This window comes from Centropristis striata, chromosome 7 (genome assembly GCF_030273125.1).
Source record: "Centropristis striata isolate RG_2023a ecotype Rhode Island chromosome 7, C.striata_1.0, whole genome shotgun sequence".
NCBI classification, from domain to species: domain Eukaryota; kingdom Metazoa; phylum Chordata; class Actinopteri; order Perciformes; family Serranidae; genus Centropristis; species Centropristis striata.
The window spans coordinates 39,121,550-39,253,895 of record NC_081523.1 but is presented as its reverse complement, the minus strand read 5'-3'; the positions used below and the strand labels follow the sequence as shown (position 1 = coordinate 39,253,895).

At 38.3% G+C, this 132,346-nt stretch overlaps 1 protein-coding gene across 1 annotated transcript; it reads left to right on the top strand.

Moving 5' to 3' along the window:
• Window positions 1–30,134: 30,134 nt before the first annotated feature.
• Window positions 30,135–92,564, top strand: nsmfb (NMDA receptor synaptonuclear signaling and neuronal migration factor b). The gene is made up of 16 exons (XM_059338176.1): window positions 30,135–30,448; window positions 49,762–49,823; window positions 51,365–52,129; window positions 53,439–53,511; window positions 57,597–57,602; window positions 61,752–61,820; window positions 69,412–69,464; window positions 71,472–71,561; window positions 73,063–73,190; window positions 74,080–74,163; window positions 77,286–77,319; window positions 77,598–77,668; window positions 80,904–80,983; window positions 82,249–82,351; window positions 87,895–87,970; window positions 91,302–92,564. The coding sequence occupies exons 1-16, from the start codon at window positions 30,378–30,380 to the stop codon at window positions 91,397–91,399; spliced, it is 1,863 nt and encodes a 620-aa protein (XP_059194159.1). The 5' UTR covers window positions 30,135–30,377; the 3' UTR covers window positions 91,400–92,564.
• Window positions 92,565–132,346: the final 39,782 nt, after the last annotated feature.

Genomic DNA, 132,346 nt, shown 5'->3' with positions numbered 1-132,346 from the left:
AGATAAAATAATAAAAAGCACAAGTCAAACATTGCGTAGTTAAAAAGTAAGGGCAGTAGAGTAGAGCAGATAAGTGTTAAAGTTAACACTGGTCATCTAAAGCAGAAGGCAGAGTGGACTTTTACTTATTGAAATACCTTCTGAGGGCAGCATTGCTTGCCATTGGTTCTCTCGGCCGCCCAATCAGAGACAGCAGGAGGCGGGACTTGGATTAATTCAAATTTTTAGTAGGCGGGACTTGGATTACTTGAATCAGTTCCCAGGAGATTGTTGCAGTCAAGGTAATGGCATGTTTTATGTTAAATTATATTATAAAATATCAAGATATTAGTGTGTTTGTATTAAAGTAAGGCTTGTTATTTACCAGTAGCTATCTAGACTAACTAATGTGAGTAAGCTAACTTGCAATGCTAGCTAGCTAGCTCATGGCAATGACTCTTTCTAAACATTAGGAGATTGGTGCAGATGTTTTTTAAAGTTGTTTGGTTGACATACACCAGGGGTCAGCAACCTTTACTATCAAAAGAGCCATTGTGGGCCAAAATAAATAGAGACGCAAACCTTATTTTGAGCCTTAGAATGATGATAAAACAGCCTACTAACAAACAAACAAATTAGCCTACCAACATTAATAATATAGGTCATAATGAGCAATTATTAACATGATTTTGTTAGAATGCAGCAAGGACCCATGTGCAAATCAGAGGCTGGAAACCAAGTAAATATCTCCGCAGATTTGGAATCAAAAGCTAGTCTAACAAGGGAAATTCAAAACTAGACTTGAAGTTGGTGAAATTTAGAGGTAACAGGTCCCACCTGTAGACTTTTATAATATATTATATATATATATAATATATATTTATGGAGCACATTTTAGTTGACTAAAATGTTTTAAAAACATTTTTACTCCCATATATATCAGCTAAACATTTTTACAATTGAAGAATACAAATTGCTTTGGGCCTTCACCAATGATAAATTACATTTAAAATGTAAAGAAATAAACATTTTGTATATTTTTTTGTCACAACCACAGGGAGCCTCTGCAGATGACCTGAAGAGCCACATGTGGCTCTGGAGCCGCAGGTTGCCTACCTCTGACATATACTGATTGCATTGCATTGTTCACTGATTGATAGCTCCTTTCTATGAGCAGTACAAGAAAGAGAGCAGAGGGATGAGAAGAAGCATAGCCAGGTAAGAGGGGAAGAAGAGGAGAGAGGAGAAGGAGCCCTTACCACACAATAGAAGCAGAAGCTGAACCAGGGCTAGCATGGAGCTAACGCTAACTACCCTCCCTGAAGAAATATTGTCCAATGTTTGAAAAAAGCAATTTCAGGGAAAGAAGACAGAAAGGTCTAATATGTGTTTGAAAGATATATCCAGAATGTCAAACTGACTCAGCAGGGGAAACAGGTAAAAAAAGAATTTAGAGACTCTGGAGGTGACGTTTGGTTTTCACCGTCGCTAACTGTGCACAACGTCAGCAGCTGAAAGCAGCATGGCTAATTATGCACAGAGTCTCTGCTGATCATAAACATAGTGATGGTGAATTAACGGCATCACTAACTGTGCACAGAGTGTCTGGTGCTTGTTGTAAACAAACAGAGATCGCTAAGTGAACACCTCCTGCAGCAGCAGCACATACACACTGTACTGCTACAGAGCTAACTGTTAGCCTGTTAGCACATACACACTGTACTGCTACAGAGCTAACTGTAGCTAACGGCGGCTCTTAGAAGGAGTCGATGGATTTGTCTCCAGTCGCTTTCTCCAAAAATAAGTCTCTAAGGGGGTCTGAAAAGTCGCTAAATTTAGCAACAAAGTCACTAAGTTGGGAACACTGCTTCGCCAGCTTTTACAAAATGGACAAATGGACTGTGTTGTTGTTGTGTAGAGTACTACATCACATCCTGCTTAGCGATCTATCCAATCAGTAACCAGGCTGTTTTCAGGGGAGAAAGACGACCCTGCTCTTCTACAGGGACGAAAAAAGTCCTGACAAAAGCCAGCTGCTCGTATTCAAATTAGGGGCGTTTCGGCCTCATTCCGGGTATTGCCCGGTAGAGGAAACAGCCCTATACCATATAGGATATAACAAAAATATACTGTAATATATATACAAGCCATCACTGTAATTTTTGCATTTATTTTTTGTAAAAATACTTTTTCTCACTGTTAAATGTACTAAACACCATATCTCTAACAAAAATATACTGTAATATTTAATGGTAAAATCTTTAATTTATGCAGCATTTTCTTGTCAATTATATGGCAGAACAGCATTTCTTTTGATGGAAAAACGTTTTTTTTTTTACGGTACAATATGGAATAAAATGGAAACCTTAGACAGGAAATCATCAGTGTTAATATAATTTTACCGGGCTAAAATCAGGCTGTTTGGAGGCAGAAGTAGCAGGTTAACTAGTACAAGACTTTTTATGTGCCATCAGTCATTCACCTTCCATAAAAAGTTTACCTGAATAGGTGCTAAATAGCAGGTTTATTCCAACAGTCTTCATCTGGTGAGTCTACTAAGGACAACCAATTTTGAGGTTCTATAGGTGCCACAAACATACATAGCATATTGTGCCATTTTGTGCAGCCACTACAGAATCCTGTGATTCATTCACATATCAATGAGTCCTTCACCACTTCCTCTGACCCAGTTTTTTTTTTTTTTTTTGCAAGTCAAGTGATAAGATCTAATCCTGAGCATTAAATTCAAGTATAAAACTCATCTCATCTGTCTTGATATAACCCAGACAGGACACACATCAGCTGTATTGCCTCGGTTTGCTGGCAGCTAGTAAGCAGTTTGCTGGGATTTTTAGGTCAAGATGATCTAGTGTGTGCCTCTTGAGACAAGCAGGAGGAGACTCAACACTCAGTACTGGGAGGCCTGCCTAACTCTGTTGGCAAACATCAGTCAGAAGGAGATTGATGGAGACTGCAGGGGTACTGCAGGGAAAAGCAATACAAAGTTGGAAAGTTCACTGTATAATAATTACAGTAAAATCACACTAAAACAAGAGAAAGATACCATCACAGTGGCAAATGGACTGCACTTGTATTGTGCTTTACAACACAAGCTAGCATTCACATGCTGGAAGAGGTTGCCATGAGGAGCCAAATACATTTACATGCACACTCAGCAATTTGGATCTTGCTCAAGGACACTTGGACATGTAGACTGCAGGGAAAAGGGATCAAAACCTCAATGTTTTGATCCGTGGGTGACAGGTCTACCTTCTGAGCCACAGCTGCCTCAGGTGATCTTATTACTAGATAGTTTAACCCATTTGGGCCTAAAACGCCTGGAAAGAAATACCTGTAAAACCTATGGGCGATTTTGAAAGTACCCCCTAAAACCTGAAGTTTTTCTGGAAATTCAACAGAAGATTTTTCAGCCTCTGTAGCAGATAGAAATGAAATTCAAAAAGTATTTGAAAGCTTATACCCGTGGCTTTCATGAAAAGTTCAGTTTATTTGTCCAAACCAATAATATATAAATAAAATAATAAAATATCCAATAAAGTTTTTAAAAAATTCAACAAACTCAGCAAATGTTACATTTGACTGAATAAAAAAACCTATGCATAATACTAATACATGCCCATTAGCAAGATGCAAACATGATATGACCATTGGAAAAAATAGACATAGTTCTCATTAGCCTACTGTAATAAAAAAAAATAATTATCATAATAATAATAATAATACATTTTATGTATTGCACTTTTCAGGGTACTCAATGACGCATAAAGTAATATAAGACATAAACAGTCATGATTTCTTATATCATCATCACAATCAATTATTATTATTATTATTATTATTAATAATAATAATAATATTATTGTTATTATCTCCAGATGGCCACAAATCTGTCTGTTCTTCGGTGAAAATATGTCGTCTAAAAACATATTCCTCATCCATAAATCCCGGTCGATTGGTTCCGAGGGTTCAAAGTCCGGATCAGCAATAAAATGATCGGCGCTGTTTTCATCAGATCTCTTCCGTCACTTACTGCTGAGCTCCTCCGCTGTAGTCGTCTTCCTCCATGATTTATAAGTTCTGGAAAAGTCCCATGTTGCATTGCGACACGCCCACATGTATTCTGATCATGATTCTGATGCATTTCATTGGCCAAGAGACCGAAAATAGGTGGAAAAAAATACAAATACTACAAAATGACATCCGCTGTCCCAGCCTTAATGGTAGAGTGACGCAACAGCGCTCCCGGTTTCAATGGTAGAAATGCGATAATGCTTTCCCGGCGTAAATGGGTTAATGGCTGATGCCAGTGGGAGTATTTAAGTTTACGGCACATTTTGATTACTTCCCAGTATATGAGTACCTGCCAGGATTGTTGCTTGTAAATTTTGTTCAATTTCACTACTGAACCTCTCACTATGGCATTTAGGAATGATGAGAGAACTGGGGGCATTACAAGGGTAGAGACAATTGCACAAGGTTTTGTGATATGTTGATGACCTGCCCCTGTATGTGCCTGTTCTGGACTTCTTCTAAAATCCACTAAAACCCTCTTTGCCACACCGCGGTCACTTGCCCTTCCCCGTGTGTCATTTGTCTGATTGTCTCCCCTAATTACTGATTGTGTTCACCTGGTGCTCCCTTTCCTCCATGTGTTCAATAGTCTGTGTTTCCTTGTCTTGGTCCAGTGTTTGACCCCGTCACCATACCAGACACTCACAAGAATGTTTTTTCTTTGTAATTTTTTGTGTAGCCCAGTTCTTAGTTTCATAGCTGTCCGAGTCAGCCATTTTGTTTTTCCTCCCTCTGAAGAGATTTTGTGTTCTTTATTATTTCTCCCCCTTTAGTCTTTATCCAGTTTTTCATAGTGTTATTGTAGAATCTTTTATTTTTCCTATCAGGTTTTGTTCCTCCCTTTTGGAGCGCTTTTTGTTTGTAGGAAATTTTATTTTATTGTTTTCCCCTTGACAGTTTCCCCCTTATCTTAGACTAGGATTATATATTTAATTATTCAGTGTAGATAGCTTTCAGTGTTTTACTCCTTTGGAGCAACTTTTCTTTGTTAGATTTCTACTCTTTCCTTTCTGCATTTTTGAATAAAGAGACTTTTATTTCACCTGTTCTGCATCTGAGTCCTGACTTGAGCCCGGTCTGACACTCTTGTTCCTGGAAACAACATTACTAAAATATGACCACTTTCTCCTGAACATCAGCCCTTTGAATAATTATGCATACAAATAGTTCCTTTAAAACACTCAAAATGGCAAAATTCAATACAAAATTAAAACATACTAAGGCAGATTCAGAGCAGTGGTCATGCCCCTATCAACTTGGAAAGACCCGAAGAAGGGCAGCAAATATCTCCAAACTGACTTATTGGCTGATGGAATTTTATGATCCGTCTGCAAAATGATGGAACTTACTTGACAGACATTGAGGATGAGAGGAGTGAGAGGGTGAATTGGTGAGAGGGGTATGAGTTCTCTACTTACTCCTCCTGGATGAAAACTGGGACAGGAGTCTTTCTATTCCTCTTATAGTCCACCACCAGCTCTTTGGTCTGGCTGACTAATTTCAGGTGATTGTTGTTACACAGAGCAATGTGACAAATCTTTCTTGAGGTATGCCACTGTTGCAACTCTCCTCAGACAGCCATCTACTCTGACGAACTGAGGCAGGACAGTGAGGTAGTCCATGATCCTGTAGTGTCAGGGTGCCGCTATAAACTATATCGACAGGAGGTATTTGGGGCAGCTGTGGCTCAGTTGGTAGATCGTTCGCCCAGTGATCGGAGGGTTGGTGGTTTGATCCCCGACCATTGTGGTCTACATGTCGAAGTATCCTTGAGCAAGATACTGAACCCCAAATTGCTCCCGATGCTGTGTTCATCGGTGTTTGAATGAATTCCCAATGGTGGCAGGTGGCACCAGTGTGCCCTGGTAGCCTCTTCCACCAGCATGAATTTGTGTGAATGGGTGAATGACCGTAGTGTGTCATGTAAAGCGCTTTGGATAAAAACGCTATATAAGTACACTCCTTTTACCATTTACTCCATTTATTTCTTATCTCAGACATAAAATAAGTAATCACATGAATGATCTGTGTTAAATAGTCAATTGAAACAATGCTTTATAACATAAATAAACAGACTTAAAGGGTTTATATGTTCTTTTCCTCCATCCATCCATCCATCCATTCTCGTCCACTTATCCAGGGCCGGGTCGCGGGGGCAGTAGGCTAAGCAGGGCATTCCAGATGTCCCTGTCTCCAGCCACAACGTCCAGCTCCTCCTGGGGGACCCCGAGGCGTTCCCAGGCCAGGAGAGAGATATAATCCCTCCACCGTGTTCTGGGTCTTCCCCGGGGCCTCCTACCAGTTGGACGTGCCCTGAACTCCTCTAACGGGAGGCGCCCGGGAGGATCCTTACCAGATGCCCAAACCACCTCAGCTGGCTCCTTTCGACGCAAAGGAGCAGCCACTACCCAAAGCTCATGACCATAGGTGTGTTCTCTTCCTGGCTCTGCATTTAGTTCTGGCACAAAGTCCCCCTCCTCATCTGTCTCAGTCCTCTACTTTTGGGCTTTGCTCCTGGTAGGCGGGTCATTCTGGAGAGCATGATCATCTGGTCCCAGGAGTAAATTCATTTAAGCCTGGAGATAGAGAGTGACAAGCTGTGGAAGTCACAAAATCTTTGTGTGTGTGTGTGTGTGTTCGTGTGTGTGTGTGTGTGTGTGTTTGCAGGCATGAAAGACAGTGTAAAAAAGGGGAGGCAGAACTGTGTACATGACAGGGAGATAAAGAAAGGAAGAAGGGGAGTAAAAAATAATGGATAAGAGAGAACAGGGGGTTTGATTGGCGCATTGACGGCTCGGTGACTTCCAGGCCTGCCAGAAGGTTTACCCAATCACCCAGACTGCACTAAACATAATCAGCACCCAGTGGAAGAGGAGAATCCTGCATCACATGCTGTTCTTCACCATCCCCCAGTCCTCCTCCTCATCCCCCTCCCCATCTTGCGATGTCGCCCTCCAATCCCATCGCTAGCTGTGACCATTAAATGGTAACAAACTAGGAGTGTTGGGAAGTCAATGGGGCCCAATTCATCAGCAGGAGTGTTGGCTCGACAGGGAGAAGGAGAAAGGGCTTGACAAGGAAGGGGATGGGGGTAGTTGTATTTAAACGGCTACTCATAATGTACACCAGCAGCTGACTTATGGAGATTGGATTGGATTGTCCTTGAGCAAGGTTAGGATGATAATGAGGCTGAATATTACAGTACCCTTAATGTACAGATGAAACGACTGCAGGCAGTGGTGACATCAGGCGGGAACCATTCTTATTTTTCTCAAGATACAAATGGTGTGGTGTGGAAAAATGTAGAATAAGGTACTTCAAATACCAGAGTATGGAAGTAAATCTGTGTCATCCGAGTTTGAAATAAAAAAAGACGTTGAATTTCTAGCACTGAAATTATGTATCTGAATGGCTGAATTTTTTGAGGTTTAATTTTTTGCGGTTAAATTTTTTGCGTTTGAACTTTTTGAGGTTGAATTTGTTTAGGTTGAATTTTTTTTTTAGGTTTAATTTTTTGTGGTTTAATTTTTTGTGGTTGAATTTTTTTGAGGTTGATTTTTTTGTGGTTGAATTTTTTGAGGTTGAATTTTTTGCAGTTGAACTTTTTGCGGTTGAATTTTTTGAGGTTGAATTTTTAACGTTGAAAAACATTCAGATACATAATTTCAATGCATAAATATTCAGTGCTAGAAATTCAGCGTCTTTTTTTTTTCAAACTGCGATGACACAGATTTACTTCCATACCAGAATTTCTTCAATGATTATAAGCCATATTTAACATTGATATTGATATTTGAAAAGCGAAATTATAGTACACATAGTACAACTAATCCCATCTTTCAGGACACACCTGCACCTGGTCACCAGCCAATCACAGGGCTGACGCATAGAAACAGACCATTTACTCCTATGGGCAATTAGGAGTCAACATTAACCTGACACATATGGAGTGAGATAGCTGTCATAAAGATGTGTGCATGATTCCAACCATTCATATTCGTAATGTTAAACATTTGTATGTCAATAAAATAGTTGTACACAAATTTCTGCTTTCACATACGTGAGTCTGAGAAATAGTTGGGGTTAGGATTGTTTTTATGTGAGTATGAATCTAAAAGCTGTGAGTGTAAAGTCTTATGAATACAACTCTAATTTCTACGACTACGAAGTCTTCACTGTGAACACTGTCTGACTGTCAGTCATCTTTGGCTTTGGCGCATGCACGTTTGGAGAAATCATGGTTTGATTTTTTCCCCTGTGACCTGCCTTTGACCTATGTGGTGTCATTTTACAAATTTTCTACTCTTGCCCACAAAGTTGAATTTGTGTTCATAGCGTAATGCATAGTGCATTATTATGTATTTTTAAATTTATTTTATAATTTCCTCTTATGTGTTTATCTTCATTCATTTATTTGTTTTTGTTTTTTTTATTTGTTTTGTTTTTGTATTTTTTGACTATAACTTCGGTGTTTTCATTTATTTTTTTACTTGCCTAATCTATGGATGTATTGGATAAACTGATGTGTGCTCTGACAGCTGATATAATTCTGCATCCAAGGAAAATCCAATAAAAATAATTTTGAAAGAAAAGAATTTTGAAAGAAAGAATTCGTGTTCATAGTGAAGACTTCGTAGTTGTAGAAATTAGAGTTGTGTTCACAAGACATTGCACTCACAGCTTTTAGATTCATACTTGCATAAAAACAATCCTAACCCAAACTATTTCTCAGACTCACTTATGTGAAAGCAGAATTTTGTGTACAACTATTTTATTGACCTACAAATGTTTAACATTACAAATATGAATGGTTGCAATCATGCACACATCGTTATGATAGCTATCTTACTCCATAGACACACCTGTCTTTAGACTGCATGAGTCAGCTAGAGAACACATGGAGAACATGTAAACTCTACACAGAAGAGCCCAAGATGGCCAGTGGGTTTCATCCTGGAACCATCTTGCTGTAAAAAAATTGTATTCACTACTGGAACAAATTTCTCATCATACTCAATGTTTGCATTATCATATTATTTGCACTGAGAGTTCATTTGAAGTGTATTGAACTGAACTTAAATGGGATTGTGCAAATTATGGAAATGTGGGTATTGATAAATTAAGATGATTGATTGAGAGTAATTTCATTATATGAACAGATATAGTGAATTTTGGGTGCTTTACTGTTTTAAAGTCAACCACTAAGAGAATTGGTGAGAACTGCTAGTAGTTGAATTTAATAAACTGAAGCTTGTAATGTCACAGTCACAATACACAGTTATTGTGATTTTTTAACCAATTTTTTGTTTGTTATAAAAAAGTCCCTATTCTTTACTATATATTATTAATAGTCATTAATTCTACAAATACCTTATTTTGCTTTTTAAATCTGAATCATTGTGGATCTGTGCACATCTGCATCTGCATCTGCAATCATTTCTAAAAGAAGAGTCTCATTTCCACTCCACTATTCTTTTAGAAGTACTCTGTGTTTGGGGAGACCCAGTTAAAATGTATGAATAAATGTATACATAAATAAGTAATAAATAATGGATGATTAATGTATGATTAACTAAATGAAAGTTGATAGAGCTGATACATATAATTATTCAATTAAACACACTATAATTAAATAGGACATAAATGTATGTCATGAATTCATTTCTAAATGTCCCTTTCCTTTATTCTTCCTTATATCTATTTTTACTGTAAAATTGTCAATTTTTCATGTCAGAAAAACAGAAACCACTGCACACACTAGAGCAGCTAGAGCCAAAAGCTGCTTCTCCTCCATTTCTAAGTTTTTACTGAGAGCATGATGGGAAAAAAATGCTAAAAGAATCTAGTTGTAGTCTTGTAGTTTTCTGATGTATAGGTAGATACAATAGTCATCTAATATTCAGAAAGTTCCTGGTTTGAGAGCCTGTTCCTTATGTGTATTGTAGTGTAAAGTTTATATTTAACTTTCAGAGAAGCTGGTGTGGTTTACAGTTGTATATGGGAGCCATTAAATGTAAAATAACAGCATGGAACCAAATGTCAAACAGCAATACACTGACAATCAGCAAGTGTACTAATCTATACAGATTATGGTAACCTTTGAAAAGTCAATGTTGTTACAATTCAGTTCAGTTCAGTTTGTGTTAATCATTTTAACAAACTAATCGAGGTCACTCCACGAATACTTTGTGTTGCATTTTAATCTAGTTGATTTACTGTACATCAAAAACAGGTGAATTTATTTTAAATATGACCCCGATCACTGACTACATGATGGATTTCTGCAGAATGGAACGCTTCCCCAATCTTGCAGCAGTATGTTCTGGTCTGATTTCCCATGTACACAGCCTATACATTCACAGCTCTTTTCATTACTGTCCTGTCCCCCATGAGCACTGGATTTTACAGCCCTATATACCTTCCACAGCATCATGGTATATCACATGCTATAAACTTGTTTTATCATGGGAGAGTTGTTCATAGCCAAAGAGCATAAGCATGACATTGCTTATTCCCCTGAGCCACACACACCCATTTCCATGTATATTATTATTTTGTGGGGTGCTGATGTTGTAATATTCCCACATAATGTGGGCAGAATAGAAAGAACAGGAAACCCTGATATTTTAAACGAGGTGGCACAGGGGTGACCAGAACCAATCAGGGGCCTCACAGTGAATCAGAAAATTATATTGATTTAAATGTCACAATTTAATTACATTTTCAATTAAAACTTTTTTTTTTCAGCACTGAGAGTTATGTTATTTTTATGGAGTCTTGATTCATAAAGATCAACAGATTGCTTTTATGCCCAGACATCTGTCCTTTAGATTTTTCAAATTCAACATTTAAAATGTGGCAACATGGTAACACTACAGGCATTCAGTGCAATTCAATTCAATTCAGTTCAGTCAATTAATTTCTATATAGCCCAGCATCAGAACTCACAGATTTGCCTCAAAGGGCTTTACAGTCTGTACAGGAACGACATCATCTGTCCTTAGACCCTCACAGCAGACGAGGAAAAACTCTTTTTATGGAACACAAGAAGAAGAGATTGGTAAAGTGCATAACATTTAGGCCACGTTCAGACTGCCAGCCAAAATCCGATTTTTAGCCCATCCAGATTGGAACTGGATGGCTCTTTTGAAGTCTGAACAGTCACAAATCACATGAAATCCGATTTTTGCGAACCGGATCGAAACCACCTTCGGGAGGTAGTTTCAGATCGCATTTGGACAGATGCGTCTCAGTCTGAACCTCCAAACACTCAGATTGGTTTTGACTGTCCGTGACGTCACTCTACGCGTAGCACCGGCAGCGCGGAGATGAGGTGTCCACCGGCAGCCGCGCCCGACTCATACGGCCCGACGGGGGCGTCCATCCGCCCGGTTTCTCCCCTGGTGCGTCTGAGATGTTCTGCTCCTCTACTGGACAGTGATAAGGCCAATATACTGAGGAGACCTGCCTCCATCATGTTTCTTGTTGTTGTTCTTGTCGCTGTCGCAATTATATGACGTCAGACGCTCTGACGCCGTTACTATGGCAACCTGTCAGATCAGTCAATAATGTGGCCCAGTCTGAACAGAGCCATATCCGATTTGGACACTTGCTGAAAACAGTGTGGACAGTCAGCCCTAAAAATCAAATTTGAGTAGGAATCTGATTTGAATCAGATTCGCCTGCAGTCTGAACGCAGCCCTTGTCACAGTGAATCCGGGTTTGAATCCAGCCCGAGCTGCCACAGTTTCAGCTCTGTCTCCCAGTAATTTTCCACTGAGCCTGCCTCCTCCTCCTCCCTCCTCATCAGCCAGACTCTCTTAACCTGTCCACCCAGCTGCCTCTGATCACTAATCAAGCCACTATAAAGACTCCTGCCTCACACAAACACACTCACTGTCAGATTGTTTTAAGCTCTTCAATGACAGACTTTCCAGCGATTTTCCCCGGACTGATTTCCTGTTGCCGACCCTGCCTGCCTCTGATCTACCCGTCTTGCCTGATCCCCAATAAACTCACCAGCCTTCTGTCCCTGACCTGGAGTTTCCCTGCCAGTCGAACCAGCTTCGCTGCCAGAGACTTTAAGAGACTTTATTGTGACATTCAAGCTGTTCAAAGTGCATATTGCTTGCATTGGTCTGTACCTGCCAAGGTTGACATTAAAAGCAATAACCAAGTGTTACTGTGTGTGTATCCTGTGTGCTGCAACTGGGTCCATACACAACCCGTTACACGAGCTCCCTTTGCTGCAAGTCTTCCCATCTGTCTCCCCCTTCCACAATCAAATAATGCAAGAAAATGCCCCAAAACAATTGATTGATTGTCTTTATTTCGAACATGCAAGCAATAAAAAAACAAGTTTAAATATGAATAGATGAATAAATAAAAAACAAAACAAAAAAGCAAAAAAAAAAAAAACAGACACTTTCTACATGCTCGAAGGGGGGTAGGTAAAAAAACGTATCTAGTCCTACCCCTTAACAGATCAATTTGACTTGGATAGTTAGTATGTTAACATGTCAGTATGGTAAAAAGCTATATCAATGCATATATATATGAAATAATGAACAATTGTGTGTATATAGATATATATATCTATAAATATATATATATGAATAATCAATATAGTCACACACAGATATTATAAACAATTATATATATATTTATATATATATACTATGAACAATTTATATTACATTATAAACAGTATGACTATGAATGATGAGATGGTAGTAGTGGGTGTCTAACAGGCGCAGTAACAGTCCAGATCCGTAAATGGTAAATGGACCTGCACTTATATAGCGCTTTTTCTCGTCAATTTGCAATCACTCAAAACGATTTACACTACAGACTGCACTCATTCACCCTTTCACACACACATTCATACTGGTGGCAGAGGCTGCCCTAAACGGTGCCACCTGCCACCATTGGGAATTCATTCACACACCAATAAACGCAGCATCAGGAGCAATTTGGGGTTCAGTATCTTGCTCAAGGATACTTCAACATGTAGGCTGCCATGGTCGGGGATCGAACCACCAACCCTCCGTCCAGTGGATGACCGATCTACCAACTGAGCCACATGTTGATGATAGTCGGAGTAGTGATAAAATAGGTGCACAGGTGCGGTCACACTCTGGGCCCAAACTATGATCTATGGTGATGGTGGCGTATATATTTTTGTATATGTGTATGTATGTATGTATATATATATATATATATACAAACCATAAAGTAGAATTTAAAAAAAAATATATTTTTTACCTCTTTCCACAAAATGATTCAATGTGATTTATTTTTGACAGTTGTATATCTTTTCAAAATGTCATTAATCAATCTCTTCCAAACATCACAATGAAAATCAAAGCACAATTAACAGAGGATTGTGTCTAAAAAACCAAATTATTCCAACTTTATTGGCATACATGTTTAAATATAGAGAGTTTAATTACAATGACCCCTTAGAATGTATATCATTCTACTTTTATTTTGGGTGGCTTATTTGAAAAAGGGAATAAGAGATTGCCTGATTTGCACAATTGTACTGTAGATTAACAAATTCAATGCAGAGTAAACAAAGAGAGGATCGTTTGAATTTAATTTCCAATCCCATCAAGGTGTCTATTGACCTGAGAATCGTGAGGAATATCTCTTACTCTCTGGGGAAGACAAAATCAATTTTATGTCAATATTCAATCTAAGGGAAAAGGGAACAAGGACCTTTTACCTTCAATTTAATCAAACCTCATTGTGGTTATGATGGAGTGTGTAACATGCATATTACTGGTTCCATCTTATATACAATACTAATCACATTTCAGATTGCAAAACAGAATTTCTCACTGCTGTAACAGGCAGACAGACACACACACTGACACACTGTGCAGTTCCAGTCTGATATAATCAGTTCCACTTTAAGACTGTAAATCCCTAATTTTAATATGAAGAATCCCTCCAGAAGGTCACTGCTAATCAGCTGTATGGGCACAGCAGACTTGGACTCAATGTCAAAATTCCCTCTGTGGTGAGCTTTTCCTGCTGGGACATATACCCAAACAGCATTTACAGTTTTTTTTTCAGTCGCTAACAAGCATTTTTCCAACCAGTTGTCACATTTTTCAAAACTCTAAACACAATTAGCAGCAATCGGTATTTTGTTGCCATTCCATTCACACATTTCATGTCGTTTCCACACAATATGCAGTCAAACACATTTCCTTAACAGACAAACTATACCTCGCATCAGAATTAAGGATTGTTTTTGTATTATTTACGAGTGTTAACACACAACATCCCACAATAGCGAAAACAATATTCCAAACCTTGCATACTGTATAAAAACCTCTGCTTCTGCAGTGATATCAGTTCAAAAACAATATATCTCAACTGATAATAAACAAACAATTGAATAATTGACACACAGCTGATTAATGTGTTGGGTAAATTGGGCCAACCACAGCTGATTCCAGTCTGGCTTAGACTCAGTGGCAGGGGTTATTTTTTTTTTACAACCGCTATGACCCGTTTATCAGAACCTTAAAAAAAAATTCAAAACTGTTAACGCACATCACACCTGAAACACACAATTCCCCAAAAAGTTAATTTCATGCTCAAAATCATGCAGTGTAACTAAACACAGACACACACTTCCAAAATACAATAATACACTAAAACAGTTCACCAAATCTACCAACACACTGACACACGTTGTCTTCCAACAGAAACATTTAGTCAGTCAAAAAACACTGACAACTGATGAATAACACAATCACTTTGCATGTGTCAAATCTACTTTTTTTCCCCTTTTTCTTTTACAAGCAACAGAATATTGTATTGATCATACATGTAAATTAATGTTTGTGATGATGTTCTTCATTTTTCATTTGTTGGCCATGAATTTTGAACACTCGTGAACGAGCCATATCAGAGCGGCTTTGCAGAATGTTTATGAAAGAAGAAGACAGTAAATGACAGGATTTGCAGTAAACACTTTACTGTATTGCAAATGAAAATGACTTACAGTAAAGAGGGAAAAAAAAATCATCATTTAGCTGTCATTCATTACTGTATTGTCAAATACACACACAAAAAAAGGAGCAGAAGAAATCACTGTAAAAGAGGACAGAAAAAAAGCTAATCTGCTCGGCCGTCAGCATTGGGCCACATATTTTCATTGACATCACACTTATTGTCTTCTCTGGCCAGGCGTCTTGGGAAGTATCTTTTTGCATGCCTTATCCAGCCCTGGCAGTTGTCAGCTGTGATGTCCTGGCATGCAGCAGTCATTGCATCCAGGAGGGACATTTGGTCATGTGGATGGTGATCGAATACTTTCGACCTCCAGGCTGAAAAAAACTCCTCTATTGGGTTGAGGAAAGGGGAGTAAGGGTCAAGGAAAAGGGACATCCTCCTGGGATGGGCATCAAACCAAGCTGTGACTGCATGTGCATGCACTGCAAAAAAAGAAAAGTTGGGTGAACTCAAAATTTCAACGCAACAAACTTCGATAAAATTTTAAGTTGGACAATTAAACTAAAGGTTTTAAGTTTTGTTTTTGAGTTTGCTCAACTCTGAATTTCTCTGGCACGATTGTAATGCCGCTATGAAATGTCAGCTAATGTTGCGACCACAATTTCGAGTTAGCATTGATAGGCTAATGGCTACTCTTGTAGCTGTAACACGAAGCACCGCTAGCATCAGTTAGCCGCTAGCATCGGTTAGCCGCTAGCATCAGTTAGCCACTAGCATCAGTTAGCCACTAGCATCAGTTAGCCGCTAGCATCGGTTAGCCGCTAGCTTTCGCTAATGAACAAATTTCACCGCGTTTCACAACAAAGAAATAAGAGTTATCAGAACTATTGTCCCTTGTTGTGAACCCCAACTTAAAGATATAAGTAACAACAACTCACCAACTTGTTTTTGAGCAGACAACTGGCTTCCTTTGTTGTGCTAACTTACATTATTGCCCTAAATGTCAGTAATTTATATTTCCAAGTTTTACCAACTTTCATCACTGTTTTAGGCCAAAAAATACAAGTTGGCTTTTTTGCAGTGTGGTGGAATGCCACATTGTCGCAGGTGATCACATGTTAGCAAGTTCCAACTCACCCTGTCCCCTTTCCCCCTCAGGTACCAGTCTACCATACAGCTCTTCTAAAAACTGGAGAAGGCGTTCAGTGTTGCAGGGGCCAGTTTGATCTTTATGCAGGCCTCTCTATGTGACAACCCATGGTTGATGACATGGTCAATGATGGTAGCTCGTATTTCATCTGTCACCCTATCTCTGGCCCTTCTTTGAGCCCTCGACCTCGAGGCATTTTTCTCACTTGTTTTTTGCAAGTCCTCCACCTTGTCCCTTGTACAGGTGATGTGATTGGTGATGTGATTGAAAAAAGCCCAGCACCTGAGCTGGGTGAAACGGGATTCAGCGGTGATCAATGTAATCTTCAATCCATTAGTTTTGAACATGAGGTTTTCTGTTGTGACAAACTGTGTGAAAGCATTTTGAAAATTCACCAGTTAACATCTACTGTTTTGGTCTTGATTGAGCTTGTGTGTAAAAGGAGTTTAAACTAATTTTAAACGAGTAAAATGTGTGTATTTTGTGTCAAAAGAAGAATAATTGTGTTAATTGTATCGCCCGCACAGGCTGATGTTGTGGTAACTGTGTGAAGAGTTTCGAAAAAGCATTAAAAGAACGGGTCATACCGGTTGTAAAAAACTGTAAAAGGAGGACTTTGAGGAGTGATGTTTTTGGAAACAGAAACAGAAAAAGACAAACACTGTAATGTCTGGACGAGGAAGAGTAAGAGCAAGGAGAGGAGCATTATACACATCTTTCAACAAACCAACAGGTGAGTATTGCATTTTACATGGATTGTTTCTATTCTCCCTTGATATGTCAATAAGGCCATACAGTAATGCATATGTTGATTTTTTTTGTCCCTCCAAAGAATGCAGCGTCTTCCTCCCTCTGGGGGAAGAGGAAAGCTCCTCAATAATCATCAGGAGCTTGCCATTGTAGAAATGATTGTTGCAAATAATACAATAAAACTGCATGAAATTCAAACTAGCGGTTTTATCACAAGATCGCAGAGATTAGATACAGTCATTTTGTGCTTTTTTTATCCCTTTATCTGGGCTTTTTGCTGTTGTTGATGTGTTCTATTTTGAAATGAAGATTTTGAAGTATATATTTAACAAAATATGCTTTTGAGAAGAAATTATCCATTTGGTCAATTGTGTTGTGTAGGTGTGAGTCTGTGTTAAGAGTTTCGAAAAAGTATCTGAAGCATGAGCACTTGTTAGCAATTGAAAAAAACTGAAATGATCAAGAGCTTGCCATTGTAGAAATGGTTGTTGCAAATAATGCAATAAAACTGCATGAAATCCAAACTAGAATTGTGGAGGACCATGAGATATTTGACAATATCGATAGCATCAGCCTCACAACCATTACGCGGACATTGTCCAAGCACAGAGTGCAGATGAAGCAGCTCTACACACTTCCCTTTGAGAGGAACAGTTCAATTTAATGTCCAGTTCTATAAGATTTACACTTTGCAAGTAGGTAACCTACACAGTAATAGGTTACAGTACACACTGCAAAAAAAGAAAAGTTGGGTGAACTCAAAATTTCAAGGCAACAAACTTCCATAAAATTTTAAGTTGGACAATTAAACTAAATATTTTAAGTTTGGTTTTTGAGTTTGCTCAACTCTGAATTGAGATTTTTGTCAACTCAACTGTAAATTGTACTAACTTATAATTTTACATTGTAATAACTTTTAATCCTTACTTCTGCTAACTTCTGCAATGTGCTGAATTGGCACGATTGTAACGCCGCTATGAAATGTCAGCTAATGTTGCGACCACAATTTAGAGTTAGCATTGATACGCTAATGTTGCTCTTGTAGCTGTAACAAGCAGCGCCGCTAGCATCAGTTAGCCGCTAGCATCAGTTAGCCGCTAGCTTTCGCCAATGACCGAATTTCAGCGCTTTCCCACAGTTCACAATAAAGAAATAAGTTATCAGAACTATTGACCCTTGTTGTGAACCCCAACTTAAAGATATAAGTAACAACAACTCACCAACTTGTTTTTGAGCAGACAACTGGCTTCCTTTGTTGTGCTAACTTACATTATTGCCCTAAATGTCAATAATTTATATTTCCAAGTTTTACCAAATTAAATCACTGTTTTAGGCCAAAAAATACAAGTTGGCTTTTTTGCAGTGCAGTATGGTATACAGTAATGAGATTTACATAAACTTTGTTAAGAGTTATTGAATTGGAGGTTAACCAGGCCCCTCATGAATCCATATACATAGATGAGGCAGGATTCAATCTGGCCAATGTTATTGGAAAAAGGGCCACTGTTGATGTGACAGAGAGGGGCAAACATTACCATGTGTGCAGCAATTGCAAATGCAGGATTAGTCCTTTTTTTCCAGAAATGTTTCTGTACCCTTCCCCCCTGCCTCGAGACAATCCTGTCTCGGAGGTCTACAGACAATTCTTTCGACTTCATGCTTGTTTTGTGGTCTGACATGCACTGTTAACTGTGTGACCTTATATAGACAGGTGTGTGCCTTTCCAAATTATGTCCAATCAACTGAATTTACCACAGGTGGACTCCAGTTAAGCTGTAGAAACATCTCAAGGATGATCAGTGGAAACAGAAAGCACCTGAGCTCAATTTTGAGCTTGATCGCAAAGGCTGTGAATACTTATGTACAAGTGATTTCTTCGTTTTTTATTTTTAGTAAATTTGCAAAAATCTCAAACAAACTTTTTTGAAGTTGTCATTATGGGGTATTTTGTGTAGAATTTTTAGGGAAAAAAATAATTGAATCCATTTTGGAATAAGGCTGTAACATAAAGAAATGTGGAAAAAGTGAAGCGCTGTGAATACTTTCCGTATGCACTGTATATTCCATATTTTGATGATGGTGTAAATTCCTTGGTGTTGACTCACCTGTTAATCTTCAAATATTTCCATAAAATCTGTTTTGGCATATCCAGATTGTATCCAGATTCTTTTTTTTAGAAAAACTGAACAGCAAAAAAACACATGAAATGCAATTTTTGCAAATTCGATTCAAACTGCATTTTGAGGTGGCTTTAAGTGTGACTCCGATCGGATATCTCTCCGGGCTGAGACACATCTGCAGCTCTGGCTGCTCAAATCACATTGGATTATGGCCACAGAGCTTGTCAAATCCATCAGTGTTTCCACCAGTCAGTGTGCAGATATCACCACACCTCTCGCTGCACAGTGAAGCTCGCCATGACTGCGGTGCGGCAGGACCTGAGGACCTCCATCACTGACACTAGACCAAGCAACAGTCAGGATGCTGAATTTATTGAACCGCAAAAGAGACAAAAATAAGCTTTCGTGCTACAGGGGTATCAGAAAATGAGCAGAACGAAGATTTCACTGATCAGGTGATAGCAGTGTGCTCTCACATGCTGGGACAACAGTGTCTGGATGAAGCATTAAGTCGTTACATTTTTTTTAATTAGCAGCCTATCTGTTAGCTAGCATGCTTCTGCAACAAAAAGCCCTATCATCAGCGTAGCTACATAGTTTCTCACAGCTACTTTGTTACGATGGCAACCCAGATAGGTTGTTGATACCCGGACACACAAATTTGTTATCACTTACAAATGACAGTGTGGACTGTCAGTCTTAAAGATCTGATTTGAGAAACAAATACGTTTCCCTGCAATCTGATAATATATTCTGTCAGTAGATAACTGTTGCAATGTGAGCTTTTTCAGATCTGATCAGGTTTTATTAGATTTAGGCACAAAATATATGCAGTTCAAGTAAGGAAAAAAGTATGGCCTGAGTTAAAAAGGCTACTTGGTTCAAATTAGTGAACCTTAAAGTCATGGTTTCATGGCATCTGTTTTGACCATGCACCAAGTTAGCTATACCTCTTTTACCAATGCTGCCTTACCTTTTCTTTGTTGGTTAAGATAAACTCCCAAATAAGTGATACTGGGACAAGAGGTTCTTGTCAATATAATGATAAATTGTAAAACAGCGGTTGTTTTACTCATGAAAAATGACGTACCATCAAGTAAATCATTTAAGGCTATGCTCATATGCTGCAAACATTTTTATTTTATTAGTGTCCAGGGTTTGGATCACCTTCACAGCCTCCTGCAGACACATTTAACTGCCATTTTTTATTGAGTAATAAATCCTTAAAGTGTCAGTCTCTGCTGAAGACAGACAGCAGGCATATCTTATTCACTAATGCTGCTGACGGAAAGAAAGCAAGATATCTAAAGCCAATATGTCACATGGGTAGAGAGGATCTGCACCACTATGTGAATGTAGCGTTATGAGCACACAATGTAAGCAGATATTAGTGGCTGGCTTGGTGAGAAGCTATGACTAAAACATCATTTCATCCCAATGACCCTACAGAGAGCAGCCCAGGAGGAGGCCTCAACTCCTCACAGCATGGATGTGTGCATGGTTATGGCTGAGACCACAACCCCCAGTTCCCTATCCATCCATCCATCCATCCATCCATCCATCCATCCATCATCTATCCATTCATCCATCCATCCAACCATCCATCCATCATCCATCATCCATCCATCATGTATCATCCGTCCGTCCGTCCATCCATCCATCCATCCAACCATCTAACATCCATCCATCCATCCATCCATCCATCCATCCATCCAACCATCTAACATCCGTCCGTCCGTCCGTCCGTCCATCCATCCATCCATCCATCCATCCGTCTGTCCATCCATCCATCCAACCATCGAACATCCGTCCGTCCGTCCATTCATTCATCCATCCATCCATTCATCCATCATCTATCCATCCATCCATCCATCCATCATCTATCCATCCATCCATCCATCCATCAATCCATCCATCCATCCATCATCTATCATCCATCCGTCCGTCCGTCCGTCCATCCATCCATCCATCCATCCGTTTGTCCATCCATCCATCCAACCATCGAACATCCGTCCATCCATCCACCCAATCATCTAACATCCATCCATCCGTCCGTCCATCCATCCATCCATCCATCCATCTATCCATCCATCCATCCATCCATCCATCCATCCATCCAACCATCTAACACCCATCCATCCATCCATCCATCCGTCCGTCCATCCATCCATCCATCCATCCATCCATCCATCCAACCATCTAACATCCATCCATCCGTCCATCCATCCATCCATCCCACGCTCTGCCTTTCCCCCTCCTCCTCCTCCTCCTCATGCTCCACCTTTTCTCTTCCTCCTCACACATGTCTGGTCAGTACATGAGGCTGGTTGAACAACGGTGAGCAGAGCACGTTTACAAAAGGGCTGTATGAATATTTAAGCAGCCATCTGTTTTTGCTGCTAGTATGGGTCTCCCACACCCATCCACAGTGGCATTTCTTCACTACCCAGGCACACAATCACACATAAACACATAGGCTTTAACATGCATGCTTCCACTCACTTCCACTGCGACCACACAACACTTCATGTAGTCTTAATTGACAAGGAAACTGTGATCCTTGAAAATCTGTAATTAAAGTGAGATGCTATTTTTGTCTGTGATGATGCTAATCAGTGCCAATCATGATTCAGTTGTGGAGAGCACTTTCTAAAGGCTGATAAGTGGTAGTATAATACTGCTGATCAGCTGTTACTGAAGGAGTTTGTACCACCTATGTGCAGGTAGAGTAATGAGGAGAGGGAATGGAAGCAGACAGGCTGGCACAGGAGACCACTCCTATATTGCAATACAGGTATCCAGAGATGGAGAGGAGAGAAAACAGCATTGCCTTTAGTGAAGTTCCCAATATTTGCCTGTATAAGTGCTGACTAGATGGATTGCGTTCTCCCTTGTCAGTTTATTAGAACACATACTTCCATATGCTTATGCATCGCTGCCAGGTGTGGAAAACGGCAGTGCAGTCAGGTTGGTTATATAGGTTTATAGAGGAGAATGGTGCAGGGGCTAAGTCTTACATTTGGCTAATGGACCATAATACACTATGGAAGGCAAAGCACAATTTAAATACAATTTAGTAGCAATATATATGTCTTTATTGGGTTGTCAAGACATAATACATATTCAATCGGTAAGGGTACAATTCACCCATTTTCCCTGTTTTAGTAGCCAAATAAACAATAACCAAATATAAATAAATAAATAAAAAAAGGGACATTTAGAGGAGGATTCAAGAATGCTTGGAAAAAATAAGCAAAAATTAGCTATAACAATTTGTATATATTGTGCCTAGAGTTCGACCACAAAATCAACAAACCAAAAACAATTACTGGCCATATAAAAGTTATATATTAATTTATCTTAATATCTTAAAATCTAAATCATCTAAGGATGGAATGGACTAAATAAGGGAAAGAATTGGATTCAAAGTTTCATAAAAGTTGTCGGAGCACTGCCTTATACTGTACTTGATTTGTAGTGTAAGTGTAGAAATGACATTAGATCCTTTAGCCAAGTTTAACCGAGTTGTTTTTCCTGTTGGTGTGAATTTTTTAGGCTCACCAAAGATGGAGGTTAAAGGGCTCAAAGGCACCGGTTTGTTTAAACCTCTGAAGTCCAGGAGATTTTGGTTCAAATTTGTCAACTTCCTATGCATTAATTTCTGTCTCTGTTCAGCATCTTTCAGTCTGTCCTTACATCACATGCATGGCTCCTTCTTATTGACACTAACTTGGCTATCAGTCAGATTTTTCATTTTATTTAAATTAACAAAGTTTAAAGCTGCCAGGAACCCAAAATACAAACAAAAGACACAGGTGTATATGGAAATGTACCGTTTTTTTTAATTTTTTTTTTTTACCATTTATACACACAAAAACAGCAGAAAAAAATAATAAAACTACAAAACAGTCTATTTGCATGTAAATTAAAACTAGTAATAGTTTTCAATGTAGAAAGAAAATTCACATTTTAATAATGGTCTAGAAACATAAATGGCACACTGTGAAAGCTCCTATGATTGAACTTTCAACTGGCTTTCTCAGCTTGTCTACATATCATATATAAATAAAGTTATTACTGTAAATAAAACGTGTATTTTCAATAAATAGATTGACTCCGGAGGGTTAAAAGTTTTGAAAAAGTATTGTAGAAATAGGACCAGAATGAGCTTAGTCTCAGACAGGAAAAAAAACATCTGTATGTTTGACTGGTGACAAGTTTAGTACCAATATAATCAGAATATAAATGCATGGTAACAAAGCTTATGAACAGGCTTCTTTTAATCTCTAGCATTGCTAGCAACAGGAGGCTGCAGCAAACGTTCTGCTAAATAGCCTACACAGAACTTACAAACAGATAATAGTATAATACTGTGAACAAACTGGTCATTTACACACACACAGGCACTTTGTTTGGACTAGAATGAACAAACAAGAGTATATTGGCTTAATGCTACTGAACAAGTTATACAAGTGCTGACAGCCTCTGGCTAGCCCATGCTCCACCACTCTGTTCATGGCAGGTAAAGTCAAGAAGAAAGAGAAGCGATGCTCACTTCACACTGAGGCTGAACCTCCCAGAAAGGATCTAGCTCTCAACCAACCAGACCTGAGCCACTCTGTAACCTGGAGGATCTGATTGGGAGACGTTGCTGTGGGCAGTCAACAGTGCAGAGAAAGTCCTGGGAGGCTGCAGTGTAGCCTGGAGCCTAGCCTCTCCTCCTCCTGTTTACAATTTCTCCCACTACAATAAATTCATGCCTGCCAGTGAAATCAGTTGGATCCTGCAGATCAGGGGCTCCCAAAGTGTGGTGCATGGACCCCCAGGGGTGCACGGGCTGCTGCTAGGGGGTGCACGAGAGGAAAAATGTAATGGCGGTCTGATAATTACACAAATACATTTTTTCCCCCTACACCAGTGATCATCAAGTGGCGGCCCGTGGGCCGAATCCGGCCCGCCAAACTGTCCAATCCGGCCCGTGACTGGATTCCAAAATTGTAAATCAAGGAGAAAAAATCATGTGGTCCGCACTATTAAAGCAACTGAAAACAGCAACGACAACTGAGACTCTTAACTATCAGTAATCACCACCATATATGACTCCATTTACTGAGGACAAACTCGCTGCACTGTTTAAATTAACACTTATTGTTTCACACAGTACTTATTTTTGTTTGGGTTTTTTTAACGTAACTTTTCCTCATGCCATTACGTAACATGGTTGGTTTTTATTTCAAAGTCTCAACAATAAGCTTCAGACTAGACTTCTCAGTACAGAAAAAAAAGGAAAACCAACTGGCATAACTTAAAATAGCATGGTATCAGAACAGAACAGGTCACAAATAATGATTGCACATCAAATAAAACGTGACTCAGTTTTTTAATGACATCAATAATAAATAAACATTAAAATACTGTTATGCCAAAATTAGTTTTTTTATTTAATTTTATTTGAGGGTCCGGCCCCCAAGGTGACTGTCCAGTAAAATTCTGGCCCTCCGACAAATGTAGTTGGTGACACCTGCCCCTTCACAATAAAGACATAAACATTTCCTTTGTAAAATGTAAAATCAAAAACTGTAATATTAATTAATTAATGAATCCAGGCTATTTAAAATGCACTTCATCTTAAAATGAAGTGTATAAGAAGTTCTCTTCTTCCATTTTTCCAGCCTGTGTTATGATGACAGGGTTTTGTTTTTAAACTTGCTGCAATTTTTGTTCAACGCGGCTCAAAATATTATAACATTTTCCAACTTATGTGCTTTTTGCCTCTGATCCTGAGCCTGTCATCATCCTCTTTGCTCTTAAAAGTGGAAGTTTGCGCGAAACTTTGTTGCATTATATTGAAAGATTAGATTAATCAGATTAATTAAAATGCGAGAGCTCATTGTTGTGATCGTGATTATTTTATTATATGTGTGTTCTGGTCATTTGAGCATGATTAAACATGCCGCCTTTAACCCTCCGGAGTCAATCTATTTATTGAAAATACACTTTTTATTTACAGTAATAACTTTATTTATATATGATATGTAGACAAGCTGAGAAAGCCAGTTGAAAGAGCAATCATAGGAGTGCCAGTGTGCCATTTATGTTTCTAGACCATTTTTAAAATGTGAACTTTCTTTCTACAATGAAAACTATTACTATTTTTAATTAACATGCAAGTAGACTGTTGTGTAGTTTTATTATTTATTATTATTTCTGCTGTTTTTGTGTGTATAAATAGTAAAAAAAAAAAAAAAGGTACATTTCCATAGACACCTGTGTCTTTTGTTTCTATTTTGGGTTCCTGGCAGCTATTTACTTTATGAATTAATATAAAATGAAAAATGAGACTGATAGCCAAGTTTGTGTGGAGAAAAAGGAGCCATGCATGTGATGTAAGGACAGACTGAAAGATGATAAACAGAGACAGAAATTAATGCAGAGGAAGTTGACAAATCTGAACCAAAATCTCCTGGACTTCAGAGGGTTAATATGGCTATAAAAAAGCTTATTGCATTTTTTTTTTTTTTAAGGTGTGGGGGATTGGGGGGTGCATCAACCCGGTTGGGACATAGAAGAGGGTGCACAGCTAAAAAAGTTTGGGAATATTCATTGTCTGTGACCTGGTTTACTCCTGCTGCTTCATTTGGAGTTATTAGTCTGATTGTTCCGAAATAGAATTTTGCATAGCAATTAATTTACAAATTAATCATTTTATACACAGCTTGAATGCATTTCAGTTTGGTCCTAGTTAAAGATGAACTCTATTTTACAAAGCAGGCTGAAACTAATAATTGTGAAACATTCAGTTTTAATTATTATGTATACATGAATAATGTAATTCATTCATATATACAAAAGGTTAAAGCCAATCCATACATGCACTGGATCGTATGGTTTGAAAATCAATCAGTGGGCCATACACTAAATCAAATCAAACTTTATTTATAAAGCACTTTTCATACAATAAATGCAACACAAAGTGCTGTAGAGCAGCTGTTCTCAACCTTGGGGTCGGGACCCCAATTGGGGTCGCGAGATGATTTCTGGGGGTCGCCAAATCATTTTGGAAGTCAGCTCTGTCTCCACTGTGTTAAAGTGTTCATATGTTAATGTGTTTTAGTCTTTTTGGTCATTTTATGGGGGGGGGGTTTGGTCATTTTGTGTCTTTTTAGGTCATTTTGTGTCTTTTTGGGGTAATTTTGTGTCTTTTTTGGTCATTATGTGTCTTTTTTTAGTCATTTTGTGTCTTTTTTTGGTCATTTTGTTTCTTTTTTGGGTCATTTTGTGTCTTTTCTGGTCATTTTGTGTCTTTTTTTGGTCATTTTGATTCATTTTTTGGGTCATTTTGTGTCTTTTTTAGTAATTTTGTGTCTTTTTTTGGTAATTTTGTTTCTTTTTTGTGTCTTTTTTGATCATTTTGTGGTCAATTTGTGTATTTTTTGGTAATTTTGTTTCTTTTTTGGGTGATCTGAACTGTGTGTGTGAGATTGTGTTCAGTGAGCGGGGGTCGCGGACAACATGCATGTTAAATTGGGGGTCGCGACTCAAAAAGGTTGAGAACTACTGGTGTAGAGAATATAAAAACAGAGATGCAACACTTAACCCCCCCCCCCCCCCCCCCCCCACAAAGACACATACACACACACACACACACACACAAAACCCACGCATCCACCACCCACACTGACTCACACGCACACACATACGCACATGCACGCGCACACACACACACACACACACACACACTACACAAACTATCACTGAATTAACATGGCAGGGCACCCAGCAGGAGAAAAACACACCATAATATCATGTATAAAATCATTCTCATCACTGAAAAAAAATAGAAGTTTGGAATATCCTGCAATTTGCATGCTGGGAGGAAGCTGAAATGTACACAGTAATGTCAACAGCAGCACAGCGTGAAAGAGCAGCTCATGTTCCATTCATGGGATTATGTTGTATCTGTTGGGCATCGTAAGATATGCAATATTTCATCCATTAGCCGATTAGTCCCAGATTGATCCTGCAGATTTTATCATATAATTGGTAAGACATAGCATCAAGCTACTCTACTAAAGGCCCTCTGCTCATATCCCTCCACTGGCTCACATTTAAAACTCTGGCTTACAAAACAGCCACTAGAACAGCTCCCACCTACCTGAACTCCTTCATTCAGGTCCACACACCCGCCCACTCACTAGGCTCTGGGGTCTGACTCCTCCGCAACCACAGGTGTCAAGGCTTTTATTATTTCATCAGTATTTGTAGCTCTGAATACATTATTTAACCCTTTGATAACCTGGGTATACCCAGACTGCCTTGCACGCTTGATTTAATTTCGAACCTGCATGCAGTCTGGCAACTATGGCCGTTTCTTAGCCCTGTTTTAAGGATCCAATCACAGAACGGGGAGGGACGGCAAGACGATGACGCGTACTACTCGACAGATGGAAGCTTGTAGTTTTGTAGTTTTCTTACAGATCCAACATGGCTGCAGCAGACGCGAAACTCTCTTTAGCTGTAGACGGCGTTTTAAATAGTTTAGAGCGAAAGTTGATTTTAAAAGAAGAACAACGTTTGACTTTACACTCCTGTTTCACCACCAAAAAGGATGTTTTAGCCTTGCTTCCGACAGGATTTGGTCAAAGCCTGATCTACCAACTAGCCCCGCTACCGCTCGCTGCTGGTGATCTGGCTACGAGCCGGGGGACAGCGGAGCCCCCAGAGACCCCCAGCAGCTCGTCTATTGACCATAAAATCAGTGGATGTGTGGCTGAATGACATGAGGGGGAATAAGGCGTAAAAATGAATAATCTTGCAGAAGCAAAGCAGCAAGCAACACTCTCTCACAGACACACACACACACACACACACACACACACCAACACTGCCGGTAGACTGTGAGCAGCCAGAGTCAGAACATGCTGCAGAAAAATGTTGCAGAAGCAGAATTGAGCATTTTAGTCCCAAAGTAGAGATGGGCTAGTCTGGCTATGTAAACATCAATTTCTGTCGCTCTACATACGTCATCTGGTATAACTGATACGATTGGCTCAGAGCTACCTATAGACGCTTATGATAGACATTCGTAGCGTCCAATAAACGGCTCTGGAGGATCGTAAACGACACCTCCTCTACGGAGAAATAAACGGCTGGTTCCCAGACTAATCTCATTTGTTCTTAGTCTGGCGTTAGCCAGGTTAGCTACTGCAGATAATTTTGTCAAATTGTAAGGTATATTAAATTTGTGAGTATATTAAAATGTGCTTTCTCAACTTCTAACATTTTGATTTAAGGGGGCTCGGCCCCCTCTAGAGCCGGCCTCGGTCTGTTTAATCTTCTCCCCTCTGGACAGTGGTTCAGAGCCAAAACATCACGCCACCTCCACAGTTTTTTCCCTCAAGCATTAGCCCTCCTAAATAACTCTTAAAATTGGACTCCATTGCACTTTAATTTTATTTAACACTGCACTATCTCCATTCCTATTAATTTATTGCTCATAATGGTACTGTTTGTCCTTGTATTCTGTTTTTGTCTTTGTTTTTTGTCTTTCTGTTTTACTGTGTGTTGCCTGCATGGAGAAGAGTATGGAAGTAAATCTGTGTCATCGGAGTTTGAAAAATAAAGGACGTTGAATTTCTAGCACTGAATATTTATGCATTGAAATTATGTATCTGAATATTCTGAAATTCAACCTCAAAAAATTCAACCACAAAAAAATGAAACCTCAAAAAATGAAACCGCAAAAAATTAAACCTCAAAAAATGAAACCGCAAAAAATTCAACCGCAAAAAATTCAACTGCAAAAAATTCAACCGCAAAAAATTCAACCACAAAAAATTCATCCGCAAAAAATTCAACTGCAAAAAATTCAACCTAAAAAAAATTCAACCACAAAAAATTAAACTGCAAAAAATTAAACCGCAAAAAATGAAACCTCAAAAAATTCAACCGCAAAAATTTCAACCTCAAAAAATTCAACTGCAAAAAATTAAACCACAACTAAATTCAACCTAAAAAAATTCAACCTCAAAAAATCCAACCTCAAAAAAATTCAACCTCAAAAAATTCAACTGCAAAAAATTCAACCACAAAATATTCAACCTCAAAAAATTCAACATAAAAATTCTACCTCAAAAAATTAAACCGCAAAAAATTAGACCTCAAAAAATTCAACATCAAAAATTAAACCGCAAAAAATTAAACCGCAAAAAAATTCAACTGCAACAAAAATCAAACTAAAAAAAATCCAACCTCAAAAAAATCCAACCTCAAAAAAATTCAACCGCAAAAAATTCAACCGCAAAAAAATCAATCTAAAATAATTGAACCTAAAAAAATTAAACCGCAATGAATTAAACCGCAATGAATTAAACCGCAATGAATTAAACCGCAATGAATTAAACGGCAATAAATTAAACGGCAATAAATTAAACGGCAATAAATTAAACGGCAATAAATTAAACCACAAAAAAATAAATTAAAAAAAAATTAAACCTAAAAAAATTAAACGGCAATGAATTAAACGGCAATGAATTAAACGGCAATAAATTAAACCGCAAAAAAATAAACCGCAAAAAAATAAATCTAAAAAAATTAAACCTAAAAAAATTAAACCGAAAAAAATTAAACCGCAATGAATTAAACCTCAAAAAATTAAACCGCAAAAAATTTAACCTCAAAAAATTCAACTGCAACAGTTGAATTTTTTTAACTGCGGTTTAATTTTTTGAGGTTGAATTTTTAACATTGAAAAACATTCAGATACATAAAATTCAGTGCTAGAAATTCAACATATTTTTTATTTCAAACTCCGATGACACAGATTTACTTCCATAGAAGACCAATTCAAATAAAGTTGAATTGAATTGAAAAGTGATGATAAGCTGTAAGCCCACTCTACCTCCAATGTCCACACATTTATACAGTCTATGGTCCACACACTGCCTTATAATGAGCCTGCGTGGTGTGACAGAGGGAGGCAGGCGGGCCGTCCTTCCTTTTATGGTCTCAGGTTCCTTCCTGGAGCTTCAGAGAGCTGAGAGCAAACACAGCACACACACACACACACACACTCTCCTCCTGCCTCTCCAGCAGCGCTGCTGCGCTTTACGCTCAGCCGCATCCAGCCTGGAACATTCCACATTTTTTTTATTTTTGATTCCGATAAGACATTATTATGAACATATGAAGTGATCATTGTGGGACACGGATGATTTTTGTTTCGCCGCGTGCTCTTTTTCTCTCTGTTAGTTTCTGCCGCCGATCACTCAGTGGAATGATCTGCCTTTTCTCTCCTGGGTCGTTTCCACTTCAGCATGGGAACTGCGGTGTCCAGAAGGAAGAGTCTGAGGAGTGATGCCATATCATCCGTGGCCGCAAAAGTTAGGTGAGTGCGTCTCAGAAAGTCTACCAAAGTCCATTCTCATCCTCAGTGGACACTGCAAATTATTTACCAAGATAAAAGAACTTAGATTTGGAAGTTTTAGATCATTTGTCTTGTTTTTTCTTCAGTTTTTAGACAGTAAATCGAGAAAAGGTTGCCAGATTTTTAAAAAGATATCCTCTTTAGCAGATATGATGTACCTGATTTTCGCCAATGTAGGAGTTGATTTCTTATTTTAAGCGTTCAACATGCTTATTTCTAGATTTAACAATCTTAATTCAAGGAATCTGGTCAAGGTAAATTATCTGTCCATGCAGCAAGATCATTTCCCTCAGATTTACTGTTTTTATCTTGTTTTTAGACACAGCTTTTTTGCAGTGTACCAGAGAAGATTCCAGTAAAATACTACAGAGTGATATTCTTCCCACATGTGTAAAAACACTTTTTACACTGCAAAAAAGGTCTAAGGACTATATAAAATGTATAAAAATATCAATGAGTGTTTCCCAAACCACAAGATGACGTCCTCAAATCTCTTGTTTTGTCCACAAACCAAAAAGATATTCAGTTTATTGTCATAAAGGAACAAAGAAACCAGAAATATTCACATTTAAGAAGCTGAAATCAGAGAATTTGGACTTACTGTCTTTTAAAAAAACTGTTCTAATTTAATAATCGATTATTGTTCGATTAACCGAATAATTGTTGCAGCTCTACTTAAATCGGTTTTATATGGGTTAATAAACTCAACAAATCCTTTCGAGTATGCTTCAAATAACACAGATTCTTCCATACAATTGCATGAATTTAGTTTATATATTGTTCTCCATAAGGACTATATGTTTGAAATGTTCCACAGGAATTATCAAGTGTATTCGTGCAGCCAGCTTTAGTGACAGGCCGTCTACAAACTTCCATGTGGACTCACTGGACTTTGACTAATTCTAACGACATTTGGCTTTGAATATATGAGTCATGCCATCAAAGGTCTTTGTGTCACAGGCATCAGATCAATGTGTTCTCGGTCTGGAGGCTGCAGGATGACTAATGTGTGGTTGGAGAAGCCGTCTGTGTCTCCCGGTGGCTGACCTCAGGAGATACACTCAGACTAGTGAAGCAGCGCTGCTCTCATGTCATGTGTGCATAAGTTTTAGGTCATTTTTCTTGTTTTAGGAGTTAATTTCTTATTTTAAGTGTTCAACATGCCTTTTTCTAGTAATCTTAATAATCTTAATTTAAGAAATCTTGTAAAGGTATGATCTGTCCATGCAGCAAGATCATTTCCCTCAGATTTACTGTTTTTATCTTGTTTTTAGACTAAACACCTTTTTTTTGCAGTGTGTGCTTCCAGTTTGTGCCTGACAATGACATAATCTCAGATAATTTGAAACAATTGTGTTAGACACAGTGTTCACCAAAAGTGTAAATATTTTGCTCTTCACAAATATTTAAAATGTAATGCTTTGTAGCATTTGCAACCATGCCTTTAGACAACCTGGTCTCACAGGAATCCGTGGAATAGTCACGGAATCACTCAAATTTCCGTGAAACTGACACGGATTTCGCTACAATGCAAGTTAATGACAGTCATATCCCGTGGCTATTCCAACATACAAAGTGATTATGTACATTCACTGAGTGAATATGTAGAAAATAAAACATATATTTCTCGCTAGAAATGTGATCAAAATCCATTTTTATGCAGAAACTGACCAAAAAATGACTGAAAAAACACTAAAATACTTTAAAAAGACACGAAATGGCCAAAAATTACACAAAATTACAAAAAAAGACACAAAATTACAAAAAAAGACTGAAAAACACTAAATTACTTTAAAAAAGACACAAAATGACAAAAAAGACACAAAATGACTGAAAAAACACTAAATTACTTTTAAAAAAGACACAAAATTACTAATAAAAAGACAGAAAAATGACTGAAAAAACACTAAATTACTTTAAAAAAACAAACACAAAATGACCAAAAAAAGACACAAAATTAAAAAAATTTGCAGAAACTATGTCAAAATTTTTTTTCACTAAAAATGAGAGAACTGTCCGCCATGTTTTTTGTTCTGACCGGGACCTTGAAAGTCACGTGACTTGGAACAAACCAATAGGAACAAATATCCATGGAATAGCCACGGGATATGACTGTCATTAACTTGCATGCACTCCGTGGCTATTCCACAGATTTTGAGTTAAGCGAATCCGTGGCTATTTCACGGATTCCTGTGAGACCAGGTTCAAATATTTTGCTCTTTACGAATATTTAAAATGTAATGCTGTGTAGCATTTGCACCCATGCCTTTAGATCATAGAGACCTCGGGGTTTAGAACCAAGTTAAGTCTCACGTCCCCATAGTTCTCTACCAGCCTGCACCACATGACCTTCCCATCTACTGACACAGCACCCGACTCTATTTACCTCTGTCTTCCTTCTGCTGTTTGTCTCTTCAGCACCTCCCTCTCTGCCTCCTTCGCTTTTCTTCACGCCTCACGTTTAGCTCTCCATAAATCACAGCAGGCGCAGCACCCAGACACATGCAGGCTGCTGCCAGGACCGCTGTGCTCGCACGTATTTTCAGTCGTGATTGCGAGCCACACTCCAGCCGACAGGGAGTTTATTGGCTCTCAGCGAACATTAACCCATAAGAACCTATGGTGACATGGGTGTAACAAACACTTTAGTGACTTCTCCTAAATGTGGCTGTGACTGGAAACAGAAATCTAAAAAAAAGTAGCTAATTTCAAAAAGCTTATTTTTTGTTACGAGGCTAAATTTGAACCCATTTAACAATTCTTTTGTTATTAAACTTTTTATTTGAAGAAAAAGAAAACAGCGCATACATGTTGCTCTACATCTTGTAAACATGTCAAGTCTTTTCATCAAAACATAAAAAGAAAGAAATGGTTTTAAAAATAATAATAATAATAATATAAATAAAATCAAAATCACATCCTTGCAAAAGCATTTAAACTCTATCACAATACTCTTACAAAGACATACTTATACCTAAATTGATAGGCAACTTGAAAATCAGAAAAAAATAAAATAAAGATAATGATGATCCATTTAACAATTCTAATCTGTAAATAGGGTGTCCTTTATTGCATTTAACCCTATTAGGGTTTGTTATTTATTTTTATGATTGATTTATTATTATTTTGTTACTTAAAAACAAATCTGAAAAATAATTTTTTGTTAAACAGCACTATTAATGTCACAATTTTAATATATGTTGTGGAGATCCAAAGAAAAAGGCAAATTTATTTATATTTAAATAAGAAATATCATAAAAATAAATACCATAAACACCCAATGTGACATATGTGTCACATCACAGATCTTTGACATTTAGGGGTAGGATTGGGGAAAAAACATCATAAATGTGCTCTATGTGGTCCACTTGGTCTGTGGTATATCCCCCATAATCTTTTTAAAAAAAAAAGGATACTCTGGGTTCTTATGGGTTAACACTTCCCCTGAATGAATCCAGGGGCCGATGAGCAGAATCACCAATCTGAATTAGTGAATCCAATCTCACGTCTTTTTATGAAAAAGTGTTGCCTAAAAACAAGATAAAAACAGTAAATCTGAGGGAAATGATCTTGCTGCATGGACAGATAATTTACCTTGACAAGATTTCTTAAATTAAGATGATTAAATCTAGAAATAAGCATGTTGAACGCTTAAAATAAGAAATGAACTCTTAAAACAAGATAAATGGTGGTCAGTGGTCAGGCAGGCCTGACGCTCAGACTAGTGCTGAGGTTCAAGAATACTGATGTCTTCAAAACAAATTATAGCTTCATCTAAAGAGAAGTGTAAGTGTTAAGGAAAATTATTTAGAAACTGTTATCTTTATTCTCAGACTTTTAATATATATTCTCAAGTTTCAATATATACTCTCACATTTTTATATTTTTTTTAATCATTTTTATATTCTCAGGTTTTTATATATATATTATCAGATTTTTAATATATATTTCTCAGGTTTCTATATGTATATCCTCAGATTTTTTATATATTTTCTCAGATTTTTAATATATATTCTCAGGTTTCTATATATATTTTCTCAGGTTTCAAGATATATTTTCAAGTTTCAATGTATATATATATATATTCTCAGGTTTTGAATCCATATATATATATATATATAATTTCCTGAACGGCATGCCATAATATGTGTGTGTGTGTGTGTGTGTGTGTGTGTGTGTTCACACTCTGTCCTCTTATCTGCTCTCTGTGTTGGAGGTCAACACACACAGTTGAAAGGTAATATTGGGCTGTAAAAATTAAATTGTCTTGACATTGCGGTGTTTCTCAGTGTTGCAGAAGGTTCCACGTATTAGGTAACACTTCCAACAGAAACTAGTGAAAGCATCAGCTTTCTGGGTCAGTCATGTGTCACATTGAACCAGAACCAGCACCACATTATGTTCCTGGTGTTCTACTGCAGGGAGAATGGTAGAAAGACAGGGAGAGAATACAAAATACAAACTAAACCTTGCAAATATAGACGAACTGCAGGACAACTGCCCAGACTGGCTTTCAGCACTCCTCCTGTGATGTCGTCAAAAGAAAAACAAGAAGCTTTTTTTCCTGCTGTTGCTTTAACCCTCTGGAGTCACCGATCACGCCAACATTATCAAATCATATGACTTATTCATGATGTCATGGTGTAAAAACGAAGCAGTTTGTTTCCCTGCCATCAACTTCCCTCTAAAATACTGGCTTAAAACTCCAGGCCAGTTTTTGTTTGATGATGATAGGACGAGTAAAACTGGAGATATGGTCGAATATATATAGAATAAAAATATAGAACTAGATGTTCTCCTTATTTTACCTCTTATATGCAACTTGTGTCCACATTTGCAACATTTTGTTGTGTTTCTTTGGGTTCTAAATGTTGATCCAGTAAGTCAAAGTGTAAAAATAATGATCAGGTCATAAAGGTGAGGGTGTGCAGATAAAAAAAGATACCAACATGACGTGGTAAACATTGTTTTATGTGTTATATACAGGCAGAATGAAAAGGATTCAAAAACGGACAAAATAGCTCCAGACTCCAGAGGGTTAAATGTGTACTTCTCCATTAAATTTGGGTTTTTAAATCACATGAAATCATTTACTTTTCAAATTATTTTTTCTTCAAATATGAACTTAGATCCTAATAGCTGCTATTTGTTCTTGTTTGTCCAGAAGAAAACTTGGTGTAAGTGTGGTTGAACCTGGTCTTAACTCAAAATCCGTGGAATAGCCACGGAATCACTCAAATTTCCATGAAACTGACACGGATTTCGCTACAATGCAAGTTAATGACAGTCATATCTCGTGGCTATTCCATGGATATTTGTTCCTATTGGTTTGTTCCAAGTCACGTGACTTTCAAGAACAAAAAACATGGCGGACAGTTCTCTCATTTTTAGTGAAAAAAAATCATTATTTTGACTTAGTTTCTGCATAAAAATGGATTTTGATCACATTTCTAGTGAGAAATATATGTTTTATTTTCTAAATCTTCACTCAGTGAATGTACATAATCACTTTGTATGTTGGAATAGCCACGGGATATGACTGTCATTAACTTGCATTGTAGCGAAATCCGTGTCAGTTTCACGGAAATTTGAGTGATTCCGTGGCTATTCCACGGATTCCTGTGAGACCAGATTGTTGTGGTTACTGGTAGAAAATGATCTCTGCATATAAAGTGATACGTGCAGTTCCCAGTGTCTCCTGAACAGCAGGAGGAAAGCTGTGTAAGCCTTGCTCCATTGTTTCTCTCAGCCTCTTTCTTTTCTTCGGTACACTGAATCACACAGCCGCCAGGCTGGCAAACACGACTGTGCTGTGCAGAGTTTACTGACAACACATTGCAGGATTTCAGGGTATTCATTGAGATATTCAGACTCAGAACTTTGAAATAAATGTGCGTCAGACTGATCAACGTGATGCTGTGTTCGCATTTGGAAACCGGTCAGGAATCAGGCCAACCTTGTTGTTTTGTGTCCTGTGTTCTATATTTCTGCTCTCTTGCTTAATATTAACCTGAAATACAACATGGAACTCATTACTTTCAGTACAGCCAGTTCAACCAGGTTATTTCTGTTATTTATTAGCTGACAGAGTTGGTTCAGGAGAATAAAAAGAAGCGTCATAGTTAATAGAAACGGGATGTGAAGAAGGAAGATGCCAGAATAGATCTGCATTTCAAACGGAGATTGTGTCTCATTAATTTTGCTTCATTGTAATGCTGCTTTATGAGCAGTCTGGACTCTGGTTGTGTGCTAATACACCGGGAGGATTGATTAAAGGTTAAAAAGGTTGATTAAGGCACATTTTTTTTATTTAATGTCTCCGTTTTTTAAGGAACATTGGAGAAAATGAGTTGTCTTTATGTGTGGCTGAAGCACTTAGTGAGGGTCCAGACTGCGTCCCTGTCCGTTTATGACAAATCTTTATAGAACAGCACCAAAACCATCCGATAGGAGAGCTTACGAGCACTTTAGAACTACCATTGGCTTTAATATTTCAGCAATGTTTGAGTCACTTTTGAAAGGAAGTGCACAGCATAACAGTTTTCAGGCATTAATAGATTCCACTTCAGTGAAAATGTGATTTCATGGCCTCTTTCCCACAAGAGTGTGTCCTCATCACTGCAAAGATTAGCTCCAGCCACGGTCCAGTGTTGCTATTAGCTATAAAACATCTGGGACCCCTCTTAAAAAAACTAAACCTCTCAATCACTGAAGGCACCACTGAGGCTCTGAAGACCAAATATGACACCATTTTTAAAAACACAGTACCGATAGATGATATAAAGTATCCTGAATTATGTGATGGCATGTTGGCTTTATTACAAGGAAGGAGAAACCTAAAAGAAGGAGAAACCTAAAAAATGGGTAGAGGGTTGCCTAAGGTCTATTGAACCTATGAGGTGGCCTCATCAGCCCAGTTTGCCCAAGTCACCATACACTTGAAAGGGACACGGTTAAATTAAATGGACTTTATTTTTTATTTTATTTTACCTTTATTTAACCAGGAAATATCCCATTGAGATTAAGAACCTCTTGTTCAAGGGAGCCCTGGCCAAGAGGCAGCAAACACAAAATACAGTTACATATTTACAGAAGACACAGACCTTAAACGCGTCATGAGAAACAAGTGCATATTGTGGAATTGGCCTCAATAACTCTCAGTTTGGATTTAAAAGTGCTCAAATATAATTCACAATGGTGAGTGGACATCTTACAGTTAGTAATGAAGCTCAAAGAAGCTGATAAACAGTATCAATCATTCTAAGACATTGAGCAGCAGCATTCATGTACAAAAGATCTACGTAAACCAACACAGATAAAAATGTTGCAGTGACAAAACGATTTTTTACATTAAAAGAAAAACACAACTTATTTCAAAAATAAAAACCCAATTTTAGCCTCAGCTTCTTCACAAGATTTTCTATATGTGGCTTGAAGAGGAGTGAGTCATCAGTTAAGACTCCTCAGTATTTATACATATGAACCACCTCTATTTTGCTGCCCTCAAGAGTGGACACTGGGGGAACCATTTGAGGCAATTTTTTACTGTTAGAAAACAACATAAGTTTGTTTTATCAGCATTGAGAACCAGTTTCAAATGAATTAATGAGTGTTGCACAGCTACAAAAGCATTCTGCAAAGATTCAACAGCCTGAACAAGAGTTTATCCACAGCAGTAAATAACTGTGTCGTCAGCATAGAAATGCACATTTGCATCGGACACATTTAGACCCAAGTCATTGATATAACTGATAGATAAGAGGGCACTTTAGGGACTTTGGAAAGACTATTCCAAATGCTTAAATTGAGCTTGATTTAGCTATCTTTACATCACTTTTAATGTGTGTTTTGGGTCATCGTCTGCTATGTGCGCACAAATGTGTCCAATCTTTAACTGTCCAGCTGTCGTATTATCTTCAAAGAGTTCTGAGGTTACTTTGCTTCTCCATTATTTAATTCTAGATATTCTTTAAATTCCTTATGAATATATTGTTTAGACAAAGGGTTATTTAATGAGCTAGTGTTAAGGCTCCATGTCGTGTTTTTTATTTCAGTATGGGAAGTGATTTCTAAAAGCTACAGAGAGATTTGTTATGACCATCAACTGCTTAAAGGCAATAAAGCTTTTACTTTAATAAAAGCTAATTTCAGTCCCTGCCCTGTGTGAACCAGAGGCTGCTCCTCCATCAGTGACGCTCCTGCTTTGTGTTTCTTAGATGAGATACTTTACATATGTTTTTTCCTTCCAGCGCGTATTGATGAAGCCACTTACAGCCTCTTGGGAGATATGGGTAATTGCCTGACTCATGGCCTTTGTTGTCAGTGGAGTGTAGCGGAGCAAGTGTCTCTTAATGAAGTCATCAGCCTCCGACCAGCCAACCCTTCCAGTGTGTGTTGTGAAGGGGAGAGGCAGTGATGGGGTGAATAGTTGGGTCAATTAACTAGTATCACGATTTTTTAATGCCTGAATTGATATAGTTCAAATTTACTTGCTTTATTTCAGTCAATGCGGCCCGATAGGAAAGTTGTGGTGGTCTATGAGTCACATGGCTTTATATCTTTTTAAAGCAACACAAAGCCAAAGTGAGAGAGTGGAGAGTGGTGAACAGTCCAGGGACACAGATCTGAAGCCGCCCACTGTCTGGGCTGGTGGCCATTCGGTTGTACATTTTATATCCCAGTTTTTCTATGCAGTATATGTATGATGCTGCTGAAATAAGTCATAAAGACTGACTGATGAAACTGAAAAACGCAGTCTAGTAGTGTATGATACAACTTGTTCTCATGGTCTAGGGTTGAAAAAGTACACAAAAAAAGAATAAATCCTGATATGAACTGGCAATATTTAAAACCAGATATTGGATCGTCAGGATAAACATCACTATAAAGTATGTTTTATGGTAATCTATTTATAAAAGCAAGAAGCATCTGTGTGTGTGTGTGTGTGTCTAGGGCATATCTCACTGACCTCAGATTTCGTATGTGGCTTGTGCATGGCACGAAGGTGTGCGTCCTCGATTTTGAAGATTTTTGAATTAATTTTTCAAAATATCATCTATATTTACTTAGGACGTGTTTGTCATTGCACTGTTTCCGATCAGACGCCTTTTAGGGGAGCTCCGCCCCTTTAAGTGGAGCTCCGCCCCCTTTAGAGGAGCTCCGCCCCATTGTGTGATAGGCCTACACCTGGTCAGTAACACAATTCACTCTGGATTTCCACCCTGACTCATCTGATCTGTAAGTCTATTTAGCCTACCTATCTTTAGGAGTTTTAAAGTGCGCTACAAGGTTCGATTTTCCAATAATATTCAAATAGTTTCCAGCGAATATCAATGTTCAATGTGTATGTGCTGGATGGTGTGGTGCTTTATGAAAAGTAAGTGTTTTATGGAGTTGCAGACGTTGTAGTGGTCTGCATGTAATGTACGAATACATGCTTCCTACGGGCACTGCACTAGTCCAACAAATATAAAGTCTATATGAAATAGCCATATGGTAAAACATATGTTTGTATACTTCATGCTCCAGCTTTGCTCCCACCTGCAAGAATCATAATGTAAAGTGCCATTTAAATGACCCAAACATCACCATAATGCCATTCCGGATGCTGGTTTTTGTGATATATGAAGAATATTGAAAAATATATACAATAGACGTTTTTTATATAATGTATATTGCTCAACCCCATGCTTGCTATTAGACAATGTAATTGCATATTCTCAATGGATGATTTTATCACAATCTGATTCCTTTGAATGGTGATTAATAATCCTATTCCTGGTATCTTACACAAAGCAGCACTCATTGCTAGTTTCAGAAGGATAGAGTTACCATTTTCATGCCCAGCGCCCTGCTGTGTAACTATTAAATGTACTTGCACCCATCAAAGTGCCCATGGCCGTGTTGGTCTAAAGCTAAAGTCAATTTCCTCCTATTGATGTGCTCCGCAGCTTCATTCGGTCAGGAAGGCGACCCCATTGAGACGGATGCAGTGCATGTTTACGCACAAGGAACACCAATTTCATTGATTATTTCAGGAGATTAAAGTTTAGTTCTGTTTCCTTTTCTTAATTTTGCTGCTTAAACTTCCCATCGTTTCCACTGCAGTCACATTACGGCGCGCATGGGAACATTTACAAATCACTGGCAGCAGTCTCTGTAATAATAAAACCACTCATACATCAAACAATGCATAATTTAAAAAGCAACACAGCCTACACAGATTCATTACGGGGGAGTGGAATGTTCACGTGGGTGTGTTTCTCTAAATTAGAGAAAGCATTTTATTTGCATGGCTGGCAAGTGGATGAATTAAAAGTGTGTGTGGATTCAGATTAGTCAGAGCTGATCTGCACATCACACACAGGAACTTGGTTTAATTCATGTTATGCCCAAAACACACTTGTGAATAATTAAGAGACTAAAGCCTGATTTCCACCGGGCGCGTTACAGCCGCCGTTGCAAATCGCTGCCACTCTAATCAATGAGAGCATTTCCACCGGGCGCGCTGCGGAACGTTACAGCAGCGTCTCTCCGTGAGCATTAGGGAGGACTTCTATTTCTCCGCGAGCTGCTGCCAAACCGCGTAAATCTAAACAGAGCAGATCGCACCAGACAGGAAGTCCAAGTCAGAATCAACGTAATACACTGCCGCCCCCTTTCAAAATAAAACACAATACGCAGTTCATGCAGCCTACAACTACTTCACATCAACATTACGTTATGACCGGGGCACCAGATCAGCAATCAATCAATCAATCAATCAATCAAAGGGTCTCAGAGGGTTGGAGACAAAATGTTCAAATAAACTGTCATTAAGTGAAAATACAGTGAAAGGGTCAAAGTTATGAGACCAAATCATACGATTCTTTATCTTCTATTTTCGAATGACTATAGAAATTCATTTTAATGAACTTCAACACTTGTGTTAATAAATATTAACCCAACGCATGCACCAATTCGCAATACAAACTAGTTTCACAGATTTGTCTTTCCCTCTTTACATTTACTTTTTGTAAAGTCCAGAGAGTCATTTTTCTTTAATCACAGATAACTGTGTTGCATTTAGTGATTGCCTGTTAATGGTAGAAGCAGGTAGGTGAGCAGTAAGACGGTCCACATTTGATGTGACTAATGATGGTCTGAATCACTGATCACCTCCCAGTGAGCGGATGGAAGCTGGAGGGCACAGCGGGGTCGAAACAAACCTCCTCCATCAGCTGGAGCTGGTTCAGCCTGTCGCAGTGAAACATACAGCCACAGACTATATGATGATATATTGATACATTTAGGAGGATTTTATCAGCCTAGCAGTGACATTGACCTATGGGAAAATTGATGTTTCTGCCTGTGGCTGCAAAAAACAGTCCAAAAAACATAGTATTGGTTTTGTTTTCACAGTTTGGTAATGTATTCACTGCAGACTGTTTTGTGCCTTCCTTGGGCATTTTTGTACATTTTTCTCTTCTTCTTTTTTTCATTTGTTAATCATTTTGGCTGTGTTACAGCTTTGGCATGCATTTTTGCAGGAACTTTTCTATTTAGTGAAATTTTTGAAATCCATTGTCATTAACCCTTACATGTCTTTTATACTCCATTGGTGCATTTACTACCCTCGTGGTCAAAAACGTCCACGCACACAACAACTGCTATAAAATCACCATACATCAATATTTTTTTCTGATTTTTTTTCATAAATCTCTTAAACAACTTCAGACTTGTTCAAAACTACCAAACATTAAAACATTTTCAGAATTTTAACCCTTTATATGCCAGTTTATATATTAGAATTTTTCGAAAATGTCACAAAAGATGAATTTTTTTCCATAAAATAAATAGTAGGGAGCTGGGGTTTTGGTGGTGATTAGAGTCTTAGATATGTCAAAGATTAGCAACAAAATTGATTTGATTGCATTAGTATTTTTTATGTAGTGCCAAATACTCCCTCTGGTGACCCTCGTGGCCAAAAAAGGCCAGGCACACTATTGTGCTATTAAATCACCGTACATCAATTTTTTAAAATGTTTTTTTTTCATAAATCTCTTAATACAAATATAGTTTGAAGCCTTAGAGATAGGCTGAGGAGCTCAGACATCTGGAGGGAGCTCGGAGTAGAAGAGCCGCTGCTCCTTCACGTTGAAAGGAGCCAGTTGAGGTGGTTTGGGTCACTTTGTCCCCCGGATCAAATCCACTAATTGCAGCGCACTGCAAAAACCAACTGACAAAAAATAAGAAATAAATAACTAGAATTACGCAAATACATGCTTGAAACAAGTAAAAGTATCTGCCAGTGCAATAAGTAAAGTTTTCTGTGTAAGAATTATTTAAATAAGTAAAAATATCTAAGCTGAAAAAACCAAAGATGTCTTGAAATAAATAAAAATATACTTATTTTGAGCAATTCTGGCTTGAATAGCCCAACTGTAGTAAGATTAAAATGAGCCAGCATGCTTGAAACGAACATGTTTTGATGGTTTCAAAAGCTTTTGAAATAACATTAAAACTACATGCAACTAAAACTCTCAATTCGAACCAATATTTTAGGTAAAAACTCACCATATTCAACAGTTGAATAGCTTAAAAAGCATGAAAAAGCTCACAATGTCAATCATAAAAACAAGTCTTTAAACAATAACATAATTAAATAAGAACGTAATAATACTAATAATTACTTAAGCACATAAAGCTATGGTCAGTAGGTAAATTATACTCAAAACAATATAATTAAGATACTACACTGCAAAAAGCCAACTTGTATTTTTTGGCCTAAACTAAAAAAAAAAACTAAAAAAAGAAATATAAATTATTGACATTTAGGGCAATAATGTAAGTTAGCACAACAAAGGAAGCCAGTTGTCTGCTCAAAAACAAGTTGGTGAGTTGTTGTTACTTATATCTTTAAGTTGGGGTTCACAACAAGGGACAATAGTTCTGATAACTCTTATTTCTTTGTTGGGAAATGCGGGAAATCTGTGAAATTCGGTCATTAGCGAAAGCTAGCGGCTAACTGATGTTAGCGGCTAACTGATGCTAGCGGCTAACTGATGCTAGCAGCGCTGCTTGTTACAGCTACAAGAGTAGCTATGAGCGTATCAATGCTAATTCAACATTGTGGTCGCAACATTAGCTGACATTTCATAGCAGCGTTACAATCGTGCCAATTCAGCACATTGCAGAAGTTAGCAGAAGTAAGGATTAAAAGTTATTACAATGTAAAAATATAAGTTAGTTGACAAAAATCTGAATTCAGAGTTGAGCAAACTCAAAAACAAAACTTCAAATATTTAGTTTAATTGTCCAACTTAAAATTTTATCGAAGTTTGTTGCCTTGAAATTTTGAGTTCACCCAACTTTTCTTTTTTTGCAGTGTATTGCTAGATATAAGAATAAAATACTTGGTAAGCTTCATGTTTTTGCATTGGAACGAACTAAGTTTGAACTGAATGCTTGAACCAGGCCTTAACGTTAAACAAGTCACAGGAGTAGGACTTTAAATATAAAAAGCCTTGCAGCCACTTATGTACTCATGTTGCAATTAGCTACCAATGTACAAAGGAACACACAGACTTGATGCAGAGTACTCGACATGTATTGTACGGATGAACGCCGAGACAAAGAGAACAGTGGACACATGGGCAAAAGCAGAAGCACTTTATCAAAGCAGCAGAGGACGCTTTTATTCTTTATTCCGTCCTCGTGAGGCTCTTGTGTTTGTGCAATTAGAGCCGATGTGTCCCCCGGCGTCTATACCCTGCTCCATCCCTGTGTGCCATCCTACTCCTTCACACAGCAAAGATGGAAGGAGGAGCAGCCTGACACATGACGAGCATTATGCCATCTAGTTTCTGGATCATATGTCTAAACTCCTTATTTAAACCTCGTTCCTTACTTATTATGCCTCTCTTGTTCACCCCTTTTCACACTCCCTCCTTATATTCTATTTCGGTCTTATAAACACATCTCCCTCATGTCACCGTGCTCCTTCTCCTCCCCCCTCCTCCTCCTCATGTCACATGGCTGAAAACATGCAGTAGTAGAAAACTCAGCTGTGCCGGGGCACATGATGAGTATGAGGCACAGTTGGACGGAGCTCAGCAGAATCCAACTGTCATGTATAATTCATGTGTTAAAACCTTTCTATGTTTTGTGTCTTCTAAATAATTGGCTTAAATACTGAGGCAACGGCCACGATAAAGCTTATCAGATGGCCCAGGGAGCATGTGGAGCCTTCGTTGTGTCTGTGGAGAGCCGGAGGGAGAGGCCCCGTTTACACGGGTAAAAAACACAAAATATTTTATGGGCATTGCCTTTCGTTTAGACCAGCTGTTATCAACCTTGGGGTCCCGACCCCAATTGGGGTCGCAATTGGGATGATTTCTGGGGGTCTCCAAATCATTTTGGAAGTCAGCTCTGTCTCCATTGTGTTAAAGTGTTCGTGTGTTAATGTCTTTTAGTCTTTTTGGTCATTTTGTGTCTCTTTTTGATAATTTTGTGTCTTTTTTGATAATTTTGTGTCTTTTTTGGTCATTTTGTTTCCTTTTTTGGTAATTTTGTGTATTTTTTTGGTAATTTTGTGTATTTTTTGGTCAATTTGTGGGTTTTTTGGGTAATTTTGTGTCTTTCTTTGGTCATTTTGTTTCTTTTTTGGTCAAGTTGTGTCTTTTTTTGGTCATTTTGTTATGTTTTTGGTAATTTTGTGTCTTTTTTGCTTATTTTGTGTCTTTTTTTTGATCATTTTGTTTCTTTTTTGGGTCATTTTGTGTATTTTTTTGGTAATTTTGTGTATTTTTTGGTCAATTTGTGGGGGGGTTTGGTAATTTTGTGTCTTTTTTTGGTTATTTTGTTTCTTTTTTTGGTCATTTTGTATTTTTTTTGGTCATTTTGTGTCTTTTTTGGTAATTTTGTGTCTTTTTTTGATCATTCTGTGGCCAATTTGTGTCTTTTTTGGTCATTTTGTTTCTTTTTTGGGTGATCTGAACTGTGCGCGTGAGATTCTGTTCAGTGAGCGGGGGTCGCGGACAACATGCATGTTAAATTGGGGGTCGCGTTTCAATAAGGTTGAGAACTACTGGTTTAGACGGTGACAGCGTTTTTGGGGCTTAAAAACGCAAAAATCTGAAACCACCCTCCAGAGTGGAATTCTTGAATCCGCTCCGCCGTAGCTTGTCCGTCTACTAGGGTTGTCACGATACTAAAATTTTCAAGTCGATACCGATACCACAAGGATAAAAACAAAGACCCCAAAAGAAAACTGCTTCATATTTTCGTTGTTGTTCAAACACAGACGGTAGAAAATTTCTGAGGTAATAAATCAAGTGAGAAGTTTTTTCTCCACACTGTAAACCCAACTTGTTGTTTAAACTTAAATATTTAAGTGTCAAGGCAACAAAGACAATGGAGTTTACTCAAATGAATCTCACTATTTGACTCAATATTTTAGGTTAAAATGACTTTTTGCACGAATCTTTGTTGTATTGAAAAGGAAAAATTAGTTATATTAACAAACAAGCAACATTGGGTTTTACAGTGCACACAAGTTAGGTTGAAATTAAGCTTTAGTATAATTTAATGGTAAAGTTTAGATTAAAAAGTGAATATCAACATTCAAACCAACATCTAACAACCTTCAACAGTGTGAACATGAAGAGTAACTTGAGGTGCAGCTCAGCACTGTGTCCAGGATGTTCTAGTCATAAATCTGTAATAAAAATGTGTTTATTTATCAATTAATCAAGTATTTCATATTGTAAAAGTGTATAAGGGATAACAACATTGTGACTTAAATATATATAGAGTCCCGTCTCATGCTCTGTTATGTCATAAATTGTATGTTTCACACATTTGGTGCTAAATGTTGAAGAGCAGCTGAAGAGGATTAACAGAAGTGTTTACACTGTACACTTTATGAGGATGAGTTGAACTATGTCACCAAATATTTAGCAAAGACACAGACCTACTTACAGATAATTACCACTGAACACACAAGGTTGTTTGTTTTGTTTTGTATGAATGGGAAGAACAAATAGTGACAACACCTGACACATTACATGCCTTCACTTAAGTTATTATTTTCAATTTAAACCATTTACAAAATGTTTAACTTCAACTTCATACTTTTACAAAATGAATGACTGAGCAGGCTGCTAATAACCCCATAAAATTAATAAAAATTAAGTTTTTCAGTAACACTTTAGATTAGGGAACACATTCAACATTAATTAGTTGCTTATTCGCATGCAAATTAGTTACATATTGGCTGTTAATTAGTCATTATTAAGTAGTTATTAATGCCTTATTCTGCATGGCCTTATTATACAACCAGTAAGACATTAACTAAGAGTTTTCCCTCAATAACCTCAGAATTATTGCTGATTAATAGTAAGGAAGGAATGTCTTACTGGTTGTATAATAAGGCCATGCAGAATAAGGCATTAATAACTACTGAATAATGACTCATTAAGAGCCAATATGTTATTTATTTGAATGCTAATAAGCAACTAATTAACGTTGAATATGTGTTCCCTAATCTAAAGTGTTACCAGTTTTCCTTATGTCTCACGTAGAGTTTAGTCAAGTGTTAAGCACAGTTTCAGATTGCAAACTCAATGACCCTTTTTCCAGGAGCTCCTATATGTTCAGAGTGTGTTTGGGATTCTGCTTTGCTTTGTCCTCTGATGTGTCTGCCATGTTGTTCCTCTCAGCATATGGAATATGTATTGAAAGTCAACCAAAGAGATCAGAGATGAAAATTGCATTTTCTCGTGCCCTCCTCCTCCTCCTCCTCCTCCTCCTCCTCCTCCTCCTCCTCCTCCTCCTGCTCCACTCCCATCATCCAGGCAGGGCGGGGTGTTTTCACAGGGAGCGCCGCCACTGCACGTGCAGCCTAATATTTAATTACCTGGAGTGTCGTAGCAGGCGAGCACATAGGCAACAGCAACAACACAGCAATTCCATTTCACCACAGTCCCTTGAGATTGAGCCCGGTGTGCATGTAAAACAAGTATGTGTGTGTGTGTGTGTGTGTGTGTGTGTGTTTTCTGCATACTGCTCTACATGCACTCCGTGTGGGAGTCTGTCTGTGTGTCTGAGTACGTACAGATGGCAGGAAGGCCAGGTCGAAGTGAGTAGGAGGAGAGTGATTATAGGCTTTACTCTTTTGCTGTATAAGTGTGTGTGTGTGTGTGTGTGTGTGTGTGTGTGTGGCCTATATTTTTCATGACATGTGTATCATAATTATGTGGGTGTTTCAGCTGAAGAAATCTGAAATCTGCATCTAACTATAACACAAGATACACACTAGTTCAACAGCTGATTTGACTCGTCTTGTGCCAGTGATACTGAACAATCAAGAGTCTGGATGTTATTAATGACAGAGAGATTGAACTGAAATTTGACAAAAAATAACGTTTTGGAGCCTTTATACCAAGATTTTCTGTAATAACAATAGACAATTGTATAGCCAACTATTGTTAATCGCGCATCAACCACAGACTGGTCTCCTCTCAAAAACGTTAACATAACATAACATAACATAACATGCTCCGCCACCATCTTACGGACGTAGTAATGATCAACGTATGGTGGATGTCATACTCGGGACTCTTGTCCTGTGTGAAAACAAAAGAAAAATATTTGGAGATCTTGTTGGTTAACAGCAAGGCAGGCATCCTGGAGAGTTCAAGGTCAGATATATGTTCCAGTGGGGCTGCACGATTATGGCCAAAATGATAATCACAATTATTTTGATCAATATTGTAATCATGATTATTCATCATGTTAGAGAAAACATCTGTTTTTTTATTGCACTACTTTTAAACAAACAATAGGAACAGTTTTTAGTGTCCGGTGCTTATTGTAAACAAACAGACATTGCTGAGTGAACACCTCCTGCAGCAGCAGCAGCACATACACACTGTACTGCTACAGAGCTAACTGTTAGCCTGTTAACACATACACACTGTACTGCTACAGAGCTAACTGTTAGCCTGTTAGCAATTTGCAGACTGGACGCTAAGGGGTTAACATCCCCTCCGGCTCTGCAGCTGGGAGAGACTGCTGCAGGAGGACTGAGCTGCTTCGACTCGTTCTTACTGGGGATTTCTACCGACCGCGGAATGGCCGTGTGTTCTCGGCTGGCTCGCTACGCTGCCGTTAAGCGCCTGGTGGGAATTGACGCCGGGCAGAGGACGGAGCAAAACCACGACGCAGCCATTCCCTGCCCGGTGGAAATCCCCAGTTCTTAACGAGCCACCAGCCCCCGACGAGTAGATTAAGAAAGAGTCTCCAATAACACCAGAAAAAGTGAAAAAGAAAAAGATCTGTCGCCAGCCGCATTTTTGAAAAATAGTCACTAAGGGGGTCTGAAAAGTTGCTGAATATAGCAACAAAGTTGCTAAGTTAGCAACACTGCTTCACCAGCTTTTACAAATGGCGTGTGTTGTTGACGTGTACTGAGTGAGTACTACGTCACATCCTGCTTAGCGTTCTATCCAATCAGCAACCAGGATTTATTCAGGGGAGAAAAAACGGCCCCGCCCCCTGGTGGTTGGTGGACTACTGGTGTAGAAAGTGTTGATTAGATAGATAGATAGATAGATAGATAGATAGATGGATAGATAGATAGATAGATAGAGAAACGCATTTTAAAATGGAAATATCGCCAACGATCAGGTTAATTTAATCGTGTCGGCCAAAATCGTGATCACGATTAAAATTCGATTAATTGTGCAGCCCAGGTTCCATTACTGGTAACAGCTGTGGACTTTTACCAGTCATGCAGCCATGATGTTGCATGTATTGTTTTGAACACATGCAGCCTTGTCCCCAAGTCTCACAGTAGCAGTACTGGGGAGCGTTAGAGTCCTCTCAATATGTTTTACTGGAGACCGTCTGCCGCATAGATGCTCTGCACAGCATGTCAGACCGTCACTCATCCCTCCAGTATGTGTGCTCTGATGAAATGTTTACATGGCTGCATACATTTCATGGTTTTATGGACGGAACATGCAGTGCCTCAGTCCCCCATGGGGCCTATCAGCTGTGTAGGGGAGGCGAGCTGTAGCGTTTCAAGCTGTTGCCCTGTGCTCCAGTCACTATATAACATGCTGTTACACAGAATGGATCGAGGACACTCTTACAGACGACTGTGGTGATGTAAACCACTTGACTGGTAGCATGTAATGACCGTCAGCCATGAAGAGGCTGGGACAGACTGTTTATGTGGAGTGTGAAGAGTCGGCTCAGGGTTAACTGCTGCTCTTGTTCTGTCTCTACAGAGCAGCCAGAGCGTTCGGAGAATACCTGTCCAATACCAACCCAGAGAACCGCAACGGAGCAGGTGGGTGAAACATTAAAGTTGTTTTCTAGTACCCAACAGCAACACACACACACACACACTGAGGCAAGTCCCAGTGAAAGCCATAATGTTACAGCTGTCAGTGTCCTGTAAAATCCGCCTCAGAACCAGCAGAAATCATTTTTTTAAACTGCAAAATTCACAGTGAAATCTGTTGATTTCAGATTTTTGATTAGGTCATCAGCTCATTCTCTTGCTGAGGTGAAGGATATTTGTGCAAATCAAAGTTGAACTTTAGTAAATGTGAATTTGAGCAATTATCACTGAAACATATGCACTGTGGAGAAAGTGCCTGATAATTAGCCTTGTTTTGTGAAATAAAGCTGCTTATAGTCTGCTGTTCTGCACTGGAAAAAAAAGGAAATCAAAGTAAGTGGTTATTTTTTATTTGCTTCAAACCTTTTGTATTCCTATTTATACTGTTAAAGATGCATTTGGGCATGAAATATGTTAAGTTACTGCACTGTAAACAAATAGTCACAAAATAAACAAATGGACACAAAATTACCAAAAAAGACACAAAATGAACAAAAAAATGACACAAAATGAACAATAAAAGACACAAAAAGACAAAAACACGCCAAAAAAACCCCCAATGTGACCCTATGGAGAGGCTAGAGTGATAACACCATCAAAAAAAGACACAAACTGAACATAAAAAGATACAAAATGACCAAAAACATGAAATCTTAAAAGTGCAGTGTAAAAATGCACAAGATTACTTGCAATTAATGTTGGTCTGCTGTTGTTGCACTGAAAAAAAAAAGAAATCACAATAAGTGGTTATTTTTTATTTGCTTCAACCCTTTTGTATTCCTATTTATACTGTTATACATGCATTTGAGCCATAATGTCTCAGCTGTCAGTGTCCTGTAAAATCCGCCTCAGAACCAGCAGATATCAGTTTTTTAAACTGCAAAATTCACAGTGAAATTTGTTAATTTCAGATTTTTGATTAGGTAATCAGCTCATTCTCTTGCTGAGGTGAAGGATATTTGTATATAAATATATAACTTTGATATAAATCAAAGTTTAACTTTAGTTAACGTGAATTTGAGCAATTATCACTGAAACATATGCATTGTGGAGAAAGTGCCTGATAATTAGCTTTGCTTTGTAAAATAAAGCTTTCAGCTGTGGAACAAACAGGTCCCATACTTGTTTGTCCGCATGGAGCACGATAAAAACACTTCTGACAAGCCTGCAGCATTCCAGCTGCTTACTTTGTGAAAAGGAGCATCTCTCCTCCATGACCCTGCAGGACAAAGCCCCTCATGTACTGTAGCAGCTCATCCATTTCCAAATCTTTCATCATTCCTCTCACACAGCCTCCTCTCTGCTCTCCCTTCTCATCCTCCCAAAAGCTTTGCTGGCTCACAAATGTTTACCACTCTGCTGCCAAATCTACGAATCCCAAAGCGCAACAAACAGTCTGTTCATTTACATCAGGTACTTATCTGTATAAATTACAGACAACATGATTTATCTGCCACTTTGTGTGCTTTTCTGTCACATCTCCTCAGATCATCTATTATCTGACACCTTCCCCAGTCAGGACTGTGACTCCCCAGACGTCAGCCGCCTGCACAATAACAATCTGACACCACAGAGCCACTGCTCACCCATAGCTAAGCCCACCCAGCCCAGCCAATCCAACCCCAGTGCTTATCCACAGTCTCAGGCTCTCCAGACTCAAGCACCTTCGGGCCCCTCCAAACGCCGACTCTCCGCGGAGCGCAGCCTCTCCACAGAGGACCCGCCCGGCGCCAGGGGGCCAGAGGGGGGCGTGGTGGCGAAGCCGGCCAGGGTGTACACCATCACCAGGCAGGGAGGGATGACCCTGGGGGGGCGTGGCAGCGAGGAGAGCCTGGAGCTGGAGGTGCTGAAGGGCTCCAGGGAGCAGCCTCTGTCCCAGGCCCCGCCCTCTGCTAGCCATCACCCGTCCTGCACCAGCCAGCCGTCCGGCACGGCCGCTTGTGGTAGCCATCACCGTAGTAGTAGTAGCCATCACCGCAGCAGCAACCCAAACGGCCACCAACATCACGGGGGCCCGTCGGCGTCATCGCAGCCGCTGCAGAGCTCGGGCAGCGCTAGCAACATCCGGGACTGGGGGGTGAGGAGAGGGGGGTCGCGGGACGACTACACCCCAGACTGCGTGACCTGCATCCGGGCTCCGTGTCAGAGCCAGCGCTCCCTGGACCTGGAGACTTCACCGCAGGATGGAGGGAAGCCCCGCAAGAAGCTGGATCGGATGTACAGCGAGGAGCGAGCGCCGACCGATGACAGAGGTAAAGACTGCTGTGGGCTAAACGGGCTTAACCTTAAAAGGTTGAGAACTACTGCTCTAGCATATCGTATAGAGCAGTAGTTCTCAACCTTTTTGAGTCAGGACCCCCAATTTAACATGCATGTTGTCCGCGACCCCCGCTCACTGAACACAATCTCACACACACAGTTCAGATCATACAAACTCAGTTGATACAACGACCCAAAAAAGACACAAATTGACTACAAAATGACAAAAAAAGACATAAAAGGGTCAAAAAAAGACACAAAATGACCAAAAAAGACACAAAATGACCAAAAAAGACACAAATTGACTACAAAATGATCTAAAAAAGATACAAAATAACCAAAAAAGACACAAAATGACAAAAAAGGCACAAAATCACAGAAAAAGATACAAAATGACACAGTGGAGACAGAACTGACTTCATGATTTGGCGACCCCCAGAAATCATCTCACGATGGGCAACTGGAGGCCCAGGGGCCGTATACGGCCCATTCCCTCACTTGAGGTGGCCCTCAGTAGAACTCCAAATCTTAAAAGTGCAGTGTAAAAATGCACAAAATTACTTCTTGCAATGAATGTTGGTCTGCTGTTCTTGCACTGAAAAAAAAAAGAAATCACAGTAAGTGATTATTTTTTATTTGCTTCAAACCTTTTTGTATTCCTATTTATACTGTTAAACATGCATTTGAGCATGAAATATGTTACGTTACTGCACTGTAAACAAATAGTCACAAAATTAACAAATAGACACAAAATTAACAAAAAAGACACAAAATTAAAAAAAAAATGACACAAAAAGACGCCAAAAAATCCCCCCAATGTGACCCTATGGTGAGGCTAGAGTGATGACACCATCAAAAAAAGACACAAAATGAACATAAAAAGATTCTTTCTTTTCTTGTTCTTGCACTGAAAAAAAAAAGAAATCACAGTAAGTGCTTATTTTTTATTTGCTTCTAACCTTTTGTATTCCTATTTATACTGTTATACATGCATTTGAGCATGAAATATGTTAAGTTACTGCCCTGTAAACATATTTAAAATTAAACATATTTAAAATTACAGTTTCATCATATCTGGTTAAGTGCACGCTCCTATATGTGGCCCTGTGGTAGTGAACATGAAAAATTGTGGCCCCCTGCAGCATTTAAGTTGCCCATCGCTGTGCTAGAGGGAAAGGAAATGTTTACTTTTAAAAATGCTATATTTGAAGTAACAATAATGATGTAATACTTCACACTCTCCTGTCATCATGCATTCACTAGCTCCTTCTGCTCTTCTTGCTTTTGTTTGTGTGCTTGCAGAGGACAATCCTAATAGCTGGTTCCCCAAAGAGAATATGTTCAGCTTTCAGACAGCCACCACCACCATGCAGGCGTGAGTATGGCATGGAAATCCGCCTTCACTCCCACTCGGAGCATCACAGCATCGTACTGCACCTCCACCGCCGTGTTGGCAGGATGTGCCTCAGCCTTTTCCTTCCAACACTTACAGCTCAAATGTAGTGTTCTACTACAAAATCCTATTGAGCATTCACACATTTCTCACTTGTTGGTTTCACCAATATATGAAGGCAGTACTTGTTTTTTGTCCACTCCTGATTCACCTTTATGTTTGTCTCTGAGCTGTGGAAATCATTGGCTGCTGATAAAGAAAACACTATTTTAACCAAACTAACACTTCTATTTCATAAAGTATGTTGTAGCCTAATTTAATTCAAAATTTCAAACTAAACTTTTGCATTTGAATTTGAATAATGTGTAGCCGACACATCAGCCGACACTGTAGGAATCCAAAAACAAAAGTTTTTATAAAAATGGTATTTTTAATTGAAATAAGTTAGTTAATTGAACATTTTCTTTTTCTGTGTGTACCTTTCAGGAAATCCTTGTTATTATTGACACTGGTGGCTATAACATGAACTGCTTTACAATAAACTTTACAATAACCAACTAAGTAATGTTTATAGATGGTTTATAAACCAGTTATTAACCATTTACAAATTGCTATTCAAATTTAATATTTTAATGTTTTCAACCAATTTCTTAAAGGTATATGAATCATTTCAAAATCATTAACATACTTAATATGGTGTTAAAATGTTATGAGTTCAAATAAAACTATTGATAAACTATTAATTATAATTTATTGGTTTGTTAATGGTAAAGTAAACTTACATTAATAAACCATCTATTTGCCATTTATAAATGATTTAGTTAGTTAAACATTAATAAAATATGTATTTACCATTCTAAATGGCCTATATACAGTTTATAAATGATGATTAAACATTAATAAACTATCTGTTTACCATTTATAAATGATGGTTATTGTAAAGTTTTACTGCATCCTGATAGTTGCACACATGCTACACTGCAAAAAAAGAAAAGTTGGGTGAACTCAAAATTTCAAGGCAACAACTGGCACGATTGTAACGCTGCTATGAAATGTCAGCTAATGTTGTGACCACAATTTTGAGTTAGCATTGATACGCTAATGGCTACTCTTGTAGCTGTAACAAGCAGCGCCGCTAGCATCAGTTAGCCGCTAGCATCAGTTAGCCGCTAGCATCAGTTAGCCGCTAGCATCAGTTAGCCGTTAGCATCAGTTAGCCGCTAGCATCAGTTAGCCGCTAGCTTTCGCTAATGACCAAATTTCCCAACAAAGAAATAAGAGTTATCAGAACTATTGTCCCTTGTTGTGAACCCCAACTTAAAGATATAAGTAACAACAACTCACCAACTTGTTTTTGAGCAGACAACTGGCTTCCTTTGTTGTGCTAACTTACATTATTGCCCTAAATGTCAATAATTTATATTTCCAAGTTTTACCCACTTAAATCACTGTTTTAGGCCAAAAAATACAAGTTGGCTTTTTTGCAGTGTAGCGCTCTGGAGAGCATCCTGGGTTGTCAGCCCAAACATGACATACATGAGACTGAATATGGATTTATTTTAATCCACGACTGGTAATTTCTTTGCTATTAAATTATTATTCCAAAAAATGATCCCCTGTCAAATGCTGGTGTGACCAGGGTATTACTTTTGACATTAAGATGGGCCCATTTAAAGATCAGAACAAAACTTTTCAACTTCCATCAAGAATCTTCGAATTGAATTGACCATATTTAGAAAGAACATGTGTTCAGGACACACACACACACACACACACACACACCCTCCACTCTTGGTGACGAGTTAATTATCACCTATCACCCAGATCTAATAATTATGACCCTCAAAGAGACAAAGCTCACCCACCATGCTCCCTCTTCTCTCTCTCCATATGTCAGCGTGTCTCCTCTTCTTCTCCATCTGTTTCCATCTGCTCAAATCCCTATTAGGGTCAGACTGATATATGGACCTGACACTGGCCTTTGATTAAAATGACAGGCCAATCAGTGTCTGTCACCTCTAATGTGAGGGGTTTGTTGCAGTTTGCCATTTTAATCAAAGTGATCAAACTATTTGTCCATATGCAGTCCATAACCCTCTGAAAGCCATTTATCATGGAAATAATCTGTGAAAACAGACATTATAGTTAGAGTTTGAACTTCTGATGGTCCTTGAACAGATCATAGGTTATGAACTGTAACCAAAAACAAAGGTTGAAATTGTGATATTTCTGTCAAAATCAGTTTATTCTACACTACTCATTTAAAATGCTGCAAAAAAATGAACTGCTTGGAATAACTATCCTGTTAAAAACAATACTCCATTTCATTCCAATTTTTAAAACATTATTTAAAATAATTATTATTACTTATTTTATGATGTATGCAGGCGGCAACCTCTGGGTCTGAGCAGGGAGGCAAACCAGGAAGTGCCTTAAGCTGCATTCTACCGAAAATTCCAAAAGGGGGCGCTGACGGCGGCTGCAGAAGCATTTGAGTCCATTAATTTCAATACAAAATGAGAAAACTTCTCACTTGATTTATGACCTCAGAAAATGTTTTTAGGACAACACTATGGTCTCATTTGGCAGTAAAACATCTTCTTCAAGACAATTTGATGTTAGTTGTGTAGATAATGGCGCCATTTAGAAGAAAATAGAAGATAAAGAATCATATGATTTGGGGCGTGGCTACCTTTGATTGACAGCTGGCTAACAGGGCGTGATCAGAAGAGAAGAAAAGCTATGCGTATCCATGGCAACGTGCCGAAGTCAATGCTCCAAACGGGCAGTCCACAAACCAACAGGTGGACGTCACGGTCACTATGTCCACTATTAATATACAGTCTATACTGCCCTACAAAGTCTAACTGCAGTAACTACACAAAAGGTAAAACTGAGAAAAAACTGCTTTAAAGTTTTTTAACGTATTTTAACTGGCCAGCCAAATGTGTTATAGGTAGATAAGTGATATGACACTTATTTCTACATGTATTGATGATGTAATTTTTATGCTAAAAAATCATGATGATTTATTTGACCTTTGACCCCAAATACGTAGTTACTGCATTGCTGTAAAATGTTCTAATAGTAATGCAGAAACAGAGTGCAGTAACTATAATGTTGTTGTCTTCTTTCAGCTTTTATATTTAGTTTTCAGTGAATAAACATTTACAGATTTATTTTTTTATAAATTCTATTCAAAGATTTGTGTATTTTAGACTTAATATTATAAAGGAATGTTGTATTTTAGTCTTAATATAATTTTATCTCACTTTTTTACTTCATCAGTGTCTAGATAATAATTTCCCTTTCAAATAAACTTATAATTTATATTATTTTTATGTTTAAATTAGTATATATATCCAAAGCAGACTGTGGTAAGTGCAATTACTGCTTGATTTTGAGTTGGATTTTGTGGTTTTTATGTCATTATTTCTCTGAAATAAAGCAAAATTGAAATCTAAAACTTTGTCACAAGATAAAACAGACATCAAGGAGTTCATTTTTAGTTATAACTCAATTTTGACCAAAAATGTAGTTACTGCAGTTAGACTTTGTAGGGCAGTATGGATGTATGTCATCCAACCTGTAGCCATGACTGTGCAGGAACTATATATTGCAGTGAAAAACAAGGCCACAGTGAGTAAAATGTAAAAAAGAAACAGCCTGAAGCAGTTAATCTGATTTATTCTAATAAGACATTTTGGTCAGATTCAGTAGGTATGTAGGCATTCAGTAGGTATGTGCATCATTATTATCACCATCATCATCATCACCATCAATATCTCAACACTGTTTCTCACTTCTTTTCACCATTGACATCTTCAGTGTTTGTCCTGATAAACTGACATGATTCTGTCCTTGCTGGCTGGTATTTCGACTTCAACGTCTGGGCTTTTCCACTTGTGTTGAGTTGTTCTTGCTTGTGTGAGAAATTCAACATTAAGTAGTCTCTAATTTATGTGTGAGTGGGATATTTGACTGGCCCTGTTGCTAACATGTCTTTTACTTTGTTCTCTTTTCTTCCTCTCCTCTCTATGTGGCGGCTTTCCAAACCACGACTGTAGAATATCGTGAGTAACTCTTTCAACTGCCCCCACTGTTCTCTCTCGCTGCTCTTCCTTTTTCTCACTGTCAGTTAGGTAACATGTCTTGAACCCTTCTCCCATGTGGCTTGTGCTATTCAGTCTGCTGTGTCCTTCCCCGTGTCCACCTCAGTATCAGCTGGACTTGGTGTTTGAAGTCATAGATTGTATCAGACTATAGGAATGAAATGACAATACCAAATTCTCTGATTGCACAGTCATGTTCTCCATTCATGGGTTACACAAATACGTGACCAAGTGAAGGTATTTAAGTGTTGGTGCACTTCCTCTAAAAATCATCTCTACACTAACACAGTGATGAGTTGTTCCAGACTTAATGTGGCATGTGTCTGTACACCATGTTACTGTGGCACGGCGTGTGGGTTTTGTTTCTATGACAACGATATCTTGAAAACATAACAAGATTCTAAGCACTCTTTGAATGATGGACGAGCATCGCTCCTTTGCTTTTTATTATTGGTCTTCTATGCATTTGTTGGTCTAAAAACGCTCCGTGGTCAGTCAGTCAACCTGAAGCTGGAAGCTAATGCAACCATGATAAAAAGCAAAGCATTGCTTCCTGCAAAGCCATTGCATTGTGGTTAAGTCTAAAGATAGACACAGGCTGAGCTGTAACAATATGTATTTATATATCTGACATTAGTGTTGCATTTAGAGAGAGTTTATTAAAACAGACACACAGAATCAGATTAGCAGTGAAAAGGTGCAAAAGTGCAACTTTCAAATGGTAAACTGATGTAACGTAACTGTATCCTAAATCGGACACCGTTTGGCGAAGATTCTATCAAAATTGCACAATTACTACTAAATAAATGATCATGTTATGCTTCCAATTAATTAAATGGTGTGAAACTAAAGTCTAACTTCTTATCTTTTTCGAACCGTATATTGCTTGAACCGTGTATGTTAGCCTTGGGTTTACCAGAGTCGGCAAAATAATAATAATAATAATAATAATAATACATTTTATTTGTAAAGCACTTTTCATAAGGAAATCTCAAAGTGCTACAGAAACCAGAAACAAAATAGACAAAAGACTAAAAGAAAACTCAGACACATTAAAATCAGCAGTAGATAAAAAAGACACAGTACATTATTAAGAGATTAAGGTGCAGAGACAATAATAAAAACATCTAGGGACAACCTAAAAATGCCTCCCTGAACGAAAAAGTTTTAAGCCCTTTTTTAAAGGTGTCCACAGACTGGGGTTGACGTAGATGTTCAGGGAGGGAGTTCCAGGACGCTAACGCTAGTGAATTAGCCGTGAGCTAACTGTATCCCAAATCGGACACTTGGATCTCCTGGAGTTTTTTCGGAGGAAATTGGATGTTTCTCGGTAAGCCAAATAAATATCACCGTTATCAACCGTCATTATCAACACACTGGACCGTACTTCTGTCCTTCACAATAAAATACAGTACAGAAAAAATACAGATGTGCTTTTAAGATCGTTGCCTGAGTGTCGCCCAAGCGTTCTTACTGCTTTCTGTCATCAGATTGACTTTCGTATTTAGATATGTAAATCTCCATGTACATAAATGAAATTTCACATGTAGATTGTTAAATATGTAAATCAATTATACCTACACTAGTGGTGGTGATCTTACTCAAAATGAGCGTGAAAACATCAGAAAGTGCGGCATTGCAGATGTGTCCGATTGGGGATACAGTCTCTATATTATTGTCCATGACAAGCTGTTTAGGTGATAGTTTTAGCTGGTCAATGTGTTAGCGTTAGCTAGCTGATATAATAACTGTCATCCTGTTTACACTTGGTTAGAATAAGTCTTGGGCTATCGGATCACAAGTGGTCGACACTAAATACAAGTGTAAACAGGGTCCAAGACGCATTGTGATTGGATCACTCAGACCGCATGCTGAGGTGGTCTAGAACACATTTGACCACATATATTTTGTAGTGTCAACTTGCAGTTGTGATTGATTTTGGGGAATTACGTGATTTAATTTAAAAGTTATTGTGATACTCTGTATATCCATCCACCCATTCTCGTCCGCTTATCTGGGGCCGGGTCGCGGGGGCAGTGGGACAAGCCATGTTGTGGCTCTCCCCAGCTACAACATCCAGCTCCTTCTGGGGGACCCCGAGGCGTTCCCAGGCCAGGAGAGATATAATCCCTCCACCGTGTTCTGGGTCTTCCCCGGGGCCTCCTACCAGTTGGACGTGCCCAGAACACCTTTAACCCATTGAGGCCTGAAACGCCTGTAAAGCTCTGGGCGATTTTAAAATCAGCCCCTAAAACCTGAAGTTTTTCTGGAAATTCAACAAAAGTGTCAACGCTTCTACTAAATAATAGATTTTTCAGAAAGTATTTGAAAAAAGTATTTGAGAGCTTATACAAATACTACAAAACGACATATCCGCTTTCCAGGCTTCAATGGGCGAATGGGAGGCGCAATACTTTACTCTGTATAGAAAAATGGAAGTAGTTCGAAACCCAATGAACGTATTGCAGGTTAATAAAATCATTCCAATATGAAATCTGGAAATCTAATCATCATAATCAGATGGCGTTTTTGCTGAAAAGTTTACTAGTTGTGAACTTAGTTGAATTTGGCGGGAAATGTTTTGGATGGCTTTATGGTACAAAAGAGGAAAAGGCCTGTCAGCTTTCAGAGTTACTGCTGACAGCAGATGGTGCAGGAAGTGACAGGCTGGAGGAAGAGTGACTTCCAACAGTTTTTTCAGGGAGAGGGAACAGAAAGTGATGGAGCACATAAGGGAAAAATAATGTAAATCTACTAGCAGTGCAGAGACTTTTGGGTAATAAGCCCTGCACAGATCCAGTGAGTCCAGCCCTGTTTGTTGTCCTGCAGCTCATCAGCTGTCTGTCTGCCTGTCAGTCAGTCAGAACCAGACGGCAGGACACGACTTCATTCCTGACATACGTTGTCACACATGATTCTCATTATGTCTGACATCCTGTCAGAGCCATTACTGTCCCCTCTGGGAGGCTCACCCACGCTGACCAACACACACACAGGCATGATGTAATGGACACACACACACACACACTGCAAAAAAGGTGTGTCTAAAAACAAGATAAAAACAGTAAATCTCAGGGAAATTATCTTGCTGCATGGGCAAATAAGTTCACTTGACAAGATTTCTTAAATTAAGATTGTTAATTCTAGAAATAATCATGTTGTACGCTTAAAATAAGAAATTAACTCTTAATTTTATTTTTAACTTTAGATTTAGAAGTGTTAGATAATTTATCTTGTTTTAAGAGTTAGTTTCTTATTTTATACGTTCAACATGCTTATTTCTAGATTTAACAATCTTAATTTCACTTAATTTTCACAAAATTTTCTTAAATTAAGTGAAATTAAATTAATTTTTCACTTTTCAAGGTAAATTATCTGTCCATGCAGCAAGATCATTTCCCTCAGATTTACTGTTTTATCTTGTTTTAGACAAACCTTTTTTGCAGTGCACACACACACACACACACACACACACACACACACACAATGTCTTTAAAATCTCTTATAATGAAATTGTATGAAAGACTCACAGATGACAGTCAGTATTGCTGTGTTGGCAATACTGGTGACTTAATATTATAATTCAGTTATGTTAAAATGCAGGATGGGTTTCCTGGTCAGTGTCTCTTCTTGTAGATCCCTATCTTGCATTGTGGTCCTAGTCGGTGTGTGTGTGTGTGTGTGTGTGTGTGTGTGTGTGTGTGTACTACTTGAGAAAACCCTCGTCTCCTGCTACTGGTGGATATAGCGTCCCTGTGCTGTTATCTCTAACCACCCAGCAGAGCTAACCAACCCCCTCACTAACCCCTGTGGCCTTAAACCTCCTCACTTCCCTCTGTTTTATCCCAGTAAGTATCCCAGTTTCAATGCCCGAACCCAACTAAACCCAAAGGGCCTAAATCTGATCACAACTTTGTGGCATTTCAGTCATTCATTTCAGACTACAGGAGAAGAATTTGTGGGCTCGGCCAGACAAGTTGTGTAAAGGTTATTTACCCTTTGGGTCAGTTTGGGTTCAGACAAAAGTTATTTTGGTGTTAGGTCAGGCGCAGCTAAAGCATAACGTTTTATTTCCCCACCGATCCACTTAACGCTTTGACGTCCTGGCAGGGCTTTCCGAGGCATTGCTGAGAGAAAGAGGCGGAAAAGAGAGCAGGAGGCAGCCACCGTGATGGAGAGGTACCGTGTCCCGGCTGTCCTGTCCTGTCCTGTGTGGTGCTGACCCGTCCCTCTTACACGTCCCCATGATAAAGAAAATAATACCCGTCCTGACAAGTGTCATATCAGATCTTTAGATCTCAGATGTGTTACCTCATGTCTGTATATACGTCTGCAGAAACTGACAGAACAAAGGTTTCACCATAACCCTCTGGAGTCCACGAAAGCGCCGGAGCACGACTTCTTCATGACATCAGAAAAGACACAAAAACGACTAGAAAAAAAGACACACAATGACCATTAAAGACACAGAAGACTCAAAATGACAAAAAAGGAGACAAAATGACCAAAAAAGACACAACAGACACAAAAAGACACAACAGACACAAAAAGACACAACAGACACAAAATGACCAAAAAAGATACAAAATGAAAAAAAAGACACAACAGACAAATAATGACCAAAAAAGACACAACAACAGACACATAATGACCAAAAAAGATACAAAAATTACCAAAAAAGATATAAAATGACCAAAAAAAGACACAACAACAGACACAAAAAGACACAACAGACACCAAATGACAAAAAAAGACACAAAATAACCAATAAAAGACACAACAACAGACACAAAATGTCCAAAAACGACAAAAAAGACACAAAAAAGACACAAAAAAGACACGAAAAGACATGAAAAGACATGAAAAGACATGAAAAGGATTCAAAAATGGACAAAAAAGTCCAAGACTCAATAGCGTTAAAAGCATCCAAGGGGCTCAAAATTCCAATAATGCTGCTGATCGGCTTTCAATTTGAACCATCTGCAGCAAATACTAAGTTTTATTTAACAGCTCAACATGACGCTGCTGTTGGACTGACAGAATGAGCGCTGTAGAAGTTGACCCTGTTTGCTGAAGTACAGGACATTCCTCTCTTTCCTTGAACTAAATAAGCAACCAGCCATCATCTTTTGGGCTCACTTGGCCTTTACTTAGATAGAATCTTCTTGAGACTTCATGTGGCCTGTACTGTACATACAGCATTGAACTGTAAAGCATATTAATGTATCCACCTGTGACTGGTGAACAGTAGAAGGAGATAAGGTGTGAATGTTGCTGAATACAAGTGAAACATGTTCCAGGCAGTTTTATAAAGTTCTGAATTATCTGACTTAACACTGCTCCCAATAATAATCCTCATTATAGTTACAATCATCATAATAAAGCTGCTATTAATGTATCTGCTTTATTCATATCTTAAAATATTCATCATGGCAATCTGAAGGTTCTCGGTTCGATCCCTCATCAATATTTGGCAATAGAGATCACATCCACAAGCCTGCACTGAAAAAAGAACCAACTTAATTGAATTGTTTCATTTGGTAACATCTAAATGAATTAAGTTCTTTCAAATTAATTTAATAAGTTAGATTTACACAATTGATTTTAAATTAATTTGAAAGAACTTAATTCATTTAGGTGTTACCAAATGAAACAATTCAATTAAGTTGGTTCAACTATTTTCTTTTTTCAGTGTGTGTAGGCGTGTGTGTGTGTGTGTGTGGGTGTGTACTTGTACTCCAATCATCGTGAGGGCCAGAATAAGTTCCTAACTAACTGAGTGAGGACATTTTTGTGAAGTGAGGACATTTCAGGTGGACCTCACGTCTTCAAAGGCCCTAAAAATGTTTCAGGTTTAGGGTCAGGGGCTACAAATTCATTACAAGGTAGAAGTACAAGGACGTGTGTTGGTGTCTTCTCGTACTTCCTACATAGTGAGGACCATGGCTTTAACCAGCAAACTGAGGACATTTTTTCTTTAAAGGCCTGTTTGAGGGTTAAGACTTGATTTTAAGGTTATAATCAGGTTTAGGTTAGGTGGTTAGGGTTGGGGTTAGGCATTCAGTTGTGATGGTTAAGGTTAGGGGTCCTCACAAAGATAGAAGGACAAGGGTTTGTGTGTGTGTTCTTGTACTTCCTACATAGTGAGGACCAGACCAACAGAGTGAGGACATTTTTGCAAAGTGAGGACATTTCGGCCGGTCCTCACTTCTTTTTTTGAGATTTCAGACTTTGTTTTAAGTGTAAAAGGTTGCATTATAATGATAACTACCTGAAACTGTATTGTGTGGTTACAAAACTAACTAAAATTATAGTGAAAATGTCCTTCATATCTGTCTTTGTCAACTTTTTTCATGCATAATGAAGATGGATCAGACAAAGGAAATAAAGGCAAAATTTACTGTGACCTCTTTTAATCTCCCACCCAACAAATACCCCATTACAAAAAAAATAAAACTAACACTTAAACTAATTAAAACTAGCAAACTCACTCTAAAAATTTGAAAAACAAAAATTCACAATGAAATTAAAACTAAAAGTAAAGAAAAACTCACTGTTCCAATGAGGGCCCTCACAAAGATAGAAGTACAAGAATGTGTGTGTGTGTGTGTGTGTGTGTGTGCATGTGAGTATATATACAGGCTGTGACACATACGTCTTTTAATAGAAAGGTACATCTCAGTTAGTTTCACAAATCGAATTATTCATGTTTGAATAAGCAAAAAAAACGTCTTCTTTTTTTTTGCGAAGCCTTTGAAAAGGTCACAGGTGACTGAGAGGGTTGGGTGAGAAAGTGGCAGACACACACGCAGACTTTAATCTGGTTGTGTAGTGTTGATGCGCGGGTGTTAGTGATTTTAAAAGCTGTTATCACTCAGGATGGAAATACATGGCTGGCTGACTGATAGATCCCCCTCTCCTCTGAGTCAGACTTCTATTTTAGGCTCTGCCTTCACCACTCCTGCAATCATCACTGACATGTCAACTGACATGCCTCCAAACTGCACTCTGGATAAAAAAAACCCTTGAGATTTAAAAAAAAAAATGCATGTGTGAGGGTGTATGCTTTGCATTTTATTGTGACACTGATTGCGACTTTGCTGCTGTTTGGTAAGTAACACAAATCTATCCGGTATCTATCTTTTTACTGATGAAACTTAGACATTTAGTTTGACTTTAGTCGTGTTGTTGGGTGTTATGAAGTGGCACCAGCAGCAGAGACTGTATGTGAAAACCTAGCAGGAACTCATTCAAAATAATGAGCTGTGGGAATGTGAACTGGCCATATGAATCATCCCAAACCTCATTACAGTTTCACACATATCACCTCAGAGCTCCATTATCCTGTTAACTCAGCAGCTTGTGTTTAATTGGGTCCAGTATCATCATCATATCAAAGGAAATGTCTTAAAAAAAACATCAGAGCAGCTTCTCAGATATTTTTAGGTTATTGTATTTTGTATTTTGACTTGATGAATTCAAGGGTTTGTTCATTAACTACAGGTAATCCGTTGAAAGTAGAGCTAGGTGATAGTGGTCGACCGATACGGGTTTTTTAATACCGATACCGATTATTTTGACATCAGTCTTAACCGATCCCTGATATGTGCTGCTGATTTTTTTGGGACCAATTCTTGAAGCCGATATTGCCTTTTCTCCCTCCATTTACATGATTAAAATGACACAATGATAACAAATGTTACACAAGTCTGAATTTAAACAAAAAAAGAAACATTTATGAACAAAACAAACAAAACATATTAACAGTTGGATATCAAACAATGTGTATGTTGTTTAGGCCCTGAGGTGGTGATTGATTGGCAAACGCACGCATGTATCGGCCGATGCCGATACATGTAAAAAACGCAAATATCGGTCTACCACTCCTAGGTGACATGGCCTGTTCACCTTGTTTTTCTCCAAAGTGCAGAAAGTCTCAATCACATTTAGGGCCGGGACTCAATCTAATTAATTAGAGGCTTTGTAATTAATTAATCGAAATTAATCGCATTTTAATCGCATATAAATATTTGACCTGAGAACAGTGAGAAGTAATTTTTTTCACATGGATTTTTAGTATACCATTGAATAATGACTGAATACATAATTTGGTTCAAGTCCAACAGACCAGTGCAATTTTTGCTATTAAGTGTATCAATAGCATATTTATAAATATAGTACATTTCATAAATCCAGGTAGCCTATAGGTAGGTAGACCTTCTGTAAACTAGAATACTTTGGTTTTTGAAGTAAAACACAATCCACGCTAGCTAGCACACTAGCCGCTAGCTGCTATATGTTTAGCATTGAGGTGCTACTTGAGGCTGGATGTGCTGCTATGGTGATATGTGAATTCCTTGTTGCATAGCAACACAACCATGCTCTTATGGACGCTTCCATCCGTTGGTTTTTAGTAACTAAATGTCCCATCATCCACGGGGCCAACCAAAGGTCTCATCAGCTTCTTCCTTCATGTTCACTGTGGTTTGTTGTTGTCTCAACTCATCAACGCTAGTTGGTGCTCCAGTATAATCGGTCCTCCTGAAACTCATCCAGCGAGAAACGTTCCGCGGTGCAAAAATAAGTGCGATTAAAATGCATCAATTTAAAAAAAAAAGTTAAAGTCCCGGCCCTAATCACATTTTAAATGTCATACTTTTTGGTCTTCATGTGCAAAATAATACAAATTCTGCATCACTTTCAAGGCTGTCATCATTTTTTGTACATTTAAAAAAAACCCAGGTAATCCCACACAGCTGTGTGCTGTCAGTACCAGATGTGTAAACATTCAGTTTAAAGTTTAACTGTTGAGTTTTTGACTTCCACCTGACTACATGGCAGGGACACGCTGAATAAAGAGTGTTCAGTCGACTCCCACAGCTTCAGCTCTCAGCATCAGAGTGATGCTAACACAAACACACTGTTTGTTCAGTCTGTTCCTCTTGTTGATGTGACTGTTACAGTCTCTGTGAGATTGAGCCACTGGTTGGCATACAGTATGTAGTGTAACTATTCATGTCCCCACACTGCAAAAAAAAAGAAAAGTTGGGTGAACTGAAAATTTCAAGGCAACAAACTTCAATAAAATTTTAAGTTGGACAATTAAACTAAATATTTTAAGTTTTGTTTTTGAGTTTGCTCAACTCTGAATTCAGATTTTTGTCAACTCAACTGTGAGTTGTACTAATATTATAATTTTACATTATAAGTTATAATAACTTTTAATCCTTACTTCTGCTAACTTCTGCAATGTGCTGAATTGGCACGATTGTAACGCTGCTATGAAATGTCAGCTAATGTTGTGACCACAATTTTGAGTTAGCATTGATACGCTAATGGCTACTCTTGTAGCTGTAACAAGCAGCGCCTCTAGCATCAGTTAGCCGCTAGCATTAGTTAGCTGCTAGCATCAGTTAGCCGCTAGCTTTCGCTAATATATTTCACCGCTTTCCCGCATGTCACAACAAAGAAATAAGAGTTATCAGAACTATTGTCCCTTGTTGTGAACCCCAACTTAAAGATATAAGTAACAACAACTCACCAACTTGTTTTTGAGCAGACAACTGGCTTCCTTTGTTGTGCTAACTTACATTATTGCCCTAAATGTCAATAATTTATATTTCCAAGTTTTACCAACTTAAATCTTTGTTTTAGGCCAAAAAATACAAGTTGGCTGTTTTGCAGTGCAGCTACTTTCAAGAGATACTCTGTGTGCATATTGTAAGAACTCCCTTCTTAGGAAGCAGACAAAAAAAAAAATCATGAGTTTGATGTATAGTCCAGCTCTTATTCAAGGTGGACTTCAGTTAGACCTGCTGCAGCTGTGGCTTAGGAGGTGGTGTGTGTGTGTGTGTGTGTGTGCTGGCTTGTATTATAAATCTAAGAAAAGAAAAGTGATAAAAATGAAAGTTGGGGGAGAAACAAGAGACAAAAATGTTGAATCCTAAATCCAGCATAATGCAACTCAACAGTGTCTCTTTATCTGGTAAACTCTATCCTCCAGGTTTGTTACAGACTTATAGTTGAGCTGAGAAAAACCTTTTCTGTGACTTTAGAAGCTCCTTCCATCACACAGCCGGAGCTGAGGCTGCCAGAAGCTCTTGGTTTTATATTGCAGCTTCACTTTGAGAGTGACAAAGTAAGACAAGATAATATAAGATAGTAATGTTTAGTTGTTGTGCAGTACTTTCAGTATAATGCAAGTGTGAGTGCAGTAAGATTTCATAAAGGTGCAAGCATAAAATATCAATTTTACGCAGATATACTGCATTATAGTGTCAAAAAGCTATTCAGGGATAAGTGACAAAAATGCAAGTGAGCGTGAGTGAGTCAGACAAGCTTTGATTAATTATAAAGAGCTTCATTTTAGACCACACACTGTTCCACTGAGGGCTGTTTCTCTATTCAGCTTCCCTTACCTCTCCCACACTTTTCTCCAAGGTACCAATTAATCATACAATAACTTTGATTGAAAAACAAACAAACAATAAATCTTATTGATTGTAATCTGTGTGAAAGTAGCCAGGGAGGCAGGGAGACAACGACAAGATGAAGAAGGAAAACATGTTAATACTGATGGTGGAATCTGCAGTAGATGTCTTCAAACTTCAAACACCCATAATGTAATGGAGGATATATGTTATTTCAGCGACCATGGTTTGCGCTAGGAAATAGAGTTGCAACTTGGGAAAAGGTCATGCAGCCAGATGATTGGGTTATTGCAGAATAATAATTTTTCAGAAGAGTGGATGCTTTATATTCCATGAGGGGTCATCCCTATGTTCCCCGGGACCTATATTGTTGTTGTTTTTAAGAAAAAGGGTCCTATGTTCCCCAATCTATCAATCTTTATGGTAGACTCTCAGCATGGCCAGCATGGCCCACTTTAGCTCAAGCACTGCAAAAAAAGAAAAGTTGGGTAAACTCAAAATTCCAAGGCAACAAACTTCGATAAAATTTTAAGTTGGACAATTAAACTAAATATTTCAAGTTTTTGAGTTTTCTCAACTTCTCTGGCACGATTGTAACGCCGCTATGAAATGTCAGCTAATGTTGTGAACACAATTTTGAGTTAGCATTGATACGCTAATGGCTACTTTTGTAGCTGTAACAAGCAGCGCCGCTAGCATCAGTTAGCCGCTAGCATCAGTTAGCCGCTAGCATCAGTTAGCTGCTAGCATCATTAGCATTTTTCCACCATTACTGCCAAAATCCGTGGAATAGCCACGGAATCACTCAAATTTCCGTGAAACTGACACGGATTTGGCTACAATGCAAGTTAATGACTATGGCTATTCCATGGATATTTGTTCCTATTGGTTTGTTCCAAGTCACGTGACTTTCAAGGTCCCGGCGGATAGAACAAGAAACATGGCGGACAGTTCTCTCATTTTTAGTGAAAAAATCAATATTTTGACTGAGTTTCTGCATAAAAATGGATTTTGATCACATTTCTAGTGAGAAATATATGTTTTATTTTCTAAATATTCACTCAGTGAATGTACATAATCACTTTGTATGTTGGAATAGCCACGGGATATGACTGTCATTAACTTTCATTGTAGCGAAATCCGTGTCAGTTTCACGGAAATTTGAGTGATTCCGTGGCTATTCCACGGATTTTGAGTTAAGCGAATCTGTGGCTATTTCATGGATTCTTGTGAGACCATGTTGATTTGTGTCCATAACATTTGATACATTATTTCATTTTCTTGCTCCGTTTCTCATCCTTTATGTCTCTGTCTTCTTCTTCTCTTCCCTAAAATGGTAGAAACTTCCGTAAACACCTTCGGATGGTGGGCAGCCGCAGGATGAAGGTCCAGAGTAAGTCTTTCAGTTTCTCTATCTGCACGTCTTTGTGCTGATGTCAGTGTGTTTTCATGCATTCATGCATTTTATCATAACATCAGAAGTGAGGTGGGTGTGTTTGTGCTTTATGTAGGGAGGAACAGGATACTTAGCATGTGTATAGAACTTCTGTGTGTCTGTTGCTGTGCACTTATTCACATTTGCTTTAGAAAAACAGTTGTGTCATTTTTATCATGCTGTGTATTAGAAGGTCAAAGGTCACCTGTATCATCACAATGATAAACTGAGTGCCAGAAAAACACCTCTGTACACTTGTTTGCTTTCTCTCTGACACCTTTGATTTAATTCTGAGTAAAATGTATGAAGCGGTTGTATGTGGAAATATTTCACCAATTTTTTCACATCTCAACAGAGCGTGTAAGAGAGTTTGCAAATTTTCCTTTGTGCTTCACTTGTAGGAAAATTGAATCAATAACATTAGGAAGAATGATATCTTTATATACACTGTTGTCCATAAAGTTGGAATAATTCTATTTTCAGACACAATCCTCTGTTTATTCCTATTTCAATGCATCAATTATCACTTTGGAAAAGATTAATTAATAAAGTTTTACACTTTATCTGTCAAGAATAAATCACATTGTCACAATCATTTCATGGAAAGAGGTAAACAAATAGTTTTATTCCAACTTCATGAGCAACATTGTATAGTGTTACTATATATTCTATAGGTCATATCTGTCAAAAATGTATTTGATTGATTAGTCTGAAGTAATATTCCTAGCAAAATGCGGCTGGATTGTGAGAAATTGCTAGCTTTTTTATCTTACGTACTAATAAATACAATATAATTCTGTTTTACAAAACATTAAAAATTGTAGATATTTAGGTACAATAAAATACAATAGAATAAAATACTGAGGTAGAATAAATAAAAACAATAATAGAAAAATCACAGAATAGAACAATAGAACACTTAAGAAGTTAAAAAGAAGATAAGTTGGTAGGTAAGGTACAGTGGTAAGATGATGATATGATGGTAATAATAATGTTATTGTGACTAGACAGTATATAATAATGGTAAAGTATATAATATATAATAATATATGATAATATAATACATATAATAATAATAAGAATATTAAGGCCAGTATAATAATAATAGTAGTGTATCACAGTATATAGTAATAATAGTAATGGCAGCAACAGTATATAATAATAATAATAATAATAATAATAATAATAATAACAACATAACAATGTGTCTTATTATATATATATATGTAGGGTGTGCATACATACATAACATAATATATAATATTGAAACATGTATAAATATACAGTACAGGCCAAAATTTTGGACACACCTTCTCATTCAATGCGTTTTTCTTTATTTTCATGACTATTTACATTGTAGATTCATCAAAACTATGAATGAACACATGTGGAATTATGTACTTAACAAGAAAAGTGTGAAATAACTGAAAACATGTCTTGTATTTTAGATTCCTCAAAGTAACCACCCTTTGCTTACTAGAATATAAGACATGTTTTCAGTTATTTCACACTTTTCTTGTTAAGTACATAATTCCACATGTGTTCATTCATAGTTTTGATGAATCTACAATGTAAATAGTCATGAAAATAAAGAAAAACGCATTGAATGAGAAGGTGTGTCCAAACTTTTGGCCTGTACTGTACATATTCCAATAATTTCTAACTCAGGTTTGATTGTTTAACCAAGAAGAAAATCAAAAAGTTGCAGCTGTAATAAGGAGTAACCACGGCCTGCAGTGATGCCACGATGTAGTGACACACCTGGAGTAGAGCTCTGCACCGCTGCTACAAGACAGGGAGTTATTGGACTAGATTGTAAAAGTCCAGAGTAAGCATAAGACACTAGGACCACTCATCTGACAGGGACTGATTCAAAAAGAGGGAACCCATGATTCTTTGGGATTGATGCTCCTTTGGAGAGTTGTGTGTGTGTGTGAGTGACTATCTCCCTCCTAACTCCATCAGCATTTGCCGACCGCCGAGCCAAGAGTTTCAGCCGCTCGTGGAGTGACCCCACCCCCGTCAAGCCTGACTCACTGCATGACTCCAGAGACAGTGAGTGCACGCTCTCAATCACCACACACACCAACAAAATATCAAACAAATATTACATGAAGTATGATACTCACTATACATACACGTCATACTTTTACTGCACATTAATGTAGATATCATGTTAAAAATGCACATGTAGACACCAAGGTTATAATAGTTTTGGATTTTTCATTAGTTTTAGTTTTAATTTTGTTGTAATTTTTTCTTTTCAAATGCAATTAGTTTGCTTTAGTTTTTAGAGTGAGTTTGCTATTTTTAATTCGTTTTTATTTTTTGGAAAATGCTTAACTTTTTTAGTTTAGTTTTTATTAGTTTTAGTTTTTTTGTAATGGGGTATTTGTTGGATGCCAGATTCAATAAGGTCACAATAAATGTTTCCTTTATTTCCTTTGTCTGATCCATCTCAGCCCCAATAAGTTTATTAAGTCATAAAACCAGATAGATGAAATAGATTTCATATCAACCAAAAAGGTTTACGTATGAAAAGGTGGACAAAGAGGAAAACGAAGGACATTTTCACTATAATTTTAGTTAGTTTTGTAACCACACAATACAGTTTCAGTAAATTATCGGGGTTATTTTTATTGTTATTTCAGTTAACGGAAATGTTTTTTCAATTCTAGTTTTCCTTATTTCGTTAGTTTACATTTACTATGATAACCTTGGTAGACCCATGCATGCTCTTTTGCATTATGGAGATTATGCAGCTACATATTGTATAGACCAGCTATTCTCAACCTTGGGGTTGGGACCCCAATTGGGGTCGCGAGATGATTTCTGGGGGTCGCCAAATCATTTTGGAAGTCAGCTCTGTCTCCACTGTGTTAGTGTTCATGTGTCAATGTGTTTTAGTCTTTTTGGTCATTAAATGTCTCTTTTTTGGTCATTTTGTTTCCTTTTTTGGTCATTTTGTGTCTTTTTGGTCAATTTGTGTCTTTTTTTTAATCATTTTGTGTCATTTTGTGGTCAATTTGAAACCTTTTTGGGTAATTTTGATGTTTTAGTTGTTGTCTGCTTCATTATTTGTCCAAAATTCGTCGTATCAACTGAGTTTGTCTGATCTGAACTGTGAGATTCTGTTCAGTGAGCGAACAGACGGACAACATGCATGTTAAATTGGGGGTCTGGACTCAAAAAGGTTGAGAACTACTGGTAAAGACACACACATACAGTAATGCAGACACACAACATGTGTCCACAGACTGAATGTCTCCGCTCCTCTACTGTGTGTCTGTCCTCGTTCCTCTCTTCCAACCGTCGTCCATCTGCCTGTTGCTTTGTGTTGAAGCCTTATAGCTGTGTGTGTCTGTGTGTGTCTGGCTGGGAGCATAAGGACAGTGTTAATGTCTGCTGTCTGATTTTAACTCCTCCGTTCCTCCCCTCTGTGTTGGAAAAATAAAATAACAGGTGCAACGCTTTTAAATGGAGCACCCTCCTCTCTAATCCTGTTTGTGTGTTATCCTTTCATCTCACCCTTTGTTCCTGTGTGTGTGTGAGCCAGGTGGCGAGCTTCAGACCTCCTCAGGGACTCTAGATGAAGGGCTGGATGAGGACGCTGACTGGGAGGAGGAGAGGGAGATGGAGAGAGCGGCCTGTGAAGGAGAGGACTTCATCCCTCCTAAAATCATGGTGAGGATCTTGGCAATCAACTGACAATTTGAGCCAGTGCAGCTTTGATGTTTTTACACTGTATGATCTTTTCACACATAGACTGTTTAACAAGCTGGTCACTGGCATGTAGGACAGCACTCAAACCCAAAGAAACTCTCTGTAAAAAAAACCCTGAATAAAAAACCCTTCTCCTTCCATATCTGCAACCCTTAAAAAACATAATTTTTAAAGTTTCCATAATTTTAAAACTTTTAGATTTGCCTGTTTTGGATACAAGAGTCTCCATGATCTACCTCCAATGCCGCTGAATGAATTTATAAAGAAAAGGACTCTGGGAGGTGTGAGCACCAGGGCCTGTGTTAGAGGAGACTGTGAGGTTCCCCTCATTCACTACGTATGGGGGGGACATATAATATAATCCACAATAAGGGAATGTCCCACTTACTCTTCTTTTAAAGGAAATCTGAAACAATGACTCAAATCACATAAAAACTGTGACCACTAACTGGACTTGAGACGACTTGAACATTACTTTTTATTGCATAGTTATATCCTCTCTGGGTCTGTATGTGTTGTGTTGTGTGTGTGTGTGTGTGTGTGTGTGTGTGTGTGTGTGTGTGTTGTGTTGTGTGTGTGTTGTCTCCTCTATGTGTATTTTACCTATGTACTTGCTGTCTTTTATATTTGTATTTCTTTTTATTTTTTTAGGGACTACGGATACAAACTAGCAGCTTTGCTATAATCCGGCATATTCACAAAGATGTTTATCGATGTTCATTAATGTGCACTGTCCCTATCCAAAAATAAAGTATTCATTCATTCAATTTGACTTTGAAGTGAAATAAAATAAATTTGTCATGCAACCAAGGGTGCTGAGGATTCTCTTTATGTTTTCTGTTTTCCACAGCTGATATCCTCCAAGGTCCCAAAGGCTGAATATGTTCCCAACATCATTCGTAGGGACGACCCCTCCATCATCCCTATTCTCTATGTGAGTGGCAGCCATCTGCAGCTTTACACCACCATTACATGTACTTAACATGTTCAGATGTACACTGCAAGAAAAGAAAAGTTGGTTGAACTAAAAATTTCAAGGCAACAAACTTCGATAAAATTTTAAGTTGGACAATTAAACTAAATATTTTAAGTTTTGTTATTGAGTTTGCTCAACTATGAATTCAGATTTTTGTCCACTCAACTGTAAGTTGTACTAACTTATAATTTTACATTGTAATAACTTTTAATCCTTACTTCTGCTAACTTCTGCAATGTGCTGAATCCGCACGATTGTAACGCTGCTATGAAATGTCAGCTAATGTTGCGACCACAATTTTGAGTTAGCATTGATACGCTAATGGCTACTCTTGTAGCTGTAACAAGCAGCGCTGCTAGCGTCAGTTAGCCGCTAGCATCAGTTAGCCGCTAGCATCAGTTAGCTGCTAGCTTTCGCTAATGACCGAATTTCACCGATTTCCCGAATTTCCCAACAAAGAAATAAGAGTTATCAGAACTATTGTCCCTTGTTGTGAACCCCAACTTAAAGATATAAGTAACAACAACTCACCAACTTGTTTTTGAGCAGACAACTGACTTCCTTTGTTGTGCTAACTTACATTATTGCCCTAAATGTCAATCATTTATATTTCCAAGTTTTACCAACTTAAGTCACTGTTTTAGGCCAAAAAATACAAGTTGGCTTTTTTGCAGTGTATGGAAAATGAAATGACAAGATATTCTTACATTGTTTGGATGAAGTACGAGCTTTAGATACCTCAGACTCAACTTGATTATTTTTATGCTAAATGGACCTGCACTTATATAGCTTTTCTAGTCGCTTTACACTACAGACTGCTCTCATTCACCCGTTCATACAAACATTCATACTGTTGGCAGAGGCTACCCTAAACGGTGCCACCTGCCACCATTGGGAATTCATTCACACACCGATGAACACAGCATCGGGAGCAATTTGGGGTTCAGAATCTTGCTCAAGGATACTTCAAACATGTAGGCTGACATGGTTGGGGATCGAACCACCAACCCTCCGATCGGTGGGCAACCGATCTACCAACTGCGCCACAGCCGCCCGTTGTAGAGGAATTCTGTTGTTGGACAAGTGGATCAAGGAAAAACTCCTTAAAAAACCTTTTTAGGACTAATACCAAATTACATAACTGGAAGGGGGAAAAAATATCTTTTACAAATATGACTGATTTCAGCTCTAAAATGTATTACTGTTAAATGGGTATTTCCCTCCCATTTCCCTCAGATTTAGTATTTTTATCTTGTTTTTAGACACACCTTTTTTTGCAGTGTAACCCAAGTAGTGGAAGTTGGCAGGGGAAGTCAGGTGATCGCAGAGATTAAATGGGTTCATCCTCTGGGGCCCATGAATCTCTGGAACCCATCTAACAGCCAACAGGATGGATGGAGTGTTCCACTGATATAGCATTGTGCTCCTATAACATTGTTGGACGATCTAAACAGGATCAGAATTGATGCAGCAAAATCAGATCGTTCTTTTAAATATTTCAGACATTCTTCCTTTTTCAAATGTGGTACCTACATTACCCATTACTGCTTCAATTATGTTTCATCAATACATTTTTTGAACACATTTTGTTCACGGTATGGTCCAGCAGATCAAAGTTTTTATTTCTCTAGAGAAATATCTCAGTGCCTACCAGATGGATTGGCACAGCGTTCTGTACAGACAGTCGTGATTCCTGGATGATGAATCCTAAAGACGGATCCAAACCAGTTTTTTTTTTTCTTTTTTTTTTACACTATAGCATCATTATGAGGTTCATTTCAACAACTTGGTTTGATCACCATGGAATTTGCTTCAGACATTCATGCTCCCCGGAGGAGGAATTGTACTGACTAGTGATCCTTTGACTTTTCATCTAGTGCCATGACTATTATTGTCATTTTAACCCTCTATGGTACACTGTTGCTCTCAGGCAACATACCCATTTTTGCCCAGTCAGATTTCTACAATGCATGTTTTTGAGTGATGTGATACTTTAAAAAAGAGGGAAGAGTATAGGGAACCAATAGCAATGCTTTAATTTGTCACATGACTTCCAGGCGGCCATATTGAAGCCCTATTTTGCAGACTTTTACAATGGTTTGCCATTTTGCACCACAAAAAATAACTCAAAACGTAATTTTCTCGCCCTTTTCCATCTGGAAAATAATATATTCCTACTTATAGGTGAGTAAAGCTTCATTTTTGATAGTTTCATACACTTAGACTGTTGAAGACATTCATTTCAATGGGTCGTTGGTTCAATGGTACAATGTTTCCTACAGGCAACATTCAGACAAGAAACCGGTTAAAAAAGTTCCTTTTATAATGTTTTTAAATTTAAAACGTTATGTATTGTTCCCTGTCGAAGCTACTGAATCTTTTACACTTGTTTATTAAATAAATTATGTTAAAATTAATTTTAAAAACTTTCTTTTTCACTTGTGGTGCAATGTTGCCAGTTACAGACAACAAACCCCAAAAACTTCCCCAAAAAGAAAATAATTATAAAATTTCTTCAGATTATGTTTATTTAGTCTATTTTAAGACAAAAAAAACCCACTCCAAACTTTTTTTTCTAACTGGCATCATAATGCGTACCATAGAGGGTTAACTTGAAAGCATCGAGCTTTAAGCAGCACTGTGCTTCAGTACAGCATCACTCAGCTGCAAACATGGCTTTGGACTCTTGGTCCTCTCACGTTTAACTCCTAAAACAAAGAAAGGTCTACCTGTGACCTTTTGATTTAGTATGTTTATGGTTAATGACAAGTAAACAGGAATGTCTGAGGAAATAGCTATAATGTTGTGTAACATAGATGGGTTTTGGGCCTTCATATCCTGTAAATAACCTTATGGACACTTGTAATTACCTTGTGATTCCTTGGGGGACCCTGACCCAGATGTTGAGAATTAGGTTGCTCTTCAAAAATATAACTGTAATTTTGAAAGCTTCCAATCAAAACTGTAATTTGCGGTAAATGAACTGTGTACAAAATCAATGATACTTTCATTTCTGGTCAGTATAGGGTTTATATATATATTATAATAATAATAATTCTGTTTTATTCTTCTATTTAAAGGACCATGAACACGCCACATTTGACGACATCCTTGGTGAGTGTGACATGTGTGGACTTTTTTAAACGTTAGCTCTGAAGTGAAAATGAGTCTCCCAGTGTGAATGTGGAAAAAATGAGGGTGGAATAGGTTACAGCTTGCTGGAGAGCAGAGATGACTCATTGTTTCTGTACTTGTGTGTGTGTGTTTGTGCGTGTGTGTGTGTGTGTGTGTGTGTGTCCTTCTATCTCTCGAGGGACAGCCAATTTCTGTGTCTCACCATTAAGACTGAGTGGGAAAAGTGACACCTCTCTGTGTGTTTGTCCCTCTCCCAGAGGAGATAGAGAAGAAGCTGACTGCCTACAGAAAAGGCTGTAAAATCTGGAACATGCTCATTTTCTGCCAGGTGAGTGACAGGAGAAACACTAAATATTTTGACACTGTTGTCAAGTTGTTTGCCTGCAATAAGTTGGATTAGTCCTCTCTAACTAGCAGTTATGGATTGAATAATAAACTGATATCAGCCCATAGACTGTATATGATTAATTGACGTAGTCACCATGACGTCACCCATTGGTTTGTGGCCCGTTGGAAGCATCGAGTTCAGCGTTACACTCGTCGCCATCTTGCGTCGCCATCTTGTTTCCGATACAGGAAGCATGACCATATTTGGACTGTGGAGGAGGAGAGGGATCTGATCACTGACTACAGCCTCTCTACACCTCAACGTGACTGAGAGAAGCTGCTGCTAATTCATGTTAGCATTAGCTGGAGCATTAACTGGGATGTTAGTTTTGGCTAGCAAAAAAACAAAAACAAAATGTTTGTTACTGACCTCAGAAAACTGAGCAGCGACTCCTTGGAGTGTCTGTTAGTCCAACCAAACGCTGAACAAGACATTTTTACTGAACAAAACGTTCAAATAAACTGTCATTAAGTGAAAATACAGTGAAAGGGTCAAAGTTATGAGACCAAACCGCTAAACGTCTTTTTTTATATCTATATAACGTTATATTTAACTTTATTGACGCGTTGCCGTGGATACGCATTGTTCTGCTTCTCTCCTGGTGACGGCTTGCCTTGTTAGTGACCTGTCAATCAAAGGTAGCCCCGCCCCAAATCATACGAATCTTTATCTTCTATTTTCTTCTAAATGGGGCCATTATTTACACTATTTGAATCATATTGTCTTGAAAAAAAATTCTGGGGCTCATTGGGTATTGAGATAGATAGGACCAAAATGCTTCTACGGCCACTGTTAGCGCCCCCTGTTGGAATTTTTGGTAGAACGCAGCTGAAGGCACTTCCTGGTTTGCCTCCCTGATCAGACCTGGAGGTTGCCGCCTGGTTCAGCCATGCAGTACGATTTGACCTAGTCTTGTTTTATTTTTTTCCTCACAAAATCTACATTTTCATTATAATTTGTGACAAATATTGCAAATAGACTTCAGCAGTTCACTGTCAGGACTCAAGATGGACTTTAACCTTTGAATTTGTCTGGACATTTGGATTGAAAATGACTTAATCTCCTGCACAACTCTACATCACATTGTGGTGAAAATGTCATGGTATTTTCTACTTCAGCCCTGTAAAAAGTACAACAGAAATGCTGATTTGGCTGTGATGCCTCTCTCTGTGTGTGTGGCATTGATGTGGTCTGTAGTCACCACTCTGTCTTACTCAGTGTCCCGCACTCTCCCACAGCATGATCTGATTGGGTAATAGCCTGTCAACACCACTGAAGGCTGCCGTGCGTCTGACTGTCAAAGCTGCTCCAGTGAGCCAGCGAAGCCGTGTTTTGGCAGATATCACTGATGTAGCAATAACCATCACAATCCTCTATGTCAGCTGTTCTCAACCTTGAGGTCGGGACCCCAACTCGGGTTGCGAGATGATTTCTGGGGGTCGCCAAATCATTTTGGAAGTCAGCTCTGTCTCCACTGTGTTAAAGTGTTCATGTGTTTTAGTGTTTTTGGTCATTTAATGTTTGTTTTTTTTGGTCATTTTGTGGGTTTTTTTGTCATTTTGTGTGTTTTTGGTCATTTTGTCTTTTTCTGGTCATTTTGTGTCTTTTTTAAAATAATTTTGTGTCTTTTTTAAAGTAATTTTGTGTCTTTTTTGCTCATTTTGTTTTATTTTTTGTCATTTTGTGTCTTTTTTTTGGTCATTTTGTGTATTTTTTTTGGTCATTTTGTGTCTTTTTTTTTTAGGAATTTTGTGTCTTTTTGGTCATTTTGTCTTTATCTGGTCATTTTGTGTCTTTTTTAAATCATTTTGTGTGTTTTTTGCTCATTTTATTTTATATTTTTTTTGTCATTTCGTGTCTTTTTTGTCATTTTGTGTCTTTTTTTGGTAATTTTGTGTCTTTTTTGATCATTTTGTAGTGAATTTGTGTCTTTTTTTGGTCATTTTGTGTCTTTTTTTTGTCATTTTGTGTCTTGTTTGGTCATTTTGTGTCTTTCTTTGGTCATTATGTGTCTTTTGGTCAATGTGTGTCTTTTTGTGGTAATTTTGTGGTTTTTTTTGGTCATTTTGTGTATTTTTTTTAGTCTTTTTGTGTCTTTTTTTGGTCATTTTGTTTCTTTTTTGGGTGATCTGAACTGTGTGTGTGAGATTCTGTCCAGTGAGTGGGGATCGCAGACAACATGCACATTAAATTGGGGGTCGCGACTCAAAAAGGTTGAGAACTACTGCTCTATGCTGAAGTTGCAAAAAAACCTCCAGTGTTTCTGATCAAATCTTTTGCTATCACAGCAATAAAAACAGCAGAAAAAGTAAATAAATGTATTTGGCAGTGCAAAAAAAGCTCTAAAAAGCTCTAAACTGGCCCTGGTGACAACATTTTGCCATGAATACACACACACACACACACACACACAGACTCACAAGGTGAAAACAATACCAGCTGTTATGGGAAAATGATTGATCTTAACTGTTAAACAATGAAGACTCAATGTGAGATGCAGCTCAGCACTTTGTGTTGGTCTAGTCATAAATATGTAATGTTTATAATCAATCAACTGATCAATGAATTCAAATGATTAAAATGTATATGAGTATACATTATGATATGATTATATAAAGGCCCTTCCAATGCTCAGTTATGTCTCATAAGTTCTTGCAGCAATTTTTGGGTTGATACCATTCCTAACACACATTCAATTAAACAATTCTTATTATTTATTTGGTCCTAAAATATGCCGTTAAGTAACCGAGAATTCGATTTCTTATTACAGTGGGAAATATAGGCGTCATATATCATATGTACATATATATATATATATATATATACTGACTCAGACTTTCATATATACATACATATTTACCTGAGAATATATATAGAAACTTGAGAATATATATTGAAGGTTTTAGCCGAAGGTTTTAATATATATTCTCAGGTTTTGAATCTATATATATAATAATTTCCTGAATGGCTTGCCATAATATATATATGAACACAACCAGCAAATATGTAAAAGTATTAAGTGTGATATTGGTATGAGGACATGTATTAGTATAATTATGTAAGTATGATGATATTACAAGTATAATAATACAGTTTAATATATAATTATATAATATACTTTCTGTGGTCGGATGTAATGGAATCTATAGTAACACAAATCCATTTCCTTCCCCAGGGAGGTCCAGGACATCTGTACCTGCTGAAGAATAAAGTGGCCACCTTTGCAAAGGTGGAGAAGGAAGAAGACATGATCCAGTAAGATTTGATTTTATAACTTTGAATAATAATAATAATAATAATAATAATAATGGTGGTGCTAATCGCTGTATGACGTAGGAGAAAAATTGATACAGCATAATATTGCAATATTTTGTGTGGCAATATTACATCGAATCATGGCCGGCAAGTATTGATATTAAGCATTTAGGGACATATTTAGGACGCTGCAAAGTTATGCTTATTTTATGTTTCATTCAAAATAATTCAGAGCAGTGAAACTTAAAGTTTTTGAAAGTTTGATAAAATGCCGCAGTTTTTGTCATCCATGTTTGATATCAGTTCAGTTCAGTTTGACTGAATACTTTATTGGTCAGTCTGTGGGTTTGACTCTCATTGTGGAGAAATAAAAAGACTGAAGTGAGATAAATACACTGAGAATTTTCTCTAATTGGACAAAACAATTCTTGATTTAATTTATTTTTGTGGACAAAAAATGCAGTTAAACAATTTCAATATGTTGTATGGCAAAACTCAATATATCACAAAATGCTTAAAATCGCAATAATTTCATGTCGTGACCAAGGTTATAACAGTTTTGGATTTTTCATTAGTTTTAGTTTTAATTTCGTTCGTTTTAATGAGTTTTTAGAGTGAGTTTGCTAGTTTTAGTTTAGTTTTTTATTAGTTTTAGTGTTAGAGATTCAAAAAAGTCACAATAAATGTTTCCTTTATTTCCTTTGTCTGATCCATCTCAGCCCCAATAAGTTTATTAAGTCATAAAACCAGATAGATGAAATAGATTTCATATCAACCAAAAAGGTTTACGGATGAAAAAAGTTGACAAAGACGAAAACGAAGGACATTTTCACTATAACTTTGGTTATTTTTAGTTCGTTTTGTTACCACACAATACAGTTTCAGTTAGTTATAGTTTTTTTTAAAAACTCTTGTTTTTCTTTTTTATTTCAGTTAACAAAAGTTTTCGTTATTTCGTTAGTTTTCATTAGTTTTCGTTAACTATAATAACCTTGATCGGGACTCAAGTATCGGGATAATATTGTATCGTGGTGATTCCCACCTCTAGTGTATAGTTCACATACTTCCTGAGAAGCTTCAGCAGTTTGAAAGAGATAGTTGGATGGATGGTTGAAAATTCAGCTTTAATGCAAACATGTTACATGAGAATGTCTGCAGGTGGAATAAAAGCATCTCAACCCAAATAGAAATTATCATGCAATTACTCTCAGTCTGACCCTCTCACTAAGTCTCTTTCACACCTCTCTCTTCTCCTGCGTGTCCAGGTTCTGGCGGCGACTCAGTCGGCTGATGAGTAAGCTGAACCCGAAGCCCAACCTCATCCACATCATGGGCTGCTACGTGCTGGGGAGCGCCAATGGAGAAAAGGTAGCTGTCTTTAAGGCTGTTTCCACTAGCGGGCAATAAACCGAAAAAAGCCCCTAATTTGAATACGAGCAGTCCGTTGCGGGCTTTTGTCTGGACTTTTTTGTCCCTGTAGAAGAGCAGGGTCTTTTTTCTTCCCTGAAAGCAGCCTGGTTACTGATTGGATAGATCGCTAAGCAGGATGTGACATAGTACTCTACACCAGCTATTCTCAACCTTGGGGTCGGGACCCCAATTGGGGTCGCGAGATGATTTCTGGGGGTCACCAAATCATTTTGGAAGTCAGCTCTGTCTCCACTGTGTTAAAGTGGTCATGTGTTTTAGTCTTTTTGGTCATTTAATGTCTTTTTTTTTGGCCATTTTTTTTTTTTTTTTTGTCATTTTGTGTCTTTTTTGTGTCTTTTTTTGATCATTTTGTGGTCAATTTGTGACTTTTTTGGTCATTTTGTTTCTTTTTTTGTCATTTTGTGTCTTTTTTTTTAGTCATTTTGTGTCTTTTTTGGTCATTTTGTGTCTTTTCTGGTCATTTTGTGTCTTTTTTGATCATTTTGTTGTCAATTTGTGTCTTTTTTTGGTCATTTTGTTTCTTTTTTGGGTGATCTGAACTGTGCGTGTGAGATTGTGTTCAGTGAGTGGGGGTCGCGGACAACATGCATGTTAAATTGGGGGTCGCGACTCAAAAAGGTTGAGAACTCCTGCTCTACACGACAACAACACACGCTATTTGTAAAAGCCGGTGAAGCAGTGTTCACAACTTAGCCACTTTGTAGCTAAATTTAGCGACTTTTCAGACCCCCTTAGACTATTTTTCAAGAAGGCGACTGGAGACAAATCCAGCGACTCCTTCTTACTCTCTGCCGTTAGCGGCAGTTAGCTACAGTTAGCTCTGTAGCAGTACAGTGTGTATGTGCTAACAGGCTAACAGTTAGCTCTGTAGCAGTACAGTGTGTATGTGCTAACAGGCTAACAGTTAGCTCTGTAGCAGTACAGTGTGTATGTGCTGCTGCTGCAGGAGGTGTTCACTTAGCGATCTCTGTTTGTTTACAACAAGCACCAGACACTCTGTGCACAGTTAGTGATGCTGTTAATTCACAATCACTATGTTTATGATCAGCGGCGACTCATGCATAATCTCGTGCATGATTAGCCATGCTGCTTTCAGCTGCTGACGTTGTGTACAGTTAGCGATGGAAAAAAACAAACGTCACCTCCAGAGTCTCCAGAGTGGCGGAGTCTTCCCCTAGTCGAAACACGGCTTTTGTAATGGAGAACAAGTCAGACTCCCACACTCCACGAGTTGGTGTAACAGTTCACCCTCGGCATGCTTCTCATCATCTCAGATATGCACACACACACTCATAGCCATGTGCTCCTTGCAGATAAATCATCTTGACTTGTGTTGGCTTTGTCTCTTGATATCTCAGGGTCTAATGAGGTGAATTCACAGCACTTTTTGCATTGGTATGGTGAAATAATTAAAGAGGGAGCAGTTGTGTGCCTGCTAAATATAAAATAATGTGCAAGGAGGTTGTTTTTTGTGGATTATAGAGACAAGAGTATGAATTATGACTTTAGCACCACCTTCTGCTGTCTGGCTGCAGCTGTGATCCTGCTGCCAGGCTGCCACACAGCACAGGACACACACGAAGCGCAATAACAGGACAATAGACTTCTTGACACCCACTCAATTAAGCTACACATACTCACCCTTGCTGTAATTACACACTAACGTTCACTAACACAGTGAAAGCTCCTCCAGTAGCCCCACCACAAGCCTCCACCCCCACACAGACCGATACACACTGTCTATATGCAGGCACATGAACATGCTCACACACTGAAATATTCATACCTTGCCATCTAGAAGCACTGTACCACTGCTTCTTGTGATTTGTTCCCCTGATGAATTGTTCTGCACTTTAGTCGTAACTCGAGTTCTACATTGTCTTCTGCTCACTTCACAAAAATGTCTGAATTCTAAGTGACACTAGTGGTGGAAGACCAGAGATGGTGCAGGGTAAAGGCCATTGAATGCATACTGTATGCTTGTGTAAAGATGTGATGAAGCTGTGAGGAAAAAAACATCAGGATGTTGTCTGAGGAACATGTGCTATGTTAGTAGTAAAGAGGTAGATTCACATTTACAATATTATCATGTGTTAAACACACGTTACTGATGTCTCTACTAATAGTGACAAACAAAGAGACAGCTGAGACATTTTTTTAGTCATTTTGTGTCTTTTTTGGTAATTTTGTGTCTTTTTTTAGTCATTTTGTGTCTTTTTTTGGTAATTTTGTTTCTTTTTTTGTGTCATTTTGTGTCTTTTTTGTGTCTTTTTTTGATCATTTTGTGGTCAATTTGTGACTTTTTTGGTCATTTTGATTCTGTTTTTGGTCATTTTGTGTCTCATAAGAACAGATCCAGTGCTGACTGGGCGGCAACCTCCTGATCGGAGCAGTGAAGCAAACCTGGAAGTACCTTAAACCTGCAATCTTTCAAAAGTCCAACAGGGGTCGCTAACGGCGGTTGCAAAATAACTCCGGTCCTATCTATCTCAATACAAAATGAGACGACCTCGTAAAAAAATATTGTGGCAACATTATGCTCTCAAACTAGCCTGGGTATACCCAGACTGCCTTGCGCGCTCGATTTAATTTCGAACTGCCAAGGGGTCTGGAAACCAGAGAGCTTTCTTAGCCCTGTTTTAGGGATCCAATCACAGAACGGGGAGGGACGGCAAGACGATGACGCGTACTACCCGGCAGACGGAACTTGTAGTTTTCTTACAGATCCAACATGGCTGCTGCAGATGCGAAACTCTCTTTAGCTGTAGATGGTGTTTTAAATAGTTTAGAGCAAAAGTTGAAAGGCGAAAGGTCTCTGGGCGGCTCCGCTGTCCCCCGGCTCGTAGCGAGATCACCGGCGTTACGGTAGTGGGGCTAATAGCGGTAGCTATACGCTACCGTTACGGCGTTACTGTAGCGGGGCTATTAGCTATTAGCCACTAGCCGCTAACACCGGTGATCTGGCTACGAGCCGGGGGACAGCGGAGAAAACTCTTTATCATTATTATTATTATTATTATTATTATTAGTGCATGACTACAGCTGTTAAAGTAACTGACAGCTGATCCAGCTGTGATCCACCGCCATCATTAGAAACAGACATCGCTTCACGTGACGCTTCGGAAGAAAGGACTTAACCAGGTAAAAAAGTCTTGTTGAGATTTAAAAAATCTCTTTTACAAGAGAGACCTGGCCAAGAAGGCAGCATAAAAGTGACAAGTTACAACATTTAAAACACAGTGTGCAAAGTAAAAAACATTTAGAAACATATAATAGAGTATAAATGAATGAGGCCCAGTGTTTGCTTGTTTTTTGACCATGTAGCCTGTCAGTAGAAAGAAGACCTCTCCTCAGATTCAGTTGAAGTCACACAGGAGGAGAACGGCGAGGAGTTTATTCGCTGCGTTTCCTCCTGCTGCTGCCTGTTTGTGCTCCTGCTAGCTCAGCTGGAGAGCCACTATTAATAGACTGAGCTACCTTCAGATGGTGCTCGCTCCACCCAGCAGCTCTCCTCACAGCTCCATCAGCCAGCTTACACTGCAAATATAGGTTTTCTATAAATGAGGAAGAAAATCTGCCACAGATTAAAGATGCCTGAACTGTCAACAAGCTGCCATCAGACACAGAGACATGGAGCCTGAAGCAGCTGCTGCCAGACTGTCTGTCTGTCTATCAATAATAATTCAAAAATAAAAAAAAATAAAAAATAAAAACAATAAAAAATAATAATAATTCACCATCTCAGAGTGATTGCACATACAGAGTGCTATTAGCGGTGTGCCATATCGTATCGTTCAAAATTATACCGGTATAATTTTTTTATGGGTAAAAAATATGCATATCATGATATTGTCAACATTCCTACTTGTTGCCGTAGTGACGTAAAGGTTACCATTAATGACCTAGACCAGGGGTGTCAAACTGTTTTGGCCCGCAGTGTAATTTTATTTGGCCCACGAGGCAATACCAAATAATTATCTTATTATTGTACTATAAAAGCTGACCCGCCGGTATTATATGGCGTATTTACAGCTAATACTACAAATCCCACAATGCCCTGCTGTTGTTTTGGCGCGTCAATCAGGACAGGACCCAGAAACGCTCCTCGGTGACAGTCGTCATAGCAACCTCAAGCTAGAGCTGTCTCCCAGCTACCCCTTCCCAAAGATGGAGAAAAGAAAGGCAGAATTTATTAACCTGTTGAAAGAGTTTATTTTGATATTTAAATCAGAAGGATGCAAATAGAAAAGAGGCATACGATTTTTATTTATTTTTTATTTAATAAATTAATGACATTGATGTGTTTTTTTATTTGAAATTTGATTTCCATCTTCTCCGTCTTTTTGTTTCTGTTTTTGGTCATTTTGTGTCTTTTTGAGTCTTTTTTTTTAGTCATTTTTTGTCTTTTTGTTTGTCTTTTGGTCATTTTGTGTCTTTTTGTGGCTTTTTTTTTGTCATTTTGTGTCTTTGTGAGTCTTTTTTTTGTCATTTTTTGTCTTTTTGTTTCTGTTTTGGTCATTTTGTGTCTTTTTTTGGTCATTTTGTGTCTTTTTGTGTCTTTTAAGTATTTTTTTGTCTTTTTGTTTGTCTTTTGGTCATTTTGTGTCTTTTTGTGTCTTTTTTTGTCATTTTGTGTCTTTGTGAGTCTTTTTTTTGGTCATTTTTTGTCTTTTTGTTTCTGTTTTGGTCATTTTGTGTCTTTTTTTGGTCATTTTGTGTCTTTTTGTGTCTTTTTTTGTCATTTTGTGTCTTTTTGAGTCTTTTTTTTAGTAATTTTGGGTCTTAAAATGTGATTTTGAATCTTTTTTCAACTTTCAAAACACTATCATGCTCAATAAAGAATTTTAAATGTTGCAAATGTGAACAAAGGTGTCAAATCTAACATATAAGAGGGTTCCATCCAGTTCTATCATTTTATACTAAATCTATTTGAGCTTGTCTCCAGTTTTACTTGGTATATCATCATCAAACTGAAACTGGCCTCATGGAGTTTACAGCCAGAACTTTAGAGGTAAATGTACAGTAGGGCTCCACGCTGCTTTGTTTTCTAGTCTGGATTTGGAGCTTTTGGAGACTCCAGAGGGTAAACAGAAAGATAAAGTAAAAAAATAATCATTCTATTTTCAGAGAGGCTTACCTGTGTTATATTAATGACATCACTCTCATTCTGACGTCTGAAGTGACCTCATTCATTTCGATGCCTGTTGTATACATCAGTGTTTAGAGGCAGGTACGGTAACAGTGTGTCCTCCTCTGATCTATATGTGCAGAAAACATTTCTATAAGTGCCTTCCACTCATGCTCATCCAGTGTGCTGTAAGTGCCACGTTGACCTTTTCACATACACTCAGCTGCAGTGCTGCATAAACAGAAGCAGAGTGCTGCAGGCCTGTACACTCAGATCTGTGCACCATCCACTGTTTGTTTTCATTTCTGAAGGTTTCCCTCTCCGTAACGCTTCTCTCTGTCTCTGCCTGCAGCTGATTCAGACTCTGAAGAGGCTGATGAGACCCTCCTCCGTCCAGTTCAAGTCCCCACTGGAGCTGTCTGCAGAGGGTGAGAGCCCTGCACCACACACATCTACACACTTTAGACATTTAGATGTTTATTCCAGCCATGCCACACACTAGGGCTGGACCAAAAGTCATATCCTGATATATGATATATATTCTGATATTTTATCGCAAAGTGAGAGCAAATGTTCTATAAATAATATATATAATAATACTGTATAACAACAGGAGTACCTTTTTTTTTCAATCAAAGCTCCATAAAGTATATATTGTATATTGTTAAATGTCTTTTTCTTAGATTGTCTATTTTTTATCTTTATCTTAAAGGGAAATAATTTTGTGTGAAAATTTTGTGGTCGGCTGTAACAAAGAAATTTCCCCGCTGTGGGATTAATAAAGTCAGATCTAATCATCTAATCTAACCTAAAGTACACATTTAAATAAAATAAAAACATCTTAACACACTAGGGCTGGACCAAAAGTCATATCCTGATATATTTAGGCTGAATATCGGTATATGATATGTATCCTGATATTTTATCGCAAAGTGAGAGCAAATGTTCTATAAATAATGTATATATATATATATATATATATATATATATATATATATATATAAAAATACTGTATAACAACAGGAGTACCTTTTTTTCAAATCAAAACTCCATAAAGTACACATTAAAAAAACAAAACATCTTAAATAAAAATAGCCTATGAAATAAAATAGGCCAATCTTTTTCCGAAATAAATATATTTAAATGAGAAAAGAATAACAAACATTACAAAAGAACTAAATATGACAAACCCTAATAAGGAAAATATATATATATATATATTTTTTTTAATTATTATTTTTGGTTAAAGTACACACACTGCAAAAACCAACTGACAAAAGGACAGAAGGTTTGAAATCACAAGTTCACATGCGGCTGAGACTAAGGGGAAGAATTATTTTTCCAGGTTTTTATACCACAATATTTTAATTTTGTTGTGATGATGGCGCTAGACAAAAGGTCTTAGTGTATACAAACCATCAAGAGAAAAAATGAATGTCAGAATGAAATTTGAGGGATAAGAGAAACTTTAAACTGCTGGTCAGGGGATCATCCTCTGGGAACCATGAATGTCTGTACACATCTGTGAAAAAGTGAAATATTTCTGTACACACCAACCTGCCATCCCTACAGTCATAACGCCCACATGGCAAAGAAAATCTTGATATATGCACAAACAATAAGAGTTTCATTTTCCCAAGAACAAAGTCCACATGAGGTTTGCTGTCAGAAATGTAACATACCAGCTCTGCGTGTGCTTATTATAATGTGTGTCGGCACCTCTGCAACCTAATCTGAGCTGCTAAAAGGAAGAAAAAAACGATTAGCCACACAACTAGCCCTCACTTTAACTCTATGGAGTCTATTTTGTCAATTTTTGAAGCCTTTTCATGTCTTTTTCGTGTCTTTTTTGGTCCTTTTGTGTCTGTTGTTGTGTCTTTTTTAATTATTTTGTGTCTTCTGTGTTTTTTTGTCATTCTGTCTTCTCATTTTATGTCCTTTTTTAGTCATTTTGTGTCCTTTTTTAGTCATTTTGTGTCTTTTTGTTTCTCTTTTGGTCATTTTGTGTCTTTTTGTGTCTTTTTTGGTCATTTTGTGTCTTTGTGAGTCTTTTTTTAGTCATTTTTTGTCTTTTTGTTTCTCTTTTGGTCATTTTGTGTCTTTTTTTGGTCATTTTGTGTCTTTTTTTAGTAATTTTGTGTCTTTTTTTTGGTAATTTTGTTTCTTTTTTGGGTCATTTTGTGTCTTTTTTTTTAGTTTCTGTCATAAATGTAACATACCAGCTCCATTTTAAATGCATGACCTACTTAAATCAGCAAGCATGACCTTTACTTCAAAAAAGCCAATATAATGAGTGATGAGCCTCCCACAGAAAATCATCTACAGCTCAATAACAAACATTGTGCTCCTGCAACAACATTGGTGCTGTCAGCACAATTGATGACATGTAAATTTCCATCAATAAGGTGACAGAGTCATCAAGTGTGTTTATATTGATCTGATTGGATTCACATTACATCAGAACCTCAGCAGGAAACAAATCTGTGTGAAAAACACTAAGAGCAGACATGGTGTGTCACATGAAATATACTGCAATGTACACTAAACATACAGGCCCTCATTTATGAAACCAGCATAAGTCAGAAAGTGAGCGTAAAGTGGGCGTACGATCATTTCTACACAAGGCTCGGCATTTATCAATTTTGTTCTTAAGAAAAGGCCCAATATTTTTGTTGCTTAAGCTTATGTTTTCAGTCATTAATCAATGGTATACTAAAAATCCATGTGAAAAAAAAAACTTCTCACTGTTCTCAGGTCAAATATTTATGTGCGATTAAAATGCGATTCATTTCGATGAATTAATTGATTACAAAGCCTCTGATTAATTAGATAAATTTTGTTAATCGAGTCCCGGCCCTAAAAATGACCATAAAACATGTTTATTTCTAGGAACAGTGTTAGATGATTAGAGCCCTTTTTTCCATTTTTACAGAATGCCACGCCTGCCTCGTCCCATCTTACCTTTACACTTGAATAAATATTTTTGTAATATCAAATTAAAACGATCATATCTTGTTACGGGGCTTTAAAAAAAAGCCAAACACCAGCGTGATCATAGACCCCAGAGGGTTAAGTCAGCTGTTCTCAACCTTGGGGTCGCGAAATGATTTCTGGGGGTCGCCAAATCATTTTGGAAGTCAGCTCTGTCTCCACTGTGTTAAAGTGTTCATGTGTTTTGTCTTTTTTTGTCATTTTGTGTCTTTTTTTTGGTAATTTTGTGGTCAATTTGTGTCTTTTTTTGGTCATTTTGTTTCCTTTTTTGGTCATTTTGTTTCTTTTTTGGGTCATTTTGTGTCTTTTTTGGTCAGTTTGTGTCTGTTCTAGTCATTTTGTGTCTTTTTGTGTCTTTTTTGGTCATTTTGTGTCTTTGTGAGTCTTTTTTTGTTGTCATTTTTTGTCTTTGTGTTTCTCTTTTGGTCATTTTGTGTCTTTTTTTGGTCATTTTGTGTCTTTTTTTAGTCATTTTGTGTCTTTTTTTGGTCATTTTGTGTCTTTTTTTAGGTCATTTTGTTTCTTTTTTGTATGATCTGAACTGTGCGTGTGAGACTGTGTTCAGTGAGCGGGGGTCACGGACAACATGCATGTTATATTGGGGGTCGCAACTCAAAAAGGTTGAGAACTACTGGGTTAAGTAACAAAGTGTTCATGTTCTGACGTGGTTCACGATAAGAAGAAAGGCAGAGTGTAACTGTGTGTGTGTGTGTGTGTGTGTGTGTGTGTGTGTGTGTGTGTGTGTGTGTGTGTGTGTGCTCTCTGCAGGTAAAGAGATGATAGAGACGTACTTTGACTTCCGTCTGTTCCGTCTGTGGAAAAGCCGTCAGCACTCGAAGCTCCTGGACTACGACGACCTGCTGTGATTCGACCCGCGCTCCGTTGGCCTGTCGGCCGGAGATCTCACTTCTAAAGCTGCTGAACGGTGACTGGCCGTTAGCTTGAAGGGCCCCGAGAGGCCCCTAGACGGGCTCTGCGGCAGAGCTGGAGCGGCGAACAGGGTGGCCTGTTCATTCAGCCAGCGGTCTACTTTTTCTCCCTTATCCATTTTTCCTTTCTGCCTATCTCTCAGAGAAAAAGAGAAAGAGCGGTACAAGAAAAAGGGACTCATCATCCTAGCCTAAATGTGTCAGAAGTCTGGAGTTTAGAGAGGATGTTAGATAAAGGAGTGACGGCCGGGCGGAGGAAGTTGTCTGCTCTGTGAAGACGGAGGCTCATAAGGACGGAAGTCTTTTATTTTTCAGGTGTGGAAATGATTCACAACAGGATTTAGAGCTTCTGTGTAAATAAACAAGTGCTTACTGGAGCCTGAGAGAATAGATCTCCAGCTCCTCTCTCCATGCTTTCACTTAGTCTTATTCCGATTTAGAGAGCTTTTTTAAAACTCAAACTAATGTGTTAGTATTTTGTAAGGACTGTTGAATTAACTCAGGTTAAATCCCTTGTTTGATACTCAGAATTGTACTCACTATTGGCAACAAACTGTAGATCAGAATGAAGGCCTTGATCTTCAGGGACGTCATATTTTAACGTGTGTGTGAAGAGAGAAGGTTTTCTATATTTTCATAGTCGACTGTAGCCGAACAGACAGATGTGTCGTCACATTACAGCTACATGCTGTCGCTTCACAGCTGCTGATCCTTTTCAGTGTGTTTGTGTTAGTTGGAGACTCTGACACCAGCCTCTTTACACTGGCAGTGTCTTTATTACAGTCGCTTATCTAAGACTTATCTTGAATCACTCAAAGTAGCAATGGAGTGGGGGAGGTTAATAATCATTTCCCTTGGAGGTTTTTTTCTTGGTTTTTTTCTCCTCACCACCAAATTATTGCTTATTATTCTCTTAAAGGCAGTGATTGAGCATTTCAGTGTAGATCAAATCATCTTTCGCTGCAGCTGACGTTTATTTTGTGCTTATGTTGAAAAACAGCAACTTAATACTGCACTTCCATTATGATGCAGAGGTTGAGATATCCTGACTTGTATTCTCCATCATTGGTCTAGACGGAATTGTCCAAAAAGTGAAAGTGAGGAGCATTTATGGGTACAAGTCGGGAACTGGCCTACTTATTACTTATTTCAAGGGTGCTGAATCAAAAAAAATGATTCCCAAGCGAAATTTTGAGTTTTTGACCTTTTCATTTGCATATCAAATAGCGGCCAAATTGCGGCCAAATTGCCCATCTTGCTCAGTCGTTGGACCATTCCCCCTTAGTTTTTTTGTAAGTAGGCAATCAAAGATGAGGAAATTAAGTTTCTGGATCTATAGTCTAGGGTCAGAGCAAGGATATAGTGGAGGCTCAGTGTCTTTTTTATGTATATTTATATATATATATATATATGCAAAATACCAACTTTTAAGGTGAAATTAAGCATTATTTGTGTCATTTTTTAAGGCCAACATAAATATACAATCATTCACTTTTAAATGTTCCAGTTGGTATTTTGCATATATATATATATATGTACATAAAAAAGGCACTGAGCCTCCACTATATTCTTGCTCTGACCCTAGACTATAGATCCAGAAACTTAATTTCCTCATCTTGATTGCCTACTCACAAAAAAACTAAGGGGAAATGGTCCAATGACTGTGCAAGATGGGCAATTTGGTGGCCATTTGATATACAAATTAGAAGGTCAAAAACTCTAAATTTCGCTTGGGAACCTTTTTTTTTTTTACTCAGCACCCTTGAAATAAGTAAAGTAGGCCGGTTCCTGACTTGTACCCATAAATGCTCCTCACTTCTTCTAGAAGGCCTTTTTTTTTAAATCCATCTGGACTATCAGAGTCTACAAACGCTGTAACAACATTTACATTTCTCATAATGCAACTGGATAGCGTATTTTAATTATCCTGCTTTATGTCTTTTAAACTCTGAACCACAATATTTGTTGAACAGGCTTTTTGTAAAAACGTAAAATTGAAGTCTGAAGCCCAAGCTGAGAAACCCTGACAACACTATGACATAATCGATAAAAAAAAATAATATTAGAGTGCCCCTTTAAACCTTTGATGGACAACATATAAACACCTTCTAATGCACAACATGGGTCAAAAATGACCCACATTCATTTCCCATGTTATTTCAGGCTTGCTGTGTGAGGGAATCTCTTTTTTTTTTATTACAAAAGATCATTAAATCCGTTTTTCCTTTCATACTTTATGAAGAAAAATAGTTTTTTTAGTATTACATCAAGTTAACACACATGGGTAAAAAATGTGCCTTGTGCATTAGAAGCGTAGTGATTCTAAATTCACTAAATTCTAGCTTATAAATAAGGGGAAAAAATCAGAAGTCCAAAGTTAATTTTTCTCATCTTCCTTCTTGGTATTTATGAAAGAGGTAAAAGAAAATAAAAATGATTAATTAGTGATTAAAAAAAGGGGTTTTATCCAAAAAATTAAGAAATGAAAAGAAAAATTAGGACATATTGAATTGAGAAGGTCGGTTACTAACTGCTGTTACTTTTAACTAACAGGTAGGGCTGCAACTAATGACTATTTTCATTATCGATTAATCTGTCGATTATTTAAATTATGGTCAATATAATGTATAAAAATATCAATCAGTGTTTCCCAAACCACAAGATGACGTCCTCAAATCTCTTTGTCACAAACCAAAGAGATATTCAGTTTATTGTCAAAAAGGAACAAAGAAGCCAGAAATATTCACATTGAAGAAGCTGAAATCAGAGAATTTGGACTTATTGTCTTTAAAAAAACAATTATTCAATTATCAAAATAGTTGACAATTAATTAAATAATCGATTATTGTTCGATTAATCGATTTATTGTTGCAGCTCTACTAACAGGTTGCTCTTTTAATGCTTTTTTTTCTTATTTGGAACAGTGTAATTGCTGGTATTCTTACTGATTTAGTCAGTAGCATTGCTCCATTTCAATCTTTTACAAGGGTGACCATGTTCTCTATTATATATCCTCCTGCAAATATGCAGCTTTATTATTTGATAAAACTCATTGTTTGTGTGTTCTTGAATTTATAATTGTCTTCAGATGTGTTAACATGAAGATGGAATGATGAGAAAAGACTTTTTGGTCCTCGTTTAATTTAGATTCAAGTCAAGGAAGGAACCTGTGGAGGAACATGAGCTCCAGTAGTACAACATGTTTCATATCCTTCCTTACTTTCTGTCCCACTGAGCGGCTGACTGAGCCTTTTCACTGACTGTATATTCATGTCTGCTGTTATTGTTGCTTCCTGATCCGTGAGACTGCTGGAGGCAGCAGGATGCTTTCATCCTAATGAGGACAGAGAGCTCTATAAGGAGAGCTGCACCACCCGTGGGACATTGAAGCATTTGAATTAACTCCTTATTGCCAGTGAGGATATCAAGATGCTTTTAAATATAACTGAAGTTAGTAACTGTATTAACACTGTTGTATGATATAAATGCTTTTTACAATAAGTGTGTCTAATGAAAGGTGCTTCATCCAAGATGGCTTGTAGAACCTGATAATGTAATAAATTCCAGATAATGTAATAAAAATCTGGACTTGAGTCCATTGAAAATGTAATAAAACCTGATAATGTAATAACTTCCCGATAATGTAATAACCCCGATAATGTAACAAAAATCTGGACTTGAGTCCACTGAAAATGTAATAAAACCTGATAATGTAATAAATTCCCGATAATGTAATAACCCCGATAATGTAATAAAAAATCTGGACTTGAGTCCATTGAAAATGTAATAAAACCTGATAATGTAATAAATTCCCGATAATGTAATAACCAGATAATGTAATAAAAATCTGGATTTGAGTCCATTGAAAATGTAATAAAACCTGATAATGTAATAACTTCCCGATAATGTAATAACCCCGATAATGTAATAAAAATCTGCACTTGAGTCCATTGAAAATGTAATAAAACCTGATAATGTAATAACTTCCCGATAATGTAATAACCCCGATAATATAATAAAAATCTGGACTTGAATCCATTGAAAATGTAATAAAACCTGATAATGTAATAAAAATCTGGACTTGAGTCCATTGAAAATGTAATACAACCTGATAATGTAATAACTTCCCGATAATGTAATAAAAATCTGAACTTGAGTCCATTGAAAATGTAATAAAACCTGATAATTTAATAACTTCCCAATAATGTAATACACTTTTTACCAATAATGTAATAAAGTATAACATTAATGGGAGGTTATTTCATTATCAGGTTAGCCTTCATTTCCCAAGTCCTGATAATGTAATAATTCCCCAATATTGTAATAATTTAACAGCAGACCACCCATTACTTGGGTTCAAGTGGTGATACTGTGTATCAACTCTAGCTCAAGAGCTCTAGCGCCACCAACAGGTCAAAGTTGAATCTTTATTCACTTTTGATCAAAGGATGTATCACTGGAACCCTTGGGCCAATCCAAGCTCAATGGGGTTTTTCGGCCATATTGGATTTTCCGCCATCTTTGATTTGATCAAAAACCTCCCATTAATGTTATACTTTATTACATTATTGGTAAAAAAAAAGTGTATTACATTATTGGGAAATGCACTTTATTACATTTTCGGGGTTATTACATTATCGGGAATATATTACATTATCAGCTTCTACATGGCTGAAGAGCTTTTCTGCCTGAAGCCTTTATGTTGGATGAAGGACACATGGAGGTAACAGATACTGGCCTGTGCTGTATCTCCTTCCTGTGGTTCACTCTTTGTGTTTCAGTACATTCTGATTCAGGTCTGTGCTCTGGTTGCATCAACATGTTTAAGCATTCACACTGCAGTCAACTCACTGTAGCATGTACATCTCTGTCAGATGAAGCGTGATAGGTTTGAATAATTACTGTAACACCATGGTGGTAAACAATATGTGTGACAGAATTTGATCTGACAACATTTGTTAACAATCCACCAACAGCAGCACAGGTTTTATAGCGCTATCTGTCCTGTACGTGCTATAAAACCAACATGTAGCTGCTGAGAGAACCAGGGGCCGGATTCACAAAAATGTTCTTAAGATAAAACGAAAGACACTTCTTAAGAAAAAAAAAACAAGATGTTCCTAAGAATGTTCTTAAATGCTATTCGCTATTTTTTTCTTCTTTTAAGAATTTTCGTATGTCTTGGGAACTTCTTAGTTTTCTCACTTAGGAAGTTCTTAGATTTTTAATTTAAGATTACTCGCCAGAAAACCAATTGCGGGCATTATTTTGAGAAAAAAGTTACAAATTTATGGCAAAAAGATCTCAAATAAATGGTAAAAAAGTTACAAATTTATGAGGAAAAAATCTCAAATTAATGGTAAAAAAGTTACACATTTGTGAGGAAAAAATCTCAAATTAATGGTAAAAAAGTTACAAATTCATGAGAAAAAAATCTCAAATTAATGGTAAAAAAGTTACAAATTTATGAGAAAAAAATCTCAAATTAACGGTAAAAAAGTCACAAATTTGTGAGGAAAAAATCTCAAATTAATGGTAAAAAAGTTACAAATAATGGTAAAAAAGTTACAAATTTATGAGAAAAAAATCTCAAATTAACGGTAAAAAAAGTAACAAATTTGTGAGAAAAAAATCTCAAATTAACGGTAAAAAAAGTTAAAAATTTGAAAAAAAAATCTCAAATTATTGGTAAAAAAGTTGATGAGATTAAAGTGGCAAATATACAAGAAAAAAATGCACAGATTTATGAGATTTAAAGTGGTGAATCAGCAAAAAATTAAGTTTTTTCCCCAATTTTTTTCTTGTAAATCTGCAACTTTTTCGCGCAGATTTGCCACTTTACATCTCTTCAATCTGCAACTTTTTATAGTTCTTTGCCCGATAAAGGGTTAAGAATGCTTTGTGAATCTGGCCCCGGGCTTTTATCTATCATTTCACAAGTTGTATATTTCTGATATTTTATAAAGAACTCTCCCTGTTCTCATGTGTTGTGGATGTGGATGCAAACTTTAAACTACTCCATGTGCACTTATGTACAGGATATTTCCACTGCTCTTACTTTCTGTGGTTAGCTCCAACACTTTGTCCATTGACTTATTATTTCCAGTGGCTTCCACAATAATGTTAAAGATATTGTAAATCAAAGCCAAAACTTCCTGCAGTAATGTTTCACATTAAAAGCCTACCACCAGCTTAATCAGCATAACCTCTCATATTTCCGGTATGCTTTTAATTTGTAACATTTGCAGGAAGTGCTGACCTCCGCTGAGGGTAACAGCTCTTTGTACAGATTAATGAGTGCTGTGGAAATGTACATGATGCTGAATTTATCATGTGAACTAGTAACTCCACCCCTCCTCAGGTTGAGCTTTTATTGTAGACTTTTTAGAATACTGGCTTTTAGTACAACTTCAATATGGCTAGTAGGTGCTGCCATTGTTATAGAGAATCATGCTTGTTCACAGAATGATACCAAACTCTAAATGAATGTACTGTCCATTCATGTTAAAAATCATACTTCCTTTTTGTGTAGGTTTCCTCAAACATTAGATCCTCACTGGATTATGTGTGCTCAGTTATCTGTGACCTTTGTAATTGTTGTACATTCATAATTTTGCTTCATATTGATACGTATTTGTTTAAAGATCACCTACTCTTCTGTAGCAATATACTCTGTATGAATATTTCTGTATGTGTACTTTACTAAATCTGTAAAATGTACAAGATATTGAACATTGTTAAAGGTATTAGTGTGTACTAGCTTTGGATTGACAGTGCTGTGTGATGGAGTTTATTCTCCCGGAGTGCAGTCGACTCGTCTGGTTTCTCCTCTGCTGTGAGGTGAAGTTAAGGCCAAACCCCAGGGCCCAATTACATCTCTGCTCAAATGTTGTAAATGCATCTCAAGTCAATAGATTTAATCCTGCTGCAGTTGAGTTACACTGACACAAGCTCTATGGATTCCTAATGATTTTCTGATCACTATGAAACATTGCTGACTACACTGCCCTACAAAGTCTAACTGCAGTAACTAAAAATGAACTCCTTGATATCTGTTTTATCTTGGGACAAAGTTTTAGATTTCGGTAACCCTTCCTTTTACAGTCCGGTAATAACCAGGTAATTACCCAGTATTTAAAGTATATAGTTACCTGATATTTACTAGATTTTCCTGAATATTTACCAGGTATTTACCCAATAATTACCTGGTAGATATCCTGCAATTTCATATTGTAGACAATAAACCCACTGAATGTGTCTATATGTGACTTTGTTAGGGTGATAAACTTATATATTTACCTATTTACTTATATATTTACCTGGTACTTACCAGGTATTTACTCAAAAACTAGCACATATTTACCTGTAACTACCACTTATTTACTTGTAGTTACCGGATATTTACCTGTAAATACCAACAAGTTACCTAGTATTTACTAGATATGTACTGAAAACTACCAGGAATTATAGATTATGTATTACCAACCTGTGTAGTGACAGTGAGGGTAGAAATGACTCTGATATTTACCTGTAAGTACTTGGTAATTACAAGATAACTACATTTAATTACCTGTTATTACTTGAAATAAGTATCTTATTACCAGGTAATTACCGACTGTAAAAGGAAGGGTTAGCAAGATTTAAATTTTGCGTTATTTCAGAGAAATAATTATATATAAAAACCACAAAATCAAGCAGTAATTGCACTTACCACAGTCTGCTCTGAATATATGTAATAATTTAAACATAAAAATAATAGAAATTATAAGTTTATTAAGACTAAAATATAACATTACTTTATAATATTAAGTCTAAAATACAACATTACTTCATAATATTAAGTCTAAAATACGCAAATATTTGAATAGAGTTGTTAAACACTTTTAATACACTTCTAACAAGATGAATTTGAAAATGTTTATTCGCTGAAAACAAAATATAAAAGAGTGCAGTAACTACGATTTCGCGGTCAAAGGTCAAATAAATCATCACGATTTTTGAGCATAAAAATGACATCATCAATACATGTAGAAATAAGTATCATATCACTTATCTACATGTAACCAATTTGGCTGGCCAGTTAAAACATGTTGAAAAACTTTAAAGCAGTTTTTCTGAGTTATATCTTTTGTGTAGTTACTGCAGTTAGACTTTGTAGTGAAGTATACTGGAGATCCATTATCTAAAACATGAAGCAAGAGCAAGAGGTGTGAAATGTTTGGCAGAAATTCATAAGCTACAGAATTAGCAGTGAATAGCTCAATAACTGAAAGTAGTACAGCAGATAACATGCTGCAGAAGTCTGACTGGTTGCTTTTAGGAATATAATTGTTAAATGTTGGCTAAGGCCACATTGCATTTACACCATTTACTGTAGTTGATATTTCTCAGATGCAATCTGATGAACCAGGCTGCAGGCTGTCTCTGGATGGATGGTCTAAGACAGGGGTCGGCAACCTTTACTAACGGAAGAGCCATTGTCGGCCAAAATAAGTGAAAACCGTCGGAATGGAGCCACAAACCTAATTTTGAGCCATAGAATGGACATAAAACAGTCTACTAAGTCTAGATTAACATTAATAACAGGTCATAATGAGCATTTTATTATATGATTTTGTCAGAATGCAGATGAGAGGCTGGAAACCGAAGAACTATCTCAGGAGATTTGGAACTGAAAGCTATAGCCTAGCAAGGAAAACTCAACTTGAAGTTGGCTAAATTTGGAGGTTAGGGTGCCGGCCCGAGCTAGAATGCACATATTAGTGGACTAAAATGTTTTTAAAACATATTAAATGCCATTTCTGGAATGCCCTGCTTAGCCTGCTGCCCCCGCGACCCAGCCCCGGAAAATTGATGGAGGGATATAATGTACACATTTTTACAATTGAAGAATACAAATTGCTTTGGGCCTACACCATTGAGAAAATAAATCAAGTGTGGCTCCGAAGCTGCAGGTTGCCGACCCCTGATCTAAGATGTTTAGACCTGGGAGTGACCTCATTAGTTATTGAAAAACATCTGATACATCCAGTGCAGAAGACGTTACCTGTTGAAAAGATAACTGCAGTATGAGCAGTGGAGAAAGCAGGAAACCAAACATAATGTTTTGAACATGGAACATCTCAGAGAGTCACCACACAAGGATAGACTTAGGCCCCGTTTACATGATGACGGTCTGAACAGGAGATGCAAAAGTGGCGTCGCGTCTTCACTTTTTATTCCACGTTTAGATGAGTGTTTTCGGGAGGAAATCTGCATGCATACGGTGACGCTAAAGTGTGTGAATGTGATTGGGTATGCAGCCAGGCGGCATCACTGAAAGCCATAAGAGCATCTTTGGGCATGTGGAAGTTTTCACGCCACACATTTTCATCAGCTACTCCTTCCACAAAGTTCTCCACCATCACTAGATCTCCCAGGTCTCCTCCAAAGCCGCCTGGCTTGTTTATTTCCTGTACTGGAGCATGTATGTGACGTAAACGCGTACGTGACATGAGCAGATCTGAGCAGAGTTTTGTGTCTTGTCAGTGTAGACGGACACGCTACGGAGGAGAGGATTTAACTTTTCCACTTTGGAGGCTGGTTTCAGATTTTTGCATTTTTAAAGCAAGGAGTGATGGTTTTTGTGGAGAGGTAGAGTTGGGTATCGTCTGCGTAGCAATGAAATTGTAGTCCATGGTGGCGTATGATGTGACCGAGGGGTAGCATGTACAGGATGAATAGGAGGGGACCAAGCACCGAGCCTTGGGGGACACCATGTGTGACAGGGAGGATATGGGATTTGCAGTTATTGATGGAGATGTAGTAAAATCTGTTAGAGAGGTAGGATTTAAACCAGGAGAGTGCTGAGCCAGGGATGCCAATGCATGATTGCAGACGACTAGGATGGAGTGGTCGATGGTGTCAAAAGCCCCAAAAACGCCGTCACTGTGTAAACGAAAGGCACTTCCGATAAAATATTTTGTCGTTTTTGCCCGCAAGCGTCCTCGTGTCTAAGAAACAGCAGACAAACTGTGGCCATGAAGAGAGAACTCACGTCTCTCAGATGCCAGAGACCCTTTAATGATGACTTGTATTCATATTAGCAGAAATCGATTACTCAAGAGTCGAGTGAGTGAGCGAGCAGCACACACAGTTTGACTTGTCGTGCTGGCTCACTGAGGCAGCCATTTCCATTTCCTGAAAATATAATTACACAGATCAAGAACGCCTGTCCTCTCTTGTTATTTTCCAAATGAAACTGTGTCACCATTGAGGAAAGAAGACCCCCTCCCAGCTGAAATTATTAATAAGCATTGTTGTGCCCTCTTGCTGGTTTGTGTGAAGATTGCCAGGGCTCAGTTGGGAGTGTGATTGAGTTTGATGAGAGTGATGGATTGATTGCCTTGACACCAGTCAGGCTCTGATTGAAGAGTGAAAAATAATGTGTTTATGTAACGACTGTTTCACTTTGCATCAACTTGTGAGTCCTCTAACTGAGCTTTCATAGACTAACACAGCAGATACTGTTGGAGTGATAGATGTTAAAATAAGGTTTATCATCCATGTATCCTGATTATTAAAGTCTTGTTTATTATGGAAGGTATAATAGCAAATAACATTACTGTGTATCTGATGATTTTGATACTAGAAAAAGTTAGGAGCTTTTTTGAGTTCTTCCTTAGAATAAACATTATAGATGGAACTTTAATCCAAACTTATTGCGTCTGAACTACTAGCAAAGAAATGTTGTTGCATTGCACAATGTTAGTAATAACCTGTGAGAAAAATGATTGTTTTTAAAGCATTTTTCCATTAAAGCTTAGCTCTATAGAGCATGTGTCATTGTGTTATTGACTGAGTGATGACATTAATCCAGTGGGAGGGTTCGGGGTCGAGTCTCAGTGGCAAAAACACCACATTAACACCACTTTTTTTTATGTGTTGCTGAAATGTGCTTTGGATGGAAGTCTCTAATACATTTTCCAAAATATTAATGTTCACTTTGAGTGCAAGTTGCATGACATTTCTCTTGAGTGTTCATGCAGTAGATGACATTAAATTACATTAGTCCTTTGTGGAGATTTTAAATCACTGCAACAGAGAAATGTGGCCTTGCTAAGAGTAAGATATTGAGAGTAAAGATACAAGACAGTAATCATCAAATGACACCTACAGCTACTGACACATTTGCCACTAATGTCCAAATACATAGTAGTTTCTCAAAGCTGACACTATGTAACCTTTTAAAGAAGAAAAAACTGTCTAAAGCACTCAAGAGCCTGAACAAGATTAAAAAACCTACAGCCATGTTAGGCTGTAGAAAATGCTCATGCTTACTCACTCACTTAAAGGTGCAATATGCAGGATTTCCATAAAGATGTAGTTTAAAGATTTCCATGTATCGACACATGAAAAATCATTCCTCTCAATCATCACTTGCATCACATTCTCATCTCAACTAGTCAGATACTGAAACCTTTAATGGACCTTGGAGTCTGATAGCAACGCACACTGAACCCCTTTGTTTGGTTTTGGATTTCCTGGTACTTACATGAATAGTGGATTTTCAAAATAAACTTTATTTTCTAAATATTTACTCAGTCTCAGTTCTTGCCAGAAAAACACAATCGGCTGTGTTTATTTTGAAATCTCCCTGATCCTCCGTGTATTTAATGGATCAAACCTTGGCCCATTACATGCCTTGTGTCTGAGGTTGATTTGCTGATCAACAAAGCTAAATGGTGTGTTTACAAAAAGCAACCATCAGTCCTGCATAGTATGCCTTTATTTACCTCACTTGACTTTAATGGCTTGTGATGTGATGGACCCTTGTGGCAAATGATGGTAGTAGAAAGTAGCTATGTTCTAAGCACTATGTACTATGAACATAGTAAACACACTTTTGTTAATTAATTTGATCATTTGTCATTTTATATCACTGAAGAATGCAAATCCCTTGCAAGTCGAATACAGTAAGACATAAGAAGATATATCATGCTCAAACTAAGAAACTTTTGTTTATTGTAAATATATACACTCATTCTGAATTTGATGCATTCTGTTCTTATTTACATTTTTCCCAGTGTCCCAACTTTTTTGGGATCATGATTATAAATGTCCCCTGCAGTGCAAATATTGTTGCAAGCTGTAGCCCCTCTGTGAGTAACAAATATTATTAGCTCAACAGATGGAGGTAACATATGTGCAGAGGCTGCAGAAGTGCATTGTTAGCTGGCAGCGAGGAAAATAAGGATTTATTAGAATCATGGCTGATTGAGTTTACATGTTAAAGGTACAGACTAAACACTATGAAAGCTACAATGTTACAGAATACAGACGTAGAGGGACTGCTAAAACCAACTGACAAAAATAAGAAAGAAATAACTAGAATTAAGCAAATACATGCTTGAAGTAAAATTATTTGCCAGTGGAGTAAGTAAATTTTTCTTTGTAAGAATTCTTTTAATAAGTAAAAAAATATCTTGGCACTGTCTTATTTTGAGCAATGGTGGCTTGAATAGCCCAACTGTAGTAACATTAAAATAAGCCAGAAATACTTGAAATTAGCACGTTTTGGTGGATAGAAAATGCTTTTGAAATAACATTCAAATTAAATGCAACTAAAACTCTCAATTGGAGCCAATATTTTAGGTAAAAACTCACCATATTCAACAGTTGAAAAGCTTGAAAAGCATGAAAAAGCTCACAATGTCAATCCTAAAAGCAAGTCTTTAAACAATAAGATAATAAATAAAACAGTAACAGTAAAATAATAAGCAGATAATATTAATACTTATCATTAAATAAGCACATAAAGCTATGGTCAGTAGGTAAATTATACTCAAAACAATATAATTAAGATACATTTTCTAGATATAAGAAGAAAATACTTGGTAAGCTTCATGTTTTTTGCAGTGTGATGAATAATTGAACCACAGCAGCACAGGAGCAAAGTTAGTGCTCAGCTCTCTGGAGACATTGAGCAGGAAGAGAGAGGCTGAGGGGTGAGAGAGGACCATCTGATGTGAGAGTGAGCGAGAGACGAGAGTTAGGAGGAGGAAGGTGTGAAAGAGAGCAGGAGAGAAGAAAGAGGAGAGTTTTGACCATCTTCCAGATTTATGATCAGAACAACCTGACAAACAGGGCTGAGCTGCAAATTAATCTCCAGGTTGTCATCTTTCAGATGATGTGCATAACATCTATGTGGCATTAATTGTTGACCTGCTATCTCCCTGTGATGGCCACACAGCCATAAATGTCGGTAATGTTGTTTATAGTTAAGTTTTGTTGTATTTTGGTTCATACACATTATATATTCAGTTAAGTAATCTGTCCACATTTGTTTAACATACTAACTTAGCTACTATTCAAATAAATCACACCGATTTTTTGTTTCATAGAACACACTTTATTTTGACAGTGCATTAGTTTTCGATTTGAAGCGTGCACATTTAGTTAGCTTTTGTACAGTCTGTTTGGTTTAATACGTCACTGTTTACTTTCTTTAGACCAGGGGTGTCAAACTCAAATACACAATGGGCCAAAATTTAAAACTTGAATAAAATCGCAGGCCAACATTGAACAAATAAACCTTTTAATATATACCAAACATGTTTTGCTTTAACATTAAATATGGAACCAGCAACGCTTATAAACATACAATATATAACTAAATAGTACAGACATGCACAATCAAATTTCAAATAAAAAACACATCAATGTCATTCATTTACAATAATAATATAATAATTTGGTATTGCCTCGCGGGCCAAATAAAATTACACTGCAGGCCAAATTTGGCCCGCGGGCCAGAGTTTGACACCCCTGCTTTAGCCATTGGTAATTTCAATTATTAATTTTGTTTGGTTAGTATAGATTGTTTATTTTAGTGAGTTAATTCTCCTGATTTGCTTTGTTTGTAAATTAGCTGTAGTCTTTTGTGTTTAATGTTTGTTAACCCCCTCTTGTGTTTATTATTAATGGCTGATCACCCACTATATAAGTTCCCTCTTGTGTTTAGTCATCAGGGGGGTATTCCAGAAAGCAGGTTCAACAACCTCTGAGTCTATCCCTGAACTCTGAGATGACTTACCCTGAGATGGGAAACTCTGGGTATCCGGTTCCAGAACAGCTGATCTGAGTTAGTTCAATCATCTCTGAGTATGTCAGCCTCGGGTTACGCGCGTGCACAACCACTATAAAAAGCCATCATCAATGGAGCCCCGATTCCACGAGTCACCATGACAACGGAAAAAAAACAAAGATCGACCTATTTCACCGCGGTAGAGTTGGAGATACTCATGCAGTCCTACAGCGAGTATGAGCACATATTTCGCCGAAAAAGTAACACGGCTGCAGCAGCGAAGGAGAGAGAGACTGCATGGGAGAAAACTGCTGCCCGAGTCAACGCGTAAGTTTGAATGTAACACTGACGTAACATTTAACCGTAAGATCGTAGCATTGCCTATAGTTATGATCATAAGTAGGAATTAAATCTAATTTTCATTTAGGTGCAATCCAACAGGAGAAAGGAGGACTTGGAGGCAGTTAAAAATGAAACATAAAAACATTATTCAAAAAGGTAAGACATATTTTGCTAGGCTATGATTGCACCTCACTTAGATTTTTATTTTATTTTTTTAAATTGACTTAGGCTATTAAACAAAGTAAATATTAATTCAGTGGCTACTTCAAATAGTAATTTAAACCCCTAACAAAATGTTGTTTTTCAACGTCCTCTCACTTAATACTCCACTTAGTAGATTAACACTTTATACACATCGAAACACATTTATATTTTATATCTATTGAAGTTATTTAATGTGAGTGCTCGTCCGCGGTGTGTGAGGTTGGTGATATATGGGCGGAGAAGGTTATTGAGATAAATGATACTGTTTGATGAAAAGCGGTAGCGTTCGAAAAGAAAATCCTCTGGAAATGATAAAACGTCTAACCTGGGTCGGAAGATTCTTTCGCGACGTAAAACATTTCTAATCAAAACGGCCTCGATGTCGATCGGATTTCTAAGAAAGGGGCAATCCATATCTAACCGCTTTCTTTGTGTGGGAGGAGACAGGTAGAAACTCTGGGGTTTTTATAGTAAACCTGCAGCGAGCAGGTTATGTTCACAGAGTACGTCACCGCAGTAACGGACCCAGAGTTTAAGTTACCTCTCTTTCTGGAACGGATAACCTCAGAGTTAACAAGCTCAGAGTTTTCACATAACCCGCTTTCTGGAATACCCCTCAGGTCTGTTTGTCTTCTGTTAGTATATTCAAAAAAGGGCTCTTTATTTACTCAAAGTATAAAGCAACAAAATTTTCGGTCAACTGAACAAACTACCTGTTGTCCTCATTGCTGACTGACTCGGTCCCTCACACTCCCCCTAAACATCCACTGCCCACAACCCCCAATTCTCTATAAAGAGAGTCTGATTGCTAAGGGGTTAAAGTTCTGAACTTGGTTTGAATTCACAAATCTTATTCCAATTGTGTTAAATCCCATTGAATGAGAGTATTTAGACACAGAATAGACCTACTGACTATTCTCTATGAGCAACACAGATTCTAAACTGAGGGAATACACTATTTGATTTGATTTAAGTTTATTTCAAATATGAAAACAAATAATAATAAATAAAAAAAAGAGTCAGACAAAACATTTAACATGACAGAATACATATTCGAAAAGGAGTGAGAAGAAGTAAAACTTATAAACTCCCACCCCCTCTCCTTAAATATGACAAGTTAACATCCTTGTCTAAACATGTCTTGTATTACAAAAACATAAATATAATTTACCTATACAGCGAAATTATACATACATACATACATACATACATACATACATGCGCCCACATTTGCATACATACCCAAATACACGCACACATACATATGAAAGGAAAAGAAACAACAACACAAGGAAAAGAAACTAGTAATGCAACTTGTTGGTCTGTAACATTATTATTATTATTAGTAAAGCTACTGAACAAAGCCATGCATTTACATGAATCTGTATGAATCACCACGGTAACCTACATGCATTCATTTGGTGATATAGAAAATCTGAGAAAAGTCCTTTTTTTTCTGTTCTTCCTGAACTTCTGAATGTTTGTAGTGCTCTATGGACATCTAACCACACAGTCTCTGAAAGAAGCCTTCTATAAAATCACACTTGGCATATATAAATAGTTCACTCAATTATTAAACAGTGTGACATTTGCTTGCAAATGAAAGGCAGTAACTCATTTAAACTATCACTTTGGGTTATGTTTTTTGTGCTTGGTTGTTGGTTTTACACCGCTAGTATATTGCAGCTAATAGAATACTGATTACATTTTACATTTAATGATCCAGTATAAAATAACACCAAGGAAGGTTTCATCAGATGTACTGGTGTCTTCTCTGACTGTTCTGACCCTTAATAACACATCTTTGCTCATTAATTCCAGTTTTATACATACACACACACTGCAAAAAAGCCAACTTGTATTTTTTGGCCTAAAACAGTGATTTAATTTGGTAAAACTTGGAAATATAAATTATTGACATTTAGAGCAATAATGTAAGTTAGCACAACAAAGGAAGCCAGTTGTCTGCTAAAAAACAAGTTGGTGAGTTGTTGTTACTTATATCTTTAAGTTGGGGTTCACAACAAGGGACAATAGTTCTGATAACTCTTATTTCTTTGTTGTGAAATTTGGTCATTAGCGAAAGCTAGCGGCTAACTGATGCTAGCGGCTAACTGATGCTAGCAGCGCTGCTTGTTACAGCTACAAGAGTAGCCATTAGCGTAGCATTCTTTTTTTGCAGTGCAGTACTTCTGTGAAATGTCTTCAAATATGTCAGTGAGTACAAAACATGTATTAGTCTATTGATATCTTTCCAGAGGGCCGCTTTGAAAATCGGTATATCAGTTTCTCCCTTCGCTGAAAGGGGTAAAAGGCGGTCAGTGGATCTTAAAGGAAACATTCTTCATGGCTTTCCATCTTTTATGGGAACATGCACAGAACCTGAAGAAGAATACTGGATTAACCATAGACAGTTGATAGCCACCTCTGTGGTACCCCTCTCTGACTGGCACTGTAGATTTTGTGGAGCGAGCTACAAATACCCTTTTTCGACTATAGTAGTTCCAGGGCTGGTTCAGAGCCGGAGCCTAATCTTGAACCAGATCCTAGATTGACAGCCAAAGAACCAGCTCTCGGCCAGGAAAACTGGTTCCAGAGCGTCACCAACTCTTTGCTGGTCTCGAAACACTTATGTCAGGGGCTGACAAGACCAATTTAGCTGGCATCACCTGACAACAAATACTGACATCGCTCAGTGTTAATCATAGACTGTATATAAATAATGGACGTAGTCACCATGATGTCACCCATTGGTTTGTGGCACCATCTTGTTTCTGATACAGGAAGCAGACCATATATGGACTGTGGAGGAGGAGAGGGATCTGATCACTGACTACAGCCTCTCTACACCTCAACCTGACTGAGAGAAGCTGCTGCTAATTCATGTTAGCATTAGCTGGAGCATTAACTGGGATGTTAGTTTTGGCAAAAAAACAAAAACAAAATGTTTGTTACTGACCTCAGAAAACTGAGCAGCGACTCCTTGGAGTGTCTGTTAGTCCAACCAAACGCTGAACAAGACATTTTTACTGAACAAAACGTTCAAATAAACTGTCATTAAGTGAAAATACAGTGAAAGGGTCAAAGTTATGAGACCAAACCGCTAAACGTCCTTTTTTAGATTTTTTGTAATGGGGTATTTGTTGGGTGCCAGATTCAATAAAGTCACGATAAATGTTTCCTTTATTTCCTTTGTCTGATCCATCTCAGCCCCAATAAGTTTATTAAGTCATAAAACCAGATAGATGAAATAGATTTCATATCAACCAAAAAGGTTTACGTATGAAAAAAGGTGACAAAGACGAAAACGAAGGACACTTTCACTATAATTTTAGTTAGTTTTGTAATCACAAAATACAGTTTCAGTTTTAAAAACTCCTGTTTTTATTTTTATTTCAGTTAACGAAAATGTTTTTTCAATTCTAGTTTTCGTTATTTCGTTAGTTTTCGTTAACTATAATAACCTTGATAGGAGCCCATTTTTTTTGTTATTTGCCAGTTTGTTATTTTTGATTTCCCCGCTGCATGGTGTTATGGTTTTTGGTTTCTTTATCTTCTGCCAGCTGCAGGTCTAGCTGCCTGCCTTCAGCACTCTGAGCTCATCGTATCACACCATCTGTGAGTCCTTCCTGCCTGTGCTGCTTCCATCAGCCATAACAGCTCCTGAGTGATGTGAAGGCTTTATTGAACAGCTGACCTTCAACCCTCCCACCCGTCAGCCCTCTCCGCTCCTCTGACAACTCTTCTTCCTGGAAGCTGGTCACAGAGCTGATTTTATAGATTCTGCTGCTTGCCCTGCAGTGCTTCTCTAATAGAATCTCCACTGTCTGCATGAGGTAGTGATGCATCAACAATTCAAATGAATGCAAGCTAAAATTGAACACATCCTTCGTATGGATAGTTTCAGGAAAAAAATAATCTCATTATGTCCATGAAAGTGTTGTTCGTACACTTTCATGCAGCATTAAACACAATTCCTCATTTTTGTGTTCTAATGAGCTTCCCATAGTTACACATTCCCTCTGAGACAGAGTATCATGATTAGTATTCTAGATTTGTGTGGAGAAAAGGAGAAATACAATGACTGAAGTCCATCGTGGATATTTTATCCAGGAGCTCGGCATTGATTTGAGAGGGACAAAGACAAATATGACCATCCATCAACATTTCAGCTAACAGACTTGATGTAAGAATGTGAATCATACAGATCATCAGAGTGTTTCAGGCATCCGGGCCAGTGTGCTACTACATCTTACTGTTAAAACAAGATAAATTATCTGACACTTCTAAATCTAAAGTTTTTTTTATCTTGGTAAGAAACAAATAATTTACAGTGCACTCTGCTCGGGCCAGTTCATCGCTGCTTGCAGCTTTAATTTATCTTGTTTTAAGAGTTAATTTCTTATTTTAAGCGTTCAACATGCTTATTTCTAGATTTAATAATATTCATTTAAGAAATCTTGTCAAGTGAAATTATCTGTCCATGCAGCAAGATCATTTCCCTCAGATTTACTGATTTTATCTTGTTTTTAGACACACCTTTTTTGCAGTGCATTTCAGTGCTAATAGTGGTAATTGGAAAACGTTCACAAACGTACCATCCCTCAGTCTCCTGTTGGTAGCAGCAAGAAGATTCCTCAATTCCTCAGCAAGAGGAGATTCACATTCTCCCAGCCGTACTGCTGCTCAGGACACTCCATGCAGGTAACCTGCAGGCTGTTATTTACTAGTTTCGAGGATCTTGTCTATTCATTCTCATGACATTCCCTGTTTGGTGGGGAAACAATTACCGTAAATTCTGTTTTCTTTGCCTAATGATCAGGTGTCAGGCTGTGAAGCAAGCATTATAAGTAGGCCGCATTGTACCCCCCTAAATACTAAATTAATATGTTTCAACCTGGTCTCACAGGAATCCGTGGAATAGCCACGGAATCACTCAAATTTCCGTGAAACTGACACGGATTTCGCTGCAATGCAAGTTAAAGACAGTCATATCCCGTGGCTATTCCAACATACAAAGTGATTATGTATATTCACTGAGTGAATATTTAGAAAATAAAACATATATTTCTCGCTAGAAATGTGATCAAAATCCATTTTTATGCAGAAACTAAGTCAAAATATTGATTTTTTCACTAAAAATGAGAGAACTGTCCGCCATGTTTTTTGTTCTGACCGCCAGGACCTTGAAAGTCATGTGACTTGGAACAAACCAATAGGAAAAAATATTCATGGAATAGCCACGGGATATGACTGTCATTAACTTGCATTGTAGCGAAATCCGTGTCAGTTTCACGGAAATTTGAGTGATTCCGTGGCTATTCCACGGATTTTGAGTTAAGCGAATCTGTGGCTATTTCACGGATTCCTGGGAGACCAGGTTCATATATTTATGGAAAGATCCCAAAATTAGCATTACCAGTCACACTTATTACTGGCTTAAACAAGCCAGCAGCCATAGTCACACCGTCATCTTACAAGCGGTGGCTGATTATTGTCATCAGACATCAGAAATATCAATCACAGCATCTTTTGGCACGACATTACTTTCTTCTATGACGAACGGTGCGTTTTCTTATTCAAGTTGCTTTTCATCCTAGGTTTAAGCGAGGGCAAGCATACTCCAGTTTTAAGATATCATCTTCAGATTTAAGATATCATCATCATTAGAGATTCAACCTATTATTCCACTTGCATTCTGGGCAGCATTAAGGTTCTCATCACCTGGTGTCATTCAGTGTCCACCGCATCCTCACAAACTGTAGTCTCATCAACATTTCTTTGTGAACGCTTCACAAAGCGAACCTGATAATGTAATAAATTCCCGATAATGTAATAAAAATCTGCACTGAGTCCATTGAAAATGTAATAAAACCTGATAATGTAATAACTTCCCAATAATGTAATAAAGTGCATTTCCCAATAATGTAATACACTTTTTTACCAATAATGTAATAAAGTATAACACCAAGCACCTTTAGATTTCAAGAAGCTGTTGAATCATTCGTGTGTCGTCATGGATACCTTGTTGGTGAAAAACGGATGAACGGGTCAAAAGTGAATAAACATTCAACTTTGACCTGTTGGTGGCGCTAGAGCTCTTGAGCTAGAGTTGATACACAGTATCACCACTTGAACCCAAGTAATGGGTGGTCAGCTATTAAATTATTACAATATTGGGGAATTATTACATTATCAGGACTTGCGAAATGAAGGCTAACCTGATAATGTAATAACCTCCCATTAATGCTATACTTTATTACATTATTGGTAAAAAAAAAAAAAAGTGTATTACATTATTGGGAAATGCACTTTATTAAATTTACTTTATTACGCAAAGTTATTACATTATCAGGTTTTATTACATTTTCAATGGACTCAAGTGCAGATTTTTATTGCTTTATCAGGATTATTACATTATCAGGAATTTATTACATTATCAGGTTCTACAATCCTCTGTCACACACACACACACACACACACACACACACACACAGTTTTCCTTTTTGGAACAGTGCATTGACTACCATTTATTCAGACGGCCTAACCCTGACCCCAGCCACCGTACAGCATTACAGCAGAGGATAATTTAATACAAGAGGCATCTGATCTATGTTATAAGTAAACAGTAAAAGAAAATAGACAAAATAAGCAGCTGGACTGAACAATTCAATTCACAGTTTTGCCCACAAGACTTATTGATATTGTACAGTTTAATGTACAATGATATTGCACATGAGTGAGTTGTCAGTTTCAGTATGTGTTTTCTGGGAGCAGTAATGATTGCAAGGGCTGATAGCAGCAGGATGAAAGAAGGAGCTGCTGTATCTCTCCTCCACACATTGTAGATGAATCAGCCTATCACTGAAGGGGCCGTTTATATAGCCTGCATCAGAAACACAGGGAGGTGGGCTTTTTAGTTGGCTAAAATACACTGTTGCCCATAAAGTTGGAATAATTTTGTTTTCAAACACAAAACCTGTTTATTCCTTTTTGAATCATTTTGACCATATGCAATGATTACATTACGCGTCCCAATTACTTTATCTGTCAATAATAAGTCATATTGTCTCTTTCATGGAAAGAGGTAAATATATATATATTATTCCAACTTTATGAGCAACAGTGTATGTTAATCAATAAAGTGGTTTTGTTCGTTATCTGAGGCCACAATTTAGGTCTTCCTCCATCCTTCAGTAGTACAATGCAGGGATATGATTGCACGATAACTCTCAACACTCTCCGGTCGCACACAGATGGTACAGATCAAGAACCACAAATCCCAACCCTCCCCAGTCACTTGTGGTGTACCACAGGGCTCTGTCCTTGCCCCTTTCTTTTTATTATCTACTTACTCCCGCTCAGTAATATCTTCAGGAATCATGAACTCAATTTTCATTGTTATGCAGATGACACCCAGCTCTATCTCTCCTGCAATCCTGGCTCCGCACTTCCTCCACCCCCCCTCCTTGACTGTCTGCAAGAAGTAAAAACCTGGTTCTCCCACAACTTTCTCAAACTCAACGGAAATAAAACAGAACTCAGAACTCAGAACAGAACTCCTTTTGGTTAGCACTAAATCCACATTATCCAAATCCAACAGTTTCTCAGTACACATTGATAACAGCCCTGTCCATCCCTCCCCTCAGGTCAAAAATCTGGACAGTCATCCTGGACAGCACCCTCTCCTTCACTGCCCATTGTTGGCCTTTGCAACGGGGCGTCCAATATGTTGGGTTATCTGGTTACCGATACCAATTGCCTCCATCACGGGTCACCAAAAATGTTGGGAATTAAGGATGGCTCTTTTATGAATAAATGATGAGCTTGCACAGGGCGTCAAATATGTCAATAAAAGGGCGTTATCATAAATGCTATCCCTCCCATAAGGATATCAAATATGTAGGGATGAACCTGAGCAGCACTTGTGTGGATCTCATGGTTCACAAGTGTGGTTAGATGGCTATAAGAATTATTAATAATTATTGTAAATAATTATTGATTATAAGAAATGATATGACTTGATTTGCTCCAAGTCAGCTCGTTAGGGGCACCACTCTGATTTAGGTGAATTGGCTATATTTTTCTCTGTTTTACAGTCTCATAAAGTTACTAAACTATCAATTTGGAACACTGACTCAATAACATCACGCCGTCTGCATACTTTCATCTTCGCAATATCAATCGCCTTCGCCCATTTCTCTCCCATAATAGCACCTCCATACTGGTCAACACCCTTGTCACATCCCGACTCCATTACTGTAATGCTCTTTGACATGGTCTGCAGTTTATTGAGGGATTTCTGTGGCAATTAGTCCAAAATTTGGCCGCACGTGTCATTTCCAGAAGTCCATCCACACAGCACATCACTCCCGTCCTCCAACAGCTTCATTGGCTCCCGATCCACCTCCGTAGTGACTTCAAGATCCTGCTCCTCACATTCAAAGCCTCCACAACCTTCACCCTCATACCTCCCTGAGCTCCTTCAGACCTACACACCCTGCCGTACACTCAGGACCTTGTCTGCTTCACTTCTCTTCACCCCTTCCGCCATTTAGCCACAATGGGACTACGATCTTTTAGCTGCTCTGCCCCCCGACTCTGGAACAAACTCCCTCAGTACATCTGCTCTCTACCAACACTGTCAACCTTCAAGTCACATCTCAAAACACACCTGTTTAGACTGGCCCACCCCTAATATATTCATAATTTTATTAATGTTGCCAATTTTTGTCTGTTCTGTTTTAGTGTTGTTTATTATTACTGTCATTGGTGTTTTTATGATCGTTCTTATTATTATTGTTTTGTTGTTGTTTATTATTACTGCCATTGCTGTTTTTATTATTATTGTTTTATTTTTAATTGCTTATTGTAAGGCGACCTTGAGAGTCCTGAAAGGCGCCTATAAATAAAATGCATTATTATTATGATCATGTTCAGGTGTAACACGTTTTATCTTATTTGCTTTATGAAAGAGGATTAGCACAAGATTTGCCATTTGTGGCTCAGCTGGAAGCTGCACCCATGACCCAACATATCATGGGGCAAGAACGTACATGTGTGGATAAGTGTGTGTGGATAAGTGTGTGTGTGTGTGTGTGTGTGTGTGTGTGTGTGTGTGTGTGTTTCTGGCTCTGACCACCTTCAGGGACTAAAGATCAGTTAAGTGGGAACAGCTTGTCTATGGGGACATTAACCGTATTTGATAAAACTGATTTTTCCGGGAGCCTTTCTATGTTGTGGAGCTTACCCCTAGGTGGGTGTTCAGTTACCTGACATGCCAGATGGTTTGTTATGCAGATCCATTTGAGAAGCCATCAATGGAAACTGTTTGGAAGTTCAGAAAACTCTTGGCAGATGATTGGATGAACCATCTGTCTATCACTGTCTGCCTAGCTGCCAGTAGCTCAGCATGACGATAGAATCCAGCTGCTGTGCAAAGTTAATACAAGCACAGCGCTAAGCTGGGCGTGCATCTTGATTAGAGAGGACAAACAAGGTGGTGTTGCCAGCTCAGCCCCCATCATTAGGATGTTAATAAGACCATTATTATGACACATGAGGAATGTTAAATGGAGGAGCAGGCCAATAGGAACAGGTTTTAATTTACAGTATTTGTATGAGTGGTGTGCAAGTATGTCATCAAAGCCCTATAATAGTTGGTGTATACTATGATGCTTAAACAATCTCTGTTTCAGCACTCTACTTTGAATAAGACATGAATGATAACTGCTGGATCTACATCTCTGCTCCTTGTGTGTTTTGTTGCAGTTTGGAAATGTAAAGTATATATGTAAGATGTAATAATTACTGTGTTAGGGCGTTACCAGTGAAAGGGCGTAGTATAGCAGGAAAGACACGGCGAACAGTGATTGGTAGTTGGTACACTGTCTGTGACCTAAATACGATGGCGTATTAGAGCCAAGTATGAAAAAAATAAATAAATAATGGGTAATATTGTGAAGAAAACTTTACGAGATTGAAAGTGGTAAATTTACAAGAAAAAAGTTGCCGATTTCACTCCTGTTTTAGCGTCCTTACACTGGCTCCCAGTATCTTTGAGAATCGATTTTAAGATTTTACTGATTACTTTTAAGGCCCTTCATGGCCTCTCTCCCTGCTACATCTCTGACCTCTGAACACAATACACACCAGTCTGTACTTTGAGATCCTCGGGCAGAGGTCTCCTGATTGTGTCAGAGGCCCAGCTGAAAACTAAGAGCGTTCTCAGTCAGGGCCCCGAGGCTCTGGAAGAACCTGCCCGAGGAAATCAGGTCGGCTGAGTCAGTGATCTCTTTTAAATCTCTTCTTAAAACATACTTTTATCGGAGAGCCTTTCCTGATTTGACCTGAACTTTGTTCCCTTGAACTGTCTTTTAATTACACAGAACTATGTCATTCTCTTACATTATTTTTATCTGTTGTTTCATGTCTGTTTTTAACTTGTCTTTTAAAAACACATGTTACAAAGTGCTTTACAAAGTGCTCTATAAAAAATAATAATTATATATTATTATATTGTACATGTTACAACTTACTGTACATTTCACAGTAATCTTGTTACAGTGTGACTCATTAAACATTTGAGTCTTTGGCTTGAAAAGCTTTTTTTATTATCATTATTTTTTACTGTGCAATAATACAATACAGTGACATAGACAGACAGGGAGTGAATATCAAACAACCACAATAATGGTACCCCTGTGTGTGTGTGTGTGTGTGTGTGTGTGTGTGTGTGTGTGTGCATGTTTCAGTTATAGATCTAGCAGTGAAGTATTAATATATGATAATAAATAGTATGTATCATTATTAGGCAGAGAAAGTGGTACTACTAAAATGTAAAATAATAAATAAATAAAAATGTATATATATATACATACACAAATATCAATAATGATAATACTAATAATGATAATTACAGGAGAGAGGAGAAAAGCTCTTGGATTATTGGAAGCTGCATCGTCACAGAGCTTAACTTAGTTTATACAAAGAGAACATTTTTGAGATGCTTAGTTTTCATAGGACTGTTTCAGCACTGTTCAGCTTTGTTGCACTGCCAGCACTCCACCTGTCTGTGCTGTGAAACCTGCATCGGTAGCACAGCGCCTCAGTCGACCCTGGGGAGCACAGAGCCAGTAGAGATGTGCACCTGCTGGTCTGTTACACCTCTGCTGATCCCTCTTTGTTACTGTGTGTTTGGATTTCTTATGACAAGTGAAACAGTTTAGATCCCTGACTCATCGTGCTTCAGCATTTCCCTGATGCAGGTTTTACTGCACTGTGTGCAGCTGACGCAGGCAGCAGCTTCACCTTAAAACCTATGAGTTAGCAAATAATAAATCACATACAACTCAGAACATGTTTCTTTTATTTACAGTTACTGATAACTGTACTCCTCTTTTATTTCTGTCTCCACAGTTTTTTGTGCAGAACTTCTTGTGAGGTTTTACTCACTTTTTATTATTATTATTATTATTATTATTATTAATAATAATAATAATAATAATAATAATAATAATAATAATAATAATAGCACAATCCTAGCACAATACGACAACTCTACTCTTTAAAGAATCATCACTAGCACTTATTACCGCACTACCGGCTCTTATTGCACTAGACCTTGATTGTTCCCCTTTTTTCCTGTAAGTCGCTTTGGATAAAAGCGTCTGCTAAATGACTAAATGTAAATGTAATTATAATACTCAAAGGTACTCAAAGTCGCTTAACATAACTATCTAATCATAGAGATTCAAAAGATCCTTCTCTCCTACAGCCATCAGGCTGTCTCATTCTTCAAGAGTATTCTACCAGACTCACTAAATTTACCCTTGGTGATGAATAAAGTAATTTTGATTTAATTTGATTGATTGATTGATAACAGAATTTAGACACACACAAACACAAAATACAGAGAAAACAAAAACTAAACAGAGATGAGACATTATGAGTTCTTGTAAGCATTTTTGAATAGGTGGATTTGAGTTGATTTTTGATTTCTGTCGCCAACGGTGCGGTGCTTGGTCCTGGTGATGGGGGTCAGTAGTTTGGCGTCTGAAGATCTGAGGTTGCGGGTGGGGGAGTGACGTTGGAGGAGATCTGTGAGGTATGGGGGGGGGGGGGCTGTAGAGCAGGGGTGGGCAAATAATTTTTTCCCAAGGGGACACATGAGATACTACGAAGGTCGTGGCGGGCCATACCAATACTCTGATGGAATTAATATTGAGCAGAATTTAGTTCACTTTATAAAATGCAGTAAATTATCTGGTTTTGAGCCTGTGAAGGAAATTTGGTACTTCCTGTCATGGTGGTACAAGAAGTAGGCGGCGACCTACTTGATATTCAAGACACAAGGCCTTGTGGGAACTCACTAGGGCCTTAACTCTGATAACACCATGATTGAGGGGAACATGTAGATCAGGAGGCTCTGTCCTGATGTGATGTATAGGGCAGGAAGATAGGGCCGCATTGAGTCTTGCTGAAAAGCCAGTGCTGATAAGTGCAACAGTCATAGGTCGAGCGGTGTATGGGGCTTTGTTGTACTGTAAAAGAACCATTCGGTATTGTGCGGTGTATGGAATATGAATGTGCTAATAAAACTTGCTGAACAGAGTATTGAGTGCTTTGTGTTTGGCCAGCTCACCCTGCTACTGGTAAGAATACATGTTATGTTGAGTGGAGTAAGTCAAATATAGCAGTAAAAAACAGTAAATAACTCGAATCATTATCTCACTTTTCCATTAATTTTAAACACAACATACATTCAAACCACAAAAACAATAAAGAGCATTATGATATGCAGTAAACCAGAAATGTATTAACTGTATGCAAAAGCACTAAGTGTTTTGACAAGGTAACAGGGTAACTGTGTTTTTTGTGCAACATAGCTTAAAAAGCCTTCAAAATAAAAGCACTGCGGTTGTGTTGATTTCTAATTTCCGGGTAACCTCATGCGGGCCGGACAGGGACAGCCAACGGGCCGGATGTGGCCCCTGAAGTAGAGAATGCTGTTGCATTAGTCCAATCTGGAGGCTATGAAAGCTTGGATTAGTGTTTCGGCAGCGGAGGAGGAAAAAAGAAAAGTTGGGTGAACTCAAAATTTCAAGGCAACAAACTTCGATAAAATTTTAAGTTGGGCAATTAAACTAAATATTTTAAGTTTTGCTTTTGAGTTTGCTCAACTCTGATAAGGGTTGTTTACCTGTGTGGACTCCAGCTGGAGGCAGCACAGCACAGCAACAATGAGACTTGAGACTGAAAGTTGGCTTTCCCACATTTCACAACAAAGAAAGCAAACTGATGCTAGCGCCGCTAGCATCAGTTAGCCGCCAGCATCAGTTAGCCGCCAGCATCAGTTAGCTGCTAGCATCAGTTAGCCGCCAGCATCAGTTAGCCGCTAGCTTTCGCTAATGACAGAATTTCTCAACAAAGAAATAAGAGTTATCAGAACTATTGTCCCTTGTTTTGAACCCCAACTTAAAGATATAAGTAACAACAACTCACCAACTTGTTTTTGAGCAGACAACTGGCTTCCTTTGTTGTGCTAACTTACATTATTGCCCTAAATATCAGTAATTTATATTTCCAAGTTTTACCAACTTAAATCACTGTTTTAGGACAAAAAATACAAGTTGGCTTATTTGCAGTGTTGGACGAAGACGTGAGATGTTGCGGAGGTGGAAGAAGGATGTTTTGGTGATGTTCTTGATGTGTGATTTGAAGGAGAGAGTTGGATCCAGGGTGATACCGAGATTTGGGACAGAGGGGAGGGGGTAACTGTGTGTCCATTGATGTTCAGTGAGAGGTCCTGCGTTCCAGTATTCTGTGCTGTTTTATATGGAAAGTGATGTAAGCCTCACATTAAACCAAGCCATTAGTGGTCATTATGGGTAGCTGGCAGATGGTTTCTCTGGATATTTTCCCAAACTTCATGACCATCTTAAAGTATTTTAAATCAGTCTGGGCTGAGGGTACTAAACATTATTGTGCAGCAGCTGCAAGTAAGTGCAAGTACAAGGTTGTGTCATCTGAATCAGTCTGATATCGAAGTTATCAGCTGCAACATAATGCACAGTAAAAAGCTATTAATTTTATAGCTACAAGGATAAGAACACTTTAAAATGATGTAATCAGATCACACTCAGGGCTACAGATAAGCATGTGCTAATGCTATTACTGTGGAAGCACACAAGAAAAAAAATGTTTTTCCATTTCACTTACGACAGTTTGGTATTTTCCTCATCTTGAAATTCACTTTGCCCACCTGTGTGGTATTTAGCAGAGTTCACAGTGCACAATGAGGTTCATTCAACTGAGGCAGTGCAAAGGAAGTTGTGGATTTTTGGGTGGAAAATGGTTTTCAGATAATGCTGATTAGAATAGGCGTCTCAGAAGAACCTGTTTCTGCTGCAACATCAATGTGCCGTCTGATTATATAATAATGATAAAGTTATTTAATGAAACTTCATGGGGTTGAATCAGGTTAAATCAGTCTGCACTGATGTGTAAATTAATATGAGTGACTCATACTGCATCTGTTGTCAACAGCAGCTTTAAACTGTATGAAAGGTTTTTCTCACTCAGTTAATTCAGTCCCATCATAACATTTTCACTAATTAAACAACATGTCATTTAGTTAGCTAGAGGTGGTAAGTGAATGTTATCTATCAGCATAAAGACTGTAAATAGAGATGTATGTAATATACATAATCAGCTATAAAGTAACAGAGTAATAAGAAACACAGTGGAGGGAAACTGTCCAAAAGTGGTTCTACGGAGTTGAATTCTGCAGTCAGCTCTCTCACTTAAAGGTTGTAAAAAGCCAAGGAATAAAAATAGGTTTTAAGATAATTTTTAAAAATGGACAGTGAGGAGGCTTGTCTGATGTGCAAAGGTAGCTCATTCCATAGTTTGGGGGCTGCAACAGAAAAAAGGTCTGTCCCCTCTGAGCTTCTGTTTAGACCTCGGTACCTCCAGGAGCAGCAGATCAGCTGACCTGGGGCACCGAGCAGGAGCGTAGGAGTGGAGGAGCTCAGAGAGGTACAGTGGGGCGAGACCATTTGAAGATTTAAAAACAAATAAAAGAATCTTAAAATGGACTCTAAAATGGACTGCACACAACTCAGGATAAAATCCCCCCCAGGGGCCCATTAGGTGGATTTTGTGAAAAGGAAATTCTTTCACAGCATTAATGTTCAGGTGAACATAACTTTTTGATGTTGTCAATTGATGAACACTGTACATTGCTTGTGATGTACATTGATTGGTTTAACCCTATAAAGCCTGAACCATGAAATAATTGCCAGAAAATTAAATTTTTGTAAAAACTGAGTGCTTATTAACCTGCTGACAAATTTTAAGAAATAAATAATTGCATAAATGCATATATGAATTCTAATTTGTATCATATTTGATACATCAGGTCTTTTTGTGCATTTTGTTGCTCACAGTTTGTTTTTCTCGAACTAACAAAAACATATAAACCCTAACATTTTTAACCTATTAAGACTTTGACTTTTCCTTTTTCCTCAACCATGCAAAATACATATTTTTTCCATATAACACAACATCATACATCTGCAGATATGAAGTTTTTTAATGCAGCAATGACTGATCCACTCGTGGAACCTGAATATCATTTTTGCTACATCTGGTATTTTTGTGCAATTTGTTGTTCAGTTTGTTTATCTTCAACACATGTATATATCAGGTTTTTGATGATGTAGAGGTCTCAAAAATAACTGTATCTAATATGATACACTTGGCTTTATAGGGTTAATAGTCCTCGTTTTAAAATTTCAGATGGTCTGCTGTGCTGACTGTCTGATCAATGTTGTGGCAGAATGTCCTGGCTCAGTCCATGACTCCAGAGTCTTTGGGACCTCTGAAACCTGTCAGCACCTATCACAAGGTGAGCCACACAGCCATTAATAACCACTTTTTACATCATGGCTGTTTCAAGAACGTCAATCTGTTTGAGGTTGTAATGATGAGATTTTGTGTTGACGGGTGAATTCTCTGTTCTCTGGTGTGTTGCTGGGAGACAGGGTCAGGAAGCACAGCAGGCCTACAACCAGGACCATGCCAGGACCAGGACCAGGCCCAGAGTTCAGATGACCTTTGACCTCCTGAAGGCACTTTTTCAGTGTCTTCATAAATTAAGGGTCAGCCCTTTAAGCACATGTGACATTACTGTGGCTTATGCTGTTCTCCACAATGTGGCCTGGCTGAGGAAGGAGAGGGCCCCCAGAGGGCCCCCAGAGGGCCCCCAGCCAAGGACTGGGACAATCCTGCAATCTACCCTGATGATGACAGTGGTCGGCTAGTGAGGGACCAATATGTGTTAAATTATTTTAGTTAATGTGCATGCTTTAAATTTAAGGTAAATATGTCCTGCAGTGGCAGATGAATTTAAATTTAATTGATTTGGCCTCTTATGATGTTTGTGCTGTATACTGTGTGTATACAAGCTTGCATGGAGGCTACTACATGATTCATCTGTTCATTCGATGTGTGTGGATTTGTTCTGCATTTATTTCAGTGTGCAGACATGTATTATTGGACAGTTCTCTGACAATAGAGAAAAATGCTGTTTTTCACCCTCAATAACCCGTTCTAAATATCACCATCAGAAATTTTATTGAGTAGGATAAACCCCTTGAGAGGAATCCTCTCGTTTTCGAGAGGGTCCTAAATATGAGGGGATGAATGATTTTTGTTACATTTTACCTGCCACCTGCGTACTGCTGCTTATTAGTGCAATGATAGTATTTTGAAATCTGTATATTTCGCGAGTCTATTAGTATAGGCTATGCATGTTTTTAAGTGAATTTATTTTTTAGGTTAGTATAAATTCATAAGTCTATATTTTACTATTTGTACTATTTTTATGTACATATATATTTATATGTATTATATATTCCTATTGTTGTTGGAGTAACTGGAGAGAAACTGAATTTCCCTCCGGGAATCAACAAAGTATTTCTGATTAATATGGAGCCCAATAAAAACCTAGTGAAACATGTTTTTCACACATGAAGCCTTAATTACTGTGTCAAAGTCCAGATCGCCAACTGTTCCCCCTTTGGTTTGTCATGCACATGTTAAAGTTACAGGTGCACAGGATCCCTCTCTCCCCGGAGAAAAAACTTGTGGGTGGGAACATGCTTCAGAATAACTGAGGTGTAGTTCTAATTAATCATCACATACGGTCAATTATGTACCACAAGGTGTAGACAGTTGAATGTGGCTTATAAAATGATGCGTAAACATGATTTTGGCACACATTACACAATGGCTGCTTTGTTGGCACTGGAGGACATTGAAAACGGTAGAGTTGCGTGTCAGGCAGCAAGGTGTGTATGTGTGTGTTTTTGTGTTTCTCCTCCCCCTTCCCTGTGTTTTCATGAGATTCCTGCACAGAGCCATCAGTGATTGGGATTCAAAAGCTGCAGGTGATTATTGCAGAGCTGTTGCCTGTGTAGCCAGGCTGTGCTGCCTATTGGCTCTCTGCCTCCCCAGCTGGCCAATCGCAACCAAGGAGATCCCTTAAAATGGAGGACATCTGGGGCTTTCATGCTCACTTGATTTTGATGCATTCGCTGTCTTTGTTTAATGAAAATGGTACGTGGTGGGAGGTTGGGACTAGGTAAGTTGGGGTACCCTGTACATTGTAAACACGTAGTTGGCTTTCTGTTACTCCATTAGGTTTATTGGTTGAGCTACCATTGTATTTTTCTGGAAAAGTCCTTTTGTTAGAAAAGTTAGCTAGGCCTTTTGTTTGTTTGTTTTTCTTCACAGGTAGTTTAGATAAGCATTCTTTTGTCATTTTAATTTTAACTTTCTTTTGGCACAATCACTTGTCTCATCCTCCCCCACCTTAGAGTGTCTTTTTTCATTACAATAAAGCACAATTGTTCACTCCACTTTTGACTTCTTTGATTTCATGTTATTGTCTGCTGGCCGGGTTTGGTCAAGTGGACGTAACAAGTACGGGGCTCGTCTGGGATACTTTTTCCCTGAGCTATGATGATCAAAAATTTATGAGTTGAGGTGATTGTGATCGTGAGAGCAAGCATGAGCTTTAATTTACAGAACTTTATTGATGATCCCAGTTTTGAAAAACTTGATTAATGTCGCAAAGCCTAGGCCGGAGGTTTCTGAGTTTGATGAAAAAGAAGAACTGGCCACACCTCTGCAGGGTGTTGGTGAAAGCCAGGTTCCTCCCGCAACTTTTCCTCGTTTTGAGCCTTCCTCCCCAGAGACCAGTGGGTCCAGTGGGAGTGCCAGACTGAAGGTTCGCTTAGCCCGCCTTCAGCTAGAAGCACAGGAAAAGGAGAACATGCGGAAAGCAGATTATGACCTCGGAGTTGGGAGGGAGTGTGTTCAGAGACCAGGCTGATCTACTGGCCCATGAAGATGACTGGCTTATGAGCAGGTTCTGATTGCCAAGAGCAATCCTCTTGGAACTCTGTGGTGAACTGGGCCCAGACTTAAAGAGGGCGACTGAAAGGTCCAGCGGATTGCCAGTCCCGTTGCAGGTCCTCATGACACTGGGGTCCTCGCAACGGGAGCTTTCCAGAGGGAACTGTGTGACAGGTCGGGCATCTCCCAGTCATGCCAGCCGTATGGGACGGCTTAATCCACATGCTGCCCAGGTATATCACATTCCCTTACACTGTGGGTGAGCAGGCCAACATCAAACTGCAATTTGCAGCGGCAAATTTCCAAATGTAATTGGAGAGATTGACTGCACCATATTGCTATAAGGGCACCATCGGAAAATGAATTTGGCTATGTTAACAGAGAGCATCTTCACCTAGTTAACTGTCAGATCAAATGTGATGCTGAAATGCTCATTATGAATGGTGTGGCAAAGTGGCCTGACTCAACCCATGATTCCTTCTTTCTAAGGAATTGTTACACAGCACAGATACAGGACTCAAATGCAGCACTCTGGAGGCAGATAATGTAGGTAACCAGTCTTTAATCACAGGCGATGGTTTGGTACACGGGAGTTCAGTCAGGCAAACAATCCAAAGGGAGGCAAGGCAGAGTCCAAAAATAGGCAAGGGTCAAAACCAAAAAGCACACTGGAAAAATACTGGAGAGTAGGACACATGGTTAGTGATGGTCTGCTAACACTCGAAGCTCCGACACATGCGCTGTAGCTCATGAAGCAAACGTACCGAAGCACTGTGCCGAGGCGTGGTTTGGTCACGTGACTCGTGACGTTTGACACACTTCGATGACGTTCGAAGCAGCTGAGTGCTTCGAACGTCATCGAATCACCTGATTGGTTCGGTTTGGATTTGAATAATTTGGCGGGATCAAGTGTGCTTTGGGATAGGAGATCCTTATTTAGTGTGGTTCATTTGAATATCTTCTTCGCAGAGTAGGTTGGTTTTGTGTTGTTGCGGATACTTGTTTTGAGAAATAGTAGTGTTGATATCCCAGATTGCTTATTTTGACAGACAGACAGACAGACAGACAGACAGACAGAACCATCCAGGAAAAGATCCCGTGCATGGGATGCTTTCCAATTGCTTCCGGACAATAAGGTAATTACGAGTGTTACCTTTATTTCACCTGTATTTACACTAAGAACTCCTTAGGATAAGACCTCAAATAAAATGGTATTGCTATAGAAACATAATTACACAATTGTTTTCCTTGTTGTGCATGCCTGTTGTACCCAATGGCCAATTTCACTGGAATGGAAAATTACATGAATGCATTAAAATTATGACTGACTTTGCTAATTGATTGTTTCACAGGTCCAGTGTATGCTGTGTGATACGAGGCTGTCATACAGCAACAACACTTCATCCATGCTGAGTCATTTAAGGGCCAAGCATGCAGATATGGAAGCGGCACCAGAGGACAGGCAGCAGCCAGCTATTGCCATTAACCCAGGTAGGCCTATACATGACAGTTACAATGGATTACTTGTGCCTGTCAGTTTGGTTTATATTGCCCTGTGATACATTTCAATAACACTTAGTATTTTTTATGTAACCTCTTTTCAGGCAATAGAAAGCAAGACCTTGATGATGCTGTGGTGAACTTCATCATCAAGGATTCTCAGCCGTTCTCTGTTGTGGAGGATGCAGGTTTCAAAGAGCTGGTGGCAAAGCTGGACCCCTCCTACACTTTGCCAACAAGGAAGGCTGTTAAAAACATGGTGATGGCAAGATATGAGGTGGAAAAGGAGCAGGCCAAAGCTGACATCCAGGGTGTGGAGACTGTGAGCCTCACCTCAGATATGTGGACCTCCATTAACATGGACGCATATCTGGCTGTAACCTGCCACTTCATCACCAGGAATGACCAGTTGTCCAGTCTTCTTCTGGGTGTCAAGCCTTTTCCTAGGACCCACACAGCAGCCCACATTGCAGCTGAGATCACAGCAATGATCGCCGAGTGGGGCCTAGTGAATCGAGTCCGATGCATCGTGACTGACTCAGCCAGCAATATGATTGCCACAGCTAATATTCTGAACCTGAGGCAATCAAAGTGCATCGCACACTGCCTGAATCTGGTGGTGAAAAACTCCATTGAAGCCACTCCTGGTCTCGATGAAATAAGAGCCACTAGCAGAAGAGTAGTGACCTTTTTCAAAACAAGTACAACAGCCAGAGAGAGACTGAGCCAGATTCAGCAGCAACTGGGCCGCAGTGTCAAAAAATTGAAACTGGAGGTGGACACATGCTGGAACAGCACCCTGGAGATGCTTCAGCGATTGTGTGAAGAAAGGGATGCGGTGGCATTAGCATTAGCTTCACTTAGCACGGACCTGACTCCTCTGACGAACCAGCAGCATGAAGTTACTGGAGAATGCATCAAGGTATGCAACAGAAAACCACAGAAAAAAAAGTACCATAGAATCCAAGCTGTCTAATTGATTTATTTCACAGTCATTGCAGAAGGGTTTACTCACTCTGAGCATCATATTAGACTGAAAAATGAAATCCAGTTCACCACACAGTTTATGATTTCAGACAATATGTATATGTATGTAATATGTACAATATTTCCCTGTCATTTCAGCTGCTGGCAGCATTCCAGGTGGCGACCGTGGAGCTGTTGGAGGAGAAAAGGGTTTCCGGGTCAAAGGTCATCCCACTTTACCAAGTGTTACGCCACACAACCGAAAAAACGTACTCTTATTCACCACCCCCATGGCACAACACTTGGCACAGAACCTTGTGCGACGCTTGGCAGAGAGATTGAAAGACAAAGAAAAAGACAGTTCACTGGCTGTCGCTACACTTGTGGATCCACGATTCAAAACTTTTGGATTCAGCAGTCCCAGAGTGGCAGCCAGTGTCAAGGACCGTCTTGTAATTGAATGCACTAAAGTAATTAATGTGAGCAATGCCCAGAAGCAGCAGCAACAGCCATCCACCTCACAGGCACCATCTCAGCCTCATCCTCCAGCACCAGCAGCAGACTCCACAGGTATTTATTTGTTCTTCTATTATGAATAAGGAAGGACTAATGATATTTCTGGTGATAGTTATGTTCAATATTTTTCAGGAGTTCATCTGTGGAGCCTGTTAGATGAGCATTCGAACAGAGCATGTCAAATGCAAAGTGCCACGGCCAACGCGATTGTGGAAGTAAACCGTTACCTTGCTGACCCTCCACTGAAAGAACTGCAGACCCCCTGACATACTGGGCAAACTCCAAAAATGTGTACCCAAATTTGTACCAAGTTGCTAAACATTTTTTATGCACCCCAGCCTCATCTGTGCCCTGTGAATGGATTTTTTCCAAGGCTGGGGAAATTGTGTCAAAAAAAAGAAATCGCTTAAACCCCAAAACTGTGGAAAAACTGTTGTTTCTGAATAAAAAATTCCTAAGTTACACAAACACACCCACTTCCCCGTTTTCCAAGCACAATCTCTTTACCCACCCACCCATAAACCTCTTTACCAATGAACCCCAAAACACTCTGGCAAAATTCATAATACAATCTGTATTTGCATCAGCCCCATGTGAAAATTACATACACGTCTATATTTCTAGAGCACATCTCATGAACCATTTAAATGTTTTCATATCACAAAAGTGAAGAGTATATATGGTACAGACATGTTAAATAAGAATGGTCTTCAATAGTTATTGTCTTTATTATTACTAGTAATATTATTATTAGGGAACGAGGACCCTATTGTAATTGGTCCGTCTATTATTATTATTATTATTATTCCGGAAGAAGAATCGCCTTTATTCTATTTATTGTTGTATCCACTCGAAACATACAGTCATCTAGTGTAGTTGAAAACGAATCCATGAACCACTCAATGACACGTCTCCATTGCACTTCATTTTATTGACCACTAAATGTCCTACTGGAGCACTGTGTGTCATTGAAGCTTCGAGTAATGAACCATGCTTTGTATGAAGTATCGAAGCTTCAACAAAGCCTCGCTTAGCCATCACTACACATGGTACACTGACAATCTGGCACTGGGGTAAGGGACACAAAGGGTTTAAATACAGAGAGTTAATGAGGTGATGAGACACAGGTGTGTGTGATTAGGGGCGGGGCCACCACCAGGTGGAAAGCTGGAGACTGGAGTAGGCGGAGGAGGGGCTGACTGTGACAGGAATAGCAGTGTTGGTGTTGGGACTAGACTCCAGACTGGTGCTGCATCCCAAAGCCCTTAATGTTCGCCTCCTCTATCCTCTATCCTCGCTTGAACCGGAAGTTCTTTCGCGGGCGCCATCTTTAAGACCGTCCCAAAGCCCTTATTTGTGATCGGAGGATAGAGGATAGAGGATAGAGGAGGCATATGGGAGGAGGCACAAGCGAGGATACACGAGAGAATCCTATGCGGAAGTCGCTCGGCTATAAAAGCCAATCAACTCCGCCGACTCCGCCTCTCACCGGCAAAATGGAAAAGAAGCTGTACAAATGTAAGTGCCTGTCATGTAAAGTTATTCCATGGCCAATAATGGTACGCGTGTTATTGATCCGACGTCTGTCAGTATTATCAACATATTTGTTTATCACATGTTATGTCACAATGGTAACAAGCAATCACAAGGCTGACACATTTGTTCTACTGTCCATTTAACATTAAATAATAGACTGTCCCTGCTGTATATTGCATTGTATCATAATTATTTTACAGTAATGATAATGATCATAATGAATTCTGAGTGTAAGGAGGTTTCCCCCTCACTGACACGTGGGTCTTTCAAATATGTCCAATTTAATAGGGACAGACGAGGACACCGCCTCCCTGATACGGTTAAGAACCGAGCACGATCAACTGTTCACGGTGAGGCGTAACACGGCCAAGATAGGCTGGGGGTAAGTGAAATGTTTTTTAATGCTGTTGTGCTGGGTTGTATACGATGCCGTATTAGGGCCAATTATGAAATAATAAATCCAGACCCGGTGAAGGGGGGGGGGGGTATTTCGAGCAAAAAAGTTGGGAAAATAGGCAAGTGTTCAGTTTTCGTTTCTCACTCACTCTGTTTTGGGTATTATATCAATGATTGTTTATGAGTGATCCGACTGCGTGCTCCCCTCCAGCCTCTCGTCAGACGGAGCGCTCTCTTTCAGACCCTCTGCTCCTTGTTGAGAGTTACAGTGCGTAATGTTTGTCTAAGCTTTTTTCACAGCAGCGATTTTATTGTTCCCAGCCTTCTATCTCATGTGATGTGTTTTTACGTGTGCCATGGTGGATGGGTTTAGGGATTCCTTATTCCTCTCTGAAGTGTGTGTGTGTGCGCTGCAAGTAACTATCTTATCTTACTTATTTTAAGAAATCACACTTGGGCTTTCTCCTTTCTTTGCATGTGAGACTCTAATCAAGTGGTAAATGCGAGAATGACCCATGCTTATATTTATTAAATTTACTATTGACCTTTACACTTCTTTTGAACACACCTTCATAGTATTGACTAAATATGCAATAAATCGACGTTTTCTACTTCACAGAGATATAATTAAGATGATGGGGCTGGAGGGATGCCTCACCCCAACTCAGATAACCAAAAAATTGGATAATCTGAAGAGGAGATATTAAGTAAGAGAATGCATTTATTAGCTTAGTTTATGCCCATAAATTATGACTGTTTCCCATGATGTGTCTCACTATAGTGGTCCCAGTGTGTCTACATCTTGCTAATACATTTTTTGTTTAACATCTTGCAGGAACTCAAAACCCCAGCCAGTGGGACGGGGACAGACAGGGGGGAGGCCACGGCAGCCACATGGCCATGGTTCTCCTTGATGCATGAGGCCATCGGGAGCCGGCCATCTATTGAGCCCCTGGTCCTGGTGGACTCATGCATTGGGGAGGACCATGAGCCCGTGGCTGCTGTGGCCTCCAGCTCATCATCCTCTGGAGCTGGGGTTGCCATTTGTGGCCAGGCACGTGAGGGAGAGGACGATCCACAGCCTGGCACAAGTAGCAGCCCCACAGCCGAGGATGATGAGGCATCCACCTCTGGCTGTCCCCCCCCCCCCCCCCCAAAAAATGCTGCAGGACCACCAGAGGGGCCGTCCTGTCCTTCCTCAAGGAGGAGGCAGAGAAGGAGGATAGACGTTTTGAGGCCAACCAGGCCAACACCCAGCGCTTTTTATCCTTATTTGAAGATTTAGTGAAGAAATAATTTTATTTAGGCCTATATATTTGTTTTAGTTTATTTTCAAACAACCCTTTTTCCCCAGTTTGTTTTGTTCATTATTATTATAAATAAATAATAATAATAATGTGTGTGATGTAGATTAAACATGACTGGGCCGAAACGGACATGGCAGCAAGTGAAAACTAAATATAAAAACATTCTGCAGAATGGTAAGGGCCCTGACTACTACTTAACAATGCACAAGCACATATTGTACCCAGAAGGTGTCTGCTCACACATTGTCTGTACTGTTTTAGCAGGTAAAAAGAGAAACTATAAACATGGCACAGGTGGTGGGATCCCAAAAGCTGACCTCACCCCAGCAGAGGACATGGCCTTAGAAATGAATAAAGGCAGGCCCGTGTTGGAGGGGATCCCTGGGGGGACAGAGACGAGCACATGTCCCTCCCAAGATGCCACCCGCTTCAAGGTATATTCTTCCATCTCTACATGGGACACAACCACATTCATATTGAATCCATTTGGACTGTCTGACTTTGGTTTGCCTATTGCCTTGCAGTTTCTGGCACCACTGTGTCACTGTTGGAGCCACCAGCACCAGACGATGCTGATCCAGTGAGTACTCCATCAAAGGCATACTGTAGGCCTGGCATGTTTTGTTTACTAGCTTCAATATGAATCCCATTAAATGTGATAGGGTGAGGTATCATGTCAAGCCTGTGAAAGTACTATTCAGTCTACAATGGTGAGGAGTCATCATTTGGAGCCCACACAAAATCACAAACTCTTAATTCTGTAACAGGACCCAGATGCTGTACAGGGGGAAAGCCAGCCTGGTAACATAGTGAGTATTAATGGAAGGACACTCAATTGTGCAAAATTCCCGCTGTGCTAATTGTCATGTGTTTACAGAACTCACAAGCTATCAGATAGCTGTATACAAAACACCTCAAGTGCCAAATACAACTGTCCCAAGTAGAGATGCAGTACAAGCGAAGAAGGATGGAAGACCTTGCACTAGACTCAGAAATAAAAAAAGAGGACAATAAGAAAATTGGACCTTAAAATAAAAAAAAACTTGAGCGGGAGGTGAGTTATGCCTTCAATGCACACTGTATGCTGACTGTAACGCAAATGAATTAATCATTATTCTCCGTTCCTCCCCCAGCTCCAAGATGATCCATCTTAAATAAAAAATAAAAGGTCAATCTGAATTTTTGTGTTGTCTATTTTTACATTACATGTCATTTAGCAGACGCTTTTGTCCAAAGCGACTTACAATAAGTGCATTCAATTAAACCAATGGACCACAGTGCAAACAATCTCAGGACAAAATGAGGGGAAGAGTAATAAATAAATAAATACATTTCCACCTTATGGCTGGAATAAATAAATAAATGACTAATTACTGCTATCGGTAGCATTTAGCAGCTTGATAGCTGAGGGAATAAAAGAACTGGCGTATCTATTTGTTCTCCTTGGAGGGGCAAGATACCGCCGTACTACGTGATCCTGAAAGATTCGTTCCCTCCGTAGGGCACGATCTGCAATCTCCTGCAGCAGCAATATATATGCCATTGTTTTGTAGGCCGTGGATGGAGAAATGCCACCTATAAATAGGGTGGTATCACTAATTGATGGCGCGGTTTCCAATTTACTTGATT

Coding starts and splice junctions, on each gene's coding strand:
- nsmfb (XM_059338176.1), top strand. CDS start 30,378: ATGGGAACTGCGGTGTCCAGAAGGAAGAGTCTGAGGAGTGATGCCATA. Junction 74,164..77,285: donor CCATCATCCCTATTCTCTAT/GTGAGTGGCAGC, acceptor TTCTATTTAAAG/GACCATGAACACGCCACATT. Junction 77,320..77,597: donor CACATTTGACGACATCCTTG/GTGAGTGTGACA, acceptor TCCCTCTCCCAG/AGGAGATAGAGAAGAAGCTG.